Source organism: Notolepis coatsorum (assembly GCF_963971535.1).
Source record: "Notolepis coatsorum genome assembly, chromosome: 8".
Lineage (NCBI taxonomy): Eukaryota > Metazoa > Chordata > Actinopteri > Aulopiformes > Paralepididae > Notolepis > Notolepis coatsorum.
This window is the reverse complement of record NC_140172.1, coordinates 79,291,380-79,435,558: the sequence shown is the minus strand read 5'-3', so window position 1 is coordinate 79,435,558 and position 144,179 is coordinate 79,291,380. Positions and strand designations below refer to the sequence as shown.

At 44.4% G+C, this 144,179-nt stretch overlaps 1 protein-coding gene across 1 annotated transcript; it reads left to right on the top strand.

The window, feature by feature from the left end:
* The first annotated feature begins 43,315 nt into the window (after positions 1-43,315).
* synpo2la (synaptopodin 2-like a) lies at positions 43,316-118,150 on the top strand. Its single transcript, XM_084320791.1, has 4 exons — positions 43,316-43,442; positions 60,972-61,123; positions 65,706-66,439; positions 113,444-118,150. The coding sequence occupies exons 1-4, from the start codon at positions 43,341-43,343 to the stop codon at positions 116,056-116,058; spliced, it is 3,603 nt and encodes a 1,200-aa protein (XP_084176917.1). The 5' UTR covers positions 43,316-43,340; the 3' UTR covers positions 116,059-118,150.
* Positions 118,151-144,179: the final 26,029 nt, after the last annotated feature.

Genomic DNA, 144,179 nt, shown 5'->3' with positions numbered 1-144,179 from the left:
ACCCGGGACCGCTGTCAATTCCGCCCCGGTGTCTATTAAAAAGTCAATGTCCTTTTGTCCATTCATTGCTATGGTAACGTACAGGCCATCTCCCCGTTGGGTGACTGCAGCCTGAAGTGCGTGGAGCTGGGGAGGGATACTCAAAAATGGCCCGCCGCTGGTGGCAGTGTCTGAGTCGATGCCCCCAGCAACACGTCTCAATCCGCCAGGGGGAGGGACATCAACCTCTGAAAATCCTGTAAATCCCGGAGGGTCAGGCCGGTCCCCAGAGGGAGGGAGGGACGTGGCCCCCGTGGCCGCGGCTGGCTGTGCCCTGGCTATTGCGGGTGGTCCTCGTGATCTGGGGCGGCGGACCCCGTCACACTCGCATGCTAAATGGCCCATCCTCCCACAGTTGTAGCTCGACCCCCACTCCCAGCGGGATCCCTCTGGGCTCGCCCTCCCATGCCCCGGCCAACCCTCAAAACCCCTCTCCCAACTGGGCCCCTCTGGGCCCACCCCCCGTGGCCCCACCCGACCACCCCCCCGTTGCCCCTCTTTCACCCGGCTCTACCGTCTGGGGAGGCACGCCTGTCCTCCCAGCCCCATTATTGTGGTGACGAATGGTTTCCGCTTGTCTCTCAACCTCCTGCTGTAATCTCAGCAGATTCCCAGCCTGCGTTTGCCTGATGTCATCCAGGGCGCGAACCTTCTGCTTCTCAGATTTCAAGAGACGATCTGCTTCAAGACGCGCGACCTCAACCATATTGCGTCGTGCCTGGCCCAAAATCACAATGGCCCATATCAATTTATCCTGAGCCTCCGAGAGACGAGTACATTTTCCCCAGGCCTTTCTAATGTCGTTTAATTTCCAATTTCCTCTCTCATCTGGCACTACCTGGTATTTGGACACGATCGTCCCCACCACTGTTTCCAAAGCCATTTTCTCATGAATATATTTGGTCACACTGTCTTTGATGGCCTGTATCGACACATCCGGGGGAGCTACCCCCCTTTCTCTCGCGTAGTTTTTTGTTTTTGGTCCTGCATGACTTCAAATGTGCGATCCAAAACTATGTCTAGAGTGGGAAATAAAATTTAAAAAAAATAATACTCTTATCCAAAAAGAAAACCACACTGCACCAGCAAAAACCGCAGTTGCCGATGACTTATTAGAAAAACTCTTACTATTTCAGAGTTTCTTTACACAGTTCTAAACATACAACAGAGCTGTCCGTTGCTCTACCCTAACGGGGCTGTCTCCGTCGCCCTGGAGCTGTACGTTGCTCTATACCCTACGGGGCTGTTTCCGTCGCCCTGGAGCTGTCACGTCGCTCTATACCCTATGGGGCTGTTTCCGTCGCCCTGGAGCTGTCACGTCGCTCTATACCCTACGGGGCTGTTTCCGTCGCCCTGGAGCTGTCCCGTCGCTCTATACTACACACAGGGCTGTCTACGTCGCCTCCCGTCTCGTTAAACTCAACCAAAAATAACAAGGAAAACCTCTGTCTTCACAAACTTCAACATTCATCAAGTCTTATGATCAAAATGGGTTATTTATTTTACGTGTGCTTGTTCACACTGCTTATCTTTGTGTTGGCATGTGAGATTAAGCCCATAAATCAGCTTACGTTTAGAATTCTGGCTTCCTCCCACGCAGCAATATCCGGCTCACGGCAAACCAAGTTGATAGATGTTCCGATAATCCCTGTGAGTGATGGCTATACGATAGTGTCCTGCGTTGTGTACTTTTTTAATGATCCCTCTGGTGTGCTCACGGAAACATCTGATAATCCCCGGGCAGGAAGAACACCTCACACGATTCAGTTGACAGTCATCAAGGAGAACATTTATTCAACCAGACAGGGTAGTTTCACAGGAATAATGTGGTCTTCCTTGACATACGCAGCAGCTTGTGATAAGGTCCGGTGGTTTAAAGTTCATTTGATAAAGTCCGTTAATAAAAGTCCAATTGATCAGCTCCTCATAATTCACTCTCTCTCTCTCGTTCCGTTATTCCTCAACTGGCGATGAATCACCCCCACCCCCCCCCCCACATCCTCCTGCTCCTCCATCCTTATCTCAGGAATGCTATATTATGACTCCCAGCGCCAGGTCGCCTAGCAACCTGTTCCCAGCTCGCCCTAGTTACACTTTTCTGGAGAGAGGGGTCACACCTCTTCTCTGCCATGCAGAGAGTGACTGTTTTGCTCCCATCAACATTAATTCGTGATTCCACAATTCTTCACAGCTCTCCCCACAATCCCATCGTCCTGGGCATGCCTTGGCTCAAACACAACCCCGCCATCAATTGGCCTACCGGCCTAGTGACCAGCTGGAGCGCTCACTGCCACGTTGCATGCCTACAATCGGCTCGGTCGCCACTAGGGGCCGCTGGTTCTCACCTCCCCAACGAAAACATTGACCTGTCTGCTATCCCCCCTGCCTACCATGATTTAAGAGCGGTATTTAGCAAGCGACAGGCTCTCTCCCTGCCTCCTCATCGCCAATACGACTGTGCTATTGATTTACTCCACTCCCCGCTAGTCGCCTGTTCAACCTCTCACGCCCAGAGAGGGAGTCAATGGAGAAGTACGTCCACAAGTCTTTGGCCTCAGGCATTATCACTCCCTCCTCCTCTCCTGTCGGCGCAGGATCGTTCCCTTCGTCCCTGTATCGACTACCGGGGTCTCAACAATATCACAGTAAAAAACAAGTACCCCCTGCCTTTAATCAACTCTGCTTTTGAGCCCCTGCAAGGTGCCACCATCTTAACAAAGCTGGACCTCAGGAACGCCTATCACCTTGTCCGCATCCGGGAAGGAGACGAGTGGAAGACAGCCTTTAAGACAACACTCGGCCACTTCGAGTACAAGGTAATGCCCTTTGGACTGACCAATGCCCCTGCTGTCTTTCAGGCCCTTATCAATGACGTACTCACCGCTCTGTTTTCGTCTATTTGGATGACATCCTGATCTTCTCCCGCTCCATGGAGGAGCACGTCCGCCGGGTCCTCCAGCGTCTTCTGGAGAATAAGCTGTTCATCAAGGCGGAGAAGTGTGAGTTCCACGCCTCCTCCATCGGCTTCCTCGGCTACATCATTGAGGGCGGCAAGATCCGGGCGGACCCCGAGAAGGTCAAAGCGGTGTCCGACTGGCCCCGTCCCACCAACGTCAAGCAGCTCCAACGCTTCCTGGGGTTTGCCAACTTCTATCGGCGCTTCATCATGGACTACAGCCGGGTCGCGGCACCCCTCACCCAACTCACCTCGCCCTCCGTGCCCTTCGTCTGGTCCAACAGAGTGGTCTCCGCCTTCGCCGAGCTGCGCCGGCGCTTCACCACCGCACCCATCCTCGTCCAGCCGGACGCGTCCCGCCAGTTTGTGGTGGAGGTGGACGCCTCCTGCACCGGAGTGGGGGCGGTCCTTTCCCAACGCTCCGTCACCGACCAGAGACTGCACCCCTGCGCCTTCTTCTCGCGCCGCCTAACCCCAGCCGAGGTCAACTATGACATCGGAAACCTGGAGCTCCTGGCGGTCAAGCTAGCCCTGGAGGAATGGAGGCACTGGCTCGAGGGATCGGAGGTCCCCTTCCTGGTTTGGACGGACCACAAGAACCTCGCCTACGTCCAGACGGCCAATCGCCTGAACTCCTGCCAGGCTCGCTGGGCGCTGTTCTTCGCCAGGTTTAATTTCACCCTTACCTACAGGCCTGGTTCCATGAACACCAAGCCAGACGCTCTCTCCCGGCAGTTTGTCCCCGAGGAGGGTCCCGCACACCCCGACACCATCCTCTCCATATCCTGCTTGGTGGCCGCCGCCACCTGGGAGATCCAGTCCATCGTCAGGGAGGTCCACCTAACCGGCTTTTTGTCCCTGACCTTGTCCGCTCCCAGGTGCTCGAGTGGGTTCACGCTTCCCGGTTCGCCTGCCACCCTGGGATCGACCGTACCCTGTCCCTGCTGAAACGGCACTTCTGGTGGGTCTCCATGAGAGAGGACACCCGCGCCTTCGTCCTGGCGTGCACCATCTGTGCTCATGCAAAGGCCTCCCATCGACCGCCCGCCGGGCTCCTTCGTCCGCTCCCTGTTCCCGGTCGGCCCTGGTCGCACGTCGCCCTGGACTTCGTCACCGGCCTTCCCCTCTCACACGGTAACACAGCCATCCTCACTATTGTTGACCGTTTCTCGAAGGCCGTGCACTTTGTTGCTCTCCCCAAACTCCCCTCTGCTGCAGAGACCGCAGACCTGATGGTACTCCACGTCTTCCGCCTCCACGGGATCCCGGTGGACATCGTCTCCGACAGGGGCCCTCAATTCATCTCCCAGGTCTGGAGGGCTTTCTGTCGGGCCCTGGGGGCCACGGTCAGCCTCTCCTCCGGGTTCCACCCGCAGACCAACGGCCAGTCGGAGCGGGCCAACCAGGACCTGGGATCTGCCCTCCGCTGCGTGACAGCCTGGGACCCCTCCGGCTGGAGCACCTTCCTGCCGTTTATCGAATACGCCCACAATTCCCTGTCTTTTCGTCGGCCACAGGTCAGTCCCCCTTTGAGTCCTCTTTGGGCTACCAACCCCTGCTGTTCACTGCCCAGGAGGAGGAGATCGCCGTTCCGTTGGTGCAGGACCATCTCCGCCGCTGCAGGAGAATTTGGGAGGACACAAGGGCCGCGCTTCTCCGCTCTATGGACCAGAACCGTCGCTTCGCCGACCGCCACCGGACCCCGGCTCCCGACTACCAACCAGGTCAGATGGTATGGCTCTCGTCTCGGGACCTGCCACTCAAATCCGTTTCACGCAAACTAACCCCCCGTTTCGTTGGTCCCTACAAGATCCTGTCCCTCATCAATCCCTCTGTCGTCAGACTCCAGCTCCCCTCCCATATGCGAATTCACCCCTCCTTCCATGTCTCCCAGCTCAAACCGGTGGTCTCCTGTCCCCTGTCTCCCCCTGCTCCAGAGCCTCCTCCTCCGCTGGTCATAGACGACCACCCAGCCTACGTGGTCCGGGAGTTGCTGGGCGTGCGGCGCCGCGGCCGCGGCTACCAGTACCTGGTCAACTGGGAGGGCTACGGCCCGGAGGAGCAGAGCTGGATCTCCCGGCGGATGATCCTGGACCCGGGCCTCGTTCGGGATTTCCATCGGGCCCACCCTGACAAGCCTGGGCCGCCTGGAGGCGCCCGTAGAGGGGGGGGTCCTGTCATAGTCACAGCACGAGCGTACTTCATTCCCCCTCCTTTTCCCCTCACGTTCACCACATATTCCTCTTCATCCCCCTCTCCTTCCACCACGCACTCCTCCTCATCCTCTCTTTCTCCATTCACCCCCCCTGTGTTCTAGACCAACTTCTCACAGACTGAAACTTCTCATAGATGTCATTTGTCTCTAAAAAATATTGCAGCTGGATGGAGATTATACTTTCTCCAGCACTTTGGACAGAAAGGGCAGTTTCGAGATGGGCCTAAAATTTGAGAGAACAGAAGGGTCCAAATTCATTTTTTTGATTAGTGGCTGCACTATAGCGTGTTTAAAAGAAGTTGGAAAAATTCCTGAACTAAAACAAGCATGCACCAAAACAAGAATAAAAGAGCCAACTGAATCAAAATCAAAAACCTCTTTTAAAAGGCGAGAGGGAACACTGTCAGAGAGGCAGTTTGTGGGCCGCAACTCACAAACAACATCAGACAGTGAGGACAAGGATATGGGTTTAAACTCCTCAAAAGCAGCTGGGCACACAGGTGGAACCGAGGGGTCAAGGGCAAGAAGGGGTACAGACCGAAGAGATGATATTTTGTCAACAAAGACATTTAAAAAATTATTACAGAGAGCAGGCGATGGTACAACAGGGGCAGTATCACGAGGGTTTACAAGAGAGTCAAGAGTATGTTTGTTTATATGTGTGTTTAAAAAAAAAATAAAAGAGAGTCAAGAGTATTAAATAGAACCCTGGGTTTGCTAATATTCTTAGAAATAAGATTGGAGATATACTCAGTTTTAGCAGCCTTCATGGCTCTCTGATACTCCATTTTACAGTCCTTTAGAATCCCAAACAAGACATGCAACTTATCCTTCTTCCACTTTCTTTCAGCACGCCTGCATGAGCGTCTGAGCACACGGATAGCGTTATTTATCCATGGTTCCGAAGGAGCCCTAGGGTGTTTGCTCCTCAATGGGGCGATAGAGTCTAGGATGCTGGTGCAAGTGGAGTTAAAAAGTGCAACAAGCTCCTCTACATTTAGGGTATTATACCCATCCACACTAGAAAGCACAAAGTCATTAAAAGCTGTATGGAAATTCAGCGCAGTGCAGGGGCGGGGCTAGGGGGTGGCTACTTGGGCTCAAGCCCCGAATGTTTTCTGAAAAGCCCCGAATCTATTTAAAAAAATATATATATTTTTTTTTGACAATTAATCATTGTTACATGAAAATATGTTTGCACCAGATTTAGCAGAAGCTAATTTCCATCAGTAGTCTATCCAGCTGCCAACTGTATTTGAGTGAGTTAAGTCTTGGTGTTATGGTAGACTCAGACCTAAGCTTTAAATCACAATCAACAAGTTGACAAAAACATAATTCTTCCACCTTAGAAACATAGCTAAAGTACGGCCATTTATAAATCAAAAGGATGCTGAAAACCAGATCCATGCCTTTATCTCAAGCCGACTCGACTACTGTAATGCACTCCTTACCGGCCTCCCGAAAAAATGCGATGATAACTATTTTATTACAATGCACTATTGCATTATTTTATTCTATTTTACTAACTATTTTATCGAGTTAACCTAGATCTTAGATCCTAATATGAAAAACGATGTGATTTAATGTTCTATGTCTTACCTTGACTTTGTCTATTTTACTGCTATCTATTTTATGCTTTATGTCTGCACTTTATGCATTGCTCTTGATCTGTCCATGTCACCCCACTTCTTAGGGACCTGCACTGGCTCCCCATTGCTGCACGTATCCGCTTCAAGGCCCTCGACCTAGCATACCGTGCGGCAAAGGGAACTGCTCCCGCCTACCTCCGGTCAATGGTCTCTAACTACACACCCTCAAGACCCCTACGCTCTGCGTCTTCTGGCCGCCTCAGATCTACTCCTGTCCAAGCTCCCGGAGGGTCATCAAAGAGAAGCCGCCTATTCTCAGTCCTTGCCCCACAATGGTGGAATGAACTACTCATCCCAGTTAGGACAGCCGAATCCCGTCCAATCTTTCGCTGTCGACTAAAGACGCACTTCTTCAACCATTATCTGAAATGATAAAAAAAAAAAAAAAAAAAAAAAAAAAAATCTAACCCCGACTAACCTTAATGTCATGCACTTGTCCTAATAAACTAACCTACACTGTAACACGCAACACTTTGATGAACATTGTTACTCAGCTGATAGAGTTATACCCTTCTTGCTGTCTTGTCGCACAGAACTTGTAAGTCGCTTTGGATAAAAGCGTCAGCTAAATGACTAAATGTAAATGTAAATGTAAATCTGCCAATGTTGTGCTCATTTTATGCCTGTCTTTTTGTACTGCTGTGAAGCACTTTGAGCTGCAATTCTTGTATGAAAGGTGCTATACAAACACAGTGTATTATTATTATTATTATTATTATTATTATTATTATTATTATTATTATTATTATTATTATTATTATTATTATTATTATTATTATTATTATTATTATTATTATTATTATTATTATAAATTATTATAGTTTGCTTCATTAATTAAAGGGTGTGAATTTAAGTGTTCTCTAGTGCCTTTTGTCCGCTTTAAGGTGGTGGTATAAGTTAAAGGTTGTGGTGTCGAAGTAAAAAAAATCCTATCTGGGCTAAGCCCCGGATCTCCTACAATCCTAAATCCGCCCCTGGCGCAGTGTCTGTGTTTATAGCACGGAAACGGTGTGCAGGAGGACAAATAGCAACAGAGCATGGGACAACAGCAGAAAATAAAACAGGCATATGATCAGAAATACAAGCACTATCACATATTTCTTTTACACAGACACTCAAACCATGAGACAGCACTAGGTCTAATGTGTGTCCTTTTTCGTGTGTTGGACCAGAGACCCACTGATTGAGATTGAAAGACTCAATTAGAGACAAGAAGCTTTTTACCAGAGGACTGGATTCACAACACACATGAATGTTCATATCACCAGTGATTAGAAAATGATCGAAAGCCACCATGGTTTCAGACAGAAAGTTATGGATAAAATTCTTATTGTATTTTGGTGGACGATAGACAACCGCACACAGCAGGGGAGGAGAGGAATTCAATTCAAAGAGCTGCAGCTCAAAGCTAGAGTAATTGACAGCTGCTATCTGCCGACAATGAAAAGTGGATTTAAAAACACACGCAAGCCCACAACCTTTACCGGTGGTCCGTGGGGCGCTGAGAAATGTACGGGAGGGAGGGAGGAGTTCAGAGAAAGGTATGGACTCATCGACATGTAGCCAGGTCTCCGTTGGAAACATAAAATCCAGTTTACGGGAAATGAAAAAATCATTCAGAAGAAATGTTTTGTTTGATAGCGATCTGGCATTAATCAGAGCCATATTCAAAGTGATGTTTGGCGTCACACTGGTCGCAGCACATCGTAGCGGGCGCAAGTTTGTGTGGATAACACCGTCGCTATGGGCTCTCAGTTGCCCAGGTAGAGGCACCGCCGTTGTTGTAGTCTGCAACGTTTCTAGGCTATTCTGATGATTTGTGATCATCCCTACTCTATGGCTTGTAGGTCTATTATTTACTATAACTTGTATATTTGAATTTACATTATTAATATCAATGTTATAATGGCACAGGCTACAGTCCATACGTGGGGGAGGCGGAGGACAGCCGAGAGCATTTACAGGCGGGAGAGGGGGATCGGGGGTTTGAAACGTTGGTGTGGGGGGGGTGAAGGACTTGGAGCAGAGCGTTTAGCATTTTGGCGCGCAGCTCTACATCCACGCTCACGCTGCTGTATGGGGGTGCAGGGCTTGCTACTGTCGGCTATCGCTAGCAGGCACGTGCACACATAGAGGCCAAGGGGTGCCTGAGCACCTGCCTTTTTGAGCCTCATCAAAAAAGTGCCCTTTTTGAAAAAAAATGTAATAAAAAAAGATTTTTTTATTTTTTTTTGTTTTGTTACGCATATAGACTGCCCTTCCAACTGAAAAATGTCAGGATAGAATCAAAATATTAGGTAAAGAGAGAGAGATGCCCCATATTCCATTTCAGTTTGCACGGCCTCCTCAGCGTGCCTTTCCGCGGACCTATATATTTTATGCATAGCGTGGGTGGTGGTGATGATGATGATGATAGAAACCGCTGTGGCGCATACAGTTGAATGCTGGTATTACACTCATTGAGGGACACGAAGAAGTCAAGTCCGATGGGATTTGGGAATCTCAAATACAAATCGGGATTGGAATAAAAAATGCATTTATATTAAACAATACAGAATATACAGCACTTCTTGGGGTGTGTAGGGTAAGCACTTATTCCCTCCCCCCTGAACATTTATGGAGATTTAAGTCAGTGATAAAAATGTCTTTCAAGGATAAGTGAGCTCCTGCACTGATTATTATAGTTCAATATTCAATATTTGATCACCAAAACCCCCCAAAAAGCATAAAAAGGGGGCCCCCAGCCCGAAAAGGGGGCCCTTAAAAATCGCGCTTGCGCGCTACGCGCGCTCGGTTAATATATACACACAAGTGTAGTGCCCTTTTCAGCCTTTGAGCACCTGCCCCTCTAAAGTCCTGTGCACGTCCCTAATCGCTAGCGTAGGAAAGTCAGACAGTGGAGCAACGACATTAGAGCGGAGCGCCCGTTCTGAAAAAACTGAGGTGGTGGAGCATTCAGACAGGGGACCGTACCAGTTGGAGAGCTGAGGGGAGTCCATAGGATCAAACAGAGGAAGCGAGAGCTTCCTTGTTGCCCAGGATGAACGAGCAGGCGAGGGGGCAGCGTCAGACGGCTCCAAACGTTCCAACCGAGACAGGATTTCAGTTTGATGGCCAAGGAGATCCACGACGAGTAGTTATATGGACTTCAACTCGGCCCTTGCTTTTGCGATATCCGAAGTCGGGTCCGGCATTTTCCTCAGAGTCCCAAACAAAACAAGTCAACAACTGTAAGTAAAAAACAGCCTCCGAAATGTTCTGATGATTGCTTGTGTGTAGCCAGAATGGGATCACGCTGATAAAATAGGTTAAAAGTAGTGATGTGACGTTTGAAGCGAGGCTCCGGAGCTTGTGTCGAGCAATCCAGCTTTTTTTAAGTGGAGCCTGTATCGAAGCGCGTATCAGGTGACGTACTGATGACGTCCGAAGCCTCGGTCCGGGGGGTACCGCCCCCGAAGCCCCACTCCGGGTCACTGATTCAGGAAATGGCTTCGGGGTTGGTGCGCAACGCGTCTCCAACACGGGATCATCCCTATGTTCCCCGGAACATCCCCGCAACACAAGTGTCGACATAGGAATTCATTACGAGTTTCTTTGCGTTGGAGAATCCCGTGGAGTACTGGGAAAGACAAATAAATGTGTATCCTAATAATCCCAACATATATATATATAACAGATGGTAGCGCGAGGCACTGTCAGTCACAATGGACTTCAAGCGCTGTGAAGTGACTGGCGAGTAGCGGTACTGCGAGTTAAACTCACTCCACTTAAAAAGACACACTTTACACGTCATGAAGAGTGAATTCACCTTGGTGTAGCGGTCTGTGCTGTCACCTGTCGCCCGTGTCACGGCAGACCCGGGTTCTAAACTCCCTCGGGGCATCGAAGAAAGTTAAACACAACGCAAAAAAGGTGACCATATCATCTCCGTTACATATAAACTTGCTGTAATGTCTAACTTGCTGTGCCTAATCTGATCACATCTGTATGATCCAAATGCAGGATGGCATGTCGATTTTGAGTTGCTTTTTCTGAATAAAAATTAATGAAGCAAGCACTTGTCCCTGCCATCATTCTGTTAGAAAAACACACTATATTAAATTATAGAATGTTGTAGTAACACAAGCACTTTCTCCTCTGTCCCTGCCATCATTCTGTTAGATAAACAGACACATTATTATTTGTTTATTGGCATCATCATCACTCTGCCTGTTCTACATTTATTGTCCACTTGATGGCACAGTAGAGCAAATGCACCATGAAGCTTCGACACATGTGTGGTACAATTGGATGGAAAGCCTCAATGCTTCATGAAGCTTCATCTCGCCATCACTAGTTAAAAGCACTTGATACAACAGGCTAAAAACACTTAAAACAGAGTATCAAAAAACTTGACCGTAGCAGGAGACACTGGTGGCAGCCATCTTGGAATTGAAGGACCGGCCCACAGCAAAAAGAAGGCACTTCTATCCCCAGACCATCAGGATGCTCAATGACTCTATGTAGCATCAACCCATCCATCTACACTCATTGCACACACATCCACATGCACACACTCACTTTAAACAAACACTCAGCTTAACACTCACTTTAGACATTTTAAACACGTTAACACTACACCATATTTTTTATTAAAGAGATTTGCACTACATCCATACCTCATTTTTGCATTTTAATTACATTTTTTAAAGGTTTTTGTACCTCATTGTCTGCATTTTTACTTCATTGTACTTTCATTTTACTTAGGTTGTACTTTAGTTTGTATATTATTATGTGTATAGTGTTGGGACTTTATTAGTCATTTACTTACTTTTTTTTTTAGACTGTATGAATCACACTCTCAGGGGCTCATACTGAACCAAGCATTTCACTGTCATTTCATGTATTCGTTTATTTGGAAGGGACAACATGTACAATACATATAATGCACTGTAAATACACAGGATTGCAAGAGATGCACATTTTCATTCTCAGTCCCCAAACATAAAGCAAATAAAATACAAAAACAGAGCAATACAAAGCTACAAAGCTAAAAGGACCAAGACCATAAAGTTCACATGCTTGGTGTTCTCGAATTATTTTTTTTACTTTGAGTTTAAAAGTAGTAAAGGTTAGACATTCTCGAATGGTGGTAGGTAAACTGTTCCACAACATACTTCCCTGCACTGACAAGGCATTCTGACCGAAAGTGGTGCGTCGACGCTGCACCTCGCAATCCTCAGAGGTCGACCTAGTCCTATGACCACTATCAGCCTTTTTTTTATGAATTCTCCCAGGGGGGGAGGACAGAGTCCATGTAATGTTTTGTAAATTATACAGACCTGTTTGAACGACTTGAAATTAGCTAAACTAATAAAACTGTATTGTTCCATTATGACACAGTGATGATATTTAAGAGGCTTTTTGTCGAGAACCTTGAGGGCTCTTTTGAAGAGCTGTTTTATGGGTTTGAGGATGGTGACACCTGTAAAAGACCAGTTTGTGTGACAGTACTCAATATGAGATAGAATCAGACAATGTAAGTATGTTTTAGCAGCACTAGTGGTTAGAAAGGGTCTAATGTGTTTAAAGTTCCGTAGGTTGAATCTGATGGTATTTGCAATTGTCTTAACATGTTTTTTGAAGGTGAGTGTCGGATCTAAAATGACACCGAGGTATTTGTACCAGTTCAAGCTGCTCCCCTACCAGAAACACATTGGAACTTTGCATGATAATTGGCCTTTAAATAAACAAAATTTTACTTAAACAAACTTTTGGAAAATGTCATACAGTTTTCAACAGAAGACATGAACCAGTTAGCCAGATTTGTATACTGGTCAGCACAGATGTCAAGGCTCTGATAGATTTTTTGTGTAAAAATTACCGCTTCATCTGCATACATCTAGATGTGGACCCCCTGGCATACTTCAGGTAGATCATTAATGTACAAAGAAAAAGCAGAGGCCCAAGTATGGATCCTTGTGGGACCGCAACTGGTCAACACAAACACACTGAGTCCTATTTGATAAGTATGATTTGAACCAGTCAATTGCCTCAGTAGAAAAGTTAAAGTGAGTTAGCTTGGATAATAAAACCTGATGATTGACGGTGTCAAATGCCTTTTTGAGGTCCAAAAAAACAGCAACAACACAGTGATTCACATCCAGGAGCCACTTAAACCTTTCAAGGAACACGTTATTTGCCGTTTCAGTGGAGTGATGAGGACGGAAACCAAACTGCATGTACATGTACAGTCAGGGCCACCTGGGAGAAATGCGAGGCCCTGTGCGAGATTATTTTTTATTTTTATTTTTATTTTTACAGTCAACATATTCTTAAATAATAGCGCTGCCCGAGGCTGGGCATGATACAGTCAACATATAGCGAGAGAGAGCTCCCGTTCTACAGTCAATATACAGTGTTATCGCTGCACAGACCCGGCAATGCCCCTGACCCTCCACCAGAGCAAGGCCAGAGAGAGAGAGAGAGAGAGAGAGAGAGAGAGAGAGATAGAGAGAGAGAGAGAGAGAGACATTGGAAAGAAACAACCCAAAACCAGAGCAAATTGAAATGCTATTTGGCCCTAAACAGAGAGTACACAGTGGCAGAATACCTGAGCACTGTGACTGACCCAATACTAAGAAGATCCTTGACTTGGTACAGACTCAGCGAGCATAGCCTAGCCATCGAGAAAGGCCGCCATAGGCAGACCTGGCTCCCAAGCGAAGACAGACCCACTGCACACAAGATGAGGTGGAAACCGAGCTCCACTTCTTACCCACTATACCAAGACATATACTTCCCACAAATTGCAAACACCCAAAGAGACTTTGAAAACATGGACAATAACTCAAAACTCCCATACCTACTGGGAGAAATACAAGAATGTGAAATAAAGCCCATTTGAATTGAAGAGAGAGAGATAGATAGAGCATGTCTGTGTGTGTTAGAAAGAGAGAGAGATAGAGAGAGAGCATGTCTGTTTGTGTGTGTGTGTTAGAGAGAGAGCAAGTATATGTGTGTTAGAAAGAGAGAGAAATATAGAGAGAGAGAACATGTCATTTTGTGTGTTAGAGAGAGATATAGAGCATGTCTGTGTGTGTTAGAAAGAGAGAGAGAGAGAGAGAGAGAGAGCATGTGTGTTTGTGTGTTAGAGAGAGAGCATGTCTGTGTGTGTGTGTGTGTTAGAGAGAGAGCATGTATGAGAGAGATAAGCAAGACAGCTAAGATGAGCCCCTAAAGGATATTCAACTTTTAATGGAAGAACAAAACAGAAGGAAAAGATAACTTCACAAAGGCAACATGAATATACATAGATCCAAAAGGACAAAGATCAACACTTAAATCCAAAGAGAAGAGGGTCTATACCAGAGAAAACAAACTAGCAAGGAGCCAACGGCCGACATCAGCTAAATAGGCTAACTACAAATAGAGTAGCCAGGTACTGACACCAGGTACACACCGTTAGCTACAACAGCTAGCCGGCCCGTTTGGCTCAATATAACGTTAGCTACGTTAGCTAGCCGGCCCGCTTTGGCTCAATATAACATTAGCTACAACAGCTGGCCGGCCCGTTTGGCTCAATATAACGTTAGCTACGTTAGCTAGCCGGCCCGCTTGGCTCAATATAACATTAGCTACAACAGCTAGCCGGCCCGTTTGGCTCAATATAACGTTAGCTACGTTAGCTAGCCGGCCCGCTTGGCTCAATAAAACATTAGCTACAACAGCTAGCCGGCCCGTTTGGCTCAATATAACGTTAGCTACGTTAGCTAGCCGGCCCGCTTTGGCTCAATATAACATTAGCTACAACAGCTAGCCGGCCCGTTTGGCTCAATATAACGTTAGCTACGTTAGCTAGCCGGCCTGCTTAGCTCAACATAACATTAGCCAACATAACGTTAGCCTTAGCCACGATAGCTAGCCGGCCCGAGAGAGAGAGAGAGATATATCCACGGCGGGAATAGAATAGAGTGCATTAAAAACTCACCAAACGTCCAAGAGGATGGAGACAACCGCGTGGAGTTGACGAAGTTCATCTGCCGAACGACCGTCCTCTTCATCTTGGCATAACAATGCTGCACGCGCTCTCTCTAGGTTAGCTAATGCTAGTTAGCCTTTAGCTAAGCTAGCTACTAGCCGACGTGGCTATCCCGACTGAACCACACGTTAGCACTCGATATTATAACGTAGCTAAAGCTAACTAGCTGTCCCTGCCTTTAGCTAAGCCAACATGGCTAGCCTGACTGAACTGTCTAACATGCAACAACTTTCATTTTCAGTCCATCTGCCGAACGACCGTCCTCTTCGTCTTGGCTGGCATAAGCATAACCTCCAATGCTGCACGCACGAAATAGTCAAACGCAGCTGACGCACGCCGGCCGACTGTACACATGTAACCCCTCCCTTCGTTGAAAGTACAGTACTTTATACCTTCGTTTGTCTCTTCTGCCCATGTGAAGCGTCTTTGAGCACCTGGAAAAGCGCTATATAAAATAGATGTATTATTATTAATAGTATGTCTGCTGCAGAGCCCCAGAGCTCCAATAGTGAGTATGTCTGCTGCAGAGCCGCAGAGCCAGGAACAAGTCAGACACATTCTACAAACGTGTCTAATGTGAAATATATAAGCATATAAGCAAAACTAGATTTTAGGTCTGTGATGAAAAAGGGCCTCGCGGGAAGGGGGGCCTCGAAAAAAAAAATTATAAAAAAAAATTATAAAAAAAATTATAATTTTTTTTTTTTTTTGCGAGGCCCCCCTTCCCGCAAGGCCCTGTGCGACCGCACAGCTCGCACCCCCCCTGAGGCGGCCCTGTGTACAGTACTTTATACCTGACAAATAAAAGCAAACTTCAACTTGAACTTGGACTTGAATAAACACTGTCTAATCCCTGTTTATTCCTTGAGTTGTTTTCCTCCAAAAAGAGGCGTGATCACAATTCATGCTGATGACATGTTGCCGGTCTGATGTTTGGCCCTTTTTACATGCCACCATGACAAGTCAAGTCAAGTCAAGAGTTTTATTTGTCACGGCATACAAGTATACAATGAAATGCGGGGGTCTTGCCCGCAACGATGTGCATAATACAATGGTAATATATAATAGAATCCAATAGAACGACATTGTGCAATAAAACAAGTAAACAGAGTAGGGCATATCGGTATATGTACATGAGTTATTTACAGAGCATGGTAGGACATGCTAGGTCCTGTGGTAGTGCAATACACTGTTAGCTACGGATGAGGCACTGGATCTTTATGTACATGCTATATTATACAATCTCAAGTTATACTATACTATTTTTTTTTTTTTTTTATATAATTTTTTAAACAAACATAAACAAACATGACAACACACGATAAGATATACAAGCATTAATTACAGTGCATATCCAATGAAATTACCATTTAGTCAAATGTCTTATACAGGATATACCCCTAATACCTGTTATCTAAAAACCTACACACATATGCTCTAGCTCGTACCCCCCCCTCCCGGACCCCCCATTGGATAATCCAACCATTATAACTTGTTCCTAACCAGACATTACCATTATATGCTAGCTTTTATTCTCTCCACCACTTCTAACCACATAGTCATTTTGGATTCATTGAGACCCAAAATTCTTGCTGTAGATATTTCTTGATAAATCACATCGAGATATGTAAGAGTCCAGACCTTTCGGCACATTTTTTCTGGTTGAAACCATCGTGATGCTATCAGCTTTTTAGCCACTGTGATACTGGATAAAATCAATCTCTTTAGCTGTGGAGGTACTGCATGTTCAAAGACATCATTCAGCAGTAATACAGAGGGGTGTACAGGTATATCCAGATCCAAGAGATTTGATAATTGCTGGGTCACTTCTTTCCAAAATATCTTAACTGGTGGGAAGTCCCAGTACATGTGCATAAATGTCCCTTCGTCCCCATTTGTACATAGGGAGCATTTGGAGTCTTGTTTAAGACCCATTTTGTTCAGTCTTATAGGAGTTAAGTATATCCTGTGAATATAGTTAAGATTGATTTGTTGATGGTCCGGGTTCCTTGATGCAAGTCGTACATTTACCCAGGCCTCTTGCCAGTCAAAGTCTGTCTCCAGGTCTGGTATATCCCTCCTCCAGACTGAGTCTAGATGGAGGGTTTCATACGAGGCCGATAAAAATCTGAAACAAAACCTCTCGATGTCTCTCTTTCATAGAAAAATGTGTGGTATCTGTGGTGTACAATTGGTATCTTTAATGGAACACTGTGAGCTTTCAAACATGCCAATAACTGTGCGTAATAATAGTATGTGGACTTGGTGAGATAAAAATGTTTGCGTATTTCATTGAAACTACAAAAACCCTGTTTGTTGAAAACGTCTCCTAATGAGTGTATGCCTTGCTTTTCCCATCTAGGGAATCTTATAGGTTGTTTTCCAATCAAGAGTGCATTGTTATTGAATAAGGGAGTATGATTATGCCATTTATGTGGGATAGAATATTTTTTTTGTGTTTCACGCCATGTCCTGATCGCATGAGTGATTATGGGGCCAAATTTCCGTTCGCATTGCTTAATTGATAATTTGGTGTATACTATGCCCTTCAGCCTATGTGGAGCTACTATATTTTCTTCTAAATTTCTCCAGGATACTGATGCTTGGGGATCAAACCAAGTTGTTAGTGGTCTTAAAGTGTACGCCTTAAAGTAGTGGTAGAAATCTGGGAATGCCATACCTCCATCTGCTTTGTTTCTCTGTGCGGTGGATCTTTTTATACGTGGTGGTTTGTTATTCCAAATAAATTTGTATGTGGAGGAGTGTAATTCTTTCCAGTAACCCTTTGGAGGGGGTAACGGTAGCATTGAGCTGAAGAAGTTGATTCTAGGTAGGACGTCCATCTTAACTATTGATATCCGTGCCTGTACTGAGTTTTTAAGTTTTGACCACCTGACAAGGTCGTCTTTGATTTTGTTTTGGATTTTTATGTAATTGTGTTTCACCGTTTGGCTTATGGTAGGGAATATTTCAACTCCCAAACATCTAAAGTGTTTTACCATCTGTATCTCTTTTGGGAGGGTTATATTTCTTTTTGCAGGGGCGTTAAGTGGGAGGAAGGCCGACTTCTGCCAATTTATCCTAAATCCCGATAGATCTCCAAAGTCCTCAATCAGCTTGAGAAGATGAGGCAATGCGGTTTTGGGGTTTTGCATGAACTGTATTACGTTGTCCGCATATAAACTAATTTTGTGTTGTGTGCCCTTGATTATGATTGGTTCTATGGATTTGGATTGTCTTATATATTGTGCTAAAGGCTCTAATGATAGATGGAAAAGTCCGGGACTAAGAGGGCAACCCTGTCTAGCTGAGCGTGATACCGGAAAGATTTCGGAGATGATTGTACCTGTTGTAATCATGGCCGATGGGTCTTTGTATAATACTTTAATCATATCAATGAATCCTTTTCCTAACCCCATCCTTTCTAATACTGCCCATAGATACGACCATTCCAACCTGTCAAAAGCTTTCATTGCATCCAGGGACAGTATCGCCTTAGGTGTGTTGTCTTCCTTGTTGGCATCTAGTACGTGTAGTAATCGTCTTATGTTATCAGTGATCAAGCGACTTCTTATGAAGCCAGTTTGGTCCGGATGAATTAAAGACGTCATATGCTTTTGTAGTCTGATGGCTAATACCTTAGAGTACAATTTGATATCGGTTCCGAGGACGCTTAAATGTCTATAACTACCGCACTCAGTGGGGTCTTTGTCTTTTTTATGGAGGACTGTTATGAGTGCAATATTGTCATTCTTATGGAAGTTCCCCTCCTTGACTGAGTATAAAATCATATTTAGTAATAAGGGTCCAATTATGTCCCAACAAGAGATGTACATTTCTGGTGGGATACCGTCTCTTCCAGGAGCCCTACCACTTCGCATTTCAGATATGGCCTCCCTAAGTTCATCTAGTGTGATTGGTGTTTCTAACTGTTTAGCGTCATCCTCTGAAAGTTTAGGGAGGTTAATTTGATTAAGATATGTGTCCATTTTGTTTGGATCGAAGGTTGTATCTGATTTGTATAAGTTGGAGTAGAATTCTTTGAATGTCGTGTTTATCTCTTTGGGTTCTGTAACAAGTCCTTGTTGTGCTCTAATGGTAGTTATATCTGCAAATTTTGCGTTGATTCTTAATCGCATAGCTAATAGGTGACTTAGTTTGGAACCTTGGGAGTACTGCTGTTGTCTTGTGCTGCGTATTTGCATTTCAGATTGTTGTCTATATATGGCGTTAATCTCTTTTTTTAGTATGTTGACTTGATTTTCCAGTCGAACCGAGTTGTTGTATTGTAAAGAATTAAATAACGTTGAGTAAAGCGTTTCCAGTTCAGCTAGTTTTGAGCATTGATTCTTGCGTAATTGGGAGGAAAAGCTATCAGTGAAATCCTTGATCATTCCCTTTGTCGTCATCCATAATATTCTGGGGTCCTGCACCGTATTCGCATTCATCCGAAGGAATACCGTAAGAGCTTCTTTGATTTGTGTTATGAATTCCTTGTTATTGAGCAGCATCGTGTTAAATCGCCATCTTGGGGCTCGGGTTGATAGTATACCAAATGTTCCTTTTAGGAGTAAATAACAGTGATCTGATAATGCATTGGGTATCATTTCCACATCGTAGTTGTCAAATAGTCTACTATACTATTCTTAAAGTGTGAGGTTTTGGTCCGCTCCCTGCCACACGCTCCGTTCCTTTAAGGTACTATGTGATTATTGCATTCCCCGCCACGCGCTCCGTTCCTTTAAGGTGCCGTGTTTGATTGGTGCTTTCCCCGCCACACGCTTTTGGAGCAAGTATCAATCTCATCCTGCAGCTGTCACAGCTTGTAATTAGCGCCCCTGAAGGCTTTATATGCTCAGACCCCCTTACTATCGATGTTGGGTCGTTTTGAATTACACCTGCATATACCTGCCCTCCCCGTCGCTGTTGCTGTCTTTTGCTCTCCAGGATCTTTTGTGGAGAACTGCTGTGGAGAACCTGGTTCCCCGTTCGGAGCTACGCCTCGTAATCTGCCCGCTTCTCGCGTTGCGCTCCGGTGAGTTTTTGGAAACTGTCTTTTGGATCATCAGTTTTTTGTGTGTTTGGTGAACACCGAAGAGATCCCGTTTTTGTTTGTACTGGACTCACCTAGATTTTGTGTTAGATTAACACTGAAGATACCGTATTGTTTTTTCTCTGGACTCTGCTAACTTGTGTGTGGTACACCGAAGATCAAGTCACTTGGATTTATACTGGATCAGTCACCTCTCTGCCTCTGTGTGTGCGCTGGGCTAACTCTGATTTCTCTCTCTCTCCGTTTCCACCGGGAGTGAAAGCTGGGAGGATCTGCAGAGCCGCTTCAACGTCACTAGCCAATTCCTCACCACTACCTACTGGGAGTATCTGCAGAGCCGCAACAATCTTCACATGCCAGATTCCCCGTTTGTTCGATTGCTGCACTTCATTCCATCTTGTGACTCTGTAAATAAATACGCCCTTGCTTTGGCTAACTCTGAACTTCCTCTCTGTGCCGTTGCGTTTGAGGTTGGTTACAAACCCTAACATTACGACCCAAACATGACGACCTCAGCCGACACAGAGAGGGTCAGAACAGCGTTGGCAGTCCAGATAGAGTTAACCAACGACCACAGCCTACAGCTAGGTGCGGCTGCGGCTGCTGTACAGGAGCTCCGAGAGCAGGTCCTGCCTATTCAGGGGTCCCTTGGCTCTCTGGCTAGCCAGCAGTCTAATATTCTCCTCCAATTACAAGCGCTGAGTGAAACCGTTAACACCTTGCTTGTAACCCCACTTACTTCAGGAGCCTCGGCCGGAGCATCACCCGCAGCCCTGGCAGGCCCCGCGCCTCCCGATCCCGCACCTCGGGAGCCCCGTCTCTCCGAACCACGGTTGTTCGATGGTAACTTCGAGGATTGTGCCACATTCATCATGCAATGTGAGTTGGTTTTTCGTCATCAACCCAGCCGATTCACTTCAAGGGGAGCCCAAGTGGCTTACATGACTAACTTGCTCTCAGGCCGGGCAGCCCAGTGGGTCACTGCCTCCTGGGCAATGGGGGCAGATTTCTGTTTTTCCTACCCAGACTTCGTGGCTGAGCTCCGCAGGGTTTTCCACCACCCAGCCCGTGGCCAGGACCCTGGAGCCCGGTTGGGTACCTTCCGGCAGGGCAGTGGAGGGGTCACCGACTACGTGCTGGAGTTCAGACTGGCGGCAACGGAGAGCGGTTGGAACGATCAAGCACTTCGTCTCACCTTCATGAGGGGGCTCAACGACGCTGTCAGGGACCTGCTCGCGACCCGTGAGGAACCTGAGTCCCTCGAGGACCTGTTCAGCCTCGCCATTCGCATCGACGGACGCCTCCAGGAGAGAAGACGTGAGAGAACCCGACAGGGACCTCCAGAGGTACTCCAGACCCCCCGTACTCGTGACGGTACTGCGGGCCGCCCTGCTCCCAACACGACTGGTGGCTCTTTTCCCTCCCGTTCGGTGCCCGGGGAGGAACCCATGCAGCTGGGACGTTCTCATCTTAGCCAAGCTGAACGGGAGGCAAGGTTCAGGTCCGGCCTTTGCCTCTACTGCGGTCGGGATGGACACCGTATCGCCAACTGCCCCACCCGGCCAAAGGACCAGGCTCGCCAAGACCCCGGGAGATCCTGGTGAGCCGTTTTTCTCGTTCCCGGAGCCGTGCACCACCTAGCCGTCTGATGAGCGTCACCCTGGCCTGGGCGGACCAACGGGCCACGGTGGAGGCACTCATTGACTCGGGGGCTGACGAGAGTTTCCTAGACTTCGAGTTTGCTACCCGGGCCAACATTCCACTTGAGGACCTAGTGAGGCCATTGGAGGTATTCGCATTGGACCAACACCGCCTGGCTGACATCACTCAACGCACCTGCCCTGTCCTGCTCACCATTGCTGGTAACCACGTTGAGAGACTCCAGTTTTTTATCACCAGATCCCCTCTTGTCCCAGTAGTCCTGGGCCGGCCCTGGCTCGCGCTGCACGAGCCCCACATCGCCTGGTCCTCCGGTACCATCAGGGGGTGGAGCTCCTCCTGTCATGCCCAGTGTCTTCAGGCGGCGTCCTGTCCCTCGCCCCGGAGATCCGTTTGTGAGCCGCCTCCGGACCTCTCGACCATACCCCCCGAGTACCACGACCTCATGGAGGTTTTCAGTAAGTCCAGGGCTCAGGCCCTTCCGCCTCACCGGCCTTACGACTGTGCCATCGACCTCCGCTCAGGGGCTCCCCTTCCCGGCAGCCGCCTCTACAGTCTGACCGTCCCTGAGAAGGCAGCGATGGATCAATACATCTCTGAGTCCTTGGAAGCAGGACTCATTCGGCCTTCCTCCTCTCCTGTGGCGGCCGGCTTCTTCTTTGTTGGGAAGAAGGACGGAGACCTTCGACCCTGCATCGACTATCGCCAGCTCAACGAGATCACCATTAAGAACAAGTACCCTCTTCCTCTCATGAACTCCACCTTCGAGCCTCTCACCCAGGCTACCGTCTTTACCAAGCTGGACCTCCGGAGTGCCTACCATCTAGTCCGTATCCGAGAGGGCGATGAGTGAAAGACCGCCTTCAAGACTCCCAGGGGCCACTACGAGTACCTGGTTATGCCGTTCGGCCTCACCAACGCTCCGGCGGTATTCCAGGCGCTCATGAACGACATCCTTCGTGACATGCTGGAGGAGTTTGTGGTAGTATACCTAGACGACATCCTCATCTTCTCCAAGACCCTCGAGGAACACATCCAGCATGTCCGCCGTGTGCTGGAGCGCCTCCTCCACAATCGGCTCTTCGTCAAGGCGGAGAAGTGCCGATTCCACTCCGACTCCGTCGATTACCTGGGCTTCATCGTGGAGAGAGGCTTGACCCGAGCTGATCCTCGCAAGATCCGGGCCGTGGAGGAGTGGCCGGAACCCACCTCTCGGAAGGAGTTACAGAGCTTCCTCGGGTTCGCCAACTTCTACCGAAGGTTCATCCGGAACTACAGTCAAGTGGCGGAACCGCTTACCAGGCTGACCTCTCCCGCCCTGCCGTTCGACTGGTCCCCAGCGGCGTGTGCTGCGTTCCGCTCCCTCAAGAAGAGGTTCACTTCCGCCCCGATCTTGCTCCATCCAGACCCCAATAGACAGTTCATCGTAGAGGTGGACGCCTCGGATACTGGACTGGGAGCTATCTTATCCCAGCGGTCGGCAACAGACCAGAAGGTACATCCGTGCACCTTCTACTCGCATCGTTTCCTCCCTGCCGAGAGGAACTATGACATCGGCAATCGGGAGCTGCTGGCGGCCGTGGCTGCCTTGGAGGAGTGGCGTCATTGGCTAGAGGGGGCCGAGGAGCCATTTACCATTTGGACGGACCACAAGAACCTGACGTACATCCGTGCTTCCAAGCGCCTCAATGGCCGGCAGGCAAGATGGGCCAGCTTCCTCAGTTGGTTTGACTTCTCGCTGACGTTTCGCCCTGGTTCCCGCAACACGAAGGCCGACTCCCTGTCCCGGTTACACTCCAAGGGGGCTCCAACCACTGAGGACCCGACTCCCATCCTCCCTGAGGCCAGGGTGGTAGGAGTAGTCACCTTGGGCATCGAGGGGGTGGTAAGGCGTGCCCTACGCTTCCATCGCACTCCAGGCAATGTACCGGTTCATCGTCTCTTCGTCCCTGACTCGGTCCGGTCCCGGGTCCTCCAGTGGGGCCATACCAGCCGGTTCGCCTGCCACCCGGGCGTTCATCGCACGTTCTCCTTCCTGGCTCGTCGATTCTGGTGGCCCACCATGAGGAACGACGTCAAGGAGTTCGTACTGGCCTGCGCAGTCTGCGCCCGCAGCAAGGCCTCCCACCAGGCACCCTCCGGGCTATTGCAGCCACTTCCCATTCCGAGCCGTCCTTGGTCACATGTGGCGCTGGACTTCGTCACGGGTCTTCCTTCTTCCCAAGGGGGTTCACCTCGTGTCCCTTCCCAAGCTTCCCTCGGCGGCCGAGACGGCGGACCTCCTGACACGCCACGTGTTTCGCCTCCATGGTTTTCCCCAGGACGTCGTCTCGGACCGGGGGCCCCAGTTCACTTCCCAGGTATGGCAGGCTTTTTGCAAGGGATTGGGGGCAACGGTCAGTCTTTCCTCTGGTTATCATCCCCAGACTAACGGACAAACGGAGAGGATGAACCAGAGTGTGGAGTCTGCTCTTCGGTGTGTGGCTGCCGAGAGACCAGCTTCTTGGAGCCGTTTCCTTCCCTGGGTCGAGTACTCCATCAACTCCATGGTCAGTTCCGCCACCGGCCTCTCACCCTTTGAGGTATCCCTGGGCTACCAACCCCCTCTTTTCCCTGCACAGGAGTCGGAGGTGGCAGTTCCCTCCGTACAGGACCACCTCGACCGTTGCCGTCGGGTCTGGGAGATCACATTATGGAAGTTCCCCTCCTTGACTGAGTATAAAATCATATTTAGTAATAAGGGTCCAATTATGTCCCAACAAGAGATGTACATTTCTGGTGGGATACCGTCTCTTCCAGGAGCCCTACCACTTCGCATTTCAGATATGGCCTCCCTAAGTTCATCTAGTGTGATTGGTGTTTCTAACTGTTTAGCGTCATCCTCTGAAAGTTTAGGGAGGTTAATTTGATTAAGATATGTGTCCATTTTGTTTGGATCGAAGGTTGTATCTGATTTGTATAAGTTGGAGTAGAATTCTTTGAATGTCGTGTTTATCTCTTTGGGTTCTGTAACAAGTCCTTGTTGTGCTCTAATGGTAGTTATATCTGCAAATTTTGCGTTGATTCTTAATCGCATAGCTAATAGGTGACTTGGTTTGGAACCTTGGGAGTACTGCTGTTGTCTTGTGCTGCGTATTTGCATTTCAGATTGTTGTCTATATATGGCGTTAATCTCTTTTTTTAGTATGTTGACTTGATTTTCCAGTCAAACCGAGTTGTTGTATTGTAAAGAATTAAATAACGTTGAGTAAAGCGTTTCCAGTTCAGCTAGTTTTGAGCATTGATTCTTGCGTAATTGGGAGGAAAAGCTATCAGTGAAATCCTTGATCATTCCCTTTGTCGTCATCCATAATATTCTGGGGTCCTGCACCGTATTCGCATTCATCCGAAGGAATACCGTAAGAGCTTCTTTGATTTGTGTTATGAATTCCTTGTTATTGAGCAGCATCGTGTTAAATCGCCATCTTGGGGCTCGGGTTGATAGTATACCAAATGTTCCTTTTAGGAGTAAATAACAGTGATCTGATAATGCATTGGGTATCATTTCCACATCGTAGTTGTCAAATAGTCTACTATACTATTCTTAAAGTGTGAGGTTTTGGTCCGCTCCCTGCCACACGCTCCGTTCCTTTAAGGTACTATGTGATTATTGCATTCCCCGCCACGCGCTCCGTTCCTTTAAGGTGCCGTGTTTGATTGGTGCTTTTCCCGCCACACGCTTTTGGAGCAAGTATCAATCTCATCCCGCAGCTGTCACAGCTTGTAATTAGCGCCCCTGAAGGCTTTATATGCTCAGACCCCCTTACTATCGATGTTGGGTCATTTTGAATTACACCTGCATATACCTGCCCTCCCCGTCGCTGTTGCTGTCTTTTGCTCTCCAGGATATTTTGTGGAGAACTGCTGTGGAGAACCTGGTTCCCCGTTCGGAGCTACGCCTCGTAATCTGCCCGCTTCTCGCGTTGCGCTCCGGTGAGTTTTTGGAAACTGTCTTTTGGATCATCAGTTTTTTGTGTGTTTGGTGAACACCGAAGAGATCCCGTTTTTTGTTTGTACTGGACTCACCTAGATTTTGTGTTAGATTAACACTGAAGATACCGTATTGTTTTTTCTCTGGACTCTGCTAACTTGTGTGTGGTACACCGAAGATCAAGTCACTTGGATTTATACTGGATCAGTCACCTCTCTGCCTCTGTGTGTGCGCTGGGCTAACTCTGATTTCTCTCTCTCTCCGTTTCCACCGGGAGTGAAAGCTGGGAGGATCTGCAGAGCCGCTTCAACGTCATTAGCCAATTCCTCACCACTACCTACTGGGAGTATCTGCAGAGCCGCAACAATCTTCACATGCCAGATTCCCCATTTGTTCGATTGCTGCACTTCATTCCATCTTGTGACTCTGTAAATAAATACGCCCTTGCTTTGGCTAACTCTGAACTTCCTCTCTGTGCCGTTGCGTTTGAGGTCGGTTACAAACCCTAACATAAAGTGACCTTTCCTTTTGTAAAGTGACCATAAGTGTGAGCGTGTGCAGCATGAGTGTGTGTTTGCTCATGTTAAAGTGGCTGCTAGTGTGTGCGCGTGTACAGTGTGTGTGTCGTGTGCAGTGATGCCACAGATTACTTGTAAAAGTAATCTGATTACTGATTACTGATTACTCCTTTAAAAAGTAATCTAAGTTACTTTACTGATTACTTGATTATCAGAGTAACTTAGTTACTTTGAAAGTAACTAGGTTACGAAGTCGTCGTCGTTCCCCCAACAGTTTTTTTTTAAACGCTTTATTGAAAGTGCATAAATTGTTTTTAACTTGTTTCTCTGCACATAACGTAAATTGTTAAACTACTAGTGCTTCAGCTTCTGTACCATCAAGTATGGTAAAGCAACAGTCTATGATGCTCACAGCATTAGAGCAGCCAGCCAGTGGTTTCACTGGTGTATCACATCTAACAAATGCAGGCTGAACTATTCAATTATATCAACTGTAACTATTAAATTGTTTTTATAAATGTCTCTCTATAAACATACAATCAGTCTCTCTTTAACATGTAAATTAACTGTAAATCTGGCAAATAAGAGCTTTTGCTCTGCCACCATCAACCCTCCTGTACCTAGTCGAAGCGTCGGCTAGTGTTGTGATTCCAGATGCTTTCAATGCAATTGGATGTGCTGTTTTTAGCGGTAGACAGTATTTTGTTTCCTCCGCCGTGAAGTAGTGACTGAGGCTACGTTTAGACGAGCGTTTTGGGGTGGAATTCTGAACAGAAACCGCAAAAGTCATCTTTTAATTTTGCCAAGCGTTTTGGTGTGGAATTCTCCGACGACGGAGCCCTGCTGTCACACGATTGGCGCATATGTCACATGACGTGCTGTGAACACCCGCCCTACTCTGCCTCTGATTCGCAGACTGTGGATGGGGAATGTGATTGGTCCAAAGCAGAGTCACTCACAGACAGAGGGACCAGTCACGCCGCGGGACACATTCTTGTATTTAACCCTTTCACTGCCACACCACGTCACTCCCAAAAGAAAAACAGCTCAAAATGTATTTTTGACTGTCGAAAACGAAATAAAATACTGCATTCCGCCTGCATTATGAATTTATGATGAGATAGTAACGAAATAGTAATGCACAGCCACTTGGACAAGTAACTGCAATCAGATTACTGGCTTTTAAAGATTAACACGTTAGATTACTATTTTCGGGGAAAAGTAATCAGATTACAATAACGCGTTACTTAGTAACGCGTTACTGGCATCACTGGTCGTGTGTGTGCTCATGTGTGCTTGTGTGTGGCGAGTTCAGTGTTCAAGGCTCTGATGGCCTGGGGGAAGAAGCTGAGCTGAAGTCTCTCTGTCCTAGTAGCTGGTGTTCGCAGGCCTGACCTCAGCAGCATGAACAGGCTGTTGTTGGGGTGGTGAGGGTCTTTCATTATTCTGCAGGCTCTGGATTTGCACCTCTTGTTGTATAGAACCTGCAGGGGTGGTAGTGCAATAAAATCAAAGTCAAATAAAACTCTGTGGTGACCATGTATCCGTTCGCGAGGAAAGATCTAGTCCCGGCTTTAAAATTCTGATTGCGCAAAACGGGCAGGATTGTAAATGGAGAACTTTTCATTCCTAAATCTACACCAATAGATCTTTAGCCCAGAGTGAAAATTGTGTAGTCCGCCGAGGTGGGAACGAGAATCATTTTCTAGCCACTTCTCAGCCTTTACCGTACGGCCTAAAAGTCAGGCTTAAAGCTAGGACTGCTGCCTACAACTCTGAGGACCTGGACCAGACCACGTGAGCGGATCGGCGCGGCCGAGAAATCCGCTCTTCGCTCTTTAAAGCTTGGTCCGCTCCGCTAATCACTCATGTTGACCCCGCCCCCAAGTCGCTCTCCGCTCGCTCCCCGCTCACCTTGAATCGAGCGCTCCCCGCTCCCCGCGCCAGATCGCTCGGCAGTTTTTTTTCTTCTTTTTTTGGAGCATGGTGTAAATGAGCTCAAACTACAACAGTCTACACCCCCTGGGCCCCTTAACAATTGTTTGTATTGAGCCGCATTGTAATTGTAGCCATTCTGCAATGTTAAATAACGTTGTTTATCCATTCACTATCTCTATTAAGCGATGATAGGCTAGCCGAGCCACAATGCTATGGTCGCTGCCATTAACGTTAGCATGTAAGCTAACGTCAACAACAATGGCGTCGATATACTTTTTCTAACTGGAGTGAGTGTGGGCGTCTCTACAGTGACAAAGCCTGAACGAACAGCCTATCACAGGTTCACCCTTCTCATTGGTTGAAAATGGCCTTCATGTTTGTACATCGCCATCTGTTGCTTTGGCATTGTACTGCATGTATATATTACATCAGTGTTAAACCACTGTGAGCGGCCTGGAGTGGATTGGAGCGGAGGAGAACTCTCGCTCCGGACGTCGCGCCGACTCATTTTAAAACCCACTCCTCGCTCACGTCAAAACCGGCCGCTCCGCGCCTCGCGCCGCTCACGCTCCGATCCGCTCACATGCACTGACCTGGACGAATACAAGAAGTCCAGGTACCAGCTCCAGAAGGCAATGAAGGACGCAAAGAGGCAATACAGGGACAAGGTGGAGTCAAACTACCATGGCTCTAACACTACAGGGACACGGTAGAGTCAAACTACCATGGCTCTAACACTACAGGGACAAGGTGGAGTCAAACTACCATGGCTCTAACACTACAGGGACAAGGTAGAGTCAAACTACCATGGCTCTAACACTACAGGGACAAGGTAGAGTCAAAGTACCATGGCTCTAACACTACAGGGACAAGGTGGAGTCAAAGTACCATGGCTCTAACACTACAGGGACAAGGTAGAGTCAAACTACCATGACTCTAACACTACAGGGACAAGGTAGAGTCAAAGTACCATGGCTCTAACACTACAGGGACAAGGTAGAGTCAAACTACCATGGCTCTAGCAACAATCGACGTTGTATTGGAGGGGGAAGGCCAGCATACCAGGCTGCAGAAACAAATTAGTGGGGGGGCATAAAATTTTCTCGGGGGGGCACAATGGTTTTTCAACACAGGTTCCCTTTTATACGTTTCAGCTGGGACAACGGCGCTGTGGCTTGCTTGGCGCTGCCCACAGTGCTGAACTAAACAGCAGAGAGGCAATTGAAAACTAAAATGTTCTTAAGAACATTCACGTATACAAAAACAGACTGAACGGATATATATAACAGACCTGCTGGGGCAGGGGACTGAGAGCAGGGGACACAGACAGGCTGGATAAGAAGGTCAGGAAGACCAGTAGCGTGGTTGGGGTGTAGCTGGACGCCCTAGCGAGGGTGGCGGAGAGGAGGAGCCTTGCTAAGCTCCAGGCCATCAGGGAAAACCCCTCCCACCCACTATACACAGACTTGGCTGACAGGAGGAGCATGTATTGTTATAGGCTCACACAACCTAAATGCAGCACTGAACGGCACAGGAAGTCCTTCATTCCGACAGCCATCAGACTATACAATGCATCACTGTGCCTCACTGCATCACTGAGCACAGAGTGACAGTTACCAACTTCCTGGACTCTTACTTTTTAAACAGCACTGTGCAATATTACACCTACTGTAGACTTCAGTATATGTTTACTGTATTTATTTACTGTATCTTTTATTCTATGTTTATTCTATTTCATTTTATTCTATTCTTATGCCATTTGTTTTGTTATTCTTATTCGTGACTTGTTCTGTCTAAATGTTTAATGTTGAGTGATTTGGAGTGTCAAATTTCCCTCAGGATAATACATTTCTATTATATTCTATTCTATATCTTTGAAAAGTCTCCATTTATTCAACACTTCTGAATTCACTGACAAACTGAACTGAGCTGACAAAAATAAGGTGCATAAAAAAGCAAACTAAATTCCTCCACAGGCTACTCACCATCATTAGTAGAGCGGCAAGCGCCGTTTGGGGACAGAGTGAAATCTTCTTAAAACACTGCCCCTCCACTCATTCCTGAACTTTTTTGTTAAGTCCTTCTCAAATGCCAACTGAATTAAATTGGCCTTGCGTCGATGAAGCATACTAAGGCGATGTTCTGTAAAGACGCTCTTGAGGGTAGAAAACTAATTCTCACAGAGTGCCGTGCTAGCTTCAGTAGTGTTGTTGTTGACATCAGTGCCCACTAGGGCTGTCCCCGACTAAGCATTTGGATAGTCGACTTTGATTGACAAAAAAAAATAAAAAAAAATATGTTTATTTATTTATTTATTTTTTACCAGGGTGGGCACAGCTGACTCAGTGGGCGGGCCAGGCCCCCCAATGCCCGCCCATGGCGCCGGGTCTGAAGGCCAGGCGGATGTCCACCACAATTAGCATACAAGAGTAAAATTAGCTCAGGCCGGCAGAGTAGATGGCAAGATACTAAACCTTTTTGTTGTGGAATTTACAACCGGATTTCGCATGATATGACTACCTCCATGTACATGATAAAACATGACTACCTCCATGTACATTAATACACATGACTACCTCCATGTACATTAATACACATGACCGTTTATAAATCAAAAAGACGCTGAAAAACTGATCCATGCCTTTATCACAAGCCGACTTGACTACTGTAATGCACTCCTCACTGGCCTCCCAAAATAAAACACAGAACGACTCCAACTCATTCAAAACTCGGCAGCTAGGCTACTAACTAGAACCAAGAGACCACATCAGTCCTGTATTAGCTAACCTACACCCTCCGGGGGTCCTACTAATCACCCCAAAGTACCAGAAAATACCAGAAAATACCAGAAACTACCCCAAAATACCCCAAAGTATACCCCAAAATACCAGAAACTACCCCAAAATACCCCAAAGTATACCCCAAAATACCAGAAACTACCCCAAAATACCCCAAAATACCAGAAAATACCAGAAACTACCCCAAAATACCCCAAAGTATACCCCAAAATACCAGAAACTACCCCAAAATACCAGAAAATACCAGAAAATACCAGAAACTACCCCAAAATACCAGAAACTACCCCAAAATACCGCAAAATACCAGAAAATACCAGAAAATACCAGGAAATACCCCAAAATACCCCAAAGTATACCCCAAAATACCAGAAACTTCCCCAAAATACCCCAAAATACCCCAAAGTATACCCCAAAATACCAGAAACTACCCCAAAATACCCCAAAATACCAGAAACGACCCCAAAATACCCCAAAGTATACCCCAAAATACCAGAAACTACCCCAAAATACCAGAAAATACCAGAAAATACCAGAAACTACCCCAAAATACCCCAAAGTATACCCCAAAATACCAGAAACTACCCCAAAATACCCCAAAATACCAGAAAATACCAGGAACTACCAGAAACGACCCCAAAATACCAGAAAATACCAGAAAATACCAGAAACTACCCCAAAATACCCCAAAGTATACCCCAAAATACGAGAAACTACCCCAAAATACCCTAAAATACCCCAAAGTATACCCCAAAGTACCAGAAAATACCAGAAAATACCCCAAAATACCCCAAAGTACCCCAAAATACCCCAAAGTATACCCCAAAGTACCAGAAAATACCCCAAAGTACCAGAAAATACCAGAAAATACCCCAAAATACCCCAAAGTACCCCAAATAGTGTGTAATAGTGTAATAGTGTAATAGAAGTAATAGTGTGTAATAGTGTAATAGTGTGTAATAGTGTAATAGTGTGATAGTGTGTAATAGTGTAATAGTGTGTAATAGTGTGTAATAGTGTAATAGTGTAATAGTGTGTAATAGTGTAATAGTGTGTAATTGTGTAATAGTGTAATAGTGTGTAATAGTGTAATAGAGTGTAATAGTGTGTAAAGTGTAATAGTGTGCTAGTGTAATAGTGTACTAGTGTGTAATAGTGTAATAGTGTGTAATAGTGTAATAGTGTGTAATAGTGTAATAGTGTGTAATAGTGTAATAGTGTAATTTTGTGTAATAGTGTGTAATAGTGTAATAGTGTAATAGTGTGTAATAGTGTAATAGTGTGTAATAGTGTAATAGTGTAATAGTGTGTAATAGTGTAATAGTGTAATAGTGTGTAATAGTGTAATAGTGTGTAATAGTGTGTAATAGTGTAATAGTGTGCTAGTGTAATAGTGTAATAGTGTGTAATAGTGTAATAGTGTGATAGTAGTAATAGTGTGTAATAGTGTAATAGTGTAATAGTAGTAATGTGTAATAGTGTAATAGTGTGTAATAGTGTAATAGTGTAATAGTGTGATAGTGTGTAATAGTGTAATAGTGTGTAATAGTGTAATAGTGTGTAATAGTGTAATAGTGTAATAGTGTGTAATAGTGTAATAGTGTAAAAGTGTGCAATAGTGTAATAGTGTAATAGTGTGTAATAGTGTAATAGTGTGTAAAAGTGTAATAGTGTGCTAGTGTATTAGTGTAATAGTGTGTAATAGTGTAATAGTGTGTAATAGTGTGTAATAGTGTGTAATAGTGTGTAAAAGTGTAATAGTGTGCTAGTGTAATAGTGTAATAGTGTGTAATAGTGTGTAATCGTGTAATAGTGTGTAATAGTGTGTAATAGTGTAATAGTGTGCTAGTGTAATAGTGTAATAGTGTGTAATAGTGTAATACATTTACATTTACATTTAGTCATTTAGCTGACGCTTTTATCCAAAGCGACTTACAAGTTCTGTGCGACAAGACAGCAAGAAGGGTATAACTCTATTAGCTGAGTAACAATGTTCATCAAAGTGTTGCGTGTTACAGTGTAGGTTAGTTTATTAGGACAAGTGCATGACATTAAGGTTAGTCGGGGTTAGATTTTTTTTTTTTTTTTTTTTTTTTTTTTTATCATTTCAGATAATGGTTGAAGAAGTGAGTCTTTAGTCGACGGCGAAAGATTGGACGGGATTCGGCTGTCCTAACTGGGATGGGTAGTTCATTCCACCATTGTGGGGCAAGGACTGAGAATAGGCGGCTTCTCTTTGATGACCCTCCGGGAGCTTGGATAGGAGTAGATCTGAGGGGGCCAGAAGATGCAGAGCGTAGGGGTCTTGAGGGTGTGTAGTTAGAGACCATTGACCGGAGGTAGGCGGGAGCGGTTCCCTTTGCCGCACGGTATGCTAGGTCGAGGGCCTTGAAGCGGATACGTGCAGCAATGGGGAGTCAGTGCAGGTCCCTAAGAAGTGGGGTGACATGGGCCGACTTCGGTAGGTTTGAGATCAGGCGGGCCGCTGCGTTTTGAATGAGTTGAAGAGGCTTGGTGGCAGTGGCCGGGAGGCCAGCTAGCAGTGCGTTGCAGTAGTCGAGGCGGGAGATGACTGTTGATTGGACGAGGAGTTGGGTGGCTTCTTTTGTCAGGAAGGGGCGTATCCTTCTGACGTTGCTCAGGAGGAATCTGCAGGTTCTGGTTGTCGCTGCGATGTGAGCAGAGAAGTTCAGCTGGTCGTCGAGGACAACACCAAGGTTCTTGGCGGTCGGCGACGCGGTCACAGCTGCATTCTCGACTGTGATGGAGAGGTCGGTCAGGGGGGAGGATTTGGCCGGCAGGTGGAGCAATTCTGTTTTGCTTAGGTTCAGTTTGAGGTGGTTGGTCGTCATCCAGGCGGAGATGTCGGACAGACAGGCCGAGATCCGCTCAGAGACGTGGATATCTGAGGGAGGGAAGGAGAGGAAGAGTTGAGTATCATCGGCATAACAATGATATGAGAAGCCATGAGACGTGATAATGTTACCCAGTGATTTAGTGTAGAGGGAGAAGAGAAGGGGTCCTAGGACCGAGCCCTGGGGGACACCCGTCCGGAGGGGGCGGGTGGCCGACAGAGTCCCTCTCCATGACACTTGGTAGGAGCGGTCATTGAGGTATGATGTCAGCCATGTCAGCGCAGATCCAGCCACTCCCATTCCTGCGAGGGCCGCGAGGAGGATCTGATGGTTGACTGTGTCGAAGGCTGCAGATAGATCTAGGAGAATCAGGACAGAGGAGAGGCCTTTCGCTTTTGCTAAGTGAAGTGCCTCTGTGACCGCAATGAGGGCCGTTTCTGTGGAGTGGCCAGTCCGGAAGCCAGACTGATTGGGGTCTAGGAGGTCATTCTGTAAGAGATAAGCAGTAAGTTGGTTGGATACAGCACGTTCAAGTGTTTTAGAAAGGAAGGAGAGAAGAGAGACAGGACGATAGTTGGCTATGACGGTGGGGTTCAGGGTTGGTTTTTTTATGAGGGGCGTGACTCTGGCTTGTTTTAGGGAGGTGGGGACCACCCCCGAGTTGAGTGAGGAGTTGATGGTTGCAGTTAGGAATGGGAGGATGTCCGGTGCTATGGTCTGGAGGAGTGGGGAGGGTAGCTGGTCCAGCTGGCATGTAGTCGGACGGTTCGACGTTACCAGTGTCAGGGTCTCGGCTTCTGTAATGGGAGAGAAAGATGACAGAGTGAAGGATGAGGTTCTCGATTCAGCGTTTGGAATGGGTGGGGGTTGGGAGAAGGAGCTGCGGATGTTCTCCACTTTTTCCTCAAAGAAGATCGCAAAGTCTTCGATCGTAATAGTGTGTAATAGTGTAATAGTGTGTAATAGTGTAATAGTGTGTAATAGTGTAATAGTGTGTAATAGTGTGCGTGTGTGTGTGTGTGCGTGCGTGTGCGTGTGTGTGTGTGTGTGTGTGCGCGTGTGCGTGTGTGTGTGTGTGTGTGTGTGTGTGTGTACGTGTGTGTGTGTGTGCACTAAAAACCAAATTACAAACATCTCAAAACAAACTAGTCAGACTACTGCTTGACCTGACTTTTCCATGTACATTAATACACATGACTACCTCCATGTACATTAATACACATGACCGTTTATAAATCAAAAAGACGCTGAAAAACTGATCCATGCCTTTATCACAAGCCGACTTGACTACTGTAATGCACTCCTCACTGGCCTCCCAAAATAAAACACAGAACGACTCCAACTCATTCAAAACTCGGCAGCTAGGCTACTAACTAGAACCAAGAGACCACATCAGTCCTGTATTAGCTAACCTACACCCTCCGGGGGTCCTACTAATCACCCCAAAGTACCAGAAAATACCAGAAAATACCAGAAACTACCCCAAAATACCCCAAAGTATACCCCAAAATACCAGAAACTACCCCAAAATACCCCAAAGTATACCCCAAAATACCAGAAACTACCCCAAAATACCCCAAAATACCAGAAAATACCAGAAACTACCCCAAAATACCCCAAAGTATACCCCAAAATACCAGAAACTACCCCAAAATACCCCAAAATACCAGAAAATACCAGAAAATACCAGAAACTACCCCAAAATACCCCAAAATACCAGAAACTACCCCAAAATACCCCAAAATACCAGAAAATACCAGAAAATACCAGAAAATACCCCAAAATACCCCAAAGTATACCCCAAAATACCAGAAACTTCCCCAAAATACCCCAAAATACCCCAAAGTATACCCCAAAATACCAGAAACTACCCCAAAATACCCCAAAATACCAGAAACGACCTCAAAATACCCCAAAGTATACCCCAAAATACCAGAAACTACCCCAAAATACCAGAAAATACCAGAAAATACCAGAAAATACCCCAAAGTATACCCCAAAATACCAGAAACTACCCCAAAATACCCCAAAATACCAGAAAATACCAGGAACTACCAGAAACGACCCCAAAATACCAGAAAATACCAGAAAATACCAGAAACTACCCCAAAATACCCCAAAGTATACCCCAAAATACGAGAAACTACCCCAAAATACCCTAAAATACCCCAAAGTATACCCGAAAGTACCAGAAAATACCAGAAAATACCCCAAAATACCCCAAAGTACCCCAAAATACCCCAAAGTATACCCCAAAGTACCAGAAAATACCCCAAAATACCCCAAAGTACCAGAAAATACCAGAAAATACCCCAAAATACCCCAAAGTACCCCAAATAGTGTGTAATAGTGTAATAGTGTAATAGAAGTAATAGTGTGTAATAGTGTAATAGTGTGTAATAGTGTAATAGTGTGATAGTGTGTAATAGTGTAATAGTGTGTAATAGTGTGTAATAGTGTGTAATAGTGTAATAGTGTGTAATAGTGTAATAGTGTGTAATAGTGTAATAGTGTGTAATGGTGTAATAGTGTAATAGTGTGTAATAGTGTAATAGTGTGTAATAGTGTGTAAAGTGTAATAGTGTGCTAGTGTAATAGTGTACTAGTGTGTAATAGTGTAATAGTGTGTAATAGTGTAATAGTGTGTAATAGTGTAATAGTGTGTAATAGTGTAATAGTGTAATTTTGTGTAATAGTGTGTAATAGTGTAATAGTGTAATAGTGTGTAATAGTGTAATAGTGTGTAATAGTGTAATAGTGTAATAGTGTGTAATAGTGTAATAGTGTAATAGTGTGTAATAGTGTAATAGTGTGTAATAGTGTGTAATAGTGTAATAGTGTGCTAGTGTAATAGTGTAATAGTGTGTAATAGTGTAATAGTGTGATAGTAGTAATATTGTGTAATAGTGTAATAGTGTAATAGTAGTAATGTGAAATAGTGTAATAGTGTGTAATAGTGTAATAGTGTAATAGTGTGATAGTGTGTAATAGTGTAATAGTGTGTAATAGTGTAATAGTGTGTAATAGTGTAATAGTGTAATAGTGTGTAATAGTGTAATAGTGTAATAGTGTGCAATAGTGTAATAGTGTAATAGTGTGTAATAGTGTAATAGTGTGTAAAAGTGTAATAGTGTGCTAGTGTATTAGTGTAATAGTGTGTAATAGTGTAATAGTGTGTAATAGTGTGTAATAGTGTGTAAAAGTGTAATAGTGTGCTAGTGTAATAGTGTAATAGTGTGTAATAGTGTGTAATAGTGTGTAATAGTGTAATAGTGTGTATTAGTGTGTAATAGTGTAATAGTGTGCTAGTGTAATAGTGTAATAGTGTGTAATAGTGTAATAGTGTGTAATAGTGTAATAGTGTGTAATAGTGTAATAGTGTGTAATAGTGTGTGTGTGTGTGTGTGTGCATGCGTGTGCGTGTGTGTGTGTGTGTGTGCGTGTGTGTGTGTGTGTGTGTGTGTGTGTGTGTGTGTACGTGTGTGTGTGTGTGTGTGCACTAAAAACCAAATTACAAACATCTCAAAACAAACTAGTCAGACTACTGCTTGACCTGACTCCTAGAACCCACTTCACCCCTGCACACTTTGCCAACCTAGGATGGCTTAGAGTAGACGACAGAGTACAGCAACTTGCAATGGGCCTGGTCTACAAGATACACTACACGACCAAGGTACCCATGTACATGTCAAAATACTTCCCAAAGGTCAGTGAATACCATGATCACAACACCAGAGGAAGCTCCACAAATCATGTAAAACCCAGATTCGGCTCAAACAAGTAACTAAACACGTTTCGCAATTATGCCACAACAATGTGGAACGCCCTACCCAAAGCTGTAAAGGAATGTGAATCACTACCCACCTTCAAAAACACTCTCAAAGAACACCTACGGGAGACTGCAATTAAAAACAGCCCCACCCAACCCACCTCACCTACCCAACCTCCTCCAATGTACAGTTTCTATGTCAAATGTATGTCAGTATTCCAATGTACAGTGTCCCCCCCCCACCTCCAATGTACAGCCCCACCCCACCTACCCAACCTCCCCCAATGCACAGTTTCTATGTCAAATGTATATACACTCTTTTTCTGGATTTTTTTAGTATCACAAACAGTACTGTATTTGAAAATCTGGTATGTCATAAATGTATAGATGTAGCAGTACTGTCTATCTGTATGTCGTGTGTGTCATATGATGAATTGAAAATGGGGGACCCTGATGGAAACAAGACGAAAGTCTTTCTCAGGTCTGCATCCTCTTAACAATTGTATGTATTGAGCTGTACTGTACTGTACCCATTCTGCAATCTGTTAATAAACTTTTCAATCAATCAATCAATCAATCAATGTGTCTGGGTCTCTAGCACTCATGATGGATTCCAACTTGTATGGCATCTTGATGGAGGAGCTGTGGAACAAGGGAAACCAACCAGGGGGGGAGAGAGAGGGGGAGAGAGAGGGGGAGAGAGAGAGAGAGAGAGAGAGAGAGAGAGAGAGAGAGAGAGAGAGAGAGAGAGAGAGAGAGAGAGAGAGAGAGAGAGAGAGAGAGAGAGAGAGAGGGGAGATGGAGAGAGAGAAGGGGGATAGAGGGAGATGGAGAGAGAGAGAGAGAGAGAGGGGGGGAGATGGAGAGAGAGAAGGGGGATAGAGGGAGATGGAGAGAGAGGTATTTTGGGGTAGTTTCTGGTATTTTGGGGTATACTTTGGGGTATTTTGTGGTAGTTTTTGGTAGTTTCTGGTATTTTCTGGTATTTTGGGATATTTTGGGGTAGTTTCTGGTATTTTGGGGTATACTTTGGGGTATTTTGGGGTAGTTTCTGGTATTTTGGGGTATACTTTGGGTATTTTGGGGTAGTTTCTGGTATTTTCTGGTATTTTCTGGTATGTTGGGGTATTTTGGGGTAGTTTCTGGTATTTTGGGGTATACTTTGGGGTATTTTGGGGTAGTTTCTGGTATTTTCTGGTATATTTTCTGGTAGGGTATTTTCAAGTTCAAGTTCTTTAATAGTTGTCATACAGAAGTACAGAATACTTTCATACAAAATGCTTCTTACTGTTACGCTCCAGAGACTGTGCTAGACAAGATAGTATCAAATAACATAATAACATAATATAGCATGAATTTAGAAGAAGAAAATGAGGTCACAGTGTTCGGTATAGACATATGTACAATGTTCTGAGTTACCATATAATATACAATACACAATACTATGCAGTGTACTAATGTACAGTACTATCTAGTGCAAAGCAGAAATGGGATGAGGTACAATTTTAGGTACAATTTACAGTAAGGTGTACGAGTTGTAGTGCAATCCTTCATCCATAAATATAAAGTGTGGGGAGTGGGTGCTACAGTGTGTTTGTTTAAAGTGGGTGTGTGCTATAAGTGTGTGGAGTGGGTGCTACAGTGTGTTTGTTTAAAGTGAGTGTGTGCGTGTGGATGTGTGTGCTATGTGCGTTTGGTGGTTGTTGTTGTGTAGTGTTCATTCATTGTTCGTTTAGCAGCCTGATGGCCTGGGGATAGAAGCTTCTTCTGAGTCTTTCTGTGCTCGCCTTGAGACTCCTGTATCGCTTGCCTGACCGCAGCAGTTCAAAGAGGCAGTTGTTCGGGTGACTGGAGTCTTTAATGATTCTCTTAGCCTTGCCCTTGCAACGCTTGTAGTAAATGTTCTGGAGGGTGGGGAGCCCCCCTCCAATTGTGCGTTCGGCTGAACGTGTCACTCTTTGTAGTCTGCTTTGGTCTTGTGCAGTGCTATTCCCAAACCAGGAGGTGATGTTGCCGGTCAAGATGCTCTCTATTGTACATGAGTAGAAGTTCTTAAGGATCTTCTGGCTGACTTGGAACTTCCTTAGGCGCCTGAGGAAGTAGAGGCGTTGTCGTGCCTTCTTCACAACACTGTTAATGTGTGTGGTCCATGTCAAGTCCTCGGATATGTAGGCTCCGAGGTACTTAAAGCTGTTGACTCTCTCAACCGGTGCCCCGTCGATGCTGAGGGGGCTGTAGTCCTTGGGGTAGTTTCTGGTATTTTGGGGTATTTTCTGGTATTTTGGGGTATTTTGGGGTAGTTTCTGGTATTTTGGGGTATACTTTGGGGTATTTTGGGGTAGTTTCTAGTATTTTCTGGTATTTTGGGATATTTTGGGGTAGTTTCTGGTATTTTGGGGTATACTTTGGGGTATTTTGGGGTATTTTGGGGTAGTTTCTGGTATTTTGGGGTATACTTTGGGGTATTTTGGGGTAGTTTCTGGTATTTTCTGGTATTTTCTGGTATGTTGGGGGTATTTTGGGGTAGTTTCTGGTATTTTGGGGTATACTTTGGGGTATTTTGGGGTAGTTTCTGGTAGTTTCTGGTATTTTCTGGTATTTGGGGATATTTTGGGGTAGTTTCTGGTATTTTGGGGTATACTTTGGGGTATTTTGGGGTATTTTCTGGTATTTTCTGGTATTTTCTGGTATTTTGGGGTATTTTGGGGTAGTTTCTGGTATTTTGGGGTATACTTTGGGGTATTTTGGGGTAGTTTCTGGTATTTTGGGGTATACTTTGGGGTATTTTGGGGTAGTTTCTGGTATTTTCTGGTATTTTCTGGTACTTTGGGGTGATTAGTAGGACCCCCTTCGGGTAACATTTAGAATTGATTTCAAGGTCCTCCTCCTTATATACAAAGCACTAAATGGAACAGGACCAAGCTACATTGCAAATTCTCTAGTCAACTATGTGCCTCATAGAACATTGCGATCATCTACTACTGGTCTAATGAAGGTTCCAAGCCACAGTCTAAGGAAAATCGGGGATGCAACCTTTGCAAACTATGCACCAAAGTTATGGAACACACTACCTATGGACATTAGGGAAGCTATATCAAATCAAGCTCAACTTCTTTCATGCAACAGTTGAGTCTGTCCTTTTGTATGGCAGTGAATGCTGGACCTTGAAGCCCACCCTGCAGAAGTCCCTGGATGGGTGCTACACCAGAATGATGCGTGTGGTGCTCAACATCAACAGGGATGAGCATGTCACTAATGCAAACTTGTATGGGGGGGTGCTAAAGGTGAGCGATAAAGTGGCAGTCAGGAGAATGAGGCTGGCAGGTCACTGCCAGAGACACCATGAGATGCCAACCAGCAAACTTGTACTGTGGGAACCAACACACGGGCATCGATCACGAGGACGTCCCACGTTAACCTATGTGGACGTACTCAGGAGGGATGTGGGAACAGAAAGCACCGGCGAGCTAGCCAGATGCATGGAGGATCGGGATGACTGGAAGCACCGATGGAGGGCCCGTCCGAGGACGACCTAGATAGATATCTCTTAATATTTAAAAAAAGAAAAAAAAAGCTAAAAACGTACCTCTTCACCATAGCCTTTTAATACACTCCGCTGTACTGTAGCACTATTTTACTCTGTCCATTCTATTGCATAATTTTACTATCTATTCTATTCTACTATTCTATTATTGCACTGTATTATTTTACTCTGTCTATTGCTTTTTATTACAGGTTCAAAACTGTCAGGTTTTTATTGCACTGGGCTACAGTTTTCTGTCTATTGTTTATTACAGGTTCAAAACTGTCGGTATTGAACTGTGTGTGTATCAAGCAGAAGAGACTGTCATGAGCAGGAGACTACTGTCTGATACGGCTTGCCTTAAAATGTGCATTTGTGGTGTCAGGCTACGGGAGACTGTCATGAGCAGGGGAGACTGCCAGCTTTAATACTGTCTGATATGGCTTGCCTTAAAATGTGCATTGTGGTGTCAGGCATAAGAGAAGACTGTCATGTTTTGAACTATGGATACCGAACAAAGGTTTGGGATGGCTTTGAACTGTTGAAACAGTAATTCAGAACAGTTTTACCATTGTATGACTTTGAACTGTTGAACAGTAATCCAGAACTATTTTATTGCACTGTAAAATATATATATATATTTTATCTATTCTATTCTACAATTATATTGCACTGCACTATTGCACTATTTTACTCTGTCTATTTTATCTTGCTCCTTTTATTATTGTCTAACTGAATCAAACTATAAACTAGGTGTCCTGTTGGGATGTTACTGTAGATCCTAATGTGAAAAACTGTGATTTTATATGTCTGCACTTTATGTGCTCATTTTATGCCTGTCTTTGTTCTGTTGTGAAGCACTTTGAGCTGCAGTTTCTGTATGAAAGGTGCTATACAAATAAAGTTTATTATTATTATTATTATTATTATTATTATTATTATTATTATTATTATTATTATTATTATTATTATTATTATTATTATTATTATTATTATTATTATTATTATTATTATTATTATTATTAGTATTATTATTATTATTATTATTATTATTATTATTATTATTATTATTATTATTATTATTATTATTATTATTATTATTATTATTATTATTATTATTATTATTATTATTATTATTATTATTATTATTATTATTATTATTATTATTATTATTATTATTATTATTATTATTATTATTATTATTATTATTATTATTATTATATTACATCCATGTACATGATAAAAACATTACTACCTTCATGTACATTAATACACATGACTACCTCCATGTACTACATGATAAAAACATGACTACCTCTGTGTACATGATAACAACATGACTACCTCTATGTACATGATAAAACATGACTACCTCTGTGTACATGATAAAAACATGACTACCTCCATGTACATGATAAAAACATGACTACCTCCATGTACGACAATATATTTTTATTTTCATAATCACATAATATTGCATTAACACCCTCACATCTTGACATAAATCCAACAGCTTTGATGAACTGGTGTTGGACATACTTTAGCAAATTAGTTTTGGACCATCAAGTCATTGTATGTCTTAGCAGTGCCAGTGACCCATGAGGAATGGACCATATGACCCCTCTATATATCTGTGGCCAGGTGTATAGCAGGGCAGGATGGTTCAGATTCTAGCTTTTCTCTCTCAGTGATGAGCACAGCAGTGGAGAGGTGCTTGTCCTATTTTTGGAGGGGCTATCAACAACCCCATGCTAGAGCTCTGAGTGACAGGACAAGTGTTACCCATTTGGACCCTCCTTCTTACTCTCTCAGGCCAGCATTCCTGGGTGAGGCTCCACCATCACTCTCTCCACCCTTATCAATTCTGGCCACTAGGTGTGGATACGTGTGTGTGTGTGTGTGTGTGTGTGTGTGTGTGTGTGTGTGTGTGTGTGTGTGTGTGTGTGTGTGTGTGTGTGTGTGTGTGTGTGTGTGTGTGTGTGTGTGTGTGTGTGTGTGTGTGTGTGTGTGTGTGTGTGTGTGTGTGTGTAGGTGTGTGTGTGCGTGTGTGTGTGTGTGTGTGTGTGTGTGTGTGTGTGTGTGTGTGTGTGTGTGTGTGTGTGTGTGTGTGTGTGTGTGCGCGTGCGTGTGTGTCCAGGCATGAGCGGTGGCCTACGTACTAGAGAGAGAGAGAGAGAGAGAGAGTCAGTGATAGTGCCTGAACAGTTTTGCAGAGTAGGACACAGCTCTCTGAGGGGGCCCTGACCACGAATGATGGAGCTGTCACACTGAGGGCCCCCCCAGACTTTTTTTGGGGGTAAAACAGCGCAGAGGAACTAAAAGCAACGTATGAAAACACGGCAAACTAAAATTTAAAACAGCAGAAAAATTATTTGGCAACAATGGTAGCGGAGGAGGTGATCGTTACATTGTCCGGTGGAGCGCCATGGGGCTTTCGACTGCAGGGAGGCGCGGAGCATCAGAAACCACTGCAGGTGGCTAAGGTAAGGGCTTACACTCTGGCTAAGGTAAGGGCTTCAACTCTAAAAGGAAGGATAGACAAAGATTTGTTCAGTGCATGTTTGGTGTCAAATGGTTTCAGGGAAGTAATGGCTAAGTATAAAGGTAATAAAGGTACAGAAATAACTGAAACATCAGCAGAGAACTAACACTTCAGCAGAAATATATTTTAGGTCGGGATTTAAGGAGCTGTGAATGAAGTCATAATGGAATATTGGCTGCTATGATGGCTTGGTTCGGGGCCTGAACGTGAGTCATCATCTTGTTCTAGAAGGGTCCTCATTCAGAGACGCACTGATGATTGATTGGGTGAACTTTAAACTTCAAGTTCAGCTGGGATTTATGGGGCAACCATGTCACGCCCCCTTCCATTTAGCGTTTCTTCTCTAATAATTTCTGCCCATCTGAATTTAATATTAAGACAGACGGTATAACAAATAACCAATGGTGCACATCTAGGCTGTTGTTTTTTCAAGTTCTGTTAATTTAGTGTTTTTGATAATTTTGCGAATGGGTAAGTGCGAACAACCCTGACTGCATCGTGGCACAGATGTTTGCCAGATTAGTCAGTCGTTTTTCTGAGAAGCTCAATGACACTTTACTCATGTGATGATATCTGGTTCTGCATGTTTCCAAGACAAGAACAAGAAGCTGAAACTCCATGCTACGCTTGTCCCAGTTCAAGCTGCCAACTATTTCATAACAATAGAACCTGGCTAACATCTGACTACAACATACTCCAGTCCTGTCAGCCACAGAAATAACAACTGATACCATACAGCAGACTGCTAAATGTAATGGAGATCACAATTATAACCTGGTTCCAACTGTGGTGTGGGTCCAACTTGGGCCAAATGGCATTGGAGATATTGATGTACTTCACTCAACACTCGGACTGTAACAGACAGTTATTAACCCAGATCTTCTACATAAAGAGAATCCATGCAGCCAAATACACATATTTGAAAGGTTTCATGCCATTTTCCATCGTCGCACATTTTGATAAAACTTGAATTACCAAAAATTCACGATAAGTAAAAAATAAATTATAAAACGTATTCTGTAAACTAATCCTTTTAATAATATTCCATTATCAGCTATTTGTTTTTGACAGGTCAATATCTCGTTTTGGAATGAGAAACGTAATGTATACTTTTAATCTATGTTAGGTGTCAAAAAGGGTGTCATTACTCTCATCTCCCACTCACTGATTTGAATCTCACTCTTTATGTGGGGAAACCAAAATGGGTGTCAGTTAAAGGAGAGTCTACTTCAGAGGAGAAATACTGTATTTAGGTTTATAGGGTCTGGTGTAAGGGTTGTGGTCTGTTGTTAGGGTTATGGTATGGTGTTAGGGTTATGGTCTGGTGTTAGGGTTTGGTGTTAGTGTTATGGTATGGTGTTAGGGTTAGGGTTATGGTCTGGTGTTATGGTCTGGTGTTATGGTTATGGTCTGGTGTTAGGGTTATGGTCTGGTGTTAGGGTTATGGTCTGGTGTTAGGGTTATGGTCTGGTGTTAGGCTTATGGTCTGGTGTTATGCTTAGGGTCTATGTCAGGGTTAGGTTTGTGGCATCTCCACTCTCCTACACAGAGGGTTGGACAAGATCTAACCTCAGACATGAAGCTCTGTCTAGGAGACTTGGATATCTCCTCTACTCATGGGTGGGGCTTAATATTTTGGGTCATTGTACTTGGTTCTACTGTGTCATTGTATGATGAGTTTCATCAATCTCAACACAGTATTTGAGAGGATTACTTGGATTCTGAGCTTCTGGCAACATTGAACCTCTGTATTTGCAGTCTATATGCACTTATTTGGTCAATCCTGAACAGTGTATCTTAAACTTGGTGTTAGACACATGTTACACAGGGCATTTTCCTTCAATCTATTAACCATTTTAATATAGATCTTGTCCCTGGATAGGATATTTTAGTTTTTAGTTCACACACGTATGCACTTACCTGTACACATTTACTGTGTGTTGACTGAGCGAAATAGCTTTTCCAGAGGGCTATTCCTGGATGAGGAGTGACTGGTCATGGGTTCAGCTAAGGTGTACGTTACAGCTCAGCTAAAGACTGGGCCTCATATATGCTATTTCTGTGTATCGGTATACGTGATATCCTGTGTTTCAAAGGGACACTGAGAAATTCCACATATTCACATGTTAAAGAAAACGCCAATGGGAAATGTGCTTACCTTCTTCAGACAAAAAGATAGATACCAATTTCATCTGGCTACAAGCTAGCATAGCTTAGCACAAATGAATGGACGCAGATGCGGACCAGCTAGCCTAGTGGTTGGCCAAGAACACCTCTCCCGGAGTTCTAAGTTAGTCTAGTGGTCTGTAGTCGCTTCCATGCATTTGTGCTAAGCTAGGCTAGCTTGCATGTAGTCTTTATAACTTTTACTATGAATTATCAATAGTTTATACACCTAGCTAGCTATATGTTGTACTCCTGTATACTGATACTATAGCTTCTGTGTTGTGGATAGTAGTACTGTAGTTGCCCCTCCAGTAATTATGATAATGCAACAGGGAGGTGACTCTCGCAGAATGTGGTTAGTGTTTTGTACACAGGATGGCCATGGGACACATTAACGCATACAGACAGCTGTGTCTGTCTGACCACAGGGCCTTAACTACTGAGAGAAGGCATGTCAGGTCTCACGCTACATGCCATGTCACAGGTGGATGAGTTATAGGGGCATGCGCGCTTTATTGATATGCTGGTGTGTTAAGGGCTAGACTGTGCATGTGGGCAGGCCCGGACTGGCCATCGGGAGCACCGGGAGTTTTCCCGGTGGCCTGGCCTGCACAGATAAAAAAAAAATAATAATAATTAAAAAAAACATTATAATTTTTTTATTTTTTTATAATTTTTTTTTTTTTGCCAGGCCATTGTTTCTAGTTGTGGCGGTGGGGCGGCGCGATAGTTAGATAACCTAGGTGGGTGGGGAACAACCAGGATTTCACTGTCTGCGACAGAGTTGGAGAACTATCTGACTCTCTCCCTCGGATCACACACACACAATGGAGCCGTGCTGCCGCTTGTGATTGGTGGAGGCGGGACCAGGCGATACAACTGATTGACAGTGGAGGCGGCGAATGGAATGGCAGATGGCACTCTGCAGAATACTGTAACAGCCAGGCAGTGAGCCAGGTAGTTTTGTAATAATGAAAGGTCTGTTATTTAATGTTTGTGTAAGGGCTATTTTAACTGTTGATGGGTAGTGCATCAGTAAAGTGAATATGGTATTGTGCTCTTGCTCTGTTTGAATAGGTGGAGAGAGTGGTTAACTGTATTATAATAGTAAATAGACAAATATGTTGTGCTCTTGCTTTTTTTTTTTTGAAGGTGGAGAGAGTAGCATTGCTAGTGCCACAACAGTTTTATTTGAGGTTCATAACAGTACATTGTACTAAGCAATTGTTGGCTCATTAGTTTGTGATTCACATGCACTAAAATTCACCAGAATGCAGGAAATTAAGTCTTTGTAACAAAAAAAATCCTGGTGGGGGACCCCCAGACCCCCCGCTTAAAAAGTGGCCTGACTGGGGCTATTTCGCGCTATATCTCCCGGTATGAATTATTTCCCCAGTCCGGCCCTGCATGTGGGGAAAAGAGGGAGAGGTGTGTGCATGTGAACACAATGATATTGTCATGTGTCTGTGTTGGTGTTGTTTACTGTGAAAAAAGAAAAGAAAATACATACACTGTATTGCTGCAACAATTACCAATGTGTTTTACACAAATGGCTCAATAAAGGAATCTGAATCTGAATCTGAAAACACAATTATACTGTAACCATGGGTTTAAAACACAAGGATACTGTAACACTGGGTTTAAAACACAATGATACTGTAACACTGGGTTTAAAACACTAATTCTACTATAACAATGGGTTTAAAACACAAGGATATTGTAACCATGGGTTTAAAACACAATGATACTGTAACACTGGGTTTAAAACACATACCATTACATTACCCACACACGGACCACAAGACGACATCAACAATGCCACCCCCTCCCCCACAGCAGCACCAGACACAGACGGACAACAATACCTCAAACCTGAAGACATCAACACAATAACAAAAGCAACTGGTCTAAACATTTTCCATCTAAACACAAACAGCCTGTGACCAAAATTGGCTGAAATCAGACAATTATTCATCAATAGTGAGACAGATATTTTATGCTTCTCTGAAACAAAACTTGATACATCTGTTATGAACCCAGAGATTGAAATCGAAAACTATTCAATAGTCAGGAAGGATAGGAACCAGTATGGAGGTGGTGTCTGCATGTATATTCATAAAGACACCAAATTCATCAACCGTACTGACCTTAACCATGATGACATTGAAACAGTTTGGGTTGAAATCTTATTTGAAAGGGTGAAATCCATACTAGTAGGCACAATCTATAGACCACCAGAGCAGAGTGGTTTCTATGACACACTGGATGGGTGTTTATCTGGGGTGGAAGGTGTAGAAAAGATTGTTATCAGGGACTGGAACACGGATATGCTACGTAAAGAAGCACCCGTCTTCAAGGCCTTTGGTAGGTTTTGTGATCTGCACGGTTTCAGCCAGCTAATCACTCAACCCACAAGAGTATGTGATTCAACACAAACTATCATTGATCTAATTCTGACCTCTGACAAGTCCATGATCTCCAACAAAGGGGTGATAGCAAGCGGGTTAAGTGATCATTACATGATATTATGTACCCGCAAAAAGCTAAAACAAAAGGCTGACTGTCACAAAAAAGTCACAGCTATGGGGACCTCAAAACCTACTCTAGAGAGGCCTTTAACCTAGAACTGTAGAGCATGGACTGGTCAGATGAGCTCAGTGGTACACTAGTTGAAGAAACATGGCTTGGATTCAAAACCAAATTCACAACAATACTTAACAACATGGCACCCCTAAGAACCACCAGAGTTAAAAACCACGCTGAGCCATGAATGCACACTGAAATACTGACCGCAATGAAAACCAGAGACAAAAAATGCTCGGAACTTCATAAAAGTCAGACAAAGCTTACCAAAAGCTCAAACAGTGCCCACGTGGTTGAACAAAAAATTCAAAGAAACAGACTAAGAAATGACGTAAACACCATTGTTGACAGAGCCTGGCTATGGGGCAACAATAATGTGGTCAAGAGGCATGGTTTCTACCTTCAGCCATTAATCAGCGTGGTTTATTATTTGCATGGTAAGGCAGCAGTACATGAGTTCTCCTCTCCGTGAGAGGCAGGTGGGAAAGAGGTAGAGAGGGAGGAGACATCTCCTTAAATACTCTCCACCTGGTCAGGCCATGTGAGCGGATCGGAGCGTGAGCGGCACGGGGCGCGGAGCGGGCGGTTTTGACGTGAGCGAGGAGTGGGTTTTAAAATGGGTCGGCGCGACGTCCGGAGCGAGAGTTCTCCTCCGCTCCAATCCACTCCAGGTCGCTCACAGTGGTTTAACACTGTTGATGTAATATACATGCAGTACAATGCCAAAGCAACAGATGGCGATGTACAAACATGAAGGCCATTTTCAACCAATGAGAAGGGTGAACCTGTGATATCCGGTTCAGGCTTTGTCACTGTAGAGACGCCCACACTCACTCCTGTTAGAAAACGTATCGACGCCATTGTTGTTGACGTTAGCTTACATGCTAACGTTAATGGCAGCGACCATAGCATTGTGGCTCGGCTAGCCTATCATCGCTTAATATAGCTAGTGAATGGATAAACAACGTTATTTAACATTGCAGAATGGGTACAATTACAATGCGGCTCAATACAAACAATTGTTAAGGGGCCCAGGGGGTGTAGACTGTTGTAGTTTGAGCTAATTTACACCATGCTCCAAAAAAAAAAAAAAAATCTGCCGAGCGATCTGGCGCGGGGCTCGATTCAAGGTGAGCGGGGAGCGAGCGGAGAGCGACTTGGGGGCGGGGTCAACATGATCGATTAGCGGAGCGGACCAAGCTTTAAAGAGCGAAGAGCGGATTTCTCGGCCACGCCGATCCGCTCACGTAGCCTGCACCTGGTGGTAGCATAGTGGCTCCGCCTATAGCGCCTTCTAGTGGAAACAGTTATGTACAGTCAATGGAAACAGTTAAATACAGTTAGACAGTTACTTGCAATCCTACATAGAACCTCTAACTTTAACAACCATGATCAAAACCGCAAAAATAAATTTCATCAATGACAAATCAGAGGAAAACAAAAACAAACCCCGCGAACTTTGGAAATTACTCAACAACCAACTAGGCTGCAGCAAAAAGCTTAAAACCAGATTTACAAACATAAACATAAAGACAGAAAACACTCTCATCACAGACAAACTGGATGTGGCCAAATACCTAAACATATTCTTTACAAACATAGCCACAACACTGGTTAATAAACTACCCTCCCACTCAGGGCATTTTGGGGTAGAACACATAGTAGCATACTACAAAAACCTAGGGGTCCGCAAAGACGACTTCAAACTTGAAATGGTAACAACAGCTGAGGTACTCAAAAAACTGAGCGCCCTCCAACCAAACAAGGCCACTGGCCATGACAATATAAAAAACAATCTGGTCACACTACTGCTTGACCTTACTCCTAGAACCCACCTCACCCCTGCCTACTTTGACAACCTAGGATGGCTTAGAGTAGATGACAGAGTACAGCAACTTGCAATGGGCCTGGTCTACAAGATACACTACACAACTAAGGTACCCATGTACATGTCAAATTACTTCCCAAAGGTCAGTGAATACCACGACCACAACACCAGAGGGAGCTCCACAAATCATGTGAAACCCAGATTCGGCTCAAACAAGGGACAAAACACGTTTTGCAATTATGCCACATCAATGTGGAACGCCCTACCCACAGCTGTAAAGGAATGTGAATCACTACCCACTTTCAAAACCACTCTCAAAGAGCACCTACGAGAGACTGCAATTCAAGTTCAAGTTTCAAGTTCAAGTTTCTCTAATTGTCATACAGAAGTACAGAATACTTTTATACAAAATGCTTCTTACTGTTACGCTCCAGAGACTGTGCTAGACAAGATAAGTATGAAATAAAATAGTATAGCATGTAAATTAGAAGTAAAAAAAGAGGTCACAGTGTTCAGTATAGACATATGTACAATGTTCGATGCAGAATAGAAGTAACTGAGTTACCATATAATATACAATATACAAATACAATTCGAAACTGGCCCCTGTAAATGTACAGTAAATGTCCTAACCCAATAATACACAAGACCCTCTTCTTGGGACCAAGTAAGGTTTCGTGGATAATCCAATGTACAGTTACCCCCCCCCCCCCACCCCACCTACCCCCCCCCCCACCCAACCACCTCCAATGTACAGTCCCCCCCCCCCACCCACCCTACCTACCCAACCCCCCCCTCCACCCCACCTACCCAACCTCCTCCAATGTACAGTTTGTTCGTCAAATGTATATACTCTCTTTTTTAGACTCTCTTTTGTATCACAAACAGTACTGTATTTGTAAATCTGGTATGTCATAAATGTATAAATGTAGCAGTACTGTCTATCTGTATGTCATGTATGTCATATATGTTATGATGAATTGAAAATGGGGGACCCTGATGTAAACAAGATGAAAGTCTTTCTCTGGTCTGCATCCCCTCAACAATTGTGTGTATTGAGCTGTACTGTATTGTACCCATTCTGCAATCTGTTAATACAATTTTCAATCAATCAATCAATCATACTATAACAATGGGTTTAAAACACAATGATACTATAACAATATGTGTTAAATACACAGATAAGTTAACCATGGGTTTAAAAGACAAATATACTGTAAACATGGGTTTAAAACATATGGATACTATAACTATGGCTTTAAAACACAATTATACTGTAACCATGGGTTTAAAAGACAAGGATACTATAAACATGGGTTTAAAATACAAGAATACTGCAATCATGGGTTTAAAACACAATTATACTATAACAATGGGTTTAAAACACAACGATACTGTAACAATGGGGTTAAAACACAAGGATACTGTAACCATGGGTTTAAAACACAAGGATACTGTAAACATGGGTTTAAAACACAAGGATACTATAACACCGGGTTTAAAACACAAGGATACTATAACAATGGGTTTTAAACACAAGGATACTATAACAATCGGTTTAAAACACAATGATAATAATGGGTTTAAAACACAATGATACTATAACAATCAGTTTAAAAGACACAGATAAGTTAAACATGGGTTTAAAACACAAGGATACTGTAACAATGGGTTTTAAACACAAGGATACTATAACAATGGGTTTTAAACACAATGATACTATAACAATCGGTTTAAAACACAATTATACTATAACAATGGGTTTAAACCACAATAATACTGTAAGTAGGTTTTAAACACACAGATAAGTTAGCCATGGGTTTAAAGCACAATGATACTGTAACAATGGGTTTAAAACACAAGGATAATATAACAATGGGTTTAAAACACAATGATACTATAACCATGAGTCTTAAACACACAGATACATTAAACATGGGTTTAAAACACAAGGATACTGTAACCATGGGTTTAAAACACAAGGATACTATAACAATGGGTCTTAAACACACATATACATTAGCCATGGGTTTAAAACACAAGTATACTGTAAACATGGGTTTTACACATAAGGACACTGTAACTATGGGTTTAAAACACAAGGATGATGTAACACTGGGTTTAAAACACAAGGATACTGCATCCATGGGGTTTAAATAAGGACACTGTAACAATGGGTTTTAAACACAAGGTGAATGATCCCACACCACCAAGTAGATGCACCGAATCAAGGCTATGTTGAAAGGCTGAACTAACTGGGGACCTGGGATGTCATTACAGGCCAACAAATACCAGCCTAGAATAGTTGATTGACATTAATCAGTTTGACCGCTGCAGTATCTGGGGCTTCAGACAACAGATTCTGATTCATTTAAATCCACCCCAGAACAGAACACCCACTGAATAGCATGCACATTGAAACAAAAAGTTAAACATATACGTATACACAGTTCACAGTATATAAACTATATACGCCTTGGGACACACTGCCAGTGTGGCTCTAATATGGGCTGTGTGGCTCTAACCTGCTAATATGGGCTGTGTGGCTGCCCTTTAGAACCTGCTAACATGGGCTGTGTGGCTCTAACCTGCTAATATGGTCACTGTGTAGCTGCTCTAACCTGCCAACATTGGCTGTGTGGCTCTAAACTGTTAACATAGTCACTGTGTAGCTGCTCTAACCTGCTATTGGCTGTGTGGCTCTAAACTGTTAATGGTCACTGTGTAGCTGCTCTAACCTCCTAACATTGGCTGTGTGGCTCTGGGTTAGAATTAGACAGTGACTTTCCGGTGCGCACCGCTACTAAACACGTCACATCCATTCTCATACATGGAAGTGCGCGGCAGCGTGGTCAATAGGGAGGTGTAGTGGTTACATAATTTTCGTTTTTTCCTGTTCCACCCTCTGTTCCACTTAATGTATTTCCCCATTGACCATTTATAAATCGGCTCGTTTTAGATAAATAAACCATTAACGTTGGCATGGTGTACCTTTCTGTGCGTATTTATCCACAATCTATAGCTCAACATGAAAATATTCACAATTAATCATAAATGTAGCAAAATAACAACGTTTATGTTTTCGTTCGCTGGGAAACTACACTGCTATTTGGCGCTGCTGACTGATGTCACCACAGCGTAGCCTCCTGCCTGTAGTCACAGACCTAGGATCAGATTTCCCTTACATTCCATAAGCTTAACAATTCGTACAATGGGAAAATAACTGACCCTGAATCTGTGGCTAGTATCTGTTTCACCCAACACTAGTGCTCCGGGGATCATAGCCATTTATCTCTAAAGCTAACCACTATTTGTAAAAGCCACAACCACGTTACCATATTTGTATTTATAATTTAAATCGTATAACATTATTTCGCTGCATATTAAATCACTGTAAATACTAATGTAAATCATTGTTTCGTTGTACATATTGTGTATAGTTTATAACGTTATTGTTTTTTACATGACGTTAGTAGCTAGCTAGCTTGCTAGCCGGCATTCCAAGAACTCCTAACAAGCCCCGATTTAATATGGTTCTCTCCTCTTTGTATACCTTTGTCCTCACAAACAAAGTATTCTGCCAGGGAACTTATGGACACGACAGTAGTAGTAGTTATAAGGTTTTTGAGCTTTTAACGTTAGTTAGCTATCGTGGTATCAACGGGCCGTGACGTGTAGCTAGCTAGCTTGCTAGCCGGCATGATGTGTGTGCAGTGCTTTCCCCACAGGTCTGAGAAGAGGACCTGCACATTTGACTCGTTCCCGAAACTCCTCTACATGCCCCAATTTAAAATGGTTCACGACAGTAGACATTGGTAACGTCTAGTACGTTTAGCTAGGTAATGTTAACGTTAGCTAGCTAGCTAGCTTGATATCAGCTTGCCGTGACGTTGACAGGCTGCCTACTGGCTACTGAACAACAGGCTGGTAAATGTAGTTATTTTTTACGACAAATTAAAAACCTTATAACTACCTTTATTTCAAACAAAAATGCTGTAGAAGGGAAAAAATGTTGTGCAAAAATGGAAAGCTTGCCAATGTTCATGCAGCAGAATTGTTACAATAGCCGATAATCCATTTTCCCAATGATAAATCCCTATACGGGTGGAACAACCAGTGACGTCAAACTACACCTCCCTATTGCAGGGTTACTGCGAAAAACATTCTATTCTACAGACAGTTAATACTGACAATAACATTTCAGAGAGGCTTAATAACAACAACAACATAAGAATCCCAAGAATTCCGAAATTACACTATCGATAGCTAGCTTGCATAGCCAGGTTAGCTAGCTAATTATAATGCAAGCTAGACAGGCAAACATGTTTATTCCATGTATTCCTGTTTCTCCACTCACTCCATTGCTTCCTTGTCCAGTTGAAAGGTAACGTTGCATCTCCATGGTCGCTGCTGCAGATGGCGGTGGTGTCTTGCGCTGAAGTGACGCACGAAACCCACCAGGTGCGGGTGCAAGGCGTGAGGCGGACGGGCGATCAGCGCTTCACTTTCGCTCCAATGTTAACAGGCGTCGCTGTTCACACCGGCCGCGCGCGGGCCGGCGACTCGCGGGTGGGAAGCGAATTTAATAGTTTTGGTTGGATTCAGAAGCGTGCGCCATGCGCATTTTCACAGAAATACACTCAATATCTGCATTATTACCACACATATACTGTAGATGTTGTTCAACCAGCTAATGTGTCTGTATCTTTCCTAATACAAATAAACCATATACTTTTTCAGGAGTACAGTCACACTGATTTCATCATTCTAAAATGTATTATTTCTTTTTTATCTACTTTTTTTTCTGTGATTTTTCTCCCCATCCCAATTTACCTCTCGTGCCAATTCTCCCTCCCCTGTTCTGATCGTTGCTCGCATATGCCCCCCACTGGCTGGTTGTAGGGAGGATAGAAGCCTTGCATCACATGTCCCCTCCGATACATGTGGAGGCAGCCTGTCACATCTTTTCACCTGCCAGCGCGGACTCTCATTTGGCGAGGAGTAACGTGTAGGCGGCTCACACTGCCCCCGCCATTTTTCCTGACTTTGCTGTGCAGGTGCCCCAACCGACCTGTAGGAGTCGCTGTTCACAAGGACCAGACTACCACCCTTCGACTTCCCACCTGCTAACTCTGCCAATTGAGTTAGTATGACGGCCGGCACAAGCCGGAGGCAACGCCGACAGCCGGATTCGAACCCGGTGTCTCTTGCGTTGGTGACGAGCGAAATGTCCGCTGCGCCACCCAGCCGCCCCATTCTAAAATGTATTCTAACATTCTAATGAATTATATAATAACTGGTTATATATGCAAAATGGACAATAGAACACTGGAACTGGAAATCTTAAAAAAAATCTTCAAACAGGGGACTGACTTCGCATATAGACTAGGCATTTACAGCTGTAAATGTGCCTTCCTCTGTGCGCTTTCGCCTGCTCTAAAGTTGGACTCGGTGTGGACAGCCATGCACACTGTTCTCACACAAAACCTGTGAGTGTTTGCACCGGTGCTGCCAGCCCCGGCAAAATAACGTTAGCTGGTGCACTGTTGTCATCACTCGTTGTCGCTGTCTTTGTTTTTTTTGGTTGTTTTAGTTTTTTACATTTTCCCCATATAGACGTTCAAAAATCACGCATAAAACCACTGTTTTATTCTAGTTTACCATTCAAATACCGTGCCAAGGTCAGGTGGTGACGTAAACCTTTTTCTTACTTTATATTAATGACCTTATTAAATCAGCTTTATTTTTGTTTGCCGATGACTCAGCACTCCTGGGCCCCCGTTTCCCATACCTGGTTCAACTAAGTCGATCAAAAGTCCCATTATCCAGCTTAAATTAACCCGATGATTGAAGTCAGGCTATCTCGGTTTCTGGAAGGCTCATTCGGGCTCAAACTATCTCGGTAATTTGAACCAGACTTCAGTAATCAGGATAATTGCGCGTCCCGTCTGATTTTCTAACGGAATAATGGCAACTCCAGTCAAAGCAAGAGTGTCTTTTTTAACGCTGATGAGGAGGAGATGATAATGAACGCTTATGAGGAATATAAGACCATAATCATGGCAAAATATCACAGACAAGTTAAATGCGTTGGGCAAATGTATATTATTTATTATTTCAATTCTTTCAGAATAAGTAGATAAGAACAAGCCCAAAGAGTATCTAATTGATACGAATTAATAGATACTTATGTGGATATCTGTACTGTATGCGCCTAGGTATCATGTACTATATAAATACATGGTTTCCAAAGTTTTCAAGGCGTGACCCCCGAAATAACAGTGTCAGAGAGGCTTGGAGGCTATTAACAGTTTCACTATTAATCAGGTTTTAATCGGTTTCGGACATCATCCATACATGCATTGAATTGATTAACTTTTGGTTTATACCAGTCATGTTCATCACCCTCTTGTTCATCATCAGATAACAGTGCTTGAACAGATAAATGCATTTTCTCAAATTCATTCATCAAAACGTCAAAAGCTTGCAATTGCTCATTCACTTTTCTCAAGTCACGTCCACGTCATCAAGTCCGTCAAACAGCGCATCTCCTCAGACATTTTAATCCCAGTTACAATATCACAATAACGTGTGACAGTGATACAATTCAACAATCCACAGATTCAGATTCCTCGTAATTCACATCCACAATCCACGCGTAAAGACGCTTCAATTTACGCTTGAATGAAACACAATCCGGGCGCTCCGGTTAAGCAAATACATCCACAGCGGAGAATATGAAACGAATCAGAGCCAAATGCCCGATAGGATCCAAGTTTCATTCATAAAAAATTACCCTGCAGGATTCACATTTGCAATGCTCCGTTATTAAAATAACCACATATTGTGTGTCACGTGCGCCGTATAGCTATGACGTGCATTATTTAGGACAAATTAAATCCATAGGCTGAATATGATTTATTATCAGCATTTTAGGTCTATTATTTTACATTTCAAAAGCCCCCTCTAGAAAGATTAAGCACAAAAAAAGTATTCAGAATGGTATAATGGGATCTCTGAGGAAGGGAGCTGGCATTTTCTTGCGAGGGAGTGGCCAGTTTATCCAGCTAACTTAACTAAACCTGCACTGGAGCAGGTTCAAATGTTCAAATCTGTTGCAATAGTGATTTAGACAAACCTGCTTTGTGGAACAGAAAAGCCTGATTTATGTCAAGTTATCCTGAAGATTATCCGGCTAACTCAGTTAGCCACATACGGGGAACGGGGCCCTGGTGTCCCAAGGTAGTTGTTGAAGAGATTTTGAGCAAGGAGTTGGGCAGAGTGAGCATTTGCTATCAGATATTATACAACGGCATGCAAATTTCTCGATTCTGATTGGCTGAAACAGTCAATTTACACGTATGTATCTGTCATGTTCCACGCTCTTGGTCCCAGGACCTGCCCACAACCGAATCACTATCACTCCGTGTCGTAGTTAAAAAAAAAAAAAAAAAAAAAGATGGCGGACAATAATCTTTACAAATGGATATATTGATAGCGTCATAACGACTGAATAAAAAACGATTCTGTCACGGCGAATGTCTTAGTCTCTTACACAATGTTGGATTGTGTAATCTATGGGTCATGAGTCATTGTGGAACAAAAGAAAAATCGCGGATTGATTGATTGATTATTTGCAATTTTTTTTTACATTTTTTCTTCCTTCCCCCTGACTGCAGAGCTCACTCTCACACTGTCTGGCACTAATTTTATTACTGTACGCCTGGTTTCCAACTGGTTAAGTTTAGGCCCTCTAAAGTAGGTTTAACATTTTTTTTTTCAATTTTTATTTTTTTTATCCACTTTTTCTCCCATTTTCTATATTTTCTCCCATCCCAATTTCGTATCATCCAATTCAACCCTCCCCTGTCACGAACGCTGTTTCTTGCCTCCCACAAGCCGGCTGCAATGTGGACTAAGTCATACATAGCACAAGTCCCCTCCGGTACTTGAGGTAACAGCAGTCGCATCTTTTCACCTGCGCAGCTCGATCTCTCATAGGCGAGGAGTAACGCGTGGGAGGCTCACGCTGCCCCCGACACTTCCTGATTCTACTGCGCAGGCGCACCAACCGACCTGTAGGAGTCGCTGTCCACAACGCCCGATCCCCACCCATCAGTTTCCCACCCCCTAATACGGCCAATGTGTATTAGTACGGACGACCAGCTAAACTGAAAGCAATGTGGAGCGCTGGGATCGAACAGTCGAGCCCAGCGTCTCCGCATTCGTGGCGAGCGCCTTGCCCACTACGCCACGTAGCCGCCCTAATGTTCCAGTTTTATGTACTGTAGAGCTTCAATACACTCTGTACCAATCACAAATACCACCAACCTGGTGGTGTGGCAAAAAATGAATCTTGTATCTTGTATTTGGAGACACCAAGTGGCCATTTTGGAAAAACGCATAGAGGTACCATTATAAAAAGTTGTGTAAAACACACATTTTCTGTGGTATTGTTATCAACTTTGGACATGTACTAGATAAGGCTTTAGGCTATGGACCCATTGTGGTTTCCAGGTCATACCTATCAGCTGGAACCTGTAAGAGGCCTCTGTTTGCAAGATCATTCAAATGGAAGTAAAAAAAAACGTTAAAATTTAACTTAACTTAACTTAAACATTTTAAAAGCACTCAGAGTTATTCTTCCTGTTGTGGATGGAAATTCAGAATGTTTCCTTTCAAAAGAGACCAGACTGATGCATGTGCTATAAGTATAAAGTATAATAAATTGCAGATTACTTTGGGTATGCAATTTTCAGGCGTTTTCTGAAAAAATTTCCCGTCAGTTATGCTCTGGCCAAAATAAACAAGAAAAAAAATTATTCTCAGCTCGAAAATCATATTTTCTCAAATCAAACACACTGAACACATTAGATAGCAGATGCCTTAGTGCAGTGTCACTTTGACTATGCATGTACATCCTGGTATAGTTGCTCACCAAAACAAATAAAACATAGATTACAGACATCTCAGAATAAGTTAGTTAGGACTGTGTTTACACTTCACGCCTGTACACATCTCAATTCCTCACACTTTGAAGGTCTGAACTGGTTACCAGTGGAAAAGAGAGTGGCTCAGATTAAGTTGGGCCTGACCTTTAAAATAAGGAATGCTACAGTCCCTGCATATCTGGTCAGTTACTTTGGGTGAGTGAGACTCACAAATACTCCACGATAGGCAGCCAGACGGATATAATTCCACACAGGTTCAGGGGTTCTATGGAGCAAAATTAATTTTTGTATACGGCAGGAGTTCTATGGAACCAATTACCTACCTCTTGCAAAGCACTGGCTATGGAAAGAAGCTTTAAGACCGCTTTGAAAAAGTGGTTAGCGTCTGCCTCTATTTGATTCACATAGAAAGCTAGGAAGGATAGGATGAGTTGTTAAAACGTGTGTAATGTGTGTTTACAGATGGATATTTGATTTTATTATTAATTAGACGGACTGAAGAGGAATGTTGTAGATTAATTGAATTTGATTGTGTATTTGGCTTTGACTTGTTTAACACATTCCCCGCCATTGGTTATACCCATCAATATACCTAGTCTGCCACCACTGTAAGCCTATGGAGATGTTTACCTTCTTTGCAGGGCTATAACTTTTTAAATTGTATTGCTAAATTGACATTTCTATGGCCCATTCAACATCGATTATCTATCGTTCAGGATGTGGGAACGTCATACTTTTTCATTCATACATTCATACAAAAATACCTTCTAGAATATAAGTATGTTTTTATCATCTTCTGCAGTAATTCCTAGAACGTGAGTTATAGGCCTAAACGCATATATAGATGATCGATTGCCGTTTATTCCCTATACACGCTATATTAAAAAATTCAACTGATCGTATACGTTATGCTTCATCATGCGTGGAGGAAAGGGGGGGGGGGGGGGCGTTTATAATTCCCCGATCATCAGTAACGGCTTTATGTAGTATGGGTGATATATTGATCAGATGGTTTGCAGTGAAATGAATAAACAATTGGGCTGAAAATAACGTTAGTGTCCTCTACCGTGCGTCAAAGAGACTGGCGGTGAAATATCCCAAGTATAGGATGTCGATCGCCTAGGTCCATTTCCGGTTTGTATGTCGCAATAAACGCCGAAATCATATCGATTATTAAGTTTATAAAGCGATCCATTATGTACATTGTGTCTGTCGGGAGTCATGCAACAATGTCTGACGGCCGGATGAATTTAATCGACGCACATCGGCCACTTCCTGTTGTTCCGAGTGTAACTCGCCCGACCATCGACCATGCGGCGGTATTGACCGTCGTTGCCGTCACCTATAGGGTCCAGCTGCAGCGTCGGAGGTGTATATATGAATTATAAATGCCATGGCGGAAAAATGAAATATTGATCTCAATAACGCTGTACAGCGAGGTCTGGCGGTCAACGCATGGCGGGCAATAACGCTGAACAGCGGTTTTGGCGGGGAAAGTGTTAATGTAGTGAAATTGTGTGGTTTGTTTTGTATTTTTGTATTTGGGCTTCAGAGTAGCTCACGGTCTATACTGTGTCTGCCAACCAACTGCCTACCTTCAAAGTAGGCTTTCAGGGGAACCGAGCTCCCCTTAGCTCCCCTGTGATTCGAACTCTGGCTCTAACCGGTTAACATGGGTTGTGTGGCTCTAACCTGTTAACATGGTCACTGTGTAGCTGCTCTAACCTGTTAACATGGTCACTGTGTAGCTGCTCTAACCTGTTAACATGGTCACTGTGTAGCTGCTTTAACATGTTAACATGGTCACTGTGTAGCTGCTCTAACCTGTTAACATCCACAGTTTTTTCTTTTCATAAAAATAGATTTAAAAATCGACCAAAAACCTGACAAGGAATATGACTATTTTGTATACTCTGTGTTTTGTCTCCCTCTGCTGGTGCAGGTCCGTAAGCGCAGCAAGGCATGCAGGGCAGGCCTGCGGGAGGCCGATGAGCTGGTGTCCATCAACGAGCAGCCATGCGGCAGTCTGTCCCACGGCCAGGCCATGGAGCTCATCGACAGCTCCCCGGGGATGCTTCACATCCGGGTCAAAAGGTCAGGGCCTTGCAGTATTGTTGTTGCCATGGATCGATAGAAACATAGCAAGCACAGTGCAAAATTTATAATAATAATAATATTGATACTAATAAATACAGCCGCGAGTGGCCATACAAGGGTGCAAGCCAATCAGTTACATGTTATGACTCACAAAATGCAAAGAAATAAGAAAGAAGTTGTACAAAATTGTCATCATAATGAGTGTGAAGCCTCTACATTAGTATGTAACCCTGAACATTTTGAAAGGTTTTCTACTGCTACTGTAGTTGTAAAGCAGAAGTCATCTGAGCTAGTTGTAAAGTAGAAGTAATCTGAGGTAGTTGTAAAGTAGAAGTAATCTGAGATAGTTGTAAAGTAGAAGTAATCTGAGCTAGTTGTAAAGCAGAAGTCATCTGAGCTAGTTGTAAAGCAGAAGTCATCTGAGCTAGTTGTAAAGCAGAAGTCATCTGAGCTAGTTGTAAAGTAGAAGTCATCTGAGCTAGTTGTAAAGCAGAAGTCATCTGAGCTAGTCTGTTTGTATATTGCTTGTGTAGTTAGTTCCCAACACGTGAGGGAGGTGTAGTGGTTACGTCATTGTTGTTTCCTGCGCGGTCCACCCCACTTGAAATTGCAATGTATTCTCAATGGACACATTTCTAAATCGTCTTGTTTAAAAAAAATAAAGCAATTAATCGTAAAAGTTGCAAAATAACAACGTTTATGTTTTCGTTCACTGAGCAACTACATAATGGCCGTGACGTGTATTAGATGACAGCACGGAACGACAGGAACTTACTGGTAAGTGTAGTTATTTTTTAACAACAAATGAAACAACCTTAGCATGCAACGGTCACATATGGGATGTTTTTCGGACTTTTTGCAACCGACACTTTGGCGACACCTAGTGGCTCGGGTGTGCATATTTTGTAATACAATATATATCGAATTAAAGCCCCATTTGTTGCCTGTCGATAGCCCTTTCAGGTGACAAAATCCATTGAGCGGTTCTCGAGTTACATGCCGGTATTTGAGGCTTGTGCAAAGTACACGGTATTGCGCAAAATACCACTCCCGACTCAGGCTGCAGTAGTTCCGTCAATCTAGATCTGATCTCGAAAATGATTGTGGAGGGTTGTAGCCAATGAGTGTGGCTTTCCAATAATACCCCACATTAATAAAATAAACGTGAAGACAGGAAGAGAAAAACAGCTGAATGAATTGAAGTCTATGAGAAAACTGAGTTTTTCTTTGTACACAGTTTAAAATCACTCCTAATCACTCATTTCTGAATGGATCTTTATGAGATTTGGATATGTACTACATAAGGCTTCAGGCTATCTGGATTTGTAAGGATTTGTAAGCCATCCCACCTTCTGGGGAAATACTACCTCTGAACTACTAACTACTACAGAAAAACTTGAGTAACAAGTTTTTCTACAACTCAAGTTCAGACCTATGTTGCTATATCAAATCAAATCAAATCAAATTTATTTGTAAAGCCCGACAACACACGTTAATGTCCCCATGGGCTGTACACGTCTTCTTTAAACAAGTCAAGAAGAAACATAACAATAAGTCAAGAACAGAACAGGAACACCATAAGGTCCAACACATTTAAAATAAATGCAAATAAATGAAAGAATGCAAGCACTCCCAGACATACCCCACGCGAAGGTAAGGAAAAACTCACTAAAACCTAACAATAGGGAAAACATTCTCCACAGGCAGTGTGGAGGAGAGAAACCTTAGAAGGGCCATTCAAGGGGGGATCTCCCTTCTTAGATGTCTAGTAGTGTTGCAGACTAACAGTTGGTAAGCATGCACTCAAGTGTGTAGTGAAACACAGATGAGTGCATGCAATAGCAACTGAACATTTTGAAAGATTAAAGATAGAGCTGATAGCAACTGAACATTTTGAAAGATTAAAGATAGAGCTGATAGCGAATCTATTTGAGGCCCAGGGGCGGCGCAAAGAGGGTCGCGTCCTCCCCGTCTTAATCACGGGACATTCAACACTCCGGTCATTGCTCCGAGACAGCCGGAGACAGGGAGATAGGGGGCCGCGCAGAGAGGGTTGCAACCTCCCCGACATCATCGCGGGACGTCCAGCACTTCGGTCACCACTACGAGGCCACCGGAGACAGGGAGACAGGAGGGCACGCAGAGAGGGTCGCATCCTCCCAGCCTTCATCACGGGACGTCCGACACTCCGGTCAGCACTCCAGGACAGCAACTCACAGGGAGACAGGGAGACGGGACAGGCATTAGACAGCTTGCGTCATTGTAGTGGGCGGACATAGCAATAGATACAAGTGGTAAGCATATATGTGAATAGAGTAGATATATGAAGTAAGCATGTTATGTGAATAGAATAGAAGTACTTAACCCAGCAATGAAACCGCGTTGACAGGCCAGTTGACAAGACCACGGACAGACGACGGTAAGTAGCTGATCCATGGCCTCGGTGGTGCATGTAGAGCAGTCACTGCAATCTTGGCCAAGACCCCGAGGCATCCATCACCTTAGTCAGCACTAGGAGACAGGCACTCAGAGAGATGGGGGAGGGAGGGGGGGGGGGGGAGGGGGGGGGGGGAGTTAGAGAGTTCCCATGTTTGTGGTGCTGCAAAACTAGACAGATTAATCTAAAGGTCAGTCCCCGACCAGGTGAGATCAGGGTAGGTTGAAGAAGAGAGAGAAAAGATGGGTCTTAAGCAGGGATTTAAAAGCTTCGACAGAGCAGGCGCCCCTGATGACGGCAGGTAATTTGTTCCACAGGTAGGGAGCGCGGTAGACAAAGGCTCTGTGGCCGGCGGTTTCTTTTTAACCCTAGGAATCGATAGAAGCCCCGTATTTTCTGAGCGCAGAGCACGAGCGGGCGAGTAGCGGGAGATGAGATCGGATAGATAGAGCGGTGCAAGCCCATTTAAAATTTTGTAGGTGAGGAGTAGCACTTTAAAGTCAGATCGGGCTTGAATAGGAAGCCAGTGTAGGGCGGACAAAACTGGTGTGATGTGATCAAATATTCTAGTTCTAGTTAGTATCCGTGCAGCCGCATTTTGCACGAGTTGAAGATTTTTGATGCTTGAATTAGGTAGGCCTGAAAAAAGTGCATTACAGTAGTCCAAACTTGATGAGACAAAAGCATGAATCAGGGTTTCAGCATCAGCCAGAGTTAAGATGGGGAGAATTTTTGCGATATTACGAAGATGGAAGAATGCAATTTTGGTGATTTTTTTTATATGTGCATTAAATGAGAGGGAGGAATAAAAAATTACTCAGAGGTTTTTTATGGTGGAGCTCTGGGATACATGACATGTATCAAAGTTGAGGGAGATGTCCTGAAACAGGCCTCTGTGGTTTGGGGGGCCAACAATTAACATCTCAGTTTTATCTGCATTAAGGAGTAGAACGTTTTGCGACATCCACTTTTTGACGGCAAGCAAGCAGGCCTCAAGGTTTTGTAGTTGGGAGGAATCATTTGGCTTAATAGGTATATATAATTGGGTGTCATCAGCGTAAAAATGCGAGACCCCGAATGCCAACATGATTCTCAAGCCGACCTAGAAGAATCGAGTGATCGATAGTGTCAAAGGCTGCACTGAGATCAAGCAATAAGAGCACAGAAGTGAGGTCTGAGTCAAGAGAGAGCAGTAAGTTATTTGTGACTTTGGTAACCGCCGTTTCGGTGGAGTGTAAGGCTCTAAAGCCAGATTGAAAAGGTTCATTAATTAAGATTATTGTTTGATAAATGGTCAGTAAGTTGCGTTTTGACGATCCGTTCTAACACTTTGGATAGGAACGGAAGATTGGAGATGGGTCTGTAATTTTTCAAGATTAGAGGGTCGAGGTTCGGTTTTTCAAGTAGTGGTTTAATGACTGCTGATTTAAAGGCCAGGGGCACCACGCCAGTAGACAAGGAGGTGTTGAAGATATTGAGTAGGGCAGGGCCTAGAGTTGGGAAGAGTTTTTTGATGAGAGTTGCTGGAAGAGGGTCAAACAGACAGGTTGAGGGTTTAGCCGCGCCAACCAATTTAGAGAGGGCACTAAGTGAGACGTTTTCAAGGCAGCATAGCGTATGGCTGGAACGTTAGCACTAAAAGTGAATGTGTTTTCTGGAATCAGAAACTTCAGAATGTCATCTTTCAAAAGAGACCAGGCTCATGCATGTGCTATAAGTATAAAGTATGTTGTTTTGGTTTGCAAAAAAAGTATGCAGTCCTCAAGTTAAAGTAAAAAAATTGCCACTTTTCTGCCCGCTTGATAAGAGCGTAACTTTATTTCAATCAAAAATTCTTAAACAATAAGCAACAAATTTTGTGCAAAAATGGAAAAGCTTGCCAATGTTCATGAGGCAGAATTATTACAATAGCCGATAATGCATTTCCCCAATGATGAATCCCTATAAGGGTGGACTGCGCGGGAAACTAAGACTACACCTCCCTATATAGCGATAATATAGTGAATATAGTTGAATGCCTTGTTAACAAAGCATTACAACAAAGTATCTATTATCTAATAGAACTAAAGTCTGTCGCCAGAAACCTCTCTTCAATGTCATGAGTGAAAATGCCATTTGAAATGTAACTTCCTCTCTCCGTAGGGCTCCTGCTGGCTTTCAGTCGGTGGTGCTTCTGACCCGCGCACCATCGCCCCGCATTGACAAAGAGTACCGTGCTGCAGTGCGCGCCATGTCGCCCCCTGGTTGCCACCATGTTGTACCCGTCCGAGAGATCAACTGCAGCCGCTCCTCCCTGGGCAGCGGGCTGACGTCCCCGCCGGGCAGCGAGGCCTACTACGGAGAGACGGACAGCGACGCCGATGTGGCCGGCTACGAGAGGCAACGGCAACGACAGAAACGCCGCAGTCCCAGCAACGCCACCCCGGGGAAGCTGACGGGACGCGTCTCCCCAGAGGGCGGGGAGACCTCGGAGATGAGCGGCTACGACAGCGCACCCGACGCCCACGTTTACCCCAGCCTGTTGGAGGGACGTGGGGGAGTAGGAGGCGGCAGAGGAGGAGGAGAGGGGCTGCCCGGTGTGACTCGGAGAGAGGTCATCTACCAGCCTCCCGCCCCAGGGATGTGGTCCTCCCAGACCTCCACCGAGACTTCCTCCATCATCTCCTCGGCCGAGGACCAGGGGCCGCGGGACGGCGGGCCGGAGGAGGACAGCGGCTTCCAGGAGCTGGCCAACGTGCCGCTGGTGTCCCCCGAGAGGGCCAAGGAGGCCATGATGCTGAGCTCTCGCAGCCAGATGGTGCCCATGGTCGGGCCCGTGGACAAACCCATCGACGAGGAGCTCAGCACAACCTATGTGGAAAAAGCCAAGCAAGCCAGTGAGTAGTATACGGTTTAGGGTGAACACAGATGATTCTCCACACACTTTACACTTTTGGAATCCATGCCTTTTTCACACTTCGATGGTCAGAAAAATGTCCAGATGTGTACATCCCTGCCAAATCAAAGCATGAGATTAGTACCGGTGCAGGCACAGAATGTTTTATTGTTATTCAGAGGAGCATGTATTTTAATGAAGCTTGTAGTGTGTAGTATAGTTCTACAACCACTTGATTTGAAAGTGAGAACTTTCAAACCATAATTAGCTAAACCACTTGTCAAAGTCACAGGTTAACTGTGGTTAATAAAACCCTCCCTATCTTCAATATTTCACAAGGGTGCCATCCCCTGCCCCAAAATGTTTTACTATAGTTGAAGAAATACAAAAAAAACAGAAGATCATGGTAGAGGTCAGAAGGTCATGGTAGTACTTCAAACCTCTTATAGGGATACTTTGTTATTTTAAAATTGAGTCTGATATTTTTCTTAATGTCACAATGTGGGATCATGGTAGTATGATGACATGTTCAGTTTTACTACTAATAATAATAATAATAATAATAATAATAATAATAATAATAATAATAATAATAATAATAATAATAATAATAATAATAATAATAATAATCATGGTATAATCCAAATTAAACAACACCATTGGTATCATCATTGCAGTGACCATGACGTAATGGATATACCATGATATTGTATCATAATCAGGGTTAACGTTTCTCATTCAACCCATCAGGTGGCGCTAGCAGCAAGCTGGCTCAACAAGTATCTATACAAATGCAAAGTCAAATTCAGAAGTGTTTCTCAATAATGTGACAAATGCCTTCTGAAGTAAAGTCAAAAGAATATAATTCAAATTGAAAGTATGTCTTTAAAGTGAAGGGGGGTATAGTCTATATTTACCTCTAGTTCAATGGTCCAATAACCCCAGCGCTCAACATGGGAGCAGAGAAAGGCATCTACAGCTGCTTGCTGATATCAAATAGCAGAGCTCACCCCCCTTCTCTCTCTCTCTCTCTCTCTCTCTCTCTCTCTCTCTCTCTCTCTCTCTCTCTCTCTCTCTCTCTCTCTCTCTCTCTCTCTCTCTCTCTCTCTCTCCCCTCTTTCTCTATATCCTCCCCTTACTAACTCAAATTTAGTCTTGCTTCACAAAGCACTAAACCATTAAAGCATATTTGCTTGACATGATCTCTGGACGGTCTAGTATATACAGCATAGTATATAACACAATTCCATTCCACACTTGTTCTTAATTAATGTGTTCTTAATTTTATCTTCTATTTCATCATCCAAACAGCCAAATATGCCTATTTATTGAATATTTGTACATACTACTACTGGCGTTATAGGCATTAGACTTTGAGCAGTCATCGAGCAGTCATTTATTGCCTTAAAATGGAACACAATATAGGACAATTAGAACATCTAAATAATAGCCTAACAAATAACAATAATTTAGTATTACAGAGAGTTTTGCGATATCCAATTTTTGACGGCAAGCAGGCAAGCCTCAAGATTTTGTAATTGGGAGGAATCATTTGGCTTAATAGGTATATATAATTGGGTGTCATCAGCGTAAAAATGAAAGTTTATGCCAAATTTGCGTATGATATTGCCGAGGGGTAGCATGTAAATCGAAAATAGCAAAGGGCCCAGGACAGAGCGTTGTGGGACCCCGCATTGCACTGGGAGGGTCTCAGATGTTAAATCATTATAGACCACGCAGTGTGTTCTATCAGTTAAATAAGATTTAAACCAAGCAAGTGCGTGACCCTGAATGCCAACATGATTCTCAAGCCGACCTAGAAGAATCGAATGATCGATAGTGTCAAAGGCTGCACTGAGATCAAGCAATAAGAGCACAGAAGTTAGGTTTGAGTCAAGAAAGAGCAGTAAGTCATTCGTGACTTTGGTAACCGCCGTTTCGGTGGAGTGTAAGACTCTGAAGCCAGATTGAAAAGATTCATTAAGATTATTGTTTGATAGATGGTCAGTAAGTTGTGTTGCGACAATCCGTTCTAATATTTTGGATAGGAACGGAAGATTGGAGATGGGTCTGTAATTTTTTAAGATTAGAGGGTCGAGGTTCGGTTTTTTGAGTAGCAGTTTATTATGAATGTCTTTTTTTTTACCAAGCCTGTAACAATGTGGCTTTTTCACGCCGCCAGTAGCGGTAACGGTAGAATATCTCTTATTAAAATTCCAAACTGTCCATATTTTATATTTCTCAATAAATACTGTTTGGGGGGTGGCTAGGTGGTCTAGTGGGCAAGGCGCTCGCCACCAATGCAGGAGACGCTGGGTTCGAGAGCAGCTCTCCGCATTGCTATCAGCTTGGCTGGTCGTTCATACTAACACAATTGGCAGTGGTTAGGGGTGGGAAAGCTGATGGGTGGGGATCGGACGTTGTGGAAAGCGACTCCTACAGGTCGGTTGGTGCGCCTGCGCAGCAGAATCAGGAAGCGACGGGGGCGGCGTGTCCCTCCCACGCAGACCCCCGCCGCTGAGAGATCGCGCTGTGCAGGTGAAAAGATGCGACGCTGCTTCCTCGAGTACCGGAGGGGACACGTGATGTAAGGCTTCGTCCACATTGCAGCCGGCTTGGGGGAGGCATGGCCTAACAGCGTTCGAGACAGGGGAGGGTAGAATTGGACGATACGAAATTGGGATGGGAGAAAAATAGGAAATGGGAGAAAAAAGTAGATAAAAAAATAAAAAATAAATACTGTTTGGATATGTAACAAAACCCAACTTTACCTTGGTTATAATACTCCAATGTTTTACTATCTTGAATTTAGAAGTTGGGTGGTGCTGTGTAAAATACAAACTACTACCTAACTGTACTTTATAATGTATTTCAAATGCTACAGTCAATACCCAAAGGTTTTTATTAAGATATTGCTCTCAATATCAAAGATTTGCAAGGCAAAATATAATGAAAATATAAGGAAATAAAAACATAACAGACCTATACAAACTTAGTCAATATATTTATATATAGGCAATTAATAATACACCTCAATTTAACCCCAAATGCCAATACTTTCTTGGCTGCCCCTGCAGTATAATAATGCAAATAAAAGAAAAACACCACATTGCATGAATAAAATCATTAAAAAACAATAACCTTGAGCTCAAGGTAAAACAATAAACAAAAATAATAGCTGGCTAAAATAACCTGTGGGTACCCATGTGATACAGTCAGACCAACTCCTCTTCAGTGCTCCAGATAGGAGAGCCAACTGAAATGTCCCCTATTTGATGTCACTTGAAATAGTCTTCACCAGAGGAACTCAAAGAGTACCCAGGACCAAGAGTGCTATCTGGCCTTGCTTCTCCCCAGTGCCACATGCACTGACTGTAGTCGCTGCCTCACTGCGAGATATTAGACAGGCTTGTTAGTTAGCACATATGTTTCCCTCACTACGAAGGATAACTGCAACACAGGAAAGGATGTAGGATCTTACAATTTAGTAGGATCTATACCACTATAAGCTTTCAGGCCAATTCCATGGCTAAACTTCAGAAGTAATAACTTATATCTTTGTATTTCAACTTCCATTGTTCGCTCTTCCCTATCCCACATTCCCCACAACGAGATACATTATCTTGTAAAAAGTATACCCAAGAAGTTACAGATACATAATACTAATAGTCAATTTTCATTTAGTAATTGTGTCACCAACCAAATGTAATGTTTAACCAATAATGGATCATAATTTATCCCTCCATTGAATGTCACCTTTGATCCAATTGACCTTGAAAGTAGTATTCAAAGAACTAAAACCCAATACATTTAATCCCCCTATAAGTTACACAATACACTGGGGGCGGCTACGTGGCGCAGTGGGCAAGGCGCTCGCAACGAATGCTGGAGACTAGGCTCGAGCCCCGCTCTCCACATCGCTTTCAGTTTAGCTGGTCGTCCACAGTAATACACATTGGCCGTATTACGGGGAGGGAAACTGAAGGGTGGGGATCGGGCGTTGTGGACAGCGACTCCTACAGGTCGGTTGGTGCGCCTGCGCAGTAGAATCAAGAAGCGACGGGGGCAAAGCCCAGACCCCCGATGCTGAAAGATCGAGCCGCGCAGGTGAAAAGATGCGACGGCTGTTACCTCGAGTATCGGAGGGGACTCGTGCTATGTATGACTTAGTCCACATTGCAGCCGGCTTGTGGGAGGCAAGAAACAACGTTCAAAGACAGGGGAGGGTTGAATTGGACGATATGAAAAATTGGGATGGGAGAAAAAAATTGAAAATGGGAGAAAAAGTGGATAAAAAAAAAAGTTACACAATACACTTATTTTTTATATAATAGGGTAGACTATTATGTTAAACAATATCTTTTTATTTTTGTTTATGTTTGTTCATTAGGTAAAAAGATAGTTGTATCATCTGTGGAACAGCATCCCCACATCCATTAGACTTGCCCCCTCGACAGATGCCTTCAAGTCTAGACTCAAAACCCACTTCTACTCATTAGCATTTCCCTGACTCACGCCCTGTTTACCTGCATGACCTCCCGTAAAACTGAGATGTGATTGTTGTTTATATGTTGTCTAGACTTTAGATTTATCTATGTGTATCTACCCTCTGTACAGCACTTTGGTTGACATGTGTCATGTTTAAATGTGCTCTATAAATAAATAAATATGATTGATCTGCTAGTTGACAGCACTTATATTAGAATATTTGTTTATCTTTGAATGTGAAGTGCCATTGCTTTATGAGTAAAAATAAGAAGGGAGCAGTTTAATCCCTCTTTCAATGTTAAATCTCTGAGTTGTTCCATTTAGTATTTGATCTTAACAATGCAGCCCTCGGTGTCTGAATTGCATGTTTAAAATAATTTAAGAAATCCAAAGTATCAAGGAAATCGAAAGCCTTAGTAATCCACAAACAAAAATATGGCTCTTGCCAATCAATCAACACAAATTAGATGATTATTACAAATGTACCTTCAATGCATACAACCAGATTGACAGCCATAAATACCTGAACCCAAAACCCCAAATAGTTTTTAAAGGTTTATTCCACCCAATATTGTGTAATTGTGTAATTGTATCAAGGCATAACTTTAAAGGGGAACTATTTTACTATTTCTTTCACTATCTGGGCACTTTTACACAATTACTGTCTATGAAACACCGCTGTGAGGTTTTTTTTCAAACAAAAATTAATTGTTTTGTATTTCTAATCAAATACTCAAAAACAGCATTTTTCTACCTCAAGATCTTAAGCCGTTTTGAGGCTGGGCTCCAACCACTGTGTGGCCTGGTGCCAACTGCCACATCAACTGCCACATTATTATGCAGCTGAGAAATCTCTGACATCACAGATATGCACATTTTCAGATGACTCAGTTCAGTGAGGGTGACTATTGTGAGAGGAGAATTGGAAGAATGCGCCAATATGAGAATTAGAGACATAGATCCTATTAATATAAGTCCACATAGCTAGGAAACAATGCTAAACACTGAAAAAGGCAATTTCTAAGATAGTTCCCCTTTAATTTAAAATATACCGTCAAACTATTTGGGGCAGGCGTCTATATGGGACACACCTTTAATTAGTTTCACACAAAACTCTTGCTCAGCAAAAATGTTAAATTGTGTATGTAAACGAATATGGATATTACAATATGGATATATACATTTCTCATAAAAATAGGGTATTGAATAACATCAATTACTATTCATTTGAGATTGCCCTGAGAGACAGCGCCAGTGAAGATACCAAGATGGCGCTGCTAAGACCGGCTGCCTCTCTGTGCGCTCCGTTGAGACTGTGCTTACTTTTGTTAATATTTATAGTTTTAAGAGTTCTGTTTGTACCAACTGTAGGTGCATTTAATGTGTATGACCGTCAGTCACTCATAGACATTGGATTACGGGAAACTTACCAACTGGATTGCTCTCTGGATCAGCTCACCGAACAACAACAATGGCCTGCTGAGATCTTGAGGACATCAGGACCATACCTCGACCCACGGAACAAAGGGACCAGGCGACGAGGAAGGAGAGCCGGTGTCCGAAACAGATTGCGAGCCAGGCGACACAGAACGCCACTGCCCAGCATATTGCTGGCCAATGTACAATTAATAGACAATAAAGTGGACGACATCAAAGCAAGGATTCAATTCCAAAGAGACGTTAGAGACTGTAACGTTCTCTGCTTCATCGAGACGTGGTTGACGCCGGACGTCCCAGACCACGCTATCCAATCGGCTGATCACTTCTTCATCCACCGCAAGACTCGAACAGCAGAATGCGGAAAACAGCAGGGAAGTGGAATAGCCTTCATGTTGAACAACAATTGGAGCGATCCAGGCAACGTGAAGGAGCTTTCGAACCACTGCTCCCCCAACCTGGAGTATATATCTATCAAGTGCCGGCCTTTCTTTCTCCCGAGAGAGTTAACGTCGATCATCCTGATCCCACCACAAGCAAACACAGGTGACTCGCTCTCCAAACTCCATGACGAGGTAAATAGAATCCAAGCAGCTAATGTTGATGCTGCTATTGTGGTTGTGGGTGATTTCAAAACCTGGGAAGAGTATGCAGACTTCTACCAGCATGTGACTTGTAACACCAGAGGCGGTAATATTTTAGACCATTGTTACTCGCAATTTAAATGTGGTTACAAATCTCATTCTGCCAGTGGATTTGGCAAATCTGATCATGCCGCCATCTTCCTCTCTCCGGAGTATAAACAAAGTCTCAAGCGCGCGCCGGTAGTCTCGCGAGAGGTGCAGAAATGGTCTGTAGAATCAGAGGGCACACTCCAAGCTGCACTTGAATGTACAGACTGGGGGGTATTCCGCGATAACACAGATAACATTAATGACTACACGGAGACAGTGCTGGACTTTGTTTGTACTTTGGTGGAAGAAACAATCTCCACTACCACAATTAGAGTTTACCCAAACCAAAAGCCCTGGGTAGACAAATCCGTCCGTGAGGCTCTGAAAGCGCGCACCTCAGCATACAACGCCGGGCTTGTGGCAGGCAACATGAATGACCACAAGGTGGCGAGATACAACACCAGTAATAGAAGCAAAAAGGCGCTACAGGAATAAAATGTAATCCAATATGAACAGGCTGACTCTAGAGCTATGTGGCAGGGCCTCAGAACGATGACAGATTACAAAGGCACCTCCCTCAAGCTGAACAGTGACATCTCCTTAGCAAATTATCTCAATACCTTCTATGCAAGGTTTGAGGCTGGGAATAACAACACCAGCCTACAAGCCACTGCAATGGAGGGGGGGGGGGGCTGCTGATGGAGACTCAGTGTTCAGGGTAACAGAACATGAGGTGAGGAGGACCTTTAAGAAAGTGAATATCAGGAAGGCAGCAGGACCGGACGGTATCCCCGGTCGCGTCCTAAAAGTCTGTGCCGATCAACTGGCCCCGGTATTCACTGACATATTTAACCTGTCCTTGGAACAGGCTGTCATCCCCACCTGTCTGAAGCAGTCCACTATTATCCCTGTACCCAAAAAATCCAAGCCTGCTTGCCTCAACGACTACCGCCCTGTAGCTCTCACCTCCATAGCCATGAAGTGCTTTGAGAACCTAGTAAAGGGCTACATCTGCTCCTCCCTCCCCATCAACCTGGACCCCCTGCAATTTGCATACCGCCCCAACAGGTCCACGGAGGACGCCATAGCCCATGTGCTGCACACAGCAGCATCACACCTGGACAAGAGGAAAGATACAAGATACAAGATACAAGAGTTTTATTTGTCACGGCATACAGGTATACAGTGAAATGCGGGGGGTCTCGCCCGCAACGATGTGCATAATACAAGTAATAATATAATATAAGAGTCCAACCAATAGAGCGACATAGTGCAATAACAAGTAAACAAAGTAGGCATATCGGTATCTGTACATTCTTAAAGTGATCTTTCCTTCTGTAAAGTGTCCGTAGTGTGAGCGTGTGCAGCATCAGTGTGTGTGTGCTCATGTTAAAGTGGCTGCTAGTGTGTGAACGTGTACAGTGTGTGTGTTGTGTGTGTGCTCATGTGTGCTTGTGCGTGGAGAGTTCAGTGTTCAAGGCTCTGATGGCCTGTGGGAAGAAGCTGAGCCTAAGTCTCTCTGTCCTTGTTACTGGTGCTCGCAGGCGTTTGCCTGACCGCAGCAGCATGAACAGGCTGTTGTTGGGGTGGTGAGGGTCTTTCATTATCCTGCAGGCTCTGGATTTGCACCTCTTGTTGTATAGGACCTGCAGGGTTGGTAGTGCAATACCCGTGGTACGCTCGGCTGAGCACACCACTCTCTGTAGGGCCTTCTTGTCCTGTGCCGTGCTGTTGCCATACCAGGCAGTGATGTTTCCAGTCAAGATGCTCTCTACAGCTCCGGAGTAGAAGGACTGGAGTATCTTCCCAGATACTCTGAACTTCCTTAACTGTCTCAGGTGGTAGAGGCGCTGCTTCGCCTTTTTAACGACTGAGTCTATGTGTATTGTCCATGTCAGGTCCTCTGAGATGTGGACCCCCAGGTACTTGAAGCTGCTCACCCTGTCCACGGTAGCCCCGTTTATCCTCAGGGGAACTATGTGAGAATGCTGTTCATCGACTACAGCTCAGCATTCAATACCATAGTCCCCTCCAAACTCATAGCCAAGCTCAGGGACCTGGGCTTGAACTATGACCTCTGCCAGTGGGTCTTGGTCTTCCTGACGGGCAGACCCCAGGTGGTGAGAGCAGGCAACTGCACCTCCTCATCCATTACTTTCAACATAGGGGCCCCCCAGGGCTAGAGGAGTCCCCTCCTCTACTCCCTGAACACACATGCCTGTGTGGCACAGCGGAACAACAACACAATCATCAAATTTGCTGACGACACAGTAGTGGTGGGCCTGATTTCTGCAAACGACGAGAGGGCCTACCTGGAAGAGGTCAAGGTCCTAGCGGGATGGTGTCAAGAGAACAGCCTCTCCCTGAACGTCAGCAAAACAAAGGAGATGATTGTGGACTTTAGGAGGTCGGGGGTCAGGGACTACAGCCCCCCCAGCATCGATGGGGCACCGGTTGAGAGAGTGAACAGTTTTAAGTACCTCAGAGTCCACATATCCGAGGACTTGACATGGACCACACGCATTGACAGTGTTGTGAAGAAGGCACGGCAACGCCTCTACTTCCTCAGGCGCCTAAGGAAGTTCCAAGTCAGTCAGAAGATCCTTAAGAACTTCTACTCGTGTACAATAGAGAGCATCCTGACTGGCAATATCACCTCCTGGTTTGGGAATAGCACCGCACAAGACCGTAGCAGACTACAGAGAGTGGCCAGTTCAGCCGAACGCACAATTGGAGGGGGGCTTCCCACTATCCAGAACATTTACAACAAGCGGTGCATGGGTAAGGCTAAGATAATTATCAAAGACCCCAGCCACCCAAACAACTGCCTCTTTGAACTGCTGCGGTCAGGCAAGCGATACCGTAGTCTCATGGCAAGCACAGAAAGACTCAGAAGAAGCTTCTATCCCCAGGCCATCAGGATGCTCAACGAACAATAACTCTATGTAACAACCATCAAATGCACTCACAGCACACACATCCACACGCACACACTCACTTTAAACAAACAACTCACTGCAGCACCCACTTTACACACTTTAGAACACCTAAACACACTTTATATTTATTGGTAAAGAATTTGCACTACAACCCATATCTCATTACACCTTACTGTAAATGGTACCTAAATTGTACCTCATCCCATTTCTGCTTTGCACTGTATAGTATATTGTATATTAGTATATTGTATATTATATTGTATGGTAACTCGGTTACTTCTACTCTGCATTGAACATTGTACATATGTACATACTGAACACTTGTGTCTACGTACGTGACTTCTATTTTATACTTGCTATACTTATTTTATTTTATACTTAACTATTTTTGTCTAGCACAGTCTCTGGAGCGTAACAGAAAGAAGCATTTTGTATAAAAGTATTCTGTACTTCTGTATGACAACTAATAAAGAAACTTGAACTTGAATGTAACTTAAAAAAAAACTGCTTCACAGTGTCAATGGCAACCAGAGGAAAAAATGATGTAGAGCTACAGTAGCTTCTCATGTGTCAAAACTAGTGCTGTCAGGCGATTAAAAAAATGTATCTAATTAATTACAGGATTTGTAATTAATTAATCTAATTAATCGCATTTTAATCGCATAACCATTTTATGCCTGATATTCTATATTCTATAATCATATTTCAAATTGCATGTGTCCGGATGGCAGAATTCAGTACTGTATCTACAAAACCTTCTGTTTAATCATCTTCCATTTATTAATTTGCTTAGATTTTTCAGGTCTGGTCAATTTTAGCATGGTGTTATTCACAGTCAAAGATAACAAATAATTAATTGATATTCTCATTTGGTTCATTACAATTTACTCAAGCCTAGTAACAGACACAGTATTTCTGACACTGGGAATACATTCCCTGAGATCCATAGATGTCCCTAGAATCAGATACCAAGAACATGCAAATGGACCATATAAAAAAAAGTCTGTAAATGTGTATTCTACGTTCTTATGGAATTAATGAGATTTAAAAAAATATAAAAAAAAAAGAAAAAAAAATCATTTTAATTTTTTTTATTTTGAGTGAATTTTCATAACGCGTTAATTTGCTGTGTAATTAATTAATATAATTAACGCGATAAACTTACAGCCCTAGTCAAAACGTGTAGCCACACCTGGTAGTAAGTGTTAACAATTTAGCATTCTTGTTAATTAAAATGATGGAAATGATAGCTCTCTAACTTTAATTATTAATACATATTTATCCTTAAAAACTGAAATGTTTTCTAATAAATATAATCTAATATAAATACATCAAAGTTGTCTAATATAGATGGATAGATTTTGTGGAGGGGGAATAGAAGGATATATCATCATTAATATTATGTCTTCTAGTTAGTATATAATTTTTCATAAAAGGTTGTAACAAAGAGATATCTCATGCTTCTGAAACTTGGCTGTTAATATCAAGGAAGGAAGTTCAGTGTTTTTCGGCTGTGTTTCCCCTAGTCCTTGGTATTTCACAGTCTGAAACAGGAAACTTCTGAGGCTCTCAAGCAGCCCATCTATTAAAAACACGCCAGCGAGCTATGAGCTCGGTCAGTCCACTTGAGCTGTCTGGCTATTAATGGTATAGTATGGTATGGTTTATTCTTAATCCCAGAGGGGAAACATAGTTTGCCACCAGAGCAAATACAAATACACAAACAAGAAACAATTACATACAGTACAAGTTACTTAACACAGTAAAAAGAAGAGAGACTCTCAACACAGAGCTAGCCGGTGTTCTATAAAAAATGTAACCACAGCAGGAACAAAGGACCTTCTCAATCGCTCAGTAGAGCATCGAGGCATCAAAAACCATCACTAAATGAGTTTAACAGAGCATCAAATATATTGAGGGTGGCCTTCAAAAGATAGAATGGTACAGTATTCAATTTAGTCCTAGTTCGCTTGGCAATAATGATCTCCAAGGAATCAGGAGGGAGGCCAATCGCTGAGCCCGCCTTTTTAATGATTTTATTTATACGATTTTTTTCAGTAAACGTGATGCAGAGCACAGCATAAAAAAGGACACTAGCAAGGATGCCTTGGTATAGAACACATGAAGAAGTGATCTGCTGATATCAACGGATCTAAGCTTCCTCAAATGAAAAAGCTGAAACTGGGTTTTTTTTTTATCCACTTTTTCTCCTCCTTTTTCTATTTTTCTCCCATCCCAATTTAGCCGTGCCAATTCTCCCCTGCCCTGTCTTGATCGTTGCTCGCATGTGCCCCCCACTGGCTGGTCGTAGGGAGGATAGAAGCCCATCACATGTCCCCTCCGATACATGTGGAGGCAGCCAGTCACATATTTTCACCTGCCAGCGCGGACTCTCATTGGCGAGGAGTAACGTGTAGGAGGCTCACACTGCCCCCGCCATTTTCCTGTCTTTGCTGTGCAGGCGCCCTGACCGACCTGTAGGAGTCGCTGTTTACAACGACCAGACTACCACCCATCGACTTCCCTCCCGCTGAATCTGCCAATTGAGTCAGTATGACGGCTGGCCCAAGCCGGAGGCAACACTGACAGCCGGATTCGATACCGGTGTCTCTTGCATTGGTGACGAGCGCTATGTCCGCTGCACCACTCAGCCGCCCCTGAGACTGGGCTTTCTTGAACACAGAATCTGTGTTCTGCTTCCATTCCAGCTTGCTGTCCAGGTGGACACCAAGATACCTATAGGACTGGACTATTTCTACCTCCTGCCCCCTAATGATGACAGGAGAGACATTCACCTTCTTCCTACTGAAGTAACTCTTTGGTCTTTTCGAAATTAAGTTCTAAAAAATTTGCATCACACTAGTGGACAGTATAGGCCCGGTCATCGCCTTTGTTGATGAGACCGATCAGAGCAGTATCATCTGAGAATTTCTGTATATGGCACATGGCCTCGCTGTGTCTGCAGTCCGCAGTATAGAGAACAAAGAGGAAGGGAGCCAAAACTGTTCCCTGAGGGGCTCCAGTTTTTTTTATACTATTTTATCCAGCCTAACAAACTGAGGTCGAGGTTTTTGGATTGATTGATTGAAAACTTTATTAACAGATTTCAGAATGGGTACAATACAGTATAATACAGTGGTGTAGTGTATCTTGTAGACCAGGCCCATTGCAACTTGCTGTACTCTGTCGTCTACTCTAAGCCATCCTAGGTTGTCAAAATGGGCAGGGGTGAGGTGGGTTTTAGGAGAAAAGGTCGAGCAGTAGTCTGACCAGTTTGTTTTTGTGATGTTTGTAATCTTGTTTTTAGTGCCTTTGAGGTCTTTGGTACCATGAGGTGCAAGCATAGTCGTAGTACCCTTGAATGAGTGCTCCTGTTAGAGTCTTCAGGGTATTCTTGTTTACCACAAATTACCAGAGAGGAGATCCGGTACAGAATAAAGACCTCTAGAGAGGTCCTGCATTATTATTATTATTATTATTATTATTATTATTATTATTATTATTATTATTATTATTATTATTATTATTATTATTATTATTATTATTATTATTATTATTATTATTATTATTATTATTATTATTATTATTATTATTATTATGATTATTATTATTATTATGATTATTATTATTATTATTATTATTATTATTATTATTATTATTATTATTATTATTATTATTATTATTATTATTATTATTATTATTATTATTATTATTATTATTATTATATAATACAGTATGGCTCAATACACACAATTGTTAAGGGGATGCAGATCAGAGAAAGGCTTTCGTCTTGTTTACATCAGGGTCCCCCATTTTCAATTCATCATAACATTTATGACATACACGACATACAGATATACAGTACTGTTACATCCGGACATTTATGACATGGAATGAGCACCGTACCCAAGCACCGTACCCAAGTACACATACGCGGTGGATCAAAAGATGTTAGTGGAAAATGATAATAAGAATAATAATACTAAAAAGGGTTAGACGGTGATGCACATTAAGTCACACACACACAGTGAATCCAGTTACTCGCCTCTCCTTTTACTGGGAAATTACTGTACCATCAAACAACATCATTAATACTATACCCCTAAGGGTTAACGCTGGCACACAATTACTTCAAGGGTTAACGTTGGCACATGCTCAAATGAGCTACCTGGAAAGACACCTGTCGCCTATAGGTGCTACAACACAATATACACCCGCAACACAATATACACATGCAACCAAATATACACACGCAACCAAAATAAGTGGGGCCCACACTTTAGAAATAAAAAGTCCCTAAATCTAAGCCGGCATTACCCCACAACAACACAAGATGTAGCGCCCGGTCGCTGCTCGGGAAACGTGGTGGCCGTTTATGTACTGACCCCTTCACTCGAAGCGAGCATGTACTCCACACAAAGCAGGTGTGTGTTCGGCCATCAAGATCCTGAATACTGTCACCTGCGAGACACGAAGGCAGGGTGGTCTGGCGGGGAATAGGCAGAGGTGGTCTGGCGGGGAGAAGATGGAGGAGGTGACGCCCTCGACGTCCGATGCACTGCAGCAGAGAAGGCGAATCGACGTGAGGCGACGAGAGCAGCTAACAGGCTAGTCCTAACTGCAGCTACTGTAAGCTAACTAGCCAGTGTGGCTAGACTAAAACGTTCCGACTACACACATATACGCACCGCTGGTCGACGTCTCCGCCCGTCTGCTTGCCGTCCTCTGTGTCTTTCGCCCCTACTCACTGTACTGAAGCTAACCTTGCGGCGCACAACGTCACTTCTTCACACTGGGTTCATACACATGGAAGTCCGCGTGTTATCCAGGTGTATGGCTCTTCGCTAACACGTCTGCTCTCATCCGTGGATTCCAGCGAAGAGAGGGATTCTGCCCGCAGACTGCTCCTTGATCTCTGCTTCTTCGCTCCTTCCACCTGTTGCCAACCACCTCCCACCAGCTCCCCTGGTGGTAGTCCTCTGCCAGGTCTGAGTCCATAGCAAAACGAATCAGAACAGCTCAAAATTACACAACAATATTTATACAACAGTTAGGATGACGTCAGACACATCCATGTGTCTACAGTTGGTTGACTTTTTTTTTATTACATTGGTTGCCATTTTGTCACAGGAAAGATTTGCCTCTAGGATGGAACCCAGGGCCCTCATTTATCAACAATTCTTAGAAAGTGTTCTATTTTTGTTCTTAAGCACAGAATTTAGAATGTGTGTACGTACAAAAAAAAATTATCACACGTGCGTACACAGGTCCTACGCATACCTGCAATTACTCCGTATTGATAAATGCCACTTGTTCTACGCTCCGCGCTCGTGCACAGTTTTATGTATTTGCATATAGAACCGCCCGTAATTAACCATATATGGTCATGATGACACACCCCCATGAAATGTGGAAAAATGGACTAAGCCGAGCGAACGCCTGGGAGAAATACGCGACAGGCTGACAGACATCTATTAACTTCCTAAAGACCATTGCTGCCTCGGCAGCGCAAACACTAATAAAGACCGTTAACCACTTTTTGGCATTGGTGTCATTAATAACCATGCTGGAATATGACTGCTTTTTCTTCGTTTCGTTCGATTAATACCCAGGGATTAAAGTTCTCCGTCAATTTCATTCCAAATCGCGACGGATTTTCCATCAATTTTCTACCTGCATATGATTTGTAGAGGCATACAATCTATTTTGATGTCGGTATTAGGTATAGCCTATATAAACAATAATACAAGAGCATATACAAGAACCTTTCTATTCACATAACTGCATTTGTGATGGAGCTTTGACAGCTACATGGGTGGTACAGACAGTAACAGTCTATTGCTTGATCCATCTCCAATATCACGATGGACCGTGCCATGTAGCCTATGTATAGCCTGCCTATGTGATCAATAAAAACGCGAACTTGAATCCCATCATCATATTTATATGTTGTGTCTGTCCACTATGTTTGTTACTTATTTTTTTCCCCTATGTAAAGCGACATTGGGTCTCTTGAAAGGCGCTATATAAAATGAAGCTATTATTATTATTGTTATTATTATTATTATCACGTCTGTGCGGGAGCTCACAAATAGACTGTCTTTTAGTCTCAGTGAAGTTTCAACGGAGGTCATCTATTCTAACCAACAAATTGAAGTAGAAAGCACTTCGTTGTGACCAATCTTATTTGGAAACATGACACACAAAATAATAGTATTTCGCTTTTTATTTTAAACAATATTTAATCGCGTTTGGGGGTGGTGTTCTGCGTCTGCCCCCCGTGCCAAACAAGCAGGCCAACCTCTTGTTCGCTCGTGAGCACATTATAATTACACTACTGTCGCTATTTTACAATGAACTATAATGAATTACGGTTCATACAGAACACGCGCCAGTGTTGGAAGTAATGCACAAAAGCTTATTTCCGCGTATGCAGTCTCCATATTCTACCGCTGGGCGGCAGGTATGCACAATCGGAGCTGTGCGTGCGTAGATATACGCACAAAGTCAAGCACACGTTCAAATTGATAAGTCCCACACTTTGCTTAGAAATGATCGTACGCAAGGGTTACGCACATATCTGTGCGTATACACAACATTGATAAATGAGCGCCCAGGTATGTAATTTCATCTTTCCTTGTAACAATATTGTCACCCACTGGAACAGAGAAGCCGTTGGCCTTGCTGAGTTTGTTATTTGATCCAAAGAGAATGGACTCTGTTTTACCCAGGTGTAATGATATATCCTATGTTTGTTATCAGCGAGCCAGGTGCAGATTCTGCGGAGTTCAGAGCTGAGGGCTTTTTCAACCTGCAACTTGTCCCTGTCAGAGACCAGCAGGGCTGAGTCGTCCGCGAACAGGAACAAGTTGCAGTCACAAGCTGATGACATGTCATTTGCATAAATTAGGAACAGTAACGGTCCTAGTATGCTTCCTTGTGGAACACCACAGCTCACTGGGAGGGGGGGGGGGATAGTGTACCGTTTACCTCCACCATCTGTTCTCTCCCCTCCAGGTGGGATTGCATCCAGCTCACTGAGGAACAAGATATTTCATGCACCAGCTGATGGTTGAGTTGTGCAGTTTAAACTGGATAGTATTGAAGGTGCTAGAAAAACCAAAGAACATTTCCCTAACAGAGCTGGCAGACGATTCAAGGTGGCTATACATTTTATGCAACATAAAAATCAGTGCATCGTCGACTTCTACACTCTTCCTGTATGCAAATTGCAAGGGGTCTAAATAAGGTGCCACCTGCTCCCTGAGATGGCCCACAACATTTGCATACAAACCCCGCCTCCGAAGCTCCTTATAAGGCAGCCAATAGGGCAGTGTGCAAATGAAATCGCAAAAAGTCAATAGTTAGACACACCTGTCCAGCTCATTAGAATGCAACTGATGATGCAGCCGTGTGAAAATGGTGGTCGATATGTGGAAGCGCTTTGCGACGATCAAAATGAGATTAGATTCACGTATTGTCATCATATATAATACAGCTTGTGGTGCACCTGCCTCAGCGCGCGCACACACATAAACACACACACACACACACAGATACTGCGCTGCCCGTAGTACAGTCTACCATGCAGTCCGTTCATGGTACGCCTGACTCTGGCGGCCTTAATATGTGTACTGTACGTATAGGGCAGAGCATATATATATTATCTACTAAAAAACAAGTAATTAGAATAATATAAGCCTACTGTTCATTCATTAGACACATAGGCTATACTGTGTGCGTGTGTGTGGCTCACACAACAAGACTTATGGAATATTAATGCAGTCTATTTCCACACGATTAGCTTTAGTTCTTATTTATTTATTTATCCACTGTCATCTGCAGTGTTGGTATAGTAGGCTACATAGTGTATTTCAATATCTGTTTTATTGATTAATGATATATTTGAAGGACTGCAGGTTATAGCTATATCAAACAAAGGTCTGTCCCATTGTACCAATCAATGAGTTATATTGCATGTTGGCTATAACCTGCATTCTTTCAAATATATAATTAATCAATAAAACAGATATGTAACAAATAAGAAATACAAATTCTACAGAAGGCATTAGATAATTATAATTTTCAATCATTTCACAATAATTGCATAATTGTGTTTGAATATCTGAGTAATTAAAGTAATTATACATTTGTCCAAAATAGCTGGTTCAGATATGGTTAATCCAGCTGCCCAGATGAATCCATATTATTTATTTTTCCGACATCAAATGCGTAATTTTTTATCGTACAAATATTGTCATATTTATTGAAATTATGATTAATTAATTAATTCCAAGGAGGCCTGTAGGGTTGACATGAAGGAATCACTATGATTCCTCCCAAATAAAGCCATTAAGATCACGGAGCACACAGTCTGTCAAGTTAAGTGTGCTCCTCAGCACTCGTAAATCCTGCTCTCAGCCACGGCCGAATCCAATCTTAGGGACGGTTAGGGAATCCCACAACCGGCCCTAATATGTCTCAAATCGGCCTGAGAGCAAATTTCTTGTCGTAAATCCGTTGGAGAATGAGACCCATTATTTTTTTTAGGAATAGGGACATGATGTTAACCACATTGCAGGAAAAGCAGATGAAGACAGATAGAGAGAAAAGAGAATGAAAAACTGGTCACAACTGGTCAGCACAGACCTTGAGGGTGCGTGGATAAATACCATCAGGCCCAAGACCCCTGTTTACCTTGATGCGCTTAACCCCACCTTCATCACTAGGAGCATCAGAAGCTTGTTTTTGTTCTTTGTTCTATAGGGACATCCTCGTGGCCTCATCCTAATTGATCAAAATATCCTGATTCAAAATACTAATCAAAATAAGTATCAGTAATTATCCAAAGGACAAGACTAGTCAAGCCAGACCTGGATGTTTCAACAACAGGAAACATTTCTGGAGTAAAGTCAGTGATTCTCCATTCCGGCCAAAAAGTATAAATACCATACTTTGTGATTAACTGACCGGAGCGCCTGATACATAACCATCTGTACTCTATTCACCACGTATATGTTCGTCATATTGTTTAGGAAAAAAACTATCAAAGAACAAGATATATTAACAAATGCATGTATTTTTTATTATAGGCACATTTATTGAAAAACACAACCTGCTGACAGACAGTCAATATGGATTCAGAAAGGACAGATCAGCAACATTGGCACTCATGGAATTAACAGAAGAAAGGACACATTTTTTTTTTTTTTTTTATTGGTCTTTTCCCCCCTCCATTTTCCATTATTGTCTTATTGAAAAAAGCTTTTGACACCATTAATAATAACATGATATATTATTCAATACATTTGAAAAGTATGGTATTAGGGGGATTGGGTTGAGCTGGATGAGGAGCTATCTAAGAAACAGGAAACAATTTGTGCAAATAGGTGAACATACATCAAACTATATGGATATTACTTGTGGGGTACCACAAGGGTCAGTATTAGGGCCCAAACTGTTTATATTATACATAAACGATATATGTAATGTATAAAAAATACAGAAATGTGTCTTGTTTGCAGACGATACAAATATTTTTTGTTCTGGGGGAAATTTGCAGGAGATTTTGGGGATGATCACTACAGAAATGAATACATTTAAATTGTTCACTGTTTTTACTGTATCTGTCTTACTGTGTGGAGGTCTGGGGAAATAACTACAAGAGCACCCTACAGCCAATATGAATATTACAGAAAAGAGCAATAAGGACAATAAACAAGGATATGTAGAACACACAAACCCACTGTTTCTTAAATCAAACACCTTGAAATGTATGGATGGTCAAATTTAAAATATCACAAATCATGTACAAAGCCAGAAATAACCTGTTGCCAAAAATATACAAAATACATTTCAGGGAAAGAGAAGGTGGCTATAATCTGAGAGGACAGCTAAACTTAAAAAAAAAATTAACCAAAATGAAAGGTATATGTGCATGTCAATCTGTGGGGTGGACTTGTGGAACAGTCTGGAGCTAAAACAGAGTACAAACATAAATCAGTTTAAAAAGATGTACAAAAAATCTTTCTTAAATGGGTATCTGGAAGAGGTATTGTGTTGATTGGGAGATGTGTAAGATGTAAATAATTTGTACATCACATGGTATTTATTTAGTATATATACTGTATATTATATTAATATATATAATTTGTGATAGTTAAAAAGGGGTAGGAATTTTTTTTAAGTGTAAACTTCTTCCTCCTTTTTCGAACAGGGTCTGTTTCTCTTTTTTATTTTATTTTTTTTATTATCTTTTGTATATGTCAAATTAACAGTCAAATGTGGCCAGCAGTAGCAACCCCTCCCCAATCCCTGCTAAACTACATATGAAAACAAAAAGGTGAATCAAAATGCAGTACGATGAGAAGCTGTTTTACCTATACAGGTTGCTGTTTGACAGCATTACAAATGCTACCTTTAAGAGCACCTTTCTCCACAGTATCTTTTATTTTTGCAATAGTAGAGAAAGCACACACCTGGATTGATAGAGTGTGACACTTTGCATATCCAGAACAAAATAAAGGTAACATTACCCATACTCCAAACTCAGATACATGTATATGGCTATACAATCTGATTCTTGCTCAGGGCATGTTTTCATAGTAACTACAGCTTCATTGGGGCAACAGTGACTCAGGAGGTAGAGTGGCGTTCGTTTGGTAATCGGAAGGTTCCCGGTTCCATTCCGGCTCCTCGCGGCAGTGTGTCGAAGTGTCTTTGAGCAAGACATTTAACCCCTAACTGCTCCCGATGAGCAGGTTGGCACCTTTCATGGTTTCCTCAGCCGTCAGTGTGTGAATGTGTGATTTAATGGGTGAGTGAATGGGTGAATGTGTGAGTGAATGGGTGAATGTGAGGCATAAGTTGTAAAGCACTTTGGATAAAAGCTGTTATATAAATACAGTCCATTTACCAAATGCAGTCCATTCCTGCAGCAGTTTGGAGTTGCTGGGGTTCCCTTTTCTCCCATATTTGCTCAGTCTGAAGTCTGCATGCCTATTGTAGAATTGACAGGCCTCTATGCAAATTGACATTTATAAACTGACACGCATTGTAACGGATCCCCATATATTGAAGTGGCTTACAACTTACTGCTGGTAAAATCACTGTTTAATTTGTCTTTTTACATACAGTAGTATACATTCCTGTATAACGTTAAACAATCAAATTCCCACAGTAAGAGCTATGGCCTCATACGGGTCCATTAAACCTTGTTGTTTTGCGTATTTCTTGTCTTGAACTGAACTGTCAAAACTGTCAAAAGTGACAGCGTAACCACGGTTTCCTCGCAACACGGCAACATGGATTCCAAAATAAAGGTCACATACATATAGGCTTCTATCAATTCTAATAATAAAAGTCCTGGATATTCCTAAACATTAATTGACATAGATCTCTATAAAACCGCCCAACACATTGATTACTTTAGGCACACACTGAAACCAGTAACATCACAAATATTAAGCAGGTAATTACCCATAAAATAATAAACCTTTCATGGGGTTATTTACACGCATCCTTTTGAGGAAAGATTGGCCTCCATAATCGGTTACACCTGGGCCATGCACACAATCTAGGGCTTTTTGTAGGCTCTTTTCTCAAGACTAACAGGTCAAGACTCACCCCCCAGTCCTCCTCACACTCCCTCCGCTCCGGCACAGCCTACCTCCTCAAAGCCCCCAGGACTAAGCTGCACACCATGGGCAATCGAGCCTTCTGCTCGGCCGCACCCAGACTGTGGAATGCTCTCCCCAACCACCTGAGAGCACCACAAACTGCTGACACTTTTAAACGTGGACTCAAGACCTACCTTTTTAGAAAGGTTTTTTTATTAGTTTTTTTTATGTCTTATCATATGTTGTTCTGCTATGTGTTCTCCTTTTTTTTATATATATCTATTTTTATTTTATTCTTTTAACTCTGTAGCACTCTGAGATTCTCAGGAATGTAGGGTGTGTTACAAATGACATGTATTATTATTATTATAAGACTAACGAGCCAGTGGAAAGGTCATGGGGTCATGGGGTCTCCAAAATCAAGAGGTTTCTTCCTCTTGGGGCCATGGATGTGCACAGCAAACTGCATGGCAATCTCTTTTAGATATGTTGTTAACGGACAGACAGAAACAGAAAAGATACATAATGCATGCTGTTAACCCTTTCACTCCCACAAGACAAAGGGTTAACCCTTTCACTGTGACAATACAGAAGGTTAACCCTTTCACTGCCACACATTAACTGTCTGTAGTGTGGTAGTGAAAGGGTTAACATTCTGTAGTGTGGTAGTGAAAGGGTTAAACTGTTTAAACTTTGCAACAATTGCTATTGGCAGATAAGAGTAGGAGCTTTGGAGGTGTGGTTGGTAAAAAATTATATGAAAAGGCACTTGGCAAATATCCAATAAAAAAGAGTAGATGTACATACATACAGTACTCTTCCCTATCAAATCATATCCCACTGAAATGATTTGAGAAACTGCATGGCCACTGACAAAGAGCTTGAAGTAACAAGGATCTATGGTTCTTATATAAAGAACCAGATCGTCCTACTCTGCGTTGTGTCTGTCCGTTACTAATTCCCTTTACTCAAAAAGACCAGGGCCCTCATTCATCAACGTGTTCTACACACAGATCTGTGCTTACCCTGTGCGTACGATCATTTCTAAGCAAAGAGTGGGATTCATCAATTTCAATTTGAACTTGACTCCGTGCTTACGTCTACGCACAGGTCAGAGCACACTTACCTGACGCCCAGTGGTAGAATATATTATTACAACAAGGAAATGAGCTTCTGTGCATAATAACACTGGCGGAGCGCAGTCAGTCAGTAGCCTACACCCCGTATATTCCGATAACGCTATATAAACCATGCTGCATTCATTCTGAGAGAAAGATCTATTATTCCAAATGCTATTTATAGGGTTTTGACCATAATTACACTACTGTTGCTATTTTACAATGAACTATAATGAATTACGGTTCATACAGAACTTCTGTATGAACCGTAATTCATTATAGTTCATTGTAAAATAGCAACAGTAGTGTAATTATGGTCAAAACCCTATAAATAGCATTTGGAATAATAGATCTTTCTCTCAGAATGAATGCAGCATGGTTTATATAGCGTTATCGGAATATACGGGGTGTAGGCTACTGACTGACTGACTGCGCTCCGCGTAGCTTGATTGATTGATTGATTGAAAAGTTTATTAACAGATTGCAGAATGGGTACAGTACAGTACAGCTCAGTACATACAATTGTTAAGGGGATGCAGACCAGAGAAAGACTTTCGTCTTGTTTACATCAGGGTCCCCCATTTTCAATTCATCATAAATCATAAAGCTCAACTCGTTATTATTTTGCGCACAGACCACAGAAACACGGGAACGTTTTGATTATATTTAATAGGCTTTACGTTAAACGAAACAAGTGGAATTTCGAAGCTGTAAGCAGAATACAAGTCATATGAATATAGTGTTCTTCCCCCTTTTTACTGTATAAGAAAGAATAGAAAACACATTGCAATGACACCAGATAGTGGACAGACTATGTATATGATGGGATTCAAGTTCGCGTTTTTGTTGATCATAGGCATGCTGTCAGAGTATGATATCTTAATCAAACATTCTAGAACATTTGTCGTCACAGATCATGTCCTAATAGAACATAGGCTATGGCATGGATTGCGTGATATTGTGTGGACTGTTATTATTACTGTACCGGTACCACCCATTGTGACAACAGCCTTGTGAGTCCCGCACACAAACATGATGGAATTCAAGTTCATGTATTGAAAGGCAGGCTACATCATACATGCAGTGAGATTCATTGTTCTTGTATATGCTCTCGTATTATTGTTTATATAGGCTACCCAATACTGACATCAAAATAGATTGTAGTATGCCTCTAGAAATCATATGCAGCAGGTAGAAAATTGACGGGAGATCCATCGCGATTTGGAATAAAATTGAGGAGAACTTTAATCCCTGGGTATTAATCAAACAACACGGGAAAAGGCAGTCATATTCCAGCGCGGTATTTATTAGTGTTTGCGCTGCCCAGGCAGCAATGGTTAATAGATATCATATCTGACATCACCGTAAGTGTACACGTCTGTCAGCCTGTCTCATGACACGCTTCCCTCGGCTTAGTCCATTTTTCCACATTTCATGGGTGTATTCCATTACCGTATATGGTTAATCGGGGCGTTTCTGGTATGCAAATACGTGAAAGTGTGCACGAGCCTCCGCGCAGAGCCAAGGTGGGATTCATCATGACAGGTGTGCGTAGAGCCTGCGTACGCACGTGTGATGAATCCCGACATCCCTGTGTGTACACTGGTTCTACATTCTGTGCTTACGTGTGGAAATAGAACATGTTCTACGCACACATTGATGAATGAGGGCCCAGGGCCCTCATTCATCAACCTGACTTACGCACAGATATGTGCTTAACCTGTGCGTACGACCATTTCTAAGCAAAGAGTGGGATTCATCAATTTCAACTTGAACTTGACTTCGTGCTTATGTGTACGCACAGCTCGGAGCACACTTAGCTGACGCCCAGTGGTAGAACATCGTTACTACGGCATAAGCGCTCCTCAGTTCTGCATTAGTTTCAAGGCGGAAATAAGCTTCCGTGCATTACTTAAGTTCCAACACTGGCGTGTTCAACTTCTGTATGACCCGTAATTCATTATAGTTCATTGTAAAATAGCGAAGTAGTGTAATTATAACGGGCTCATGCGGGAACAAGAGGTTGGCTTGCTTGTTTGGCACGGGGGGCAGAAGCAGAACGCACCTCCAAACGCCATTAAATATTGTTTCAAATAAAAAGCGACATACTATTATTTTGTGTCATGTTTCCAAATAAGATTGGCCACAACGGAATGCTTTCTACTTCAATTTGTTGATTAGAATAGATTACCTCGCTCCGTTGAAACTTCACTGAGCTCAGCACACAGACATGATGGAATTCAAGTTCATGTATTGAAAGGCAGGCTACATCATACATGGCAGTGATATTCATTGTTCTTGTATATGCTCTCGTATTATTGTTTATATAGGCTACCCAATACTGACATCAAAATAGATTGTATGCTTCTAGAAATCATATGCAGCAGGTAGAAAATTGACGGAAAATCCGTCGCGATTTGGAATAAAATTGAGGAGAACTTTAATCCCTGGGTATTAATCAAACAAAACGGAAAAAGGCAGTCATATTCCAGCACGGTCTTTATTAGTGTTTGCGCTGCCCAGGCAGCAATGGTTAATAGATATCATATCCGACATCACCGTACGTGTACACGTCTGTCAAGTTAGTTTACTGTATGCAGGCTTCGCAGGGCTGTGTGTTATATATGCGCAAGTTACTGTTGCATAATGTAGGCTATGGCTGCTATTATATGTAATTCATATAGGCTACCTAATAGTATATGATTTTTAGAGGCATCTATTTTGTTGTCGGTAATACCGACAACAAAATAGATGCCTCTAAAAATCATATTATAGCCAATCGAACACAACTAATAAAGGCATTCATATTACAGCACGGTTATAATGACACACAACCAACGCCAAACAGTGGTCAACGAACGGTCTTTATTAGTATTTTGAGCTGTCCAGGCAGAATTGCAGCAATGGTCTTAGGGAGCCGTTGATATCTGACATCACTGTGTACAAGTCCGCCTTTTATTTATCCCATAACACGCGTTGTGTCTTCTTGGTTCGACAGCGCCTCAATGAACAATCTCCCGTGGAGTTTCTCAGAGTTCCGCTCGGGTCAGTCCATTATTTCACATCCCAAGGGGGGTGTTTCATGACCATATATGGATAATCATGCACGAGCATTGACGGTAGAACAAAGAGGTATTTATCAACACGGGGGAGCATAGGACCTGTGTACGCACGGTTGATAAATCCCAATATTTCCGTGCGTACACTCATTCTAAATTCTGCGCTTACGTGTGGAAATAGAACATTTTCTACGCCACGTTGATGAATGAGGGCCCTGGCATGGTCTTGTAATGACGGCGGAGCAGGAGAGTGAAATCAAGACAATGAGAGTTTGCTTGTTCTCAGATGCAGCTTTATTTCAAAAGTGAAATAACAAAAGGCTTGAATTCAAAACGTGCAATGAAACAAAGATACCAATTGAGACTATGCCCTCAAGCTCTTTGTTCCAGACTAATCAAAAGAAAGTTACTAAAGGAATGGTCAATGTAGGCCTCGGTGGCCTGGTGACCACAAAGGAATCTGGTCTCTCGTCGCCCCTCCTGTGTTCCTGCTGCCGTCCTTCTGTGGGTCTCTGTTTTGGGCTCAAGAAAGTGTGTGTGTGTGTTTCGTTTCTTCTTGTTCTGCTCTCTCTCACTAGACCGCTAGCTTTTAAGCTTTTACTCCTCCCCCTCTGACCATGCTAGTCTTACGTCAGAAGGGGAGGACTTTTTTAGAAGAGAGAGCTGTTGATTGGTTGAAACCCAAAAGTGGCCGGCTTTAATGTCTCTAAAAAGATATTTCTCTATTTCATTATAGTTTAACGTTTTATACCCCAGTATCTATTTTTATAGTTTAATAATGTAAGATTTTAGCAAGGACTATACTTGATCGTGAATGTTGTCGTTTTCTGATTGAAATTTGGAACGTTATAACTAAGTTTAGCCTTATTGCTGGTTCTGTGATAAGAACAAAGAAGTCTATATTTCTTAGTTAAATATAGAAGTTTCAACTGTTTAGCTATTGTTGTCCCTCTTGGTTTTGAGACAGTCCTGTTGTTTTTAATCATTATCCCTTATAAACAGCTAGTTGTCAGTATTTATGGATATATCTAAAGATTGGTTAAGAAAACGTTTTATGGCAACTTTGGTGCTCACTTTGGGTATGAACAATGCATGTTTCATATCATTACGTCCAGCCTCATTAGCACAACATAACTGTAATATTTGCAGTTTAATTTGGAGTTTCTTTAATGACTATAAACATACTTTAATTACTGAAGTAGTGAAGCTTAACTCCTCCCTAGACATCTCGTCTGGGGCCTTACAGGATGCCTGCAAGATCTAACAGGCGCCCCAACTGCTTTGTGACACTTGTATGTAAATTCGTTCAGGGAAATGTTATCAATGGACTCTTGGTGAAACCAACTGTCTTCAGCTGTTACCCTATTTTAAATAGTGTCTCCATCGGCTTGTGTAAATATCACCGGCCTTTGAACTGGTGAGGTGGCCTACTTCCCCCAGGGGGAACAGAGGTTTATCTAACACAGGGAAATGCTAATCCATTTCTCCCCCAGGGCCACTCTTAACAGCCAAACCCCCTAGTATTGTTATGTTGTTCCGACTACTATGAGACTAGCCCACGTGTGTTTGTACTGATCATACCCATTCAATCTCCCAGTAGCTGTTGACCATTCAACCAACATACCCATATTTCCATAATGGTTGGACAGTTTGGACAGAGAAATCCACCACAAGCTATTTCCAAGAGAGTGGCTATTTGAAGAGAAGCTGTTTTAATATGTTGAATACATTTACTGTTGTAAATCACCTTCACCGAGGTCAGCTTTAGCCTCCTAACGTCCTACTCGGGTACGCTGTCAAAGGTAAATTAAGTAATACCTCTGGACAGTTGAACATATAATGAGGGGTGTAAAGTACTTGAGTAATTTTACTTTGTTACAATACTTAAGTACAGTTTTGTGGGATTTGTACTTTACTCAAGTATTATTAGCTTTGTATACTTGTACTTTTACTCAATTACATTTCAGAGAAAAAAAACATACTTTTTACTCCTTACATTTAAAATGCAGACCTACAAAGTACAACATACAAATCTTGCAGGTCCAACCATTTTAATTAGTATATTTGTTTCTCTGGCCGAACTAACGTTAATGTTATTAATCCTGCGGCCGCAATTCTTTTTTAAACAGCCAATCAAATCCCCATCAATGGAAAATGAACCTGCCCATACCCATGCTGATTGGTCCTTGTGCAAGACTAGAAAGTAGGGATCTTTGATTAAACACCTGCTATCAGAATAATAGACAGTCAGAGTGACAAGCTACAGAAGATGGCCACAAGTTTCAAGTTTCAAGTTTCTTTAATAGTTGTCATACAGAAGTACAGAATACTTTTATACAAAATGATTCTTACTGTTACGCTCCAGAGACTGTGTAAGACAAGATAAGTATGAAATAAAATAACATAGTATAGCATGTAAATTAGAAGTAAAAAAAATTAGGTCACAGTGTTTAGTATAGACATATGTACAATGTTCGATGCAGAATAGACAAACTATAGTATGAACGATGAAGAGGATGAAATTGAACATTTCGGTACTTTCACTTAAGTATAATTTCTGGGTACCTTTTACACCCCTGCATCTAATATAATTAACTTGCTTATAAAAATCTGCTCAACACCATGTAGTGGGGGAGCATAGTAGGGGAGCATTTGAAGGTCACCTAACAAGTTAACTACATGATATGACTTTCTATTAGCCTATAAATGTATTCAGTCGAGACGTAATATAGGGCCAATAAGGTGAAAATGTATCCTACACCCAAGCTAATGTGAGAAGCCAACGGATTGCCTGGCATTTTCCCGGAAGTGCAAGTTAAAGATGGATGCCTGTCAAAGGTCAGACTGGATTTAGACCCTGATGTCATGGTGGCTCTCACTTAAATGTTTACATGTGGTTGTTAATCAGTGGGAGAGAGCGGGAGGAGGCCACCTAAACTGTTCTGTAGTCTCACTCCAGCACTTACACTTGACATGGTTGCACAGTGAATTGTATGGCAACAAGCCATATGGCAAATGTCTTGCCATTCAGGCCCAATTGCCTGGATTCTGTTTGTGGACTTCAGTTCAGCTTTCAACATCATCACACCTTAGCTGCTCTGCCACAAACTAGCCCAACTCAACACCCCCCTTCCTATAGGAAGGTGTAGTCTGACATCACTTTAGTTTCCCCCGCGGTCCACCCGTATAGGGATTTATCATTGGGAAAATGTATTATCGGCTCTTGTAATAATTCTGCCTCATGAACATTGGCAAGCTTTCCATTTTTGCACAAAATGAGTTCCCTTCTATCACTAACATTATTGTTTAAGCATTTTTGGTTGAAATACAATTATACGTAATAATTTTACGATTAATTGCGAATTGTTTCATGTTGAGCTATAGATTGTGGATGAATACACACAGAAAGGTACACCATGCCAATGTTCATGCTTTATTTGTTTTAAACGAGACAATTTAGAAATGTGTCCATTGAGGCGCGGCTGGGTGGCGCACCGGACTAAGCGTTCGCCACCACCGCAGAGACTCTGGGATCTAATCCAGCTGTCAGCGGTACCTCCGGGTTGGTCAGTCGTCCCTATTAACACAATTGGCAGTGTTATTTTTACTTTTAACCTTTATTTATACAGGTAGGTTATTGCTAACGAATTCTCTTTTGCAATAACGACCTGTTGAATGCAACTACAGTTCAATAGATTAAATTAGTTCTCAAATACATTATTTTATTTAAGTGTATAGTGTAGGAATTAGGGTTGGGTATCGTTTGGATTTGACCGATTCCGATTCCGATTCGATTCCTGTTCTAAACGATTCTCGATTCCGATTATTTGAGGTGCAGGTAAAAACAGGTCACAGCTTATTTCGCAGGAGAACATTTATTTGAAAAATCCTTTTTTTCCATATTATTCACATAATATATATTGTAAAATATATATATATATATATATATTTTACATACACTGTAAACTGAAAAGGCACATGTACATGAAACTCTTATAACATTGCAAGTTGGCAGCAGTCTAAAAACAAAGAGCTGCAGCCCAGGTGGGTGTTGAGATATGAAACAAAAGAAAACAGTCATGTGACAAATTAAATAAAGAGCAGGGAGCCGTCTCTCCCCCTGCACCAGTCTCTCAAACTTAAATAACTGTAACTGTAAACTGAAAAGGCACATATGTACATGAAACTCTTAACTTAATAAACTGAAACCTGCTGAAATAACATTGCAAGTTGGCAGCAGTCAGTCTAAAAAAACAAAGAGCTGCCGGGCCATCTCTCAAACTTAAATAACTGTAACTGTAAACTGAAAAGGCACACATGCAGTGGTGCAGTCGTGGTCACACCCGGTTACACGCCGTGTTACCAGATCACTGAGGCAGAAGTACGCGCGATCGCGCACGGATGTGTACTCGCGTGTACGCGCACACAAAAATGCGCTGTATCCATTCGTTGTGACTAGTACCCGGCCACCGTTTTACATAACAAAAAGCGCAGGTAGACTAAGTGTCTGGGTGTTGGCTATCTGAATGCATCTCCCCCTTCATTCTGTGTGACACAGGCAGTGGAGGTGAATACTAATGTGGCTTGGAATTCGTGATGGGGGTCTACCTGCTTATGATATTGAATCAAGCGTCTGTGCTGCGCGCCAGCTTTCCACGCGCACATTCACACAAATAGAGAGCAAGAAGAGCTTGTATGATAGAAAGATTGCACTTGCGTATATGCGCTTGTGTGTGTGTGTGCGTGTGTGTGTGCGTGCGTGCGTGTGTGTGTGTATAAATCAGTTCTGTGCGCATGCACGTACCCGCGCACGCGCGTGCACGTGGCGTGTTACCAGTTCCCATATTACGACTGCACCACTGCACACATGTACATGAAACTCTTAACTTAATAAACTGAAACCTGCTGAAATAACATTGCAAGTTGGCAGCAGTCAGTCTAAAAAAACAAAGAGCTGCCGGGCCGTCTCTCAAACTTAAATAACTGTAACTGTAAACTGAAAAGGCACATGTACATGAAACTCTTATAACATTGCAAGTTGGCAGCAGTCTAAAAACAAAGAGCTGCAGCCCAGGTGGGTGTTGAGATATGAAACAAAATAAAACAGTGACAAATTAAATAAAGAGCAGGGAGGCGTCTCCGGCCTTGGCATGTGCCAGCTTGGTTTGCCTCTTGTCATAGTCCGCCATACAGTATGTGTGTGTGTGTGTGTATTTGTGTGTGTGTTTTTGTATGTGTGTGTGTATAATTATATATGTGTGTGTGTGTGTGCTCTCATCGGCTCATCAGCTCAAAAACAGTTCTTGTTGAGGAAGATTATCATGTCTGCCTTGGTACTTGGTACCAAGATGGGATCAATGTGTTAGCTAAATAGTCCCTTGTAGGGGGGGTGTACTTTGGATTAATTGAATGGATCATAGCCCTGCAAACACAAAAACAAACATAAGATATACAGTACACAGAAACACCCTGTAGCCTCTGTGTCACTCTTATTTGCATTCAACTCACAAGTTCGCTTGGGTCATTCATTCATCTCATCTATTTACTTGCATCACACAAATACATTTTTATATATGTATGGCTGTTCTCACTTCTCAGCCTCACTAAGACTTGCTAGTCAGTGACAGACAGTGATAAGACAATGTGAATGTATTTATATTTACATGAAGGAGAGGGAGGGATAGAGAGAGAAATATAGAGAGAGAGGGAGGGAGGGAGCGAGAGAGAGAGACACAACGATTAACGTGCCAAAGACAAATCTGTCAATACAGTTAAACCTGAACTGTTACTGTAACGTTAGGTCAGGGGTAGATAACTATTAGTAGCTACCATGCTAAGTTAGTTAGCTTAACGTTATTCTTATTGCTTACCGAAATGTGGGCGATTCAACATCTGAAAAGGGATGCAGCCTTTTCACCACATACGCAGGCCTTTTCACCACATACGCAGTTACTTTTCTGTGGCACTCTGCAACTTGCTCCTTCGACAGCTTTCCCCTTGCTGCCAAAGTGAATGGGGTGTCGCGTTGAACTTGTGGTTGAAGAAACGACCCAGCTGGCTGCGGTCGCTGGCTGGTAGCAGCAGCAGCCGGTCCAGGCTGGCTGACGTTAGAATGAGCATCACTCTGCGAGCGTTCAACAACTATGAACAGATTTGACACAGTTTTAGCAATTGGTAGTCTATAACTTTAGCTAGTTTGCTGTATGTTAAGATTAATAAAGCAACCATAATTTCCATGTACCTGATTCCGTTTGCAACGAGGAATTGCTGGCTGCAGGCTGACTGTCTGTAGTGGAGGACGCGACGGGAGCAGGAGAGCGAAGCAACGAGTTAAACACAATGCACTCGTTAATTGCTATACCATGCCCACGAAGATGTTTAGCCATGTTTGTCGTGCATCCTCCTTTGTTGGAAATACGTTTGTCACAGGTGTTGCACTGTGCCAACCCGTCCTTTATTAATGTAAAATGAAGCCAAGCTTTCGAACGGCGTTTCCTCGGTTCCATGTTTTGTTTTGTTTTGCGACTACTGCACGAGGATGTTCTTCTTCATTGGTGTTTTTTTTTTTTAACTAGCGGAGCACGAGCGGAGCACGGGAGGAGTAATTACAACCACAACCCCCGGAAAACAAACTAGTGTGGGCATTTAGGATGGAATCGAAAAAAATCATCGAAATGCAAACATGTTACTTCCGGTTCCAGAACCGGAAGTTAGGAACCGGTTCTTTTTAGAACCGGTTCTCGGTGCCCAACCCTAGTAGGAATGCGGGAATAATAGTGAAAACGGAGTCGTGTTCCGATGCAAAAATACTATTTTAATACGCACTCTATTGTCGCACAACAACACTGCCATTCATCTTTCATTCGTCTCACTTTAACTATGTCATCCCCCGCTAAGGATCACGGGAGATGTAGTAAACACCACATAAGGCTAGGATGCCGTGAATTATGTCCCAGTAGCCACTACACACGTCCCCCCAGAATTCACAAGAACTGGCCCCAAAAAACGTCCAGGGGCTCTGACGACCCGCCCAAAACGACTACGGTACCCCTGGGCAGGCACAGGCAACCGAGGCAGTGGTAAAGCAGTAGGCTGACCCTGAACAGGCCTCGGACGGCAGGTCCGGGGGTCCGCCGTAGCTAGAATAGGCGTCGGGACTGCCCTACCAGGGGGCCGACAGCGGCGAGGCGGTTGGGCCAACTCAATGGGGCGGTCCAAATCCAGGTGAGCAGGCTTCAGGCGATCCACCGAGATCCGTTCTTCCCTCCCCCCCATGTCAACGACGAAGGTCTTATCGCCTGCCTTCACAACCCGGTAAGGACCATCGTAGGGTGGCTGTAGGGGGCCTCGATGGGCGTCGCAGTGGATAAACACGTACCCCGCTGCTTGCAGATCAGGCGGGACACGCACCTTTGGAACGCCGTGGCACGAGGTGGGGATGGGCAAGAAAGCCTTGGCTTTGTCCAGCAGAGCATCCCGCTGTTCCAGTGCTGACCAGGAGGCCGTAACACAGGGAAGAAAATCCCCTGGGACACGGAGGGGTTGGCCGTATACCAGCTCAGCTGAAGATGAAAGAAGGTCCTCCTTAGGTGCAGTACGGAGCCCCAGTATCACCCAAGGAAGTCTGTCGACCAAGGTGTCGCCTCGGAGATCAGCCTTGAGAGCAGCTTTCATCGACCGGTGAAAACGTTCACACAGGCCATTGGCCTGTGGATGGTAAGCCGTAGTGCGGTGGAGGGAGACACCCAACTGCTGGGTAATGGAAGTCCATAACGCAGAAGTGAATTGGGCCCCTCGGTCAGAGGAAAGATCAGAGGGAACACCGAACCGGGCGACCCAGGTACCGATGAATGCGCGAGCCACGTCAGCTGTAGTAGTCGCAGTGAGTGGGACAGCCTCCGGCCAACGGGTGGTCCTGTCCACCATCGTCAGAAGGTGAGTGTACCCCCTGGAGGGAGGAAGGGGTCCCACCAGATCCACGTTGATGTGGTCAAAACGCCTCTCAGGCACATCAAACCGCTCCAACGGGGCTTTAACATGTCGATGGACCTTCGCGCGTTGGCATGCCATGCAGGTCTTGACCCAACCCCCAATGTCAACCTTCATCCTGGGCCAGACGAATTTTGCTGCCATTAGGCGCTGTGATGGTTTCCTGCCCGGGTGCGAGAGGCCATGGATAGCCTCGAAAACTTGTCGTCTCCATGCCCGTGGAACAACTGGCCTTGGCTGCGCCATAGATATATCACATAGCAGCGTCGTGCCATCATCAAAGAAGGGGACGTCTGCCAACTGGAGGCCAGTAACCGCCGTCCTGCATGCCTGGATGTCTGGGTCTGAAACCTGATCCGCAGCCATACGGGCGTAATCAATTCCCAGGTGGACAGCACCAATGGCGGCCCGCGAGAGGCAGTCAGCCACGGGGTTGTCCTTCCCCGCCACATGCTGGATGTCAGTGGTGAACTCAGAGATGAAAGCCAGATGGCGTTGTTGCCTGGCAGACCACGGTTCGGACACCTTCGCCATAGCAAAAATCAATGGTTTGTGGTCTACAAAAACAGTGAAAGGGCGAGCCTCCAGCAGGAAACGGAAATGTCTGACCGCCAAGTACAGGGCGAGGAGCTCACGGTCAAAGGTGCTGTACTTCTGTTCGCTGGAACGGAGTTGTCGGCTGAAGAACGCCAGGGGTTGCCAAATGCCCTCGACCAACTGTTCATATACGCCTCCAACGGCATAATCCGAGGCATCAGTTGTCAATGCCACAGGAGCCTCAGGCACGGGATGCGTCAGCATGGTTGCGCTCGCAAGGGCCTCCTTGGTATCCGAGAACGCCTTTGACATGTCGTCGGACCAGGCGATGGCATGCTTGGGAGTCTTGCCCTTGAGAGCCCCATACAGGGGGTGCATTAGGTGGGCAGTCTGAGGGATGAACCGATGATAGAAATTCACCATCCTCAGGAACTCCTGCAAGGCCCTAACCGTGGTAGGGCGTGGGAGCCGCAGCACCGCTTCCACCTTTACTGGTAATGGGACCGCTCCAGCAGTAGTGATGTGGTGGCCAAGGAAGTCCATGGCAGGCAGACCAAACTGACATTTTGCTGGGTTGATGATTAATCCATGCTCTCTGAGGCGACTGAAGAGGAGTCGGAGGTGTGTTAGGTGTTCCGCCTTGGACGTGCTGGCTACCAGGATATCGTCTAGGTAGACGAACACGAAAGACAGGTTGCGCAGCATGGTGTCCATTAACCTCTGAAAGGTCTGAGCCGCATTTTTGAGGCCAAAAGGCATCCTAAAAAATTCAAAGAGCCCGAATGGGGTTATAACTGCCGTCTTGGGGATGTCCTGAGGGCTAACCGGCACCTGGTGGTATCCTCTCACCAGATCCACCTTTGAAAAAACAGACGCTCCAGCAAGGTGGGCTGAAAAATCTTGTATGTGTGGAACCGGGTAACGATCAGGTGTAGTGGCGTCATTAAGGCGCCGGTAGTCGCCACACGGATGCCAGCCGCCGTTGGCCTTTGGAACGAGATGGAGAGGCGAGGCCCAAGGACTGTCGGACCGACGAACGATGCCCAGTGCCTCCATGGAGGCAAACTCATTCCTAGCGATGGTGAGCTTGTGTGGGTCGAGACGACGAGCCCTAGCATGTACTGGCGGGCCTTCCGTGGAGATGTAATGCACGACTCCATGCTTAGTGGCCGCGGACGAGAAGGTGGGTGTTGTGATGTCCGAGAACTCCAACAGGAGGCGGGAGAAATCATCAGTGGGCGCGACGGCGCTGGACAGTGTCATTGTGGCCGTGTCACTGCGCTCACATGCTAAGGAGCCAAAAGTCTCAGCATTGACGAGCCGGCGATTCCCCACGTCTACCAAGAGACTGTTGGCGCAGAGAAAGTCAGCGCCTAGGAGGGGAGTAGACACCTTGGCCAACACAAAATCCCAGCTGAAACGCTGGTCAGCAAAACACAATGCCACGGTGCGTTTGCCAAATGTAGGGATCGCACTGCCATTGGCAGCTTCAAGGGCGGGGCCCCGTCTCGCTGAGTGAAAATCCTGAGTGGACGCCGGCAACACGCTCACCTGGGCACCCGTGTCACATAAAAAACGGCGGCCGGAGAGTGAGTCGGTGACGTATAGCAAGCCTGCAGGATGGCCAACACTCACGGCTGCTAATGAGTGGCAGCCAGTGCGTTTCCCGACCCACCATAGTTACAAGGTGGCAAACACTTTTTAGCTTTGTTCCCAAACTTTGCGTGGTAAAAACACAACCCCGACGGCCTCACCCGGCGGGGCATAGCCGCGGCAGAGATAGAGAGTGGCTGGAACCCCTGCTCATCAACGGTGTAGGCTGATGCTGGCACACACCTCTTCCCAGCTGAGAAAAATACATCTGCTTCTCTAGCTAGCTGGCGAAAGTCAGTTTTGATGGAATTAGCCATAGGTAAACGCACATAGTCTGGTAGCTGTTGCAAGAAAAGCTCCTTAAATAGAAAACATGGCCCATGGTCACCCAGCAGAGCTAACATGTGATCCATCAGTTCAGAGGGCTTTGAGTCACCCAATCCAGGTAGACAGAGAAGCTGGCGAGCACGGTCAGATTCAGACAGACCGAAAGCCTCCTTCAGGTGTGTTTTAATAGCAACATATGTGTCATATGTAGGTGGGTTTTCCAGCAAACTCACCACTCTTGCCGCAGTTGAGTTCGTCAGGGCTGCTACCACATAGTAGTACTTTGTGGCGTCCGCGGTAATGTCCCTGAGAGCGAATTGGGCTTCAGCCTGTGCAAACCAAGCGTTGGCGCTCCGCTCCCAAAACTCTGGCAGCTTGAGTGAAACGGCGTTCAAAGATCTGCGATCCGTGTTTTGTTGTTCAGTAGACATGTTCAATGTTATCTCCGAAATACGTCCAAGAGAAACGTCAGGGTCACCAATGTAGGAATGCGGGAATAATAGTGAAAACGGAGTCGTGTTCCGATGCAAAAATACTATTTTAATATGCACTCTACTGTCGCACAACAACACTGCCATTCATCTTTCATTCGTCTCACTTTAACTACGTCATCCCCCGCTAAGGATCACGGGAGATGTAGTAAACACCACATAAAGCTAGGATGCCGTGAATTATGTCCCAGTAGCCACTACAATAGTTAATTTATTTTTTACAGTTTTTGTATTTTTCTGACATGGGGGCTCAACAATAAATGATAAATGACAATCAGAAATGTCAAGTTGCATGTTGTTATTTATTTATTTAAATTATAAATGTATCAGGAATTGATAAAGGAATCGATAAAGAATCGAATTGATAAGCAGAATTGATAATGGAATCGTATCAATAAAATCGTATCAATTCCCATCCTGGAGGAAGACATGTGGTATAGTCTTCTCCCTCCCCAGGCCTGATAGTAGGGGGCAAAAGTGCGCAACAACCAGGAAGGGAATTGGCATAACGACTAAATTGGGATGGGAGAAAAATACGAAAAAAGGGGGAGAAAAAGTAGATAAAAAAAAAATTGTTATTGGAATGATTGATTGATTGATTGATTGATTGAACATTTTATTAATGTCCGCCTTGTTTCTAACTGGTTATGCTTAGGCCCTCTTTCAAAGTGGGTTATGCTTAGAGTTTATCTTTAGAGCAGGGCGATAGACCACCAGCCCTGATTCCAAACTCTAAGCATAACCCACTTCGAAAGAGGGCCAAAGCATAACCAGTTCGAAACAAGGCAGACATTAATAAAATGTTCAATCAATCAATCAATCATTCCAATAACACACGCTCACTTCATTCTTAGATGCTTCTATAGAAAGTAGGTAAAAAAAATTAATAAAGAGAAGTTGCCTCCCTATAGAAGGCAATTTTTTTTGAACATAGGTAAAAAAAACAAAAAAAAGAGAAGCTGCCTCCCTATAGGAGGCACATATTTTTTTCGAACCTACTTTCTATAGAAGCAGCTGGGAGGTGCTCTGTTTTAAGTGAGCATTGATTGATTGATTGAAAACTTTATTAACAGATTGCAGAATGGGTACAGTACAGTACAGATCAATACATACAATTGTTAAGGGGATGCAGACCAGAGAAATACTTTCGTCTTGTTTACATCAGGGTCCCCCATTTTCAATTCATCGTAACATATATGACATACATGACATACAGATAGACAGTACTGCTACATCTATACATTTATGACATACCAGATTTGCAAATACAGTACTGTTTGTGATACAAAAAGAGTCCAGAAAAAAAGAGTATATACATTTGGCGTAGAAACTGTACATTGGATTGGGTAGGTGGGGGGGGGGGGGGGTTGGGTAGGAGGGGTGGGTGGGGGACACTGTACAACTATACAAACAAAACTGTACATTGGAATATTGACAAGACCATACTTGGTAATTTACTGTACATTGGAGGGGGTTGTGTTAGGACATTTACAGGGGCCATTCGAATTGCAGTCTCCCGTAGGTGTTTTTTGAGAGTGTTTTTGAAAGTGGGTAGTGATTCACATTCCTTTACAGCTTTGGGTAGGGCGTTCCACATTGATGTGGCATAATTGCGAAATGTGTTTAGTCCCTTGTTTGAGCCAAATCTGGGTTTAACATGATTTGTGGAGCTCCCTCTGGTGTTGTGATCATGGTATTCACTGACCTTTGGGAAGTATTTTGACATGTACATGGGTACCTTGATCGTGTAGTGTATCTTGTAGACCAGGCCCATTGCAAGTTGCTGTACTCTGTCGTCTACTCTAAGCCATCCTAGGTTGTCAAAGTGGGCAGGGGTGAGGTGGGTTCTAGGAGTAAGGTCAAGCAGTAGTCTGACCAGTTTGTTTTGAGATGTTTGTAATTTTGTTTTTAGCGCCTTTGAGGTGCTTTGGTACCATGAGGTGCAAGCATAGTCGTAGTACCCTTGAATGAGTGCTCCTGCCAGAGTCTTCAGGGTATTCTTGTTTACCAGTGAGGAGATCCGGTACAAGAATCGAGTTCGTTGGTTGACTTTTTTTATTACATTGGATGCCATTTTGTCACAGGAAAGATTTGCCTCTAGGATGGAACCCAGGTAGGTAATATCTTCTTTCCTTGTGACAATATTGTCACCCACTGTAACTGAGAAGCCGTCGGTCTTTCTGAGTTTGTTATTTGAACCGAAGAGAATGGACTGATAGTTTGTTATCAGCGAGCCATATGCAGATTTTGCCTAGTTCTGAGCTGAGGGTTTTTTCAACCTGTAACTTGTTCTTGTCAGAGACCAGCAGGGCTGAGTCGTCCGCAAACAGGAACAAGTTGCAGTCACAAGCTGACGACATGACATTTGCATAAATTAGGAACAGTAGCGGACCTAGTATGCTTCCTTGTGGAACACCACAGCTTACTGTGAGGGGGGGGGGGGTAGGGTACCGTTTACCTCCACCATCTGCTCTCTCCCCTCCAGGTAGGATTGCATCCAGCTCACTGATAGACTATCAAAGCCAATTGCTTTTAGCTTGTCAATCAGAATGGTGTGATTGACAGTGTCGAAGGCCTTTTGTAGGTCCAGCATGACCATGCCGCAGTATTTGCCCGCGTCCACCTCTTGTTTGATGTGGTCGTTTAAATAGAGAAGGCATGTGTCAGTGGAGTGGGATGTTCTGAAGCCAGATTGGAATTCGTAGATTAGATTTTTTTCCACAAGGTATTTTTCGACCTGTTCGTATACAGTTTTTTCCATGACTTTCGAGATGGAGGTAAGGATAGAAACAGGGCGGTAGTTGCCTGGGTCTAATTTACTGCCTTTTTTGTGCAGAGGGGTCACTCTCGCAATTTTGAAGTCCTTGGGGACGTGTCCCTGTTTTATGGAGAGGTTTATTATGTGTGTGATGACTGGGGTGATGGCGGCTGCTGAGTCTCTGAGGAATTTGGAGGGGATGTTGTCATGGCCAGTGGCCTTGTTAGGTTGGAGGGCGCTCAGTTTTTTGAGTACCTCATCTGTTGTTACCGTTTCCAGTTTGAAGTCGTCTTTGTGGACCCCTAGGTTCTTGTAGTATGCTACTATGTGTTCTACCCCATAATGCCCTGAGTGGGAGGGTAGTTTGTTTACCAGTCTTGTGAAGAAACTATTTAAGTAATTGACTACATCCAGCTTTTCTGTGATGAGCGTGTTGTCCGTCTTTATGTTTATGTTTGAGAATCTGGTTTTAAGTTTTTTACTGCAGCCTAGTTGGTTATTGAGTAATTTCCAAAGTTCACGTGGTTTGTTTTTGTTTCCCTCGGTTTTGTCATTGATGATTTTTTTTTGCTGTTTTGATCATGGAGTTTACATCATTTCTTAGTTTCTTTCCAGTTTGAGTTCAGTCACGTGGGCTTGGAGTTCACTGCTCATGCTTATGGTAAGCTTTGACTGACTTTTACGAAACTCAGAGCATTTTTTGTCTCTGGTTTTCATAGCGGTCAGTATTTCAGCGTGCATCCACGGCTCCGCGCGATTTTTTACCCTGGTGGTTCTTAGGGGGGCCATGTTGTTTAGTATCGTTGAAAATTTGGTTTTGAAGCCAAGCCATGTTTCTTCAACCATTGTACCATTGAGCTCATCTGACCAGTCCAGACCCTCCAGTTCAAGGTTAAAGGCCTCGCTAGAGTAGGTTTTGAGGTCTCTAGATGTGACTGTTTTGTGACAGCCAGCCTTTTGTTTTAGCTTTTTGCGGATACAGAATATCATATAATGTTCACTTAACCCGCATGCTATAACCCCTTTATTGGCGATCTTGGACTTGTCAGAGGTCAGGATGAGGTCAATGGTAGTCTGAGTTGACTCACATACACGTGTGGGTTGTGTGATTAGCTGGCTGAGGCCGTGCAGATCACAAAACCTATTGTAGGATTTGAAGACGGGTGCATCTTTTTGTTGCATATCCGTGTTCCAATCCCCAATAAGAATCATTTCTGCATCCTCAGCTCCAGCTAAGCACGCATCCAACACATCATAAAAGCCATTTTTTAAGCCAAATATCACTTCAATCCTATTAAGTTAGTTCAAGTTAGTTATTCATTTATATGTGCTATTTATGAGAGGGCTAACTTGTTGCAAAATAATAATGATAATAATAATAGCCTCATTAAAATACTATTGTTGCTTCGGTTGTTTTCAGCGTTTTATGTGCATAATCTGTTATTTAGTTTGAAATGTTCGTTGAAATAAGTAGATTTTTCGTTTTTGTTTATTTTTAAGTTAATATAAAACCATATAGTCACATTTTAGAATACAATAGAATATAATTTTAGAATACAACTAAAACACTGTCCTGGCCTGCTTCTAAGTTCAGTGTCCTGACAAAAAAAAAATCATCATCAAAATCAATCATGGAAATCATCTCGCGGCCCTCCCGTGGCTGCTCATGGCCCACCTTTGGGTCGCGACCCCGACTTTGGGAACCACTGATCTAGACTATACCTGATCTAGTCTCTCTATACCTGATCTAGACTCTATACCTGATCTAGACTATACCTGATCTAGACTCTATACCTGATCTAGACTCTATACCTGATCTAGACTCTATACCTGATCTCTATACCTGATCTAGACTCTATACCTGATCTCTATACCTGATCTAGACTCTATACCTGATCTAGACTCTATACCTGATCTAGATTATATACCTGATCTAGACTCTATACCTGATCTAGTCTCTCTATACCTGATCTAGACTCTATACCTGATCTAGACTCTATACCTGATCTAGACCCTCTATACCTGATCTAGACTCTATACCTGATCTAGACTCTATACCTGATCTAGACTCTATACCTGATCTCTATACCTGATCTAGACTCTATACCTGATCTCTATACCTGATCTAGACTCTATACCTGATCTAGACTCTATACCTGATCTCTATACCTGATCTAGACTCTATACCTGATCTAGACTCTATACTTGATCTAGACTATATACCTGATCTAGACTCTATACGTGATCTCTATACCTGATCTAGACTATACCTGATCTGTTTAGTGGTTGCCAGATGCCTGTTTTTAAGTTCCAGCATAGAGGTATGAGCTGGAAAACACTGCGGTTCCATAGCCTGAAGTCTTATGTAGAGAGAGAGAGAGAGAGACAGAGAGAGAGAGAGAGAGAGAGAGAGAGAGAGAGAGAGAGAGAGAGAGAGGAGAGAGAGAGAGAGAGAGAGAGAGAGAGAGAGAGAGAGAGAGAGAGAGAGAGAGAGAGAGAGGTACACACATAAATCAACGTCACAGAATTGTCCTAGTAATGAAAGCCTAACTAGCCTCATGTGGCTCTACTCTGTTTCACCTTGCACATCCTCCTCCCCTTCCGGCCCCTCTTCCAATGCCCTTGCTCATCCTGCCTCCTCTGCCACGTGTCCCCCCCCCCCCCCTCGAGCGAGAGAGCGAGAGGGCGGGGCCGGCCGATAGATAGATGATGGCTGGGTCTGGGCCAGGCCTGGCCTGGCCCAGACCCATCCAACATCTATCTATGGCAATAAATGTTCAATCAATCAATCATTAATAACACACGCTCACTTCATTCTTAGATGGCATGCACCTTCAAAGCATGCCGTTTAATAGTGAAGTGAGCGTGTGTTATTGGTTTGATTGCTTGAAAATTTTATTAACAGTGAAATGAGTGTCCTTTTGACGAATGGCATCTAACAACAGACTTCCCGCAATTTATATTTTGTTCCACCATGACCCACCAATTACATAATCCAACATTGTGTAAGAAACTAACACATTCCACGTGACAGAATCGTTTTTTAATTAGTCGTTATGACTATATCAACACATCATATCAAATCAAATTTATTTATAGGGCCCAACAACACACGTTAATGTCCCCATGGGCCGTACAGATCTTCTTTAAACAAGTCAAGAAGAAAACATAACAATAAGTCAAGAACAGAACAAGAACACCATAAGGTGCAAACATTTTTAGATGGATGCAAATAAATGAAAGAATGCAAGCACTCCCAGACATACCCCACGCGAAGGTAAGGAAAAACTCACTAAAACCTAACAATAGGGAAAAAAAAGCTCCACAGGCAGTGTGGAGGAGAGAAACCTTAGAAGGGCCATTCAAGGGGGGATCTCCCTTCTTAGATGTTGGTGATAGTAGTGTTGCAGACGGACAGATAAAGATTATTGTCCGCCATCTTGGTTTTTCCTAAAAACTCGAACTGGCGGAGTGATTGTAATTCGGTTGTGGGCGGGTTCTGGGATCACGAGCGTGTGTTATGATAAATAACCATGTCTATACTGTTTCAGCCCATCAGAATCAAGAAATTTGCATTCCATTGTATAATCTTCCATACACAGGCGAAGGAGATATTTTCCCTTTCTGCATCATGGTCTGTCTTATTTACCTGGGCTCCCGGCCATTTAACCATCAGATGCTTCAGTATCCCTTCTTGCCTTCTCTGCTTCCAAATCCTGTAGTTCCTCCTCTGTAAATTAAGGGTTTAGGTTTTGGATCTAGGGTCTGTCCAAAAGTCATCATCATCACCTTCCTCTCTTAATAAATCGTCCATGATTAGCAGTCATAAGTACTTACTCGGGGAGTAAGTACTTACCCTACAGACCCCAAGAAGTGCTGTATATTCTGTATTGTTTAATATAAATGCATTTTTTATTCCAATCCCAATTTGTATTTGAGATTCCCAAATCCCATCGGACTTGACTTCTTCATGTCCCTCAATGAGTGTAATACCAGCATTCAACTGTATGCGCCACAACGGTTTCTATCATCATCATCATCATCATCATCATCATCATCATCATCATCATCATCATCATCATCATCATCATCATCACCACCCACGCTATGCATAATATATATAGGTCCGCGGAGAGGCACGCTGAGGAGCCTGTGCAAACTGCAATGGAATATGGGGCATCTCTCTCTCTTTACCTAATATTTTGATTATATCCTGAAATTTTTCAGTTGGAAGGGCAGTCTATATGCGTAATGGTAAAAAAAAATATATATATATTAAAAAAAATAATTAATGGCACTTTTTTATGAGGCTCAAAAAGGCAAGCACCCCTTGGGCTCTATGTGTGCACGTGCCTGCCCGTAGGTTAGCTGGTTGTTCTCCCGTAGGTAGCTGGTCGTTCTCCTGTAGGTAGCTGGTCGTTCTCCTGTGGGTAGCTGGTCATTCTCCCATAGGTTAGCTGGTCATTCTCCTGTAGGTTAGCTGGTCGTTCTGTAGGTTAGCTGGTCGTTCTGTAGGTTAGCTGGTCGTTCTGTAGGTTAGCTGGTCGTTCTGTAGGTTAGCTGGTTGTTCTGTAGGTTAGCTGGTCATTGTCCTGTAGGTAGCTGGTCGTTCTCCTGTAGGTTAGCTGGTCGTTCTGTAGGTTAGCTGGTCGTTCTGTAGGTTAGCTGGTCGTTCTCATGTAGGTTAGCTGGTCGTTCTCCTGTAGGTTAGCTGGTCATTATGTAGGTTAGCTGGTCGTTCTGTAGGTTACCTGGTCGTTCTGTAGGTTACCTGGTCGTTCTGTAGGTTACCTGGTCGTTCTGTAGGTTAGCTGGTCGTTCTCCTGTAGGTTAGCTGGTCGTTCTCCTGTAGGTTAGCTGATCGTTCTCCTGTAGGTTAGCTGGTCGTTCTGTAGGTTAGCTGGTCATTCTGTAGGTTACCTGGTCGTTCTGTAGGTTAGCTGATTGTTCTGTAGGTTAGCTGCTTGTTCTCCTGTAGGTTAGCTGGTCGTTCTGTACGTTAGCTGATAGTTCTCCCGTATGTTAGCTGGTCGTTCTCCTGTAGGTTAGCTGGTCGTTCTCCTGTAGGTAGCTGGTCGTTCTCCTGTAGGTTAGCTGGTCGTTCTGTAGGTTAGCTGGTCATTCTGTAGGTTACCTGGTCGTTCTGTAGGTTACCTGATCGTTCTGTAGGTTAGCTGCTTGTTCTCCTGTAGGTTAGCTGGTCGTTCTGTACGTTAGCTGATAGTTCTCCCGTATGTTAGCTGGTCGTTCTCCTGTAGGTTAGCTGGTCGTTCTCCTGTAGGTAGCTGGTCGTTCTCCTGTAGGTTAGCTGGTCGTTCTCCCGTAGGTTACCTGGTTGTTCTGTAGGTTAGCTGGTCACCTTGGGTTTGTTGATGGAAGGCTTTTGAGATGTGGTGCATCCAGCGGTTGTTCATCAAGAAAATAGCTCCAATGAATCTGCTTGGAAAACGTTGATGATAAAATCTGTAATTAATTAAGTTTTGGTGGTTTTTTTTTTTATCTTGAAGGAGAGAGACTAGCTGCTTCTCTGTCATTGTGCTGAGATAGGTTATAGCTGCTTCTCTGTCATTGTGCTGAGATAGGCTAGCTGCTTCTCCGTCATTGTGCTGAGATAGGCTAGCTGCTTCTCCGTCATTGTGCTGAGATAGGCTAGCTGCCTCTCCGTCATTGTGCTGAGATAGGCTAGCTGCTTCTCCGTAATTGTGCTGAGATAGGCTAGCTACTTCTCCGTCATTGTGCTGAGATAGGCTAGCTGCTTCTCCGTCATTGTGCTGACAGAGCCTAGCTACTTCTCTGTCATTGTGCTGAGATAGGCTAGCTGCTTCTCCGTCACTGTGCTGAGATAGGCTAGCTGCTTCTCCGTCACTGTGCTGAGATAGGCTAGCTGCTTCTCCGTCACGTGCTGAGATAGGCTAGCTGCTTCTCAGTCATTGTGCTGAGATAGGCTAGCTGCTTCTCCGTCATTGTGCTGAGATAGGCTAGCTGCTTCTCCATCACTGTGCTGAGATAGGCTAGCTGCTTCTCCATCACTGTGCTGACAGAGCCTAGCTACTTCTCCGTCATTGTGCTGACAGAGCCTAGCTACTTCTCTGTCATTGTGCTGAGATAGGCTAGCTGCTTCTCCGTCACTGTGCTGAGATAAGCTAGCTGCTTCTCCGTCTGTTACGGTTTGGTAGGTGTGTTGGACCCAGGTGCAGTGCAGAACGGATAGACGAGAGGCAGGTGTTGATTCTCAAACAAAGGGCTACTTATTTATTGTTGAACATGTAAGGCGTACACGCCGACAATGGTGCACAAACAAAAGGGGAGAATCCTTTGTCTCCAAAAGAGGGAAAGCAAAGGGGAGAAGTCAAGTCTCCAAAAACACGACACAGGGAACAGCGATATAACACATTTAGCATAACGGATTGACAACGCCATCAAAGTGACATAATACGATGAACAATAGCGAACGTACTTATCCTCCTATGGCAAGGAGTGACAAGACTTACTGACATAGGTGTACTCACGGATAGTCTGGCGATCGACTCACGGTGTCAGTAGTGACACGGAACCACCTTAACAAGACACACCAGGTGCCAATGAATGCAATTAGGGCAGAGAGACAGGCCAAATACCCCCAGGTAACGCTAGGGCTTTGCTCCCTGAGGAGAGCTAAATCCCAAACGTTACACCGTCATTGTGCTGAGATAGGCTAGCTGCTTCTCCGTCATTGTGCTGAGATAGGCTAGCATGCACCCAGACCTCTCTTTGTACTGTACACACAGAGAGGACATCAATATTCTCGTCTGACTCTTGGGAAGATGGTAAATTATTATTTATGCCTATCTATCTTCTGGCCACATTATAGACTACAAATACTTCCAATACATCAAAAAGTGTATCATTGAATACATTCAGAGTATTCAATATTGTTTAACACTTTACATACCAAAATATAATTGTTAGTTAAAGGGGAACTATCTTATAAATGGCCTTTTTGAGTGTTTAGCATTGTTTCCTAGCTATGTGAACTTATATTAATATGATCTATGTCTCAAAATTCTCATATTGGCGCATTCTTCCAATTCTCCTCTCACAATATTCACCCTCACTGAACTGAGTCATTTGAAAATGTGATGATTTGTGATGTCAGAAAGACACCGCTGCATGTTAATGTTGAGATACAAGATGAGCTGCACACAGTTCTGCTGCCCAGGCTCAAAACGGCTCGAGATCTTGAGGTAGAAAAATGCTGTTTTTGAGGACTTGATTAGAAATACAAAACAATGAATAAAAACAATATATATATTGTCCTTGTTCCATAGACTCACAGGAATTGTGTAAAAGTGCCCAAATAGTGAAAGAAATTGTAAAATAGTTCCCCTTTAACAATTAGTAATCATTGATTTCTAGTTCAAACATGAACATATACTGGATATGATCATATGTGTGTCTGTGGGGAAGGTTGTACAAATAATAATAATAATAATATAAATTTAAATAAAATTTAAATAAAGTCCATTCCTTTCTTCTTCATCCCTTGTTTCCTCCCTGCTGAGTGAAAGAGGAGAGGCTGTTTTCTATCATATAGGACAGGTTTATGTTCATTCAGCCGTTCTCCTCAGTAGGCCAAGGCTCAATACCAAATAAAATGGTCTTTGTTTCAAGTTTCCAAGGTGGGAGTGTGTGTGTGTGTGTGTGGGTGTGTGTTTGTGTGTTTGTGTGTGTGTGTGTGTGTGTGTGTGTGTGTGTGTGTGTGTGTGTGTGTGTGTGTGTGTGTGTGTGTGTGTGTGTGTGTGTGTGTGTGTGTGTGTGTTGTGTGTGACTATGCACATATGTAGAGAGAGAAGGTAGGTGAGTGTGTCTGTGTGTGTGTTTGTGCGTGTGCTTTCACAGGTAAATCCCCTACAGTTTAAACAGATCTACTGGATATGTTATTGTTTCAAACATCTGTTACCTTTTCCTAATTCGACCTGTGACCTTTGCCCCCTACAGAGCTCAACCGAGGGGACACTGTGCAGGACAAGCAGGTTAAAGAAGCCAAAGTCAAGTGTCGAACCATTGCTTCCCTGTTGACCGATGCTCCCAACCCTCACTCCAAAGGTGTCCTGATGTTTAAAAAGAGGCGGCAGCGGTCCAAGAAGTACACCCTCACAAGCTTCGGCAGCGTGGACGAGGACATGTATCAGGATTCACAGGAGGAGGACGGCATGTTCCCAGGCAGTGAGTCGGAATTTGACGAGGAAGGTTTCTCTGCGGTGCCTGACCCAACATGGGACAGCGACTACCTGGACATGCTGGATAAGAGAGCGGCTGCGGATGTTGGGAGCCGTGGTGATGGTGCAGAGGATGCCCCAAGCCCGGGGCTGAGTGACACCACAGGCAAGGGTGCCCAGCTGTTTGAGCAGGCCAGAAAGAGGGCTGCTGAGCATGCCAAGAAAGTGGAGGCGGCACAAGCTCAAGCTCTACCCCACTCTCAGATCCTGGGACAACCTGACATGCATCACCAGAGCCAGATCCTGGGACAGCATGAGATGTACCACCAAAGCTACATGCAGCCGGATACACAACCCAATCTCCAGCCTCATCCACTGTTGGCACCACCTCCTGCAGGCTTCCAGGATGAGGCTCAACCTATGGCTCCAGCTCCCACTGCTGCTCCAGCCCATAGCGTGGCTAGTGGAGACCTAGCATACTCTGCAATTAGTACAGCTAGTATGATGATGTCACCTCCAACTGTGGCGCCCAAACCGGCCTCTGCCTCAGTGACTATCCTGAGCAGTCCTGCGCCACCACCCCAAACACCACTAGCAGAACTTCCTGCCAGCAATGTTGTCAACAGAACGGCACGCCCCTTTGCACCTGGGTGCATTGCGAACCGAGCTGCCACTGCTCCAGTTGTGTTCCGTCCAGCAGTGACCAAGAAGCCCCAGCGCCCATCCACCTCGGCAGCTGTTGGGGCACCGGCTTTTTTCACCTCTTCAGAGCTATCTGCAAATTTTACACCAATACCCTCTCAGTGGCCCACTGGTCCTCAGCCAATGTTCCCCCAACAATCATATGTGTCTGGAGGCCCTAACACCCCCCTACTAGTAGCTCCTGCTATCCCTTTCCCTCCAGTCCGTCCTGCCTTTATGGAGCACATGCAGTTTGTCCCACCAATAACTGCTGTTACTGCTGTGTATATGCCTCCAATGGCTCCAGTACCAATGCCCCTACATCCACAGGCCCCAATGGCTCCAGTCCCTGCTGCTCCCATACTCCAAGCTCCAGTAGTCCAACCAGCCTCACCCCCGGCCTCTGTGATCTCCCAGGCTGTAGCCCCAACCCCAGTCCCTGGACCAATGGGTCGCACCGGCATCCTACTGGACGCTCGCCGACGGAGCTACAAACCCAAGCCCATGTTCCAAATGCCAGATGCCAAGAAAAACTCCCCCAACCCTGAGCTGCTGTCCATGGTGCAGAACCTGGACGAGAGACCGGCCCAATATGGACATGGCTGCCCAGCCTCCGAAGCCTATGATGTTGCCACAGAGGAAGACACAGAGGGTGGCAGGGGCAGGATGCCTCCTCCTGTGGCACCTAAGCCGCGGGTCATCCATGAAGCCCCCCAGATTCCTCATGCAGAGGGCAAGGGGGCCCAGCTGTTTGCCCGCAGGCAGAGCCGCATGGGCATGTATGTCGTCGACACGCCACCGGAGACCCACTATCAGCAGGAACTGCACTCCTCAGCCGAATACCGTGACCACTCCCCTAACCCCTCATTGGCATCTCAATGGAAGTACTCCCCCAACATCCGAGCACCCCCACCCATTGGATACAACCCACTCCTGGTTCCCACTGTCCCTGTAGGTCCCCAGAGAGACACAGTCAACACTGACAGTAGGTTTAGAGGAGGCACAGGCACCCAGAGAGAGGGCATCAAAGCCGTAGAAGCCATGAGAAGGCAGCCCTATCAGCTCAATTCTGCCATGTTCAGTTATGGAGGCAGTGTTGCTAATTTGTCAGCCATGCCCTCCTACCAGGCTCAGAGGCAGCAACAGGGTGGCTACACCCCCATGGTTGGAAGCTCACTAACCCAACCGAGGCAGATCCCTGTCAAGGCTGCCCGTGTGTTTGAGATCAAACGCTTCTCCACACCCACACCTATGTCAGCGCCGACCCTGGTACCCCAAGTGATCGCACCACGCTCAGCCACCACCCTGGGAGACCGTATCACTCGCTCTGACATGTGTTCTCCACCCCCTGCTCCTCTCTTCCCACTCTCAGCACCGCTGCCCGCTTCTGCCCATATCCCGACACAGGCTTTCACCTCTGCCCCCGCCCCAGTACATGTCCTAGTTCCTTCCTATCCAATGGGCCTTCCCAGCCTACCCAAAATCTCTGCCACTCCTATCCCCAACCTTGTTCCCAATGTGCTCCCTACACCCTACACTCCATCATCCTACAACACTGGTTTCCAGAGAGCCAAGCAGTTCCAGAGCGCCCCTGAGTTGAGCCTCCTTGCCAACTTGCCCCCTCTCAGGCCAAACCCTGTTCAAGTGCCAAAGCCTCGTTTTGTTGCCACCAAGGGGGGTGTCCAGCCTCGCATCTGGAGGCCTGGGATGTGAACGAGGGTGTCCTGAACAGGGGACCCCCCCTAAAACACAAGCCTTGTTTAATCCCCACACTATTTCACCAAAAAAAATTATAGATCACAAGCATCCAATAACCTGCACTTCACAGTTTGTCCACACGGTGCCGATACACTCATCAAATTAGTTGAGTGGTTGGCAATGATACTGGGGGGGTGGGGGTGGTACTGTCACATAGAGGCTGTTTCTACCTGGAATTAAGATCCCATCCGGGTGATCCCATCACAATAAGGACAGCTCTATGTATGTCTATTCACACCTGGCATTAGAATGTGTCTCCACGTGCGTCTCAAGTTACCACTTGTGATTGGATCGCACTTCCCCACTCAATATGCTAATAAACACTTACTAGCCTACGTTACTAAAGACGCATGCCAATTAGATAATATAATAGAGTGCATGCAGTGTTTCCATTAAAATAAGAGACTACACAACACTTCAAGTGATACCAATACAGAGCGTTAGATAAAGATCAGAAATCGTATTTCCAAGCAATCGAAGGATGACCAGCAAGCATCTCCAGCAATGACAGCTGTTCACAGAAAAAAAATCACACAGCACTTTCCTTGCGTATTCATTCCATACTAGAAAACAGCATATTTCAACATAGAGGCTAAACTGCAATTAAAAGAACTGCATTCGGAGCAACAATTTGGATATTGGATAACTTTCAGTTTTCGAGTTTTAATAACCAGCAACACACAGAAGAAATGTGGCTGGAGTTTTAATGACAGGAGGGAAATGTTTGGTAATTCCTTTATATGTATAATAATAATATATAATAATAGAACACAAGCTGCATTATTTCTTTCCAGCTAGTATAGCGTTAACTTACCTGCATCCCGGAATGTATTCTTTCTGTCCTGCACTGAAAATCCATGTAAAATATCTTAATCCTTTGATTCATTTTGTGGTCATTTATGGACTGAATCAGGTGCGGCTACTAGTTAGTTATAGTATAAAATCGTCAAATAAATGTAGGCTCTCAATTACATTCGTTCAAAATAAAACATTTAAATAAAGATAGCCTATAATGGGCGTTTAAAAAAATCTCAATGCATCTTTGGTCCGTTCACAACTGTATACGAGCTGGTCACTTGTGATCGAATTACCCAGATGGGATCTTAATGCCAGGTGGAAACAGCCTTGTAGTGTAGTGAGTCCACTATGCCTGTCCTGGTTGGATCTTAATGCCAGGTGGAAACAGCCTCGTAGTGTAGTGAGTCCACTATGCCTGTCCTGGTTGGATCTTAATGCCAGGTGGATACAGCCTTAGTGAGTCCACTATGCCTGTCCTGGTTGGATCTTAATGCCAGGTGGAAATAGCCTCATAGTGCCTGTCCTGGGGAGGTTTGTGTGAGGCTTCTAGAGGAGATCTCTTTCTACCGATTCAACAGAAATGCTTTCTAGACAAAAGCAATTATTCTTTGAAACTTGAAATGTCTGAAACATGTAGAAAATGAAGCACAGAGGTTATTATGTCACAGTGCAGTTGACTGAAACAACCACAGGAATGGAACACTGAGGTTGTGCGAGTGTCTGTGTCCCGTCTCCAGTATGTTGGGGATGATATAGAAAGAGGTTATCACAGAATGTTTCATTCTACAAGAGAAATACTAGTCTGATTAATATAGAACATCACTTTTCTGAGAAGGGACTTCACATTTGTGACATTGAGAAATAATTTAACAACCCCCCCCCCCCCCCCCCCAATGAAATCAACAATGAAATCCACTTTTATCAGTCCGTTGTGTCAATCTACAGCCTTTGCAATAGCTTCAACTTACTTCGGAAATATAAGACCGGGTCTGATCATCTTCACGTGTCAGTGAGGATATGCTCAACACCATGGCTCACAAAAATAAATGCTATTTTTCATGTGGTGAGGGTCAACAGGTGCCCTGGCAGTTGCTGACTATTCACCGTTACTAAATCTCAACACTCCCAAGTGCCAGGAAGGCAGAATCAGAACATTACCCGTTTGCCCTTTCTGGATGTGTCTGGTGTTCATGTCACCACTCTCTCTTTCTCTCTCTCTAAACTTGTATTAAAAAATAATGATACTGATGATCGAGTGCATATTTTGTTTTGCTTTATTGTGACTCAATCTGACTTGGAGCATGTTATGGGAAAGTAACAGACAGAGAGGCACCGGCAACAATAAATGTGTCAAAGTAATGAGTTGCTGTGGGTAGGTGCAGGGACTGTATGATCCCTGCCAGATGACTTAAGGGGGTTATGTTTAAACCCACAAGTTAGGGTCTCTATTGGTAAGTTCAGTTTTTATTTAAATGGCCCACCATTTTGAAATGTTTGAGATGGAGAGCGATAAATTGCTGCCACAAAGGTGAGACATGTGATTGGATTGTTGCTTTGGAATCACAGCCTGTAGTTTGTTCAAGAGAATGTCGAGGAAAGTGTGGGTTCTGGAGTCTGTTAGTGAGGTAGAGGAGGCGACTGGAACAGACATCCAACAAGGCCGGTGCGCCTCTCTAAAGAATGGACTCAAGAAAATGTATGAAAATAAATGTGTAAGTGGCTCTAAAACATTAAGAGGACAGAGTTGTTGTTGTGTCAATAGCTGGTAAAAATTTAAGTCAACAAGTAACACAGTGATTAATGTGTTGTTTTCACTTTCTGGGTTCTTGAGATTGAATGTTTTTTGGGAACTTAGGTGTTTTATTATTCTGTATTATTTCAAAATCGAATACAACTTTAGAGCTGTGTCTTGTGTTCATATCATTATGGTTGTGGATATAGTTGTGTTGATGTGTAAAACATATATAAATCAATGTTTATAGTATAGTTACATTACAGAATATGTGTGAAAATGTCTGTATGCAACTGCGATGAAGTAGAGCAGTATGTGCTTTTTACTGACTAAGACGAGCCGGAACAGGAATAAAAATAGACTTGAAAGCTTTCCAGTTGTCTGACATAAATGATTTGACACTGCCCCCTGTGGTCCATTATGGGAACCTGCAGTCTTTTAAAGGGGCATACCATTCAATTTCAAATAGTTATTCCAATCATATTCATTGTGTTCTCATGTCATGCCGACCAATATGGTACAATGATTATTATTTGAATATAATCATCTGTGTTTGTTGAGCAAAATGTCTGATCAAATACTTTGAATAAGTAACGAGTTAAAATGTGTGTCCATTTCAGTAAAATTATGAAAATGTAAAATGTCTTAGTAAGTGATTAACAGTTCCTAGAAAGACATATGCAATGGCCTATATACAGTAGGCTATATTTATTATTTACTAGAATAACATACATCATACATTTTAATTATTTAAATCGATTACTCTCTAACCAAATTAATTAGTAAGAGACTATTTATTCTGTGAGATTATGATCAGAAGTCCTTGACAGAAAACCTAGACCTTGAAGCATGACTTTGTTTGAATCTGGTTTACACCTCAGTTGATTTATATCTGACGAGAAGTGGTTAACCTCTTAAGGGTGTCAAACTCATTTGAGTTAAGGAGCCGCATAACGGGCCACTTTGATCTCAAGTGGGCCGGACCAGTAAAATCATAGCATTAATAACCCAGACACAACAACACTATTTCTTATTTACGTTTAAGTGCAAATAAGTACAAGTACATTCAGAAAATGTTCACATGTAATGAGCTATCTTTTTACAAAACATTATGAACAAACTGAAATTTGTATTAAGAAAAACAAGAGCAATTTCAACAATACTGTGCTTCAGTTTATCATTTACACATGTGCAATTGTGCATTACAACTTACAGATCACAGTGGATGTACAAAGAAGCAAAACATTTAGTCACAAGTATTTGGAACTGAAAAAGATAGTATTTTACTTTATAAAAAAAGGAAATTCTCTAAAAAAAACATTTTAACTCGCCAAAATGATCACAGCTGCGATTGACAAACTTGAATGCACGTTCCTGTTTACCTCATTTGCATACAGACACGCCTGTCCAGCTCATTATAATGCGAGGGCCGTGTGGAAATAGAGGGTCGGCATTGCCCTGTATTCAACAGGTAGTGAGGAAGCGCTTTGCGACGGATCAAAATTGTATTAGATTGAAATGTATTGTCATCACACAGCACACTATATACCTATAGTGGAATAGACTGTATTAATATTCCATTTTTATACCATCTTGTTGCACGCTCCTGGCTGTGCACCTGCCGCAGCGAGCGCACGCACACACACACACACACACACACACACACACACACACACACACACACACACACACACACACGCGCGCGCGCACACGCACGCACGCACGCACACACACAGACACGCACGCACGCACGCACGCACACACACACACACACACACACGCACGCACGCACGCACGCACGCACACACACACACACGCACGCACGTACTGTATAGTCTACGTGCGTAATGAATTAACACAGTAGGCTTATTGTAACTGAGGGGTCCAATTCCCTGACTGTATTATATAAGTATGGTATCATTAAACCACTACTGTCTTATGTACATTACTACTGGCCATACAGTACACAGGTATATCAGATGAACACTTCCCACAATGACACGGTTCCACACAAAACTGGGTTATAATAATATTTATTAGCAGCAATGATAGTATATAACAATACTTTACGTAGGGTTGCGCTTATAAGGCGAAATAATGTGCGTGAGCAAATCAATAACGTAAGTCCATTATCATATTACGCAGGAGATAATGAATACCACCTGTATCTTAGGAATTATATCTATGGTACACTAGTAAGGCAGCGGGAGATACTGGTAGGGTCCCTCCGGTTGTAGGCCAGCAAGGGGAGAGGATTTGTCGGTAGCAGAGTCTGGGTCAACGAAGAATAGGGAGACTCCAAGTACAGGAGACGGTGCAATAATCTCTTGATCCGCAGACGAATAACAGCTGTTCTCCGGCATGCAGCTCCGCATGGAAGAAAGCTAGCCAGCCTCAGGCTTCTGAGAGGCGGGCTCGACGTTGCTCCTCACAGGGTAAATCCCACACAATTGTGGGTGTAGACGATTCTCCGCTCGAATCAATTACAGAACCAAAGCAAATATAATCCAGCCGAAAAGGGCTATGTAGTCGTCGGGTAGGTTATCCAGTGTACATGTCCACACGGTCCTCGTCTAGGGCTCCTCGGGTGAAGGCGCCAGGGTAAGCTGCCCAGCCTGGATAAGCACACTAGCTGGTACGAGGAAACGTTGGTGATGCTGGTCACTGTAGAACGGTAGCCGCACGATACACTATACATAAATAGACTATTACTGAATTAATAGAATAGGTCGAACTCGACGGTACAGCGTTAAACTCTGACACTTCAGTTATTAATTTGCATGCAGTCTCAATGCTCTATTTGGGGGCCAAACAGGCCATACTTCACCGCACGTTGTATCGTGGGTGAGGCTTCAACTTATTGGGTAACTTAACTTCTGTATTCACCTGCGCCGTATTTATACGTTAGGTGAACAAACTAGTACCAGCTTTATTCCTGTCTCGTATCCTTGCGCAGAGCTGTTCATGTCCAGGCAAGTCTTTGGCGGTGACTTTGAACCAGACCTTGGGGGTATGGCAGTGGCGCCTAAGGGACCGCTGTCCAATAAGAGAACGAAATATTATGGTCTGTACTAGGTTAAAGGGATATTCCGTGTATATGTACAAGGAATACACAAGGGATATCAAACGATATACAAATATTATGCAATATATATCAATTAATAAATATATATATTCGGTTTAATCTGATCCTTCGTAACAGCCGCCTCCTAATTAGTCCCACCTAATTAGATAAGCAGAGACAGATTAACCGCACTGTCCACTACTCACTGTCTGTTGTGAGGGTAGGGCAGTTCACAAAGTCAGGGGGTCATGGTCGTCATCAAGAGTGTCGGGGAGCCTTGGCAACTCTATCAGCCTCACCACGGGCCGGGTGTATGTCCGCCCTTGGACGAGCACTTCTGCCGCTCTGACCTTTCCGTCGGCACCAGTGATCACTTTGCTTACGCGGCCGGCCCGCCACATAGCTCGGGGTAGTGACTGGTCGATAATCATGACGACTGTTCCTTCTGTCAAATTGTCTCTTTCTTTCACCCATTTCTGGCGGGTCTGTAGAGACGGTAGATAGTGGAGGAGGAAACTGTTCCAAAACTTGTCAGCCAATACTTGACTGTACCTCCACATTCTTCGGCCGTTCGCTTCTTCAGGCCTGTACACTGTCTGTGGTAGCGCGGGGTCCAGCCGCACCATCAAGAGAGTGTTGGGGGTGACTGGGTCGACATCTGCTACATCACTTGAGACGTAACCGAGGGGCTTTGAGTTCAATACTCCCTCGATCTCCGTGAGGACTGTCGTGAGGACTTCTTCCGCCACGGTCTGGGCCCCAAGCATGGCGTACAGGGCTGTCTTTATTGAACGTACTTCTCGTTCCCAAGTTCCACCGAAGTGAGGTGCATTCGGGGGATTAAACTGGAAATCAATCTGAGAGGGAGCGAGGTGGGTCTTAAGTTCTGGGCCCATAGCTTGGAAGCTCTCTCTCAGCTCTCTTTCTCCGCCTTTGAAGTTTGTCCCGTGATTAGACAATAATATAGACTGTTCCCCTTTCCGCGATGTGAATCTCCGGAAGGCCATAAGGAATGAGTCTGTGCTCATGGTTGGAAGGAGTTCTATGTGTATCGCTCGGGTGGTCATGCATTTGAATACAATACCCCACCGCTTCTCAGTCCCTCTTCCTTTCTTTACATACAGCGGGCCGAAACAGTCCATACCGGTGGAGTGAAAGGGCTTGTCGCCGAGTCGGAGGCGACAGGGGGGGTAGGTCAGCCATCCGGGGTATACTGGGCTGTGCTCGCCATTTACGACAGTCTAGACAAGTCCGCTGGAAGCGTCATACTGCTTCTCTCCCTTGCAGTATCCAATAACGACGTCTGATCTCCGCGAAGACTCTCTCTGCCCCGGCGTGGTGCACGTCCTCGTCGTATTTCTTTATGATAAGCTCTGTGACCTTGTGTCGGCTGTTTAAGACTATCGGGTACTTGACGTCATCCGGTAAGTCTGGGGCTCTCCTCAGACGACCACCCACTCTGATGAGATTATGGGCGTCGCTCTCAGGGGCTAAGTGGAGCAGTCTGCTGTCTGACGGGACTGGCTTTGATCCCTGTAGACAGTCTAGCTCGTCGGGGAACGAGTCTCTCTGGGCTCGCTGTAGCAGAAGGAGTTCTGCTTCTTCGTAGTTAGCCGCAGTAATGTCAGTAGTGGGCTGAACCTCTGGGTGGTGCCACAGGAATGTCTTTAGCTGCGCACTCTCAAGGGTGAGGCAGTCGTCTATGTTGGGATCTGTGGGGACGAGTGTGTGTGTCAACCCACAGAACATAGATTTCTTCTTCTCTGCCTCCTCTTCACTCGCCTCCTGTGGGGTGGGTGTAGGCCACTCTTCTTCCGGGAGCTTGAGGAACTCGGGCCCGTCACTATATAGATTGTGACGGGTGAGGTCATCCAGGGACATTCCCCGGGTGATGACGTCAGCTGGGTTGTGTTTTGTGTCCACATACCTCCAGCTTGCTGCTTCTGTTAAATCTTGGATCTCTGTGATTCTGACTCCCACGAAGACCTTGTATCTGCACGAATCGGACTGGATCCATGTGAGTACGGTCATGGAGTCTGACCACAGGATTGTTCTTTGCACCGGAATGGTGAGTTCACGTTGGATTAACGTGGCGAGTTGCGCTCCTGCAAGGGCTGCGCAGAGCTCTAGACGCGGGATAGATTGTTGCTTGCGGGGGGCTATTCTTGAGCGAGCCAGGATGAAGGCAGTATGTATTTCTCCTCCCTCCTCTCGGGCACGCAAGTAGGCCACCAAACCGTAGGCTACTTCGGAGGCGTCGCTGAAGACGTGCAGGTCCATCTGGCACGTCTCCGGCCTCACTGTGGGTGGGAAGTAGCTGCGGCGTATGTTGACACCTGGGAGTGAGCTGAGTTCTGTCTCCCACTCTCTCCATGTGGAGGCAAGGTGTTCGGGTATGGGGTCGTCCCAGCCCTGGTCCTTGTCCCATAACGCTCTTACAATCATCTTTGCCCTGGTGGTGTAAGGTAGAATACATCCCAACGGGTCATATTGTCTGGCGAGTGTTCTGTATACACTCCGTCTTGTGGTCGGTAGTGAAGTCGACCTTCCCTGCTCCTTGGTCAGGGGTGTGTGTTTATAATGGAGCGAGTCTGTTTTGAAGCGCCAGACTAGTCCTAATGTCATTTCTTGGGCTTCTCCTGGGATGGTCGCCATCCAGGTCTCGCTGCTTGCTGCCTTGTCCTCTGGGGAGAGGCTGCCCAATACTTGAGGGTCGCTGCTGGCCCACTGCCGGAGATCAAAGCCGCCTTTGATCAGGGAGGCGCGGAGCTTGAGTAGGAGGGCCTCGGCTTCTTCTGGCGTCGAGACGCTTTGCAGACAGTTGTCCACGTAGAAACTATTTCCTACACTTTGTCGGACCTCTTCATCAGCTGCTGGGTCCTCTGCGACGTGTTTTTGCAGTGCAAACGTAGCACAGCATGGGCTGCATGTGGTTCCGAAAGGGAGGACTTCCCATTGATAGATGGATGGTTGCTCATCCCCGATCCTCTCTCTCCATAAGAACCGCAGCAGGGGCTTGTCCTCCTCCACTAGTCGCACCTGCAGGAACATCCCTTTGATGTCGCTGCTGATGGCCACCTTGTCTTGGCGGAAACGTAGCAACACGCCTAGTAGGGAGGGGCCGAGTGTTGGGCCGGGCAAGAGCTCTTTATTCAGATTTTGTGATCCGATCTGGTAGCTGCAGTTAAACACAATACGATCCTTGCCGTTGTGGTGGACTTTGTGGTGCGGCACGTACCATGATTCGGTCGTCTGATCGGCCTCTTTAATGTCAATTTTCTTTATGTGTCCCGCTGTGATTAGCTTGTCAATATCAGCGCGGTACACAGTAGCTTGAGCGGGGTCTCTGGCTAGGCGCCGCTCTGTGTTCGATAGATACCGCTCCGTCGCTTCTTTTGGGGCGTGGAAGGTAGGCATACCCTCTCGCCTCAGGAGTGGAGTTGCGTATCTCATCACTCCGTTGACTTTGACTCTCTTTGTCCCCCGCTCGAGGAGGGCTATAGCATAAATGTCTTCCTTGGAACGAATGTGTTTCTTTTCGTTCTTAAAGGGCATTGTCTCTAGTGTCCATAGCCTCTCGACGTGCTGTAGGAGGGTGGTGTCTTCTTCTGTCACTCTGGAGTGGAGGCAGCTAGTGGCTGCTGTTCGGTTAGGAGACCTAGAGAGGGGGCCTTGTAGTGTCCATCCTAGGTGGGTCTCGACTGCTGCTGGACAGCCTCTGGGCCCAGTGTGGACCCGGTCCATCGGGACGATGAGGTGTGCATGGTCGGATCCTATCAGCAGGGTCGGGGTGGCACCGTCTATGAGCGGTATAGGTAGTTGACGCAGGTGCACATATTTATCCATCAGCTTGGCGATGGGGTAGGTGTACTGCGACAGGCCTATGTCTTGGCTGGTGAAAGCGTTAGTGATCCTATACCGTCTCTCTGGCTGCCCGCTTGCTGCAATAGTGAAGGAGACATTCTCGCCCTTTATTGTCTTCAGGTCTCTTCTTATTGTCCGAATCGTCATCGTTTCTTCGCTCCCCCGCAGCCCCAGCTGGGCCGCAGCGGACGCGAGGAGAAGGGTCTTCTCTGACCCGTCGTCAAGGATGGCGTAGGTGTCCATGACCTTGTCTTCGTAACTCAATGTTACGCGGACCACCTTCAAGAGCACCCGGGCGCCCCCGCTGCTGGCGGGGTCAATGTACATAACACTTGCCTTTGTGCTGCTTGAGGGTGCAGGCTTTCTTCTGTTACTGTCATGTAGGACGTCCAAGTGGGCTCCGTCACACCGACTACACCTCTTCTTTAGGCGGCACTCGGCTGCCATGTGACTGCGCGCACATCGGTAACAGCGTCGGTTGGACTTTATCCATTGACTCACCTCGTCAGCGGTCATCTTCTTGAACGTGTCACAGTGTGACAGCCAGTGTTCCTTTTCGCAGTACGGGCATACAATCTTCCACTTCTCTTTCATCGAGGGGGTACTGTGGTTCTTGTTGCTCGGTACTGATTCGGCTTGGTGCATGACGGTCACCAGCCTGCGGCCATCGTTTGCTCTCCTAGGTCCCTCTCTGGAGCTTGGTGTGCTCCGCACGAACGTATCCAACCGTAGGCTGTTGACTTCTCTCGCCAGGAAGTCGGCTAGGTCTAGGAGGGATGGCTCGGGACCGTTAGGATCACGGTGTTCTCTTTGCCGCCTGAAGCGCTCTTGTCGGGCGGGCGGAAGCTTCTCTAAAATCCTCTCAACATTAGAGTTTGCGTACAGTTCGTGCATACCCTTTTCCTTTTGCGCCCCCAGCATCCCTACCAGGGATTGTACCTTGATAGACAGGTCATCTAGTGAGCGATTGTCTGTGGCTGGGGGTAGACGGTCAATATTCCTTATCTCTTGTATTACATAGTCCCATATGCGTCCATATCGTTGGTCGAGGGCTGCTAGAGCCGCAGTGTATGGGGTAGTAGAGGTGGAATATGCCAGCGCTATATTGTGCGCTCTGGGCACCTTCAGGTGCTTGAGTAGGATAGCATACTTGTACGGTTCATCAGTTACATCGGACATCATTGTCTCTAAGCACATTCGTAGCTCTGTGTACTGTGCTCTGTTCTCGTGCGTGAAGTCCGGGAACGTCGGTGTGCCAAGGTACGATGCCATGGATGGCTGGCACATCGGTGAGCGTTGGAGGAGAGGCCTCCTAGGCGAGTCTCCCCTTACTTGTCGTGGTGGGCTGGTACCTGTCGGGTACCAAGGCCCGCGTACCCAGGTGCTGTTCCTCGGGGCTGGTCGTGCGTCAAGCTCACCCGTGAATTGAGTCGGGGGTCTGTAGCGCAGAGCCGCGGGGGTAAAGTCTGGGCTGTACTGGACCTCCTGGTCCTGTGGAGTACGGTGATGCTGTTGGGCTTGACTCTCCTCCTCTCCTTCTTCTTCTTCCTCTGCCAGGTCATCTAGATCCTGTAATCGTCTATTTAGCCTCTCCGCGGCATAGGCCGGTTCTTCCCTGTTGCTGGGTCTCGCTTGGACCGGTCGGGGAAGGGGTTCGGAGAGGGGTATAGGCTCTCTCTGTTGGCCGGGCTCAGGGTCGCTTGATCGGGTAGGGGAGGGTGCCCTAGACCCTTGTCTTGACGAGGCCCTGGAGCCCCGTACGGAGGGAGGGGGGGTTACCCTGGTAATCAGCTGCTCCATTATCTGCGCTTGTAATCGGTCGCGCTCGGCTTCGCGCTTGGTGAGAGCGAGGTCGCGCTCTGCTTCGCGTTGGGCACCGGCGGCGGCGCGCTGGGCTTCGGCGCGGTCTCTTCCCATATTCTCTTCCGCCTGGAGGCGTCTAATCTCTAGGCGTATGCGGTCTTCGTCACTCCGTTGCTGCACTTGAAGGCGTTCTCTTTCCATGGAAGAATGTTCGCGCTCGCTAAGCGTTTGTGCTTGGAGTCGATCGCGCTCGGTTGAGGCTGCCAGGCTGGCGATAAAGGCCTGCGCCAGCATCTTGTCCGCCTCGCTGGGGGAAGACGCTAGTTGAGGTGATCGGCTTCTGGTAGTACTCGTTGGAGATCCGTTCTCCTGTCGCGTACCGAGGAGATCCATCTCCTGGGTGCGCGTCTCTTCTTGTGGTGGGTCGGGTTCCGTCCCTGGAGGGCTTTCTTTATCCTGGAGCTCTCCGGGGACTACCTCGTCAACGTTGGCGGGGGGTAAAGTCATGTCAGGTCCCTCCTGGTCCCCCCCGTGAGCTTGGTCAGTTACGTTAGAACCCACTAGGGTCTCTACTGGCGGGGTAGCCTGGTCGGTAGGGTTGGACATAATTTTACTATCTACTTTTTCCGCGTTTAACGTCTGTAGAAAGCTAGGTAGTATACTGGCAGCGTAGTCCTCTAAGTACTGAGGTGTCTGCCGTCTACGCTGCGGGCGATCTATTTTAGGAGAACCGTTTGTGGAGTGTTCATCATTGGCCATGTCAATATTAATACTACTATATTAATATTACACTAGTTACCCTCCGGCTCGAAGGACCAATTGTAACTGAGGGGTACAATTCCCTGACTGTATTATATAAGTATGGTATCATTAAACCACTACTGTCTTATGTACATTACTACTGGCCATACAGTACACAGGTATATCAGATGAACACTTCCCACAATGACACGGTTCCACACAAAACTGGGTTATAATAATATTTATTAGCAGCAATGATAGTATATAACAATACTTTACGTAGGGTTGCGCTTATAAGGCGAAAGAATGTGCGTGAGCAAATCAATAACGTAAGTCCATTATCATATTACGCAGGAGATAATGAATACCACCTGTATCTTAGGAATTATATCTATGGTACACTAGTAAGGCAGCGGGAGATACTGGTAGGGTCCCTCCGGTTGTAGGCCAGCAAGGGGAGAGGATTTGTCGGTAGCAGAGTCTGGGTCAACGAAGAATAGGGAGACTCCAAGTACAGGAGACGGTGCAATAATCTCTTGATCCGCAGACGAATAACAGCTGTTCTCCGGCATGCAGCTCCGCATGGAAGAAAGCTAGCCAGCCTCAGGCTTCTGAGAGGCGGGCTCGACGTTGCTCCTCACAGGGTAAATCCCACACAATTGTGGGTGTAGACGATTCTCCGCTCCATCAATTACAGGACCAAAGCAAATATAATCCAGCCGAAAAGGGCTATGTAGTCGTCGGGTAGGTTATCCAGTGTACATGTCCACACGGTCCTCGTCTAGGGCTCCTCGGGTGAAGGCGCCAGGGTAAGCTGCCCAGCCTGGATAAGCACACTAGCTGGTACGAGGAAACGTTGGTGATGCTGGTCACTGTAGAACGGTAGCCGCACGATACACTATACATAAATAGACTATTACTGAATTAATAGAATAGGTCGAACTCGACGGTACAGCGTTAAACTCTGACACTTCAGTTATTAATTCGCACGCGGTCTCAATGCTCTATTTGGGGGCCAAACAGGCCATACTTCACCGCACGTTGTATCGTGGGTGAGGCTTCAACTTATTGGGTAACTTAACTTCTGTATTCACCTGCGCCGTATTTATACGTTAGGTGAACAAACTAGTACCAGCTTTATTCCTGTCTCGTATCCTTGCGCAGAGCCGTTCATGTCCAGGCAAGTCTTTGGCGGTGACTTTGAACCAGACCTTGGGGGTATGGCAGTGGCGCCTAAGGGACCGCTGTCCAATAAGAGAACGAAATATTATGGTCTGTACTAGGTTAAAGGGATATTCCGTGTATATGTACAAGGAATACACAAGGGATATCAAACGATATACAAATATTATGCAATATATATCAATTAATAAATATATATATTCGGTTTAATCTGATCCTTCGTAACACTTATATTATACTAATGACTTGTTTTATTAGGAGATCACCGATACTGCGCTGCCATAGTAGTCATTTCTACTACATCACAGTTTGACACAGTGGTGCAGTCGTAATATGGGAACTGGTAACACGCCACGCCATGTGCACGCGCGCGCGTACGTGCATGCGCACAGAACAGATTTAATTTTTTTTTTAAATAGAGAAGCTGAAAAAGGTAGCAGGATGTAGCCTTCAATATATAAATAAATTATATTGTCAACAGATATGGTTGAAAAACAAACATGTTTTAAATGTAATAGTTTACAATTTCTTTAATTGAATCAACTTAAACTAGAAAAGTAAATACAAACTAAATTAAAGTAAGTAATGCGACGTTATCTATAGCTAATGCTTGCATCACCATGGAGGTCTAAGGTAAATGTGTATCTCATGAACGTACTTTTCCACTGCATATTGTAACCCTCTCTGTCTGCTTCTAGATGAAATATTTGTGTTATCTTTAAAAAACAGGTCTATTACCTGCTGTGGTAAATCTCCCGCGGCATAGCCCCTTTCGTGACTGTGAAGCAAGGCTTGCATCACAGTCAGGAAAGGGGCTGCCTGCAGCCATCGTCAACGAGAGTCATCCATGGTCGGCTTAGCTTGACCGAGTTTTCAAAGGGGGCGTGGTTTAGCGACAGGTCTATTGGGGGATCTACAGGCTTAACAGGTTATAATAGAATAGAATAGAATAGAAATACTTTTATTATCCCGACACTACAAGTCGCTCACATTAAACATTTAGACAGAACAAGTCACAAATAAGAATAACAAAACAAATTGCCTAAGAATAAGAATAGAATAAAATATACAGTAAATTAATACAGTAAATATATACAGAAGTCTACAGTAAGTGTAATATTGCACAGTGTTGTTTCAAAAGTTACAGTCCAGGAAGATGGTAACTGTCACTCTGTGCTCAGTGATGCAGTGAGGCACAGTGATGCATTGTATAGTCTGATGGCTGTCAGAATGAAGGACTTCCTGTGCCGTTCAGTGCTACATTTAGGGAGTGTGAGCCTAGCACTGAACATGCTCCTCCTGTCAGCCAAGTCTGTGTATAGTGGGTGGGAGGGGTTTTCCCTGATGGCCTGGAGGCCTGTTCCTTAATGATAAGCAAGCAGTGCAAGAATGCGGAAGCATTCTACCGTAGTGGCGTGCGGTAATGCGCCTTTCATTTTCCGCCGCCCAGCGCCCAGGTGCGTGCACCGGCGGCGGCGTGCTCGCTCAGGTGCGTGCGTGCGCCGGCGTGCTCGCGCGAGGTGCCCGCGCATGCGCATGAGATCCCGCCTTGGTTCGACACGAGCGGAGCTCAATATATATAAGTCACCGCCCCTTATTCAGTATCGAGAAATAGCTCAATTGGCAACACTGCATGGCTGTGGATCCTACAGCTCGTTTGCTGGCGAGTTCGAATCCCATAAAATATATTTTTTTTAACGTGATTTTTTTTTTAACGTGTATTCTTTCGCCGGTTAAGGTTAGGCATGGTTAAGGTTAAGGTTAGGCATTGTTTCGGAGTTGGTTAAGGTTAGAACGGTTAAGTTTAGGCGCTGTTAAGGAGCTGGTTATGGTTAGAGTTTGTCAAAGAGAATGGCAATATTCTTTCTATGGTTAAGGTTAGGCATGGTTAAGGTTAAGGTTAAGGTTAGGCATTGTTTCGGAGTTGGTTAAGGTTAGAACGGTTAAGTTTAGGCGCTGTTAAGGAGCTGGTTAAGGTTAGAGTTTGTCAAAGAGAATGGCAATAGACAGCCTATTTCCGCGCGACAGCTCCCAAAGCGGGCCTGAAAAGAAAGGCGCTTTACCGTAGTGGCGTGCGGTGACGAATGCTTCCGCATTTTTGCACTGCTTGCTTATCATTAAGGTAGACGCGGCCTGGAGCTTGGCAAGGCTCCTCCTCTCCACCACCCTCGCTAGAGAGTCCAGCTCCACCCCAACCACGCTACTGGCCTTCCTGACCAGCTTATCCAGCCTGTAAAGCCTGTAATAAACTGTAAACCAGCAGTTCTTTCTACTTTCCATTATTATATATAATACATGTTTGCACTGAACATTATACCTTTGTCTTTTTGCCATTTTATTATAAAACCAGAGACAAGCGCCTCCCTCTATCGGTCTATCCTCCATTTCACGCAATCAGCGAGTCTATCTGACGGCCTGTTCTGTGGAGCGGACTGGACTATTGAGAAACAATAGGAATTTTCCATTGGTTCTTCCAGTCCATGTGACCATTTCTAGCATTTCCATTGGCCATAGTGACAGACATAGATATATGATAAATAGATAGATACAGTGGCGGCCGGCCGATAGTGGGCGCTAGAGCGCCGCCCTCCCTGGTTAAAAGAAGAAGAAGAAAGAATTATTTGCGTGAGGAGGAAGTAGCCTATTCATCCCCCAGCCGGCGCCTAGCCCCCTCCACTCCGTTTTCATGGGCGCTCATTTCTGCTCCGCCGTAATTGCGCAACTCACAGGGCAAAATGCAAATACGTATAAATACGTACGTACAACATAGCGCTGTCAAATACGATACCAGAGGGCGCTTGCTCGAGTGCCCGATGTAGTCACTATTGGCTGAGAGTGGCACGTGACATCGCGTCCCCAGACGTTGGGCTCTGGGCTCTGCAGATTATGCTATTCGAGGGGCTACTAGGAAATAGTAGTTGTCGGAAATTGATAATAATCACAAGATACTGTACATTCAGACAGTGTTGGATCTAACTAAATAGATTTATATGGACACTTTTATGGAAAGTTCAAGCCTGGAGTCTGGACCACAAAGCTTCTCGAAGGGTAGCCGGGTAGGCTATACTCTGTCTTAGCTGGTTCGACAACAAACAACAACAACAAGCTATAATGGCTAGCTGGATGCAGTCTGGACAGTGGATATATACATCACCAGTCTGGACAGTGGACATATACACTTTATCAAGCCCTCCCCCAGAGAACGTTACCTTGCACCACATGGCTATAGCAAGAGAGGTATGGGATACTCTGGCCAGCCATGGAAAATGAAATCTGAACATAAAATCAGCTTTTTAAAAGATTGATCAGTTCATTACTATTTTTGATATGCTCATTCAGGTGAGGAATGCAGCAAGAATGCCAGGTTGTTGGCCTGTTCTGATCCAGTTTGTGGTTTTGTTGACATGTTATTTTGTATCATTCCCAATATATCAGTTCATTACTATTGTTGATATGCTTATTCAGGTGCGGAATCCAGTTTGGGGTTTTGTTGACATTTATTTATTTTAGTTTATTTTGTATCATTCCTACTCATTCTGTTGAGTCCCAAAATAAAATAATATTATTAAACAACATTCCTGTGGTCCTGAGTATGTATTTGTCACATATGTCATGATCTACAATCAAAAGTAAAGTAACTGTTACTTAGCGCAACCCTGTTACTCTAATTTGAAGGCTGTTACCATATCATTTTTATTCAAATAATCGTACATGATTTTCTCAGCTCACAGTGGTTTAACCTATTGTAAATGTAATAGTTTGCATGATTAAATGCATAATGTATTTGAACAAATATTTGAAATGAAATACTGAAATTAGTAAAAAGAAAGATGTGACTATTGAAAAGTTGGGCAAGATCGATTTCAAAGTTGCTTAAATTAATATAAGTGAAGTCTTATCTGAAATTAAATCAGTATTCAGTAAGCATGTGACTTTCTTTACTTAATTGTAAAGGATTTATTGAAAATATTGTAAAATTTACTTTTTTCAGCTTCCTGAATATTTGTAACAGGGTTGCGGCAAACATAGCACACAACAAATAAAACGTATCATAAAAAGTGTACCTTTGATGCCTGAGCTGGACGAATCCAATTATTTGATGGTTTAATACCTGTTTTTATGAAATACATAACAGAAAATTATCAAATAAAGGGTCCATTTGTCAAAAGTATTGATGCCTAATTGTCCTCCAATTCTGGAATAAGTTGAACCGGGGAATTCTTTTACGGACGTTTTTACTGCAGGAGAAATGGCTAATTTACATGTAGCTTCTCCGACGTCGTTTTTAACCTGCCCTGGGTAACCTACTATGCCGTTCAAGACTTGGCACCAGATGTTCAAGAATTACATGCTGGTAATAAATGCGACTGGAAATGGATGGTCCGAAGCTCGGAAGAGAGCTACCCTTCTACATTGCCTGGGTACCGAGGGTCAGCGGATTTTCTACACATTGCCAGATACAGGTGATTCTGTGGCTAACGCGGTGGCAGCGTTGAATGCACATTTTACTCCAAGAATCAACGTAGTAGTCGAGCAACACACGTTCAGAAAGCGTGCACAAGCACCGCATGAAAGCATTGCACAATACGTTGTTGCTTTACTTGACCTAGCTACCACATGTGACTTTGATAATAAAACTGAGGAAAATCTCCGGGATCAGTTGATTGAACATGTAGCTAGCCCACGGATAAGGGAACGTCTACTGTTTGAACCAGGTTTGACGCTGGACAAGGCTATCAATCTAGCTACGCAGTTTGAAGCGGCTACACTCCATGCTAAAGCTATAAGTACCGAGCGTGCTGCTCCAGTACATGCCGTGGCGCCACGGTCTCAGAATACTTTCAAGAAACGGGACTGGCAGCACTACCGTCCAGCTGAACCTGCTGCTGCTACTGATTCTGCTTCCACTCGCTCTTGCTACCGATGTGGCTCGGGAAACCACCTGGCGAACTCTTCACAATGCCCAGCGGTAAAAGAGACTTGCAAATTATGCCCGAAAACAGGACATTTTGCTCGTGTCTGCCGTGCTAAAACACAGTCGGTGAGTACAGTGGAAATTTCTGAAATTACAGTGCTATGCGTGGAAGCTACTGACATTACAAAAATGATTGTATGCAATGTGCATGTACACACACCTACTACCCAGGCTCAAGAAGTGAGACTGGTTGTGGACACAGGCTCAGCAGTATCCATAATGCCACTGTCTACTTATGAGAAATACTTCAGTGAAACTATCCTATCTGCACCTACTGTTTGGCTGGTGTCATACACCAAGGCTAGCATACCTGTCATGGGGTGCCTACAGGCGCAGGTGAGGAGAGACAATGTCACGGTCCCTGCTACATTTTACGTCGTGGATAAAGGAACTCCCCTGCTGGGAATGGACCTGTTGACTGCACTCCTCTGCATTAGTGGAACTACTGTCCTCCCCTCCTCCGCTCCACGCCGTCTACACCTGCCCCTGTGATGGCTACTACCTTCACAGCTCCTCCGGCATTTGGCTGTGCAAAAGGCTTTGTGCATTGTGTAAAAATGTACCCTACTGTTAAGCCAGTCCACCAGAAGTTACGCCGCTTGCCTTTCACGGTCAGGGACGCCGTCTCTACTGATACTACTACTGCTGCTGCGGATACTACTGCTACTACGGATACTACTACTACTAGTGCTACTACTGCTGCTGCGGTTACTACTGATACTACTGCTGCTGCGGATACTACTACTACTGCTACTACTGCTGCTGCTACTACTACTGCTGCTACTACTACTGCTGCTACTATTACTGCTTCTACTGACTCTGCTATGGATGTGGAGCCCGAGATAGTAGCACACATCGCTGCTACACTCAGTGCCCTGTCGGTGACTGAGTTTGGGGCTGCTTGCTCTACCTGCCCTGAAGTGACTGCACTGCGTGGTCAGATTAACAGGGGTTGACCTCACTCAGCAAAATCAGTGAGCCAAGATCTGATTGCATACTTCAAGATCAGAGAGGAACTGTCAGTCAAGGACAATTATGTCCTCAGAGGCAACCGCCTCATCGCACCAGTGTCCTTATGCCATACATTGCTCACACTGGCACACAAGAGCCACCAGGGGGTCGTACGCACTAAGCAGCGTCTACGGGATCTCTATTGGTGGCCGAAGATGGACTCTCAGGTTCAAGTTTCAAGTTCAAGTTACATTTTTTATTTTTTTTTTACTTAATTTTTTTTTTTTTTTAGCGTTTATCGCTTTTTCTGGTCAAGCATGACCGACAGATGCAGGGTGAAACGGGAGGGAGAACAGGGGTAGACATTCAGCAAATGACGGCGGGTCCGGGAATTGAACTCGGAGTCAACCAGATCCGTGACGCAGCACGGTATTCCCCGACGCTTTTGCGTCGAGGTACATGGTGAGCTACTGGAGCTCCCCAAGTTCAAGTTTCTTTATAAGTTGACATGCAAAAATACAGAATACCTTCACATGGAATGCTTTTTTCTGTTATGCTCCTATGAGGATCATAGGACGCTTGGATCATACACATACAGCTCATTACAGTAATATTCCACAATTATTACATTTTAGAATAATGGTACAGAGCCTTGAGACAAACATATGCGTATTCACCACCGCAAACAGACTGGCAGCCGTCATAGGCAGCGCCATGTACGGAAGGAGGGGGGAGTGGGTTGGGGTTGTTACAGGGCTGTAGGGGTTCAGGCCGACATATCCAAATGTGTCTCTTGTCAGTCTAATGACAAGACGGCCAAGATTTATTTTGCACTTTTACAGCCAGTTCCACTGCCAGACGGCCCGTGGAAGAAGCTAGGCCTCGACATAGTCGGGCCCTTCGAGTCAGCTGTGCCAGCCTGCCGTTACGTGATCACACTGACGGACTACTATTCTAAGTGGCCAGAGGTAGCCTTTTCTCACAACACTACAACTACGGATGTAACCAAGTTCCTAAGCTCTGTGTTCGGTCGCCATGGTAACCCAGAGAGCGTCGTCACAGACAATGGACCTCAATTCACATCAGCAGCCTTCGCCGAGTACCTCAAGGAAAAAGACATTGCTCACAATCGGATTTCAGTTTACTATCCGGCGGCTAATGGTGCTGTCGAACGCTTCCATCGTGTTCTGAGGAGTTGCATTCAGACAGCGATCCAGCAGTCTCAACCGTGGAAAGAGGCGGTGTTGGGTTGTCTGCAAATATACAGAGCCACTCCCCACGCCACCACTGGCGTTTCACCACATGAACTGCTTTACGGTTGTAAAATGCGCACCAAACTGGACGTACTGCCCTTGCAGCCTACTGTGAGTTCACAGGACGAGACTGTGAGAGAAACGGTCCAAAACAAGCAAGCCAAAATGAAGCGCTACACAGATGCTAAGCGTGGCGCTCGTGCACCTGTTTTTCGGGAGGGGGAGAGAGTCAGGATTAGAATACCACATCACGTCCCCAAAGCACACCCAAGATACAGTGCACCAATGACAGTGAAAAAGAAGATTGGCAAAAGCACCTTTCTGCTCAGTGATGGAAAGAAATGGAACGCATCCCGTCTGGCTCACACTTCGAACACTCCAGATGAGCAGGACTTAGGGATCCCCCGCCCTGACAGCGCTCAGCGGTCACACTCCAGCACAGTCACAGACAAAAAACAAACCTAGTTGGCATCAGGACTTTGTTGGACACTGAGTGAGAACTAAGAGTAATATTGGTTGAGCATATATAATTATATCTTGATAATGATTGAATAACCTGTGCTCCCTTTGTTTAATGATTACCTTGAGTTACCTGTTTTATGATACTGACTGTTGGTTCAGTTTACTTAAGAAAGTGAAAAAGCAAAAGTTCTAAATTTGCATAATGCTGAGTAGCAAGTAACATTCTATTACAGAAAAGGGAGATGTTGTGTTCTGTAATGCATGTGGAAGCTGTACTCCCAAGAGTCTCCACTATGGGGCGCAGTTAATACAATGCCCTGTTATGCCTACAGCTGAAGTGTGCAGAAGAAGTGGACACGCAGAATCATAATAGAACAGAATGTACCATGCTGTAACCTAACCTGCTATGCTTGACTAAAAGACTAAAGAGTAATCCTGTATCCGGAGTCTTATTACTACACCTCTACCTACATACAAAATACTACGTACGTACCACATAACATCAACCTCCTTCAATCTCCACTCCTCTCCCGCCTACCAAATACAGACTTCTGTTCCCACGCAGTCGGCACATTGTCCTCAGCCGACTACCGATTTCATCTGTAGCTCCATTTCATCTTGCCTACCATCTCGGCACAGCAGTTGCTATGCCACCAGTCCAGCAGCTGATTTCTTATCAGCTTCCAATACTGAACACACATCATTCCGCACTGCCTGCATATCAACAGCCTCTTCATCCTTCTCCAGTTACACATCAGCCTGCTCCTGTAATACAGGCCCTGCAGAAACAACCACATATACTAGCACAAAGAGAAATTGCTTAGATTCTGAATTATCCTGATCCTGGAAACAGCTTAGTTCTTCAGATCTTGAAAGTAAACCTTTTGGTTGGAATGCTAACATCTCTGGAAGGTCCAAGAAGTATGGAGTTGTCCTGCACTGGGCATGTTGATCGCTTACTGAGTTTTCTGCCCAAGCAGTACTGTGACAGCATACCAGAAAAAGATTGGGGTGGAGGATGCCATCATCTACACGCTGCAAGGAGCCTACACGGCACGGTGGTGTAGTGGTTAACACTGTCGCCTCACAGCAAGAAGGTCCAGGGTTCGAATCCCGCTTGGGGACCAGGTTTCCATGGTGCCAGTTACCCAGGTGGGGTATCTCCCAGGCCTTTCTGTGTGGAGTTTGCATGTTCTCCCCGTGCTTGCAAGGGTTTCCCCCCCGATAAGATAAAACCCAATGGAAAAACATGCACAACAACAAGATCGCTAACGCTGTGGCGTCCTTGACGAAGACGGACAGGAGCACTTGGATTGGTCCCCTGGCGCGGCTCACGTTGTGCCTGTCTGCTCCCGGCTGCCCTTGGGGGGGAAGGACGACGGGATGGGTTAATCGCAGATACGAATTGCATGCATGCATCGCATGTGTGCCAATTGATGACCTCGGAGCAGGTCCTAAATTATATTACACGTACCCAGAGAGGCTGGGCAGCTCAATGACAATCATTTTCTTTGACTTCTCCAGCGCTTTCAACACCATCCAGCCTTTACGGCTAGTGGAGAAGCTCACAGTGATGTGGCTGGAGCATGTCCTGGTGGCCTGGATCACTGACTATCTCACTAACAGACCACAGTACGTCAGACTGCTGGGTAATCAGTCTGATGTGCTGGTGAGAAGTGTGCTGTCACCCTTCATGTTCACCTTTTACACCTCCAACTTCTGCCATAACTCGAATGGGTGCCACCTACAGAAGTTCTTAGACAACTCCTCCATTGTAAGTTATATCACAACAAGGAGGAGTACAAAGCCCTGGTGGAGAGCTTTGTAGGGTAGAGTGACAGCAATCACTTCCAACATTAGCAAGACCACAGAGCTGGTGTTGAACTACCGTTAAGGCAAGAAGAGCCCCCCCCCCCCCCCCCCCATCACCATCCGAAGGGATATGGTGGAGATGGTGGAGACATACAGTTCCTTGGAGTACACCTGAACAACAAATTAGACTGGTTGGACAGAGGCCTCTACAGGAAGGGACAGAGCAGGCTGTTCTTCCTGAGGAGACTCTGATCCTTCAATGTGTGCAATAGACTACTTTGGATTTGATTTGATTTATTGACAAAAACATATAACAAAATTGACAGATCAACATGTGTATTTGCCTTGTCAGGGATAGAACAAAAAGTGGGCCCTCATTTATCAAAAATTCTTAGAAAGTGTTCTATTTTCATACGTAAGCACAGAATTTAGAATGTGTGCACGCACAAAAAAAACGGGATTTATCACACGTGCGTACACAGGTCCTACGCACACCTGTCTTGATAAATATCACTTTGATCCTACGCTTGAGCTCGTGCATGGTTTTAAGTATTTGCATACCAGAACCGCCCCGATTATCCATATATGGTCATGAAACACCCCCATGGGATGTGAAATAATGGACTGACCCGAGGGAAGCGTGTTATGGAGAAATACGAGACAGGCTGACAGACGCGTACGGTGATGTCGGATATGATATCTCTTAAAGACCATATTAACTGGGGCGGCGGTCAGGTGGCGTAACAGAGATTGCGTTCGTCACCAACCCCGGAGCGGCTGGATTCGCCTGTTCGAATCCAGCTCACAGCTCCGGGGTTGTCACCAGCTTGGCTGGCCGTTCACACTAATACAATTGGCAGTATTAGAGGGTGGGAGAAGCTGGCGGGGTGGGTCCGGGTCGTTGTAAACAGCGACTCCTACAGTTCGGTCAGGGCGCCTGCTAAGCGCGGATAGGATCTAAGTGGGATAGTGTGATCCTTCCACATGCTACGGCCTCTCAGTGAGAATCGCTGCCAGGTGAAAAGAAGCGGTTGATTGGCTGGACGTGTGTCGGAGGAAGCACGTGGTAGCCTCCACTCTCCCAGACCGACTGTGGGGGGTAAGTGCGCAGCGACCAGGAAGGGGATTGGGAATTGGCATAACGACTAACATTGGGATGGGAGAAAATCCGAGGAAAAAGGAGGGGGAAAAAGATAAAAAAAAAAAAAAAAACATATTAACGAATAAAGCCTGTGCTGGAATATGACTGCCTTTTTCCGTTTTGTTCGATTAATACCCAGGGATTAAAGTTCTCCTCAATTGTATTCCAAATCGCGACGGATTTTCCGTCAATTTTCTACCTGCTGCATATGATTTCTAGAGGCATACAATCTATTTTGATGTCAGTATTGGGTAGCCTATATAAACAATAATACGAGAGCATATACAAGAACAATGAATCTCACTGCCATGTATGATGTAGCCTATACGCCATGTGTAGCCTACCTATGTGCTCAATACAAACATGAACTTGAATCTATCATTATTTACATAGTCTGTCCACTATGTTTATTACTTTGTTATTTCCCCCCCTATCTATGTAAAGCGACCTTGCATGGGTCTCTTGAAAGGCGCTATATAAAATGAAGCTCTATTATTATTATTGTTATTATTATTATCACGTCTGTGCGCGGAGCTCACAAAAAAAAATACTGTCTTTTACTGTTAGTCTCAGTGAAGTTTCAACGGAGCGAGGTAATCTATTCTAACCAACAAATTGAAGTAGAAAGCATTTCGTTGTGGCCAATCTTATTTGGAAACATGACACAAAATAATAGTCTGTCGCTTTTTATTTGAAACAATATTTAATCGCGTTTGGAGGTGGGTGTTCTGTAACCCCTTTCGTGACTGTGATGCACCGAGTGAATCCACAGTCACTTGCTCCTCAATAGGAAACCAACCTAGATTTACCCTGAAGGACTGGTTCTAACCGAACCGTTCGTTATACAAGAATCACAATCACACAAAAATATTTTTTATAAACTGGTCAATACAGCATTATTTCCGGCGTTGGCTGCCTGGTGTGATCACAGCGCATGCACATCATGCACACAACCGGAAATAATGCAGTGTTGACCAGTTTATGAATTTTTTTTTAAATGTTTATTAGCAATGCAGAGCTTTCAAACCATCCCGTATCTCTGTCCGAAACCCTTGTGCAACTGTGAGTACCTTTGCTAGCCACTATTCTGGAGAACCCCTCCCACCCCCTCTATGAGGTGCTAGCCAAGATGTGGAGCACATTCAGACATACCCCGACACTCCACTAACTGCCTTGGCCAGTCCTTCGTGCCAGCAGCCATCAGGCTCCACAACCATGGGCAGGGACTGCTGCCAGCAGCTGGAGAACTAACAGCTGCAGAACTTGATAATTATTAGGAATGTCGTGGGTCTGACTCTTAACCACCCAAAACCAGCAAGGACTACAATATATGATGTATATCATACCAGTTACGTTACCTTGTGTATACTGCACCTTGTACATACACTTTACCTTTACTATTACTCATAGTATATAATCAGATTCAAATTATGTATTGCCTATAATTATAATTATTATTATTATTATTATTATTATTATTATTATTATTATTATTATTATTATTATTATTATTATTATTATTATTATTATTATTTTTTTTTTTTTTTTTTTTTTTTTTTTATAAATGTTTTGCTTTTCTTTTCTTTTCAAACATAGAACAAAACATTACAATACAATAACAATGACATTGACAACATTGACGATACCAACACTAGCAATAACAAGAACAATAATGACAGTAAAAAAAAAAAAAAGGAATATAGACTATACTGCATAATAGGAGTGGCCCTTAACTCATTCGGCGCCATCGCTTAATGCGCGAGAGGGCGCTAGAACGCCACCGCTTTAATCAAAGGGGGGACTGCGAGATTTGCGAGTGCTTAAAATATATCTTAAATGATAGCTATGGGTCTAATACATTCGTCGATTATCAGTGAGTTGCTTCCAGTCAACATGTACAAAACGGATTGTTTTTTCATCGGTACATTTCCGTTTTATACCGTTTTGAATATGAGTATAGTTTTGGTGATTAGTAATTCCAGGAAAAGACGCGATGATAGCCCTTTAGTGGAATAAACTAAACACGTTGTAATTTTTCGCCTGATTATCGAATCTTCCTGAAATCAACGCTAGATCATCATTATTATCCTTCCTCGTGCAAGAATAAAAAGAGCCCTGGACCGCGGCGCCCCCCCCCCCCCCCCCCCCACCTCCTGCACCCAACAGCACACAGCCACACACACACACACACACACACAGAGACAGCGTCGATCTGGGTAGAAATAAATATCAGATCAATGATCAAATTTATATATCGTGTTCTTACCTTGTATCTGATGTAATGCAAAAGAAATAATCCAATTATCTGATCGCCATTCCAAATACTGCTTGTGGAGGTTTGTACCACATTACCGACCGTTACACAATGTCGGGCGGGCGGGGTTACTGTTCCATGCCAATGATGCCATCGTTGTTGAGGCCTACCTCGCCTGAGTATTTTTTTTAAATATAATTTTCTTTGCGTTTATCGCTTTTTACTACTGGGCAGTCCAGTAGAGAGAGAGAGAGGAGGAACGGGAGACAGAGTGGGGGGAAGACATTCGGCAAATAACGACAGGTCCGGGAATTGAACCGTTATGTGGTTCGCCACTGGGGCGCCCACTTGCCTGAGTATTTAAACCCCACCCGCACGGCTCGGATCGTCCCAGAAAAGAAACTACACCATTCCCAATGGAGTACAATACCAGCTGGAAGGCGTAGGCGGCGGTATTTGCCCTTTTGCAAGCTCAGACCCATTCCCAATGATAACATCAGGCTGGATGGATGAAAATGAATGGATATCGCTAATAAAGAGAAATAACGATTAAAACCCGACTATACTCGTGATTGGCGCTGAAGGGTCGCCTGAATACTTTCGGCAGCCCACTTGTCCTTCCGCATTGCTCTGATTGGCCGAGCGTGCGCACGCGCATGAGCCGCGACGGGCTCCTCAGCCAGGCAGGAATACTACGCTCCGCTTAACCCAATTTATACAAATGGAAGTATTGATTACGCCGTAACGAATCATTAAAAAAATATACCGTTAACTGGAATATGTTGTTTCTTTACACATATGTTGGATTATGTAATTGGTTTGTCATGACAAACCAATAAAAAATCGCGCGACTCGGTCATCGCTGAGCTCATCAACGACCCTCCGTGCTCTCTCTCCCGCAACCAGCGCAGCCTCGCAGACCGGCGTTGGCTCCAGTAGGTCCGGCAGCAGAGAGGATGGCTGCAGCCAAGACCGTGAGCGGCATCGCTGAGCTCATCATGGTGTCCGCTGGACGAAGCCAGAGACGGTCTTATTATGGGCCTTATGCCGAGAAGCAGTAACACAATAAGACCGTCTCTGGCTTCGTCCAGCGGACACCATGATGAGCTCAGCGATGTCGCTCGCGGTCTTGGCTGCAGCCATCCTCTCTGCTGTGTGTTATCCTTTTAGCACTACTTGCAACTACAACAGCAGTGCAATTATTTACAACACCCTAGGGAGAGTTATCCCTTTAACAAAGTGAACACTGTACCTGGATCTTCTTTTCTGGCGGAGATCTCCTTCGTCCTCAGATTCAATTTCAGAGGTTGGACACATAGTTGAGGTTTCAAGTTCAAGTTTCAAGTTTCTTTAATAGTTGTCATACAGAAGTACAGAATACTTTCATACAAAATGCTTCTTACTGTTACGCTCCAGAGACTGTGCTAGACAAGATAGTATCAAATAACATAGTATAGCATGTAATTTAGAAGAAGAAAATGAGGTCACAGTGTTCGGTATAGACATATGTACAATGTTCTGAGTTACCATATAATATACAATACTATGCAGTGTACTAATGTACAGTACTATATAGTGCAAAGCAGAAATGGGATGAGGTACAATTTAGGTACAATTTACAGTAAGGTGTACGAGTTGTAGTGCAATCCTTCATCAATAAATATAAAGTGTGGGGAGTGGGTGCTACAGTGTGTTTGTTTAAAGTGGGTGTGTGCTATAAAGTGTGTGGAGTGGGTGCTACAGTGTGTTTGTTTAAAGTGAGTGTGTGCGTGTGGATGTGTGTGCTATGTGCGTTTGGTGGTTGTTGTTGTGTAGTGTTCATTGTTCGTTTAGCAGCCTGATGGCCTGGGGATAGAAGCTTCTTCTGAGTCTTTCTGTGCTCGCCTTGAGACTCCGGTATCGCTTGCCTGACCGCAGCAGTTCAAAGAGGCAGTACTTGGTCTCTCGTTTTTTGGCCTCATCATGGGTCTCTGGAAAGAGCAGAGAGAAAATGACAATTAACATATCTGCAGTCCAGTGTTTAACCAAAAAAAATATATAACAC

Bases quoted from the DNA above. Each gene is read 5' to 3' on its own strand.
- synpo2la (XM_084320791.1), top strand. From the start codon at position 43,341: ATGGTAGCGGAGGAGGTGATCGTTACATTGTCCGGTGGAGCGCCATGG. The intron at 43,443-60,971 runs GTAAGGGCTTAC...CTGCTGGTGCAG, and splicing joins AACCACTGCAGGTGGCTAAG to GTCCGTAAGCGCAGCAAGGC. The intron at 66,440-113,443 runs GTGAGTAGTATA...TGCCCCCTACAG, and splicing joins GGAAAAAGCCAAGCAAGCCA to AGCTCAACCGAGGGGACACT.